The sequence below is a fragment of the Salvia miltiorrhiza genome, chromosome 4 (genome assembly GCF_028751815.1).
Source record: "Salvia miltiorrhiza cultivar Shanhuang (shh) chromosome 4, IMPLAD_Smil_shh, whole genome shotgun sequence".
Lineage (NCBI taxonomy): Eukaryota > Viridiplantae > Streptophyta > Magnoliopsida > Lamiales > Lamiaceae > Salvia > Salvia miltiorrhiza.
The window spans coordinates 27386340-27530518 of NC_080390.1; the positions used below are offsets into that span (position 1 = coordinate 27386340).

General features: G+C 39.3%; 6 protein-coding genes and 3 long non-coding RNA genes across 16 annotated transcripts in view; 5 read left to right on the plus strand and 4 right to left on the minus strand.

Moving 5' to 3' along the window:
• Nucleotides 1-6103: 6103 nt before the first annotated feature.
• On the minus strand, nt 6104-8277 carry LOC131020076 (PRA1 family protein B3-like). The gene is made up of 2 exons (XM_057948731.1): nt 7371-8277; nt 6104-6421 (listed from the first exon to the last, which is right to left on the minus strand). The coding sequence occupies exon 1, from the start codon at nt 8057-8059 to the stop codon at nt 7421-7423; it is 639 nt and encodes a 212-aa protein (XP_057804714.1). The 5' UTR covers nt 8060-8277; the 3' UTR covers nt 6104-6421; nt 7371-7420.
• Nucleotides 8278-29546: 21269 nt separating this feature from the next.
• LOC131020077 (sorting nexin 2B-like) lies at nt 29547-38161 on the plus strand. 3 transcript variants are annotated; one of them, XM_057948733.1, is made up of 5 exons: nt 29547-31065; nt 32900-33109; nt 33288-33548; nt 36988-37074; nt 37831-38161. In XM_057948733.1, exons 1-5 carry the CDS (start codon nt 30031-30033, stop codon nt 37903-37905), a joined length of 1668 nt encoding a protein of 555 aa, XP_057804716.1. In that variant the 5' UTR covers nt 29547-30030; the 3' UTR covers nt 37906-38161. The 3 variants fall into 3 exon arrangements, with proteins under 3 accessions (XP_057804716.1, XP_057804715.1, XP_057804717.1); XM_057948732.1 differs by having other exon boundaries at nt 36988-38161; XM_057948734.1 differs by lacking the exons at nt 36988-37074; nt 37831-38161 and having other exon boundaries at nt 33385-33549.
• A 7357-nt stretch (nt 38162-45518) lies between these two features.
• LOC131020078 (probable leucine-rich repeat receptor-like protein kinase IMK3) lies at nt 45519-48463 on the minus strand. Its single transcript, XM_057948735.1, has 2 exons — nt 46469-48463; nt 45519-46386 (listed from the first exon to the last, which is right to left on the minus strand). The coding sequence occupies exons 1-2, from the start codon at nt 48096-48098 to the stop codon at nt 45764-45766; spliced, it is 2253 nt and encodes a 750-aa protein (XP_057804718.1). The 5' UTR covers nt 48099-48463; the 3' UTR covers nt 45519-45763.
• A 27422-nt stretch (nt 48464-75885) lies between these two features.
• Nucleotides 75886-79030, minus strand: LOC131020079 (uncharacterized). Its single transcript, XR_009100602.1, has 3 exons — nt 78894-79030; nt 76757-76819; nt 75886-76170 (listed from the first exon to the last, which is right to left on the minus strand). It is a non-coding gene; the product is annotated as an uncharacterized LOC131020079 (long non-coding RNA).
• On the plus strand, nt 77784-79304 carry LOC131020080 (uncharacterized). Its single transcript, XR_009100603.1, has 2 exons — nt 77784-78452; nt 78977-79304. It is a non-coding gene; the product is annotated as an uncharacterized LOC131020080 (long non-coding RNA).
• Nucleotides 79305-92363: 13059 nt separating this feature from the next.
• LOC131020083 (U-box domain-containing protein 35-like) lies at nt 92364-99072 on the plus strand. The gene is given in 14 exon segments (XM_057948736.1): nt 92364-93133; nt 93583-93704; nt 93780-93901; nt 94130-94205; nt 94207-94280; nt 94282-94316; nt 94526-94527; nt 94820-95019; nt 95021-95120; nt 96041-96142; nt 96732-97160; nt 97710-98240; nt 98242-98463; nt 98653-99072. Coding segments are annotated over 14 exon segments (2403 nt in total). The 5' UTR covers nt 92364-92931; the 3' UTR covers nt 98839-99072.
• A 13257-nt stretch (nt 99073-112329) lies between these two features.
• On the plus strand, nt 112330-135198 carry LOC131020084 (NKAP family protein UM04995-like). Of its 3 annotated transcripts, XM_057948738.1 has the most exons (5): nt 112330-112593; nt 130997-131842; nt 131932-133191; nt 133265-133396; nt 133477-134716. In XM_057948738.1, exons 2-3 carry the CDS (start codon nt 131771-131773, stop codon nt 132823-132825), a joined length of 966 nt encoding a protein of 321 aa, XP_057804721.1. In that variant the 5' UTR covers nt 112330-112593; nt 130997-131770; the 3' UTR covers nt 132826-133191; nt 133265-133396; nt 133477-134716. The 3 variants fall into 3 exon arrangements, with proteins under 3 accessions (XP_057804721.1, XP_057804720.1, XP_057804722.1); XM_057948737.1 differs by having other exon boundaries at nt 133265-135198; XM_057948739.1 differs by lacking the exon at nt 112330-112593 and having other exon boundaries at nt 130748-131842; nt 133265-135198.
• LOC131020085 (uncharacterized) lies at nt 127174-128285 on the minus strand. The gene is made up of 2 exons (XR_009100604.1): nt 128194-128285; nt 127174-128120 (listed from the first exon to the last, which is right to left on the minus strand). It is a non-coding gene; the product is annotated as an uncharacterized LOC131020085 (long non-coding RNA).
• Nucleotides 135199-137328: 2130 nt separating the features above from the next.
• LOC131020086 (uncharacterized) overlaps nt 137329-144179 on the plus strand; it is an 8449-nt gene continuing 1598 nt past the window's right edge. The window contains exons 1-4 of one of the 4 annotated variants that reach the window (XM_057948742.1): nt 142145-142584; nt 142717-142940; nt 143826-143966; nt 144080-144156. In XM_057948742.1, the coding sequence (XP_057804725.1) occupies nt 143833-143966; nt 144080-144156 (211 nt within the window). In that variant the 5' untranslated portion in view covers nt 142145-142584; nt 142717-142940; nt 143826-143832. Of the gene's footprint in view, nt 137662-142144; nt 142585-142716; nt 143967-144079; nt 144157-144179 lie in introns of those variants that run through there. The other 3 variants (XM_057948741.1, XM_057948743.1, XM_057948740.1) reach the window with 3 other exon arrangements.

Sequence of the window (144179 nt, forward strand, 5' to 3'; positions counted from 1 at the left end):
TGAGTAGGGGAATAACGCTTGGAAGTGTTATCCCACATTGAACGCCGCCGCCGCCGCCGCCGCCGCCGGACGGGCGGGTCGGGTACGGGCCGAGGTCAAAGACTTGGTACTTTGGGTGGTGCATAAGTCCAAACTATATAGTTTTGGATAAAGTGTTTTGGTCGTGTCTTCTCTTCTTGGTTGGCCCAGCTAAGTTTATTTCTAGCCCAACCACCGAAGCCCATTAGGTCAGCCCAAGTCTGCTGAGAGGCATCAGTTTCGCCCAGCCTGTAGCAGTTTCGAAACTGCACATTATTTGAATTGATGCAAAGTCAATTTGTAACTTACAATTCAAATGGATTTGAATTGTTTAACATCCATAACAGCTCCTGCTGTTTAATGTGTTTTAATCTTCCACATGTATGAGAGTTGCCTATAAATAGGCGTCTAGAGCATGGCATTTTTTATACAAGAAAATTTTGCACATTTCACTCTCATTCTTCGCATAAATGCTCAGTTCTTGATCCCATTCCGTTCGCCGGAGCTTGTCGGATTGTGGTGCTACATCCAACGAGACGTCGCCGTTTTACCTTTGGGGAAGATTCGCCAACACCGAGAGCACTACCGGGGCTATAATCTTCTTGCGGGAAGAGTTTCATCTCGACTCGGCATTTTTCTTCCTCGTCTGTTTATTCTCTTCCCAGAACCAGCTCGGCAGAGCAGAGCTGACTTCCAGAGCAGAGCTGACGTCCAGAGTAGAGCCGACTTCCAGAGTAGAGCCGACTTACGGAGCAGAGCTGACTTCCAGAGCAGAGCTGACGTCCAGAGCCAGAGCCGACTTCCAGAGCAGAGCCGACTTACAGAGCAGAGCTGACTTCCAGAGCAGAGCTGACGTCCAGAGCCAGAGCCGACTTCCAGAGCAGAGCCGACTTACAGAGCAGAGCTGACTTCCAGAGCAGAGCTGACGTCCAGAGCCAGAGCTGACCTCCAGAGCCAGAGCTGACTTTTCCAGAGCCAGAGCTGTTCCAGAGCCAGAGCTGACTTTCCAGAGTCAGAGATGTTCCAGAGCCAGAGCTGACTTTTCCAGAGCCAGAGCTGTTGCAGATCCAGAGTAGACTTGCAATTCCAGAGCAGACCAGATCGACAGAGTCAGAGCAGCGAGTCCGTTTACTTACAATCGCAAGAAGATTATCCGCTGCTGCCGCTCGCTCGAGTTTCACCTTTAATTTGACTTAAAACTTTCGAAACCTAATCCTTTGCTTGGAAATGGCGTCCACTGTTCCTGCTGCCGGTTCCGCCACGAACGGTTCCACCGCCTCCGCCACCATTGGCTCAATCGCCTCGGCCACCATTGGCTCCACCACCTCTGCAACCATCGGTTCCACCACTTCCACCTTCAATGGTTCCTCCTTTGGCTCAACGGGTGGTTCCACTTCCACTATGGCCCCGTTGCAAATATCGAGGACGTTGGGTCTTGCCGAGAAACCCTTAATTTTCTCAGGCAAGAACTTCAAATATTGGCAAGAAAAGATGCTATTTTACCTCACAACCGTGGGGTTTGTCGGGTTCTTGACGGAGGATAGGCCTCCAACCCCGAGTGAAGGGGAGACGAGCTTCGAAGTTCGTGCTGGGTATGCGAATTGGTGTCAAGGCCACTACTTGTGCCGCAACACCGTTCTCATGTCCTTGGACGAGCGGCTCTACAACGTCTTCAAAGTTCATAAGACCTCGAAAGAGGTGTGGGAGGTACTTGATCTCAAATATCAAGTGGATAAGACGAACACTACAAAGTATGTCGTCGCCAAGTGGTTGGACTACAAGATGGTCGACTACCGTCCCGTGATGGACCAAGTAGAAGAATTCCAAACTCTTTCACACGAAGTTCAAGCCGAAGGAATGCCCTTGGCGGATGCGCTACTTGTAGCGATCATCATTGAGAAGTTGCCTCCTAGTTGGAGGAGTTTTCAAAACCTTTTGAAGCATGAGCGCTCGAAGATGTCCGTGGCAACCTTGGTGTCAAAGCTTCAAATGGAGGATCACGTGAGGAGTCGTGATCAAAAGGGCAAAGCGCCGATGGATGCTAAGGCAAATCTCACCGAGCGAGGTGGCCCTTCCAACAAGCGCGGTCGCCCTAACCCCAACAACAAGGGCAAAGGGAAGCAAGGTGGTGGCCAACCATCAAAGTTTGATGGTGTGTGTTTCAATTGTGACAAGCATGGTCAAATGGCTAAGGATTGCCGCAAGCCAAAGCGGAAGAAGGCGAAGAACAACATCGAGAAGGACTTCGACGATTGGGACCAAGACGACTTTGCGGCGATGATTTCCGAGGTGAATCACGTTGATAGCCCAAATGCTTGGTTCGTAGACACCGGCGCTACCGTCCACGTTTGCATCAATCGTGAGTTGTTCCACAACTACAAAGAAGTGGAAAACAAGACGATCATGGAGGCTAGCGAGCAGACTTCTCAAGTCCTTTGCATGGGAGATGTGGTTCTTCAACTCACTTCAGGCGTGGAGATCACCTTGAAGGACGTGCTACATGTTCCCACCGTCCGAAAGAATTTGATTTCGGGCATTAAGCTCACTAAGAAAGATTTTGAATTGTTTTTCAAATCCGACTATGTTGTAATTCGCAAGTAGGGAAAGTTCCTTAGGAAAGGCTATGCCTTTGAAGGGCTTTTCAAACTTGGCGTGAGAGCTTGTAAGTCTGCCAAGGCAACTATCAATAAGAAAGAATCTACTTCTTCTGCTTACTTGATTGAGTGTTCCGATTTATGGCATTGTAGACTTGGACATGTTAATCTAAATGCTATAAAAAGATTAGTAAAAATGAGTTTACTAAAAGTTGATGAATTTAACTCACAAGAGAAATGTGAAGTTTGTGTTGAAGCCAAAATGGCTAAGTTACCGTTTAAATCGGTTGAAAGAAGCACTAAACCATTAGAGCTAATTCACACCGATGTTTGTGACTTAAAGTTTGTGCAAACTAGAGGTGGTAAGAAGTACTTTATCACTTTTATCGACGATTGCACAAGGTATTGTTACCTTATTGAAAAGTAAAGATGAGGCTATTGAAGCTTTTAAAAACTTCAAAAACGAAGCCGAGAATCAACTTAGATGTCAAATTAAGATGGTTCGAAGTGATAGAGGTGGAGAGTATGTAGCTCCGTTTGCTGATTTATGCAACGAAAGTGGTATAATTCATCAAACGACGGCTCCTTATTCACCACAATCTAACGGCGTTGCTGAATGCAAGAATCGAACTCTTAAGGAGATGATGAATGCCTTGTTGATTGGTTCAGAGTTACCCCAGAATATGTGGGGGGAAGCTGTCTTAACGGCCAACTATATTTTGAACAAGATTCCACTCAAAGGGAAAGATGTAACTTCCTATGAGCTATGGAAAGGAAGAAAACCTTCGTATAAATACCTCAAAGTGTGGGGGTGTTTAGCTAAGGTAAAAGAAGATTCCACTCAAAGGGAAAGATTCATGCTGTTTAATGTGTTTTAATCCTCCACATGTATGATAGTTGCCTATAAATAGGCGTCTAGAGCATGGCATTTTTTATACAAGAAAATTCTGCACATTTCACTCTCATTCTTCGCATAAACGCTCAGTTCTTGATCCCATTCCGTTCGCCGGAGCTCGTCGAATTGTGGTGCTACATCCAACGAGACGTCACCGTTTTACCTTTGGGGAAGATTCGCCAACACCGAGAGCACTACCGGGGCGATAATCTTCTTGCGGAAGAGTTTCATCTCGACTCGGCGTTTTCCTTTCTCGTCTGTTTATTCTCTTCCCAGAACCAGCTCGGCAGAGCAGAGCTGACTTCCAGAGCAGAGCTGACGTCCAGAGCAGAGCCGACTTACAGAGCAGAGTTGACTTCCAGAGCAGAGCTGACACCCAGAGCCAGAGCCGACTTCCAGAGGCAGAGCTGACTTCCAGAGCCAGAGCTGACTTTCTAGAGTCAGAGCTGTTCCAGAGCCAGAGCTGACTTTTCCAGAGCCAGAGCTGTTGCAGATCCAGAGCAGACTTGCAATTTCAGAGCAGACCAGATCGACAGAGCCAGAGCAACGAGTCCGTTTACTTACACACCCTGCAGTGGCTTACTCGATATTTGGCCTACTTGAGTAAGGGAAAACGAGTAAGTCATTGCGGATGCTCTAAGGTACCCATATCCATTAAACGAGTAGACACCCTGTTCATTATGGTTCGTGTTTGTGAGAACTCATCGGATCCATTACTCTTTTTAAAATACCAAAGCATTTCGTATACACCTATTGGCTATTGCAGTGGGCAAATTGAACTTCAGTCATCTCGTCTATTGCAGTGTGTAAATTGAACTTGAGTTACTTAGTTTGATAAACTTCTCAACCGTTCAATAATATATTGATGATTTATTTTTAGGGCAATTCGAGTACCTAATTCAGTTCTACAGTGCATTTTGAGTTCATATCATCGATGTTTCGGGGTTCGACCTGTCGAATCTATTTGAGATCGGGGTCTCTCTTCACATAGTAGTGCGTGGCGGCAGCAGTGGTGGAGAAATTGGAGTCGTTGGCGAAGAAGGTGAATTTCAGGTTGGCATTGAATAAAGACTACAAGGCTTGGCGGACGGAAGAAAAGGGCTGTTGCTGGTGATGGCAGAGGTGTTCAAGGTGGCGCCGGACGTAGCAGTAGTGGAGCTCTTAAAGTCCGCCGAATACACCTTCGGGTACCGAAAGTTCTTCAAGGAGGATGTGACGACATAGTTTGGACTTGGCAATGAGATTGAGAATTAGACACATTAAAACTTAGAAATTGCAAAACAATTTAGATTAACGTGGAAAGAAGGGAGAAATTTGGGTTTCAAGGATTTATTTCATCATTCAATAGAATGTAGGTGAAAATTGTGGAGCTTTTCATGGTTTATTTTTGCTGAAAAATAAAATGTACTCCCTCCATCTCATTATTGTTGCCCTATTTCTTTTGGGCACGAATATTTAAGAGAATAAAATTGTAGTGTAAAAATATATAAAAGTGTGTGAGACATATTGATTATAGTGTAAAATCATTACAAAAAATAGAAACATGCCAATATTAACGGGACACTCAAAAAAAAAAAAAAAAAAAACAGACCAACAATAATGAGACAGAGGGAGTAATTTTTATGTTTCTTGAACATGAAGCACGCGATATGATTTTAAATTGAGATGGCATAGCAGAAGTTCATAAATTGAGATGACACAACAAAATTTCAAAAGTAAAGATGATTGAGAAGTTCTGAAAACAAAGTATCAGAGAATAAAAATTACATTATTTGGGAGTTATAAGCTATATGTATTTAATTTGGGGGCTATGAAATATAGGGTCAAACAGTAAATTTATAATTTAATGAATAAAACGGGGGCTATGAATAGATTTACTCTTAATTTTATCTGTATTTTAATCATGTACTATAAATTATCGTTGCACACTTGCACTCCACAAAGCCCGTCACTAGATTTTGAGGATATTTGGCAGAGCTTATAAGTTTCTTGAAACAATTGATAAGTTTTTTAGATACTCACTCCGTCCCGAAAAATTTGAGCAATATTCATTTTCGGGTTGTCCGCAAACCTTGAGCACTTTTTTTATATGGCAAAAGTATTTCCCTTTATGTGTGCGTGTGTTGGACAAGCGATAAAGGGTTAAGACCCATGCCAAAGGTCTTGGATTCGAGTCCCCTGTGGTGCGGCCTTTAATTTCTTTATTTAATATTGTAATTTATATAAAAAAATCATTTTATTCACCTTTTCATTTTTTTCACCTACCACACTTAACACACAAAATACTAACTCCTTAAAACCTGTGCCAAAAAAAATTGCTCAAGTTTTGTGAGATGGAGGGAGTGCAAAATAAGCTCCTTTATAAACTGTGAAAATAAGTTTCAGCTCCAATATCTTACAAGCTCTACAAAAATAAGCTAATCAACCCTAATTTAATTTTTCGTAATTTTATAAACAACAATCAATTTACAAAAATAATCTTATTATGGTTTGTTATTCCAACACCAATTTTCTCTCTCTATAAACTCAATTCTCCAAATTCTCCAAACACTCTGACAACTTATAAGCTTTTGAGACAATATTTTACAAGCTCAAGAAACATCATAAAACCGCTAAGAATTATAACGTCTCCCAAATAAGCTTAGAAACACCCTTTTAATCTGCAGTGCCAAACAAGACATTCTAACAAAAGCATCATCCTTTTAATCTGTAGTTGCTAAAACTAAAAAAAGACATGATATGGTAAATGATGGACAAGATGTAAGTTAAAATCCTACTTCTTAGTAGATGTCTCAATTCTGAACTACGATCTTCAAAACTCTGTTTGAAGTTGGTTTTCCCACAATCATTTCATTTGTCCGAGTCTCATGTAAATGACTAAACTTTCATACTGCTAGAAATTTTTGTAGTCAATCTGCAGGAGAGTTATGGTAAGCCACAAACATCGTACTTAATATAAAGAAACGTCGAACTAGTACTTGTAATCGGCTATATCATTACCATACATATATTGGAAAAAACTTTACAGTGGATCCACCCCAAGTAAATCCATTTAGAATTTCATTAATTCTCAATTAGTATATATTAATCTTCAATTAAGATTTAATGTCCAAGCATATGGATGCACTGGAGCATGCCTCCTCACAAAATAATGATATTTACCAAAAGTCTTAGATGTGTTTACTTCTCATTATTGATATCGAGTATTTTCATACCCGTTATCTACCATTTTAGTGGGATATGAATCAAGCAAAATTAACTAAAATGATAGAAATAATTGAGCGTCTATATTCCAAAATTCCAATCCATCTTGATAAACAGATTAGCCTATACAATTTTCTTCTATCTAAACTAATCCTTAAAAATAAAATACCCTAATGTGCTAAACTCTTTGCTACATTTTCCCATTTTGGCTAAACTAGGGAAATTAAAATCCAATTTAATCATGTACAAGAAACACCAAAACTCAAGCACTTGCAAATATTCTTTTTTATTGAACTTTATGTCAAGTTCAATCATGTTGTAGTGCTGGAATTTGAATCTCCATTGGTTAGGTTTGTAAATGTAATTAATAAGTTCGAATTTCCGACCATCACAGACAATAAAAGTTGCAGTTCAATGCATCACTGATGCCAGAGGGAGAGAAACAAAAGAGCGAAATCCATTTATAAAGAAAAATTAAACATAAAACAATGGTAGATATTGGCAAAGTATCTGAATTTTAAAGAAGTAAATACACGAAACCCTAACTAAACATGTCCAAAATCCATGAGAAATTGCCCAAACGAAAGAATTTAGAATATTACATTTTTCTTTTTCCGGGTAAAATCCAATTAAAATCGAAGTTCTTGACTACATCTTACCTTGTGTGTTGATTTCCGCAATAAAACATCAGATCGCATCAGATCTATAATCAGACGCGAGTTGCGACAACAGGCGCGGCCGCTGCCGCCGCGGACGAGGCGGCGCCGCCTAGAAACGATAGAAATCCGGTATTGACCTGCTCTTGATCATCCAAGAACAAATCCTCCGGCATCCGGAACGCCCCGTGCGTGCAGACCACGGCGAGGCCGAGGAGCAAGGCGGATATGAGCAGCGATCCGACGCTGGTGAGGAACACCACAACTATGGTGGACACCACCAGAACCCCCAGAGTCTCCCGATCGGAAAACGTGCGGCCGCCGAGCACCAGAGGCTGATCCGCCGGGCGGAAGAGGTAGAGGAATACCCAGGCGGCGAGGAGGGCGAGCAGGACGAGGAGGGAGCCGGGATGAGAGAGGAGAGAGAGGGCGAGGGAGAGGGCCACGAGGGAGACGTAGTTGACGCGGAAATAGGAGAAATTTTTGCGGATGCGAGAGGCGGCATCGGTGAGGGAGTCGGGACGGGAGAAAGAGGAGCGGTCGACAAGCTCCAGCCAGGGGCGGCGCTGGGCGAGGCCGTTGCGTATGTTGGCGTTGAGGCGGGATATGAAGGCGCGGAAGGCGGGGGTGGCGATCGGCGGCTGAGACTCCGATTGAGGGTTGGAGATCGGGAGCGTCGGCGGAGAGGCCATTGCTGGTAGAGAGGGAAGATTTGTGATGGCAGATTTCGATTCTCACGCGTCGGTGAGATTTGGATTTGTATTTACTCTCAAAGTCACACGAGTCTTTCACAACTACAGATGTTGGTTTCCAAGTTTCCACACAGGTTTAGTACTTGGAAAATCTGTCAACCCTCTAGTCATTTCGTTTACGCGTTCTATGAACTGTATTTGATTCAGATTTTATAACATTTTTTTGCATTTCAAATATTTATAAGTATTCAATTTAGATTTTAAGAAGTAGGAGTATTTAAAAATTTATTGATATTCAATTACTCCCTTCGTCCACAAAATAAGCATTCAATTGAAGATAACACATATTTTAAGAAATTGATTCATTCAGGATTTTAATAGATTTCTGCAGACTTTTAAAATTTGGGTGTATTCGTTCAAGACTTTTAAAAATATATGAAAATGTAGAGGTATTCGTTCAAGACTTTTAAGATTATATAAAAATTCAGAGGTATTCGTTTCAAACTTTTAAAAATCTAAGAAAATCTAGAAGTATTTAAAAATCTATGGATTTCAAAATTGGACTGATTTTCATTGATTTCATTTAAAAAATACACATGAACAAATCCAACCTCCGACCACGAGAATTCGGAAGATTTCATATTTCAGCATCGGTTGGGTTCCAGCGGCCGTGGCTCGAAGAAGCCAGCGGCTACTGGCACCTAGCAATCGTTGGGCCTGATACGAGCAGAACCAACACCAACCAATACTTCAACGAATTCAGATCCACCCAGTGATCGCTGGACTTGACTACATATGATCGCTGGGCTTGACTACATAATGCATTGCATAACATTTGTAATTAATGTTTCTAGAGAAAAGAGACAACTGACCTTGCCACATCTCGGAGGGCCTTCAACCTCCATGAGCAGGTTTTATTCCCATTTTATCAAATAGTTCAGGATTCTTTAGGTACCTTGCCAAGAAGCCAAGAAAAAGGAAAAGAAGAGAGATCAGAAGTGTTTACAAGTTCTGTGATCAAATTGTTGGCACTCGCAAAAAGCCAGCGGTCGCTGGAACCGCTGGGAGCTGCCCCAACGCTCAATTAACTCCAACGAGCACCGGAATGGTAGATTTCAAATCCGTAAAAATCACGTCAAATTCTTGTTAAAATCTGTTCAAAATCTGTACAGGTTCTGTTTAGAATTCCAAAATACATGAAGAATCTGTGTGAAATTTGTAGATTTTTAAAATCCAAAGATTTTAAAAATCTACAGAATTCCTGAACGAATACATCCCCCTAAATGTAGCTTATTTCTTATTTTTTAATTTTAAATTTAATATTTATTTTAATCTTAAAATACATTTAAATTAATTTGATGATATTGAAAATAAATTTTTAGAAGCCACTTTAGAATCTTTTATTGCAAGGAGGATGGGTGACCAGAATCGGACTAAAATCGCTGAATTGGATCGAACCGATCAATTCCGTCGGTTCGAAGTGATTTGATAGTAGAAATCAATCTGGGCCGGTTCCACAATTAAGAACCAAAATATTATCTGTTCGATTTCGATTTCGGACTACCCTGACGTGTCCAAAATTGAATTGACCCGCTATAATTAATAAATATATTTTATTAATATTTTTATAATTTAAATTTTTTTCTTTTGCAAACGCTGAAAACACTAATGTTTCTAAGTTTGAGAATTAAACTTTCACAGCAGCGCCTCTATCCTCTTTCATGACTCTATTCTTCAGTTTCAATCCAGTAGCGACAAACCCTCTTCTCCGATCAGCGGCGCCATTCGCACGACTCTGCACTAGCTGACAGTCGTCCCCCGTTCGCACCAACCGTCCCCCGTCCACTTGCGGGCCGCGACTCAGCCATGCTTTTCTCCAACTCCAGTCCATCCGTCGCCCCGCTCTTCTTCGAAGTCACACCAACCTAGACAACACAAGTTGAAGTAGCTACTTAGAGCATCTTTAATAATGCATTCCCAAAAGTGTTCATTGAAGGAATTTAAGTAGGGGAGAGAGTCAATGGAAAGAGGGGAGAGAAGAGGTGCTTTTAGCATCTAGACAAGTCATAATGCAGAGAGAGATTAAAATAACTTTTGTTTTCTTTATTTTTTGGCTTATTTCTTTTGGGCACTGGTATTTAGAATAATATGATTATAGTGTGAAAGTGTGTAAAGGTATGTGGGACCATATTGTTTGTAGTGTAAAATCATTACCAAAAATATAAACAGACCAATATTAATGGGACACCACAATAAGGAAAACAAGCAACAATAATAGGACGGAGGGAGTATTTTTTATTTTTTCTTTTTTTCAATTTTTCATTCATATTCATTTTTATTCCTTATTATTGGAAATTTATTGTATTTAATTTCTTATAATTCAAATTGATTTTTATTAGGGATGACAATTTACCCGCGGGTAACGTATATCCGCGACTACCTGACCCTAATAGGTGCGGGTTTGAGAGGCATTTGATATTCACGGATAGTTTCGTGGCTACAATTCACTATTCATTTAGTTCGTGGGTATAGGTTTGGATATTTACTATCCATACCCGCGAAACCCATTTACCCGCGAAAAATACCCGTGAAAATAGCCGCAACATACCCGTGAAATACCTACGAAATACCCTTAAAATATGAGCTTTGGATATACATATCAGATATGAGCCAACATATCATATCTGAAAAAAAGGCTCAAACACTACCTAAACCCTAAGTCCCCTAACAATTCAGCGTCAGCCTTCAGCTAATCCCTATGTCCCTAACCCTAGCAAAGTTGATTCCGCCAATTCCAGCCACTCGCCACTCGTCATCCGGCCATCCCACGATTCCGCCATCCAGCCACTCGCCACTCGCTGTCCGTCTGCGCTCAGCCACTCGATAGCCGCCCACCTCCGCTAGCCACTGCCGACGATTCGGACGCCATTTAAGCAGGCGCCATCCTCCGCGATTCTAGAGCTCAGTTGCCGACCTCCGCGAGCCACCGCCAGTCGTTGTTCGGGTAATTACTGTTATTTTCCTTGTTTTCTACAATGTAGCTTTATCTCCTTCAGATATATAATATTGTTGCATATATTTTGAAATGAAACTTGAAACTAGAATTTGTACATACATCTATTTTTCATTAACATCTTTCCAAATACAGTTACATGTTGAATTAGATTACCCAAGAGAGCTCCAAATTTCAGATTTATATCTCGATCTTATATTTTTTGTTATTTGTAACATAAAAATAACTAACGAAATGAGCATCTTGAAATGAGCTATTGGTCTGATCCTGTTTCAATAAGCATTTAAATATGGTCGTTTTCATTTAATATACTTAATCCATTGCTAGGATCTTCTACTTAATCCATTGCTAGCATCATGTACCAATATATATCTATTTTTTATATACAAGATAACGAATTAAAGGCGACATCATTAACATTAGAATCCACTTAGGACAATTCTTAATTGTTTGTTTGTTTGAATTCTTGCACATGAGGCCTAATTAATAAGCTCCTAATCAGATCACTTAATTTGATAATGCAACCTGCTACAAAGTGGTATGTCTACTTATTATCTTTCGGTTATATTCAGGAGTTGCCGAATAATATTAAAGAAACAAGGAATTATGATTTATTTGGTTTGTGACATTTAACAGAGTGGCAGAATACTCTGACAAATTTAAAATTCTGCAGCACTACTGTTTTATTAGTATATGCCACTTATTTGTTAATTGTTTGGATATATGCTGCAAATTGTAGGATGTTGACACCGAGAAGTAGTAAGCTTCGGCTCCTACTCTAAGAGACGAGCAATTTTCTCCGCTAACTGAAGAACGGAATGAGAGGGAGAGTGAACATGTGGAAGCTGAAAATGAGGTGGAAATACCGGAAGAAGATCGTGGATTTAAAAGGAGGTTGACTTCATCAGTTTGGAAATATTTCGTAAGAAAGAAAGCGAATTGAGTTTGGAAGGCCAAGTGCCTCCATTGTGGCAGTCTTCTATCAGGTGAAACAAAAAATGGTACTTTTCATTTGTCAAATCATTTGAAATCTTACCTTTACAAAAAAAGAGAAGGTGGAAAAGTACAGTCTAGTTTGAGGTTTGCATCTAGCGAGAAGGGGCATGTTTCTGTTGAAAATTATGTCTTTGATCCATGATTTATGCTTAATTGTTCTAATTTTAGGGGTTTGCATGTGCATATTTTAAATTAAATCTTCTGGAAATTGGTGCGTTTTATGGTTTGTTTGATGCTTTGCAGGAGATTTGGGTTTATAGATGGAAGAATGCAATTTTGGAGATTTTTGGGCTAAAAATGGTGTTTTTAGCAGACATCGACATAGTCAGCGCCAAAGTCAAAGTCAAAGCGCCAAAGTCAAAGTCAAAGCGCCAAAGTCAAAGTCAAAGCACCAAAGTCAAAGTCAAAGCGCTAAAGTCAAAGTCAAAGTGCCAAAGTCAAAGTCAGCGCTACTGCAGTCAGCGCTGCCGAATCCAGCTCCACCCATTCTTGCCAGCGCTGACCATTTTCAGCTCCGGCCATTCACGCCAGCGCTGACCATTTTCAACTCAACTCATTCTTGTCAGCGCTGACCATTTTCAGCTCCGCCCATTCACGCCAGCGCTGACCATTTTCAACTCAACTCATTCTTGTCAGCGCTGACCATTTTCAGCTCCGCCCATTCACGCCAGCGCTGACCATTTTCAACTCAACTCATTCTTGTCAGCGCTGACCATTTTCAGCTCCGCCCATTCACGCCAGCGCTGACCATTTTCAACTCAACTCATTCTTGTCAGCGCTGACCATTTTCAGCTCCGCCCATTCACGCCAGCGCTGACCATTTTCAACTCAACTCATTCTTGTCAGCGCTAGCCATTTTCAACTCAATTCATTATTGCCAGCGCTGACCATTTTCAGCTCCACCCATTCTTGTCAGCGCTGGCCATTTTCAACTCAATTCATAACTGCCAGCGCTGGCCATTTTCAACTCAATTCATAACTGCCAGCGCTGGCCATTTTCAACTCAATTCATAACTGCCAGCGATGACCATTTTCAACTCAGCCCATAAATGCCAGCGCTGACTACTTTCCAGCTCCACCTATTTCGCCAACGCTGACTACCTTTCCCAAGCATAATCATAAGAGTTCACTTTCCAGAGCTATGTTTATTCTTTCCAGCTTCGCATATTCTTGCCAGCACCATTACTTTCCAACTATGTTTATTCTTGCCAGCGCTGCCCCATGTGTATCTAGCTATGCTTATTCTCATCAGAGCTAGGTCTATAAATAGGGTTTCATTTCTATTGTAAAATCATCTATCTTTTGCTATAGTTTGAGACTCCATCTTTGAGATCTCTTGGCATCCGAAAAATAGAATTTATTGCTTTCATAGTTCTTTTTCATAGTATTGAAAATTCATTGTTTTTAGTTAGTTTTCGATTAAGTTAAGTTTTTAGTTATTTATTGGATTGTGATTGCGTGACACAATTACACGTTCAAGACATTTACGGTATTTCGTATTTCAATTCAATTTATTTTCGTTTAATCATATTTATGTTTTTAGTTCATGTTTATGCTTTCTTTTTAATTATGCAATTTAAATTATGCACTTTAGTTTCATGCCTAGATTAGTTTTATTTTTAATTTACAAGTACTTAATTTCTTAAGTTAGATTTTATTTAAGTTGTTTTAATTCTGCCTAGGGTTAATAATTTAATTCGCCTAGTAATTTTACAATTTGGTTTTAATTCAGTTTTAAGTTTCAGTTCTAGATTAATAATCAAACTCTTTACTGCTTTCTTTTATTACTTTTTCCACGATACTGCTAGAAGCCCTTTAAGACTTTCCTTGAGAGATGACACTGGGTCAACTTACCATCACTAGAATGTCCTTGTTCTATTGCAAGTCAAACTAGAGGTGTTCTAGGTTGAGTCAAATTTTGGCGCCGCTGCCGGGGAAAGTTTTGGGCGTTTTAGTTGTGTCGTTTTTACTTGCTTTATTTAATTTCCAGTTTTTCTCGGTTTTGATTTTACGTTTCTTCCACTCGGTACGCGTAATCTGTTTGTTCAGTGTTATGCATGCAGGGACGCCGTAGTCTTAAAGGCAAATTGGTGTCTCCAACTGACGATTTCTACTCTGGCTCTGAATCTGAACCTGAAATTTCAGAGCATACCGTAGAGACAAAGGAGAAAGAGGCCAACCCTGCCTTCAAGTTCTTCGCTGCCGAAGTCAACGCTGCCAGCTCTGCCGAAGTCAACGCTGCCAGCCCTGCCTTCAAGGAGGAAGAGGCCAGCCCTGCCTTCAAGTTCTTCGCTGCCGAAGTCAACGCTGCCAGCTCTGCCGAAGTCAACGCTGCCAGCCCTGCCTTCAAGGAGGAAGAGGCCAGCCCTGCCTTCAAGTTCTTCGCTGCCGAAGTCAACGCTGCCAGCTCTGCCGAAGTCAACGCTGCCAGCCCTGCCGAAGTCAACGCTGGCTGCGGTGCCGAAGTTCGCACTGCCAATTTCAGCACAGACCAAGCCAGCCCTGCCAACTTCCGCACTGAGCAGAAAACCACCAAGGAAGAAACCAGCTCTGAACAGGACAAAGTTGAGCAGAATTTAAACGAGGAGAAGAAGGAGATGGCCCAGAACAAGGAATACATGGGAGACTTCACCAGACCTGTGATTGGAGATACCAACACGTCGGCAATCGTGCTCCCCACTGCTGTGAGAAACTACAATCTCAAACCAAATGACTCGAGTTTACTGCCGGTGTTCCACGGGATGCCAAGCGAGGATGCTCTGCAATTCATCCGGGATTTTTGCACCCAAGTGCAAACAATTCCTTTGCTTAGTCTCACGGAGGACCAACTCAAGCTCAAGTGCTTCCCCTATGCACTTAAAGACCGGGCGAGGACGTGGATGCTATCTCTGCCACCCAACTCAATCACTACGTGGGGAGATGCTTGTGAAAAATTCATGCTGAAATACTACCCAAGCCATAAGACACAGGAGTTGAGAACAAAAATAATGGAGTTCACCCAAGGAGCGGACGAGCCTTTGCATGAAGCTTGGGAGAGATATGAAGAACTCCTCCGTCAATGCCCTCAACATCAATTCACTAATGTTATGTTGATGCAGTTCTTTTACGATGGGTTAGTGCAAACTGCCCAATTTATGGTGGATAGCACGGCAGGAGGTAACATAGCTCGGAAGACAGCAACTGAGTTAAAAGGGATTTTTAAAACTTTAGCTGAGAGCTCCCAACAAAAATCCGTCCGTGGAAGAAGAGTTGAAGCCAGCGCAGTGACGAATCAATTTGAAATACAACAACAATTGGCTTCAATCATGCGGGACGTACAACAACTGAAGATGGGCAAGATGGATACACCTTCCGTTCCGGTGCAGAATTCAGCTCTGCAGAATGCAGTGCTGCCGACACCAGCTCTGCAGAATGCAGAACTGCCGATGTCAGCTCTGCCGATGTCAGCTCTGCCGAACCCAGCTATGCAGAATATGGAGCCTTGTGGTATTTGTGGAGATTTCAGCCACGGAGCTAATGAGTGCCATAGAATGGGAGAGTTTACTCCGGAAGGACAAGCCGAGGTCTATGCGGCACAAGGATTTCAAAGCTATAATCAAGGGCTAAGTAGACCATATGGGCAGAACATGAATCAAGGGCAACAGAATGTCAATGGAGGATGGAGAAGTCAACCGAATGCTGGATGGGGAAATCAAAATTTTGGGGGGAATCAATACCGTCGACCACCCCAAATGGGCTACCAACAGCAACCACAATATTTCCCCCCGCAGCAAAGCTCCTCTCAACCATATAGACCGCAATACCAACACCAACAATCAGCCCTGCAGCAGAGTGCACAGCCCATGCCACCACAGAAAACATCCCTAGAGGATACCTTGCAAGCTTTCATGGAGATTAGTAAGCAAAATATGGAGATGACTAAGCAGAATATGGAGTCCCAAGCATCTACCATAAAAAGGCTTGAAACAACTGTCGGTCAACTTTCCGGTACTTTGAATCAAATCCAACAACAACAGCAGCCCGGAAAGTTTCATGGCCAACCTGCTCAGCCGCATCAAGCTCTAGCTGTAACTGTTCTTCGTAATGGTAAGATGGTGGATAACAAAGTGGAAGTGCCAGCGCTGCCAAGATCATCCCTGACGAACTCAGCATTACAGAATCTCTCAAAGTCAAAGTCAGTGCTACTGCAGTCAGCGCTGCCGGATCCAGCTCCGCCAATGTCAGCGCTGCCAAGTCCAGCTCTGCATAATTCAGCTCTGAATAGCTCTGCCTTCACAAGAGCAGAGCTGCCGAGCTCAGCACAGCCCAGACCAGAGATGCCGAGCTCAGCTCTGACCAGCCCTACCAATGGAGAGAAGGCAGATCAACAAAAAGATGGAGAGATGGAGGAAGAAAAGGAGAATAAACTTCATAAGTCTACCACACCCTATCGACCTCCGATCCCTTTTCCTAGCAGATTGAAGAATGAAAAGCTGGATAAACAGTTCGCCGACTTCTACAACATGCTTGCCAAGGTGAACGTGAATCTTCCTCTCCTTGATGTGATCAGAAAAGTACCGGCGTATGTGAAGTTTTTCAAGGAGTTGGTTTCCAACAAGCGAAAGTTCGGGGACAATGAGAAAATTTTAGTCTCGGAAGTAGCGACCTCAATCATGCAGCAATCTTTACCACCAAAGCAGCGCGATCCAGGTAGCTTTGTGATTAATATTGCTTTGGGAAATGGTAAAAAGGCCACGGGTATGTTAGATCTGGGAGCGGGAATTAATTTGATGCCTTACTCTATTTTTCAACAATTAGAGTTAGGTAATTTGAAATCCACTCGCATGTGTCTACAACTAGCTGATAGGTCTGTTAGGTACCCCCGTGGGATAGTACAGGATATTCTGGTTAGAGTCGGGGGTTTGATTGTGCCTGTTGATTTCGTAGTGCTTGAGATTGGGGATGTGCATGAGAATGGTAGAGACCACACTCTACTATTAGGAAGACCCTTTATGGCAACCACTAACACTTTGATTGATGTTAAACATGGAACTATTAAAATGACGGTGTTAGGGGAGTCGGTGTCTTTTTCGGTGCATGAAAATCGTGCAATGCCTTCTACGAATTTCATAAGTGAATGTTCATATATAGATGCTATTAATGGCTTGGTTGAGAAGGTATTTATTCAGGAACAGGAGTATATGGAAGCTTTTGCTGGATCGGCCGACATGGAGGAATTAGCTAAGGAAGCTGAAGAATCAGCGCTGCCTGAAGAGTCAGCGCTGCCGCAGCCAGCTCTGCCGATTCCCGCGCTGCTACAATCAACTCTGCCGAGCTCAGCACCCTTCAGCCATACCGAGCTGCCCTTTGATGAACAGATGGAAACCAAGAGGTCAGCGCTGGAACTAAAGGAACTCCCTACCAATCTCAAGTATGTATTTTTAGAAGCAGGTGAGGAGAAGCCAGTGATCATATCTTCCACGCTGACTTGGGAGCAAGAGGCAGCGTTGCTCAAGGTATTGAAGAGAAACAAGGCAGCGTTGGGATGGAGCCTGGCAGACATACGTGGCATAAGTCCAGCCACATGCATGCACAAAATCAACCTAGAGGAAGGAGCAACACCCAAGCGAGACGCCCAGCGACGATTGAATCCTATTCTGATGGATGTCGTGCGCAAGGAGATCCTTAAGCTGCTGGCCGAAGGGATCATCTACTCTGTCGCTGATAGTGAGTGGGTGAGTCCCGTGCATGTCGTGCCAAAGAAAGGAGGAATGACGGTAGTGCGCAATGACAAGATGGAGTTGGTACCGACGCGTCCTACGACGGGGTGGCGGATGTGCGTTGACTATAGGAAACTCAATGCTGTCACCAAGAAGGATCACTTCCCTCTCCCTTTTGTTGATCAAATGTTAGATCATTTAGCTGGGCATGATTTTTATTGTTTTCTTGATGGTTTGTCAGGATATTACCAGATCGCGATCACCCCGGAAGATCAACTCAAGACTGCCTTCACCACTCCTTTTGGGACGTTTGCATGGAAGAGGATGCCGTTCGGGTTATGCAATGCACCCGGGACGTTTCAACGATGCATGATGTCCATATTCTCTGAAATGATTGGTAAATTCGTGGAGGTTTTTATGGATGATTTTTCGGTTTTTGGGCAGTCCTTTCATGATTGTTTGACGAAGATTGATGTAGTGTTGCAAAGGTGCATTGAAAGTGGCCTAACCTTGAGTTGGGAAAAGAGTCATTTCATGGTTACACGTGGTATTGTCTTGGGTCATGTGGTGTCTAAGCATGGACTAGAGGTCGACAGAGCTAAAGTGGAGGTAATCCAAAAGTTACCACCCCCTATTGATGTTAAAGGAATTAGGAGTTTCTTAGGTCACGCCGGTTTTTACCGACGTTTCATTAAAGATTTCTCTAAAATTAGCCAACCTCTATGCAAACTGCTAGCTCAGGACATTCCGTTTAATTTTGATGACTCTTGCATGAATGCCTTTGAAACATTAAAACTAAAATTGAGCTCTGCCCCGGTGGTGATTGCGCCTGATTGGTCATTGCCCTTTGAAATTATGTGTGATGCGTCTAACTCTGCTGTAGGAGCTGTGCTAGGTCAGCGTGTGGATAAGATGTTACGCGTAATTTACTATGCTAGTTTAACTCTGAACAGTGCACAAGTAAATTACACCACTACTGAAAAAGAGATGCTTGCTGTGGTCTTTGCCTTAGATAAATTTCGTGCCTACATCATTGGGTCTAAGGTTATTGTTCATAGTGACCATGCTGCGCTGCGATATTTGATGACTAAACCTCAAGCTAAAGCTCGTCTGATCCGTTGGGTTTTACTGTTGCAAGAATTTGATGTAGAGATCAGGGATAGAAAAGGGAGCGAGAACCATGTAGCTGACCACCTTTCACGCTTGGATAATCATCGGATAGAGTCGAATCTTAATTGCATCCCTGAATCTTTTCCTTTTGAGCAAACATATGCATTAACCTTTGACAAGTGCAGCGCTGCAGAGTCCAGCTCTACCGAGCCCAGCTCCACCGAATGCAGCGCTGCCCAGCCCAACGCGACTCAGTTCATCCCTGCGAGCCTTGCCGAAGTCAGCATTGATCAGCTCAGCGCTGTCCAGCCCAGCACTGCCAAACTCAGCGCTGCTCAGTACAGCCCTGCGAGCGCCGAGCCCTGGTATGCCGATATTGTCAATTACTTAGTTTGTGGTATTCTACGACCTGAGCTGACATCGCAGGAGAGAAAGAGATTTTTAGCTCAGTGCAGGCACTACTATTGGGAGATTCCTCACCTCTTCAAGCTTGGAAAGGATGATGTCATTAGACGGTGTGTGCCGACAGAGGAGCAACAACAAGTGTTGAAGATGTGCCATGAAGATCATTGTGGTGGACACTTTGGGGGGCAGAAAACAGCACATAAAATTCTTCAATCAGGTTTGTTTTGGCCTTCCATTTTCAAAGATGCACACATTTTCACTCTTGCATGCGATAGGTGCCAGAGAGTAGGAAATATCGGCCGCAGGAATGAGATGCCTCTCCAAAGCATATTAATTGTTGAAATTTTCGATGTGTGGGGCATTGATTTCATGGGGCCATTTCCTACTTCGCATGGGTTTCAATATATTTTACTTGCTGTAGATTACGTGTCCAAGTGGGTTGAGGCTATTCCCACGCGAACATGTGATGCTAATGTGGTACTTAAGTTTGTGCAAGAGAACATTCTTTCTAGATTCGGATTTCCTAGAGCCATCATTAGCGATGGAGGCAAGCACTTCTGCAACAAGTTGTTTGCAAAGCTCATGAAGAAGAATGGAATCACGCACAAGGTAGCAACACCTTATCACCCGCAGACCTCTGGCCAAGCCGAGACGAGCAATCGGCAAATCAAGGGAATTTTGGAGAAAACAGTTCAACCCTCGCGCAAGGACTGGTCCGCAAAGTTGAATGATGCTCTTTGGGCGTACAGAACTGCCTTCAAGGGCGTGCTTGGGATGAGTCCGTACCGTCTCGTCTATGGCAAGGCCTGCCATCTGCCGGTGGAAATTGAGCATAAAGCTTATTGGGCGATCAAGGCTGCTAACTATGACTTGGACTCTGCTGTGAAGCAGCGCACGCTACAAATGGAGGAGCTAGATGAGCTACGCAATGAGGCGTATGAGAATGCGAGAATTTACAAGGACAAAGTGAAGCGACTCCACGATCGCCGCATTTGCCACAAAAAGCTTTGCCCTGGAATGAAGGTGCTCTTGTTCAATTCTCGACTTAAGTTATTTCCAGGAAAGCTGAAATCCAGGTGGAGCGGTCCATTTTTACTCAAAGAGGTGTTCGAGCATGGTGCGGTAGAGCTGTTGAACGAGCACACAAAGGAGAGTTTCCGAGTGAATGGCCATCGAGTGAAGCCGTACTACGAGCACCAGAGCTCGCCTATGGAGGTGGAGTCTCAAGCTCTGCACAACCCTAGCTGAAGTTCAGCTCTGAAGTCGGGCTGGAGACTTTAACTCTAGCGCTTGGTGGGAGGCAACCCACCTTTGGTTTGTTTTTAATTTTTATTTTTCTTTTGCTTTCTTTGTTTTCGTTGATTGTTTTGAGTCTTTCCTCAGTTTTGGTTGCCAACGCCGACAAAGGGAAGAAGGGAGCCAACGCTAATAATAATAATAATAATCAAAAAAAAAAAAAAAATATAAAAAAAAAAAAAAAATAAAAAAAAAGATAGCTGAAGGAGTCAGCGCTGGATTAAAAACTAAGAAAGGGCCAACACAGCTTTGGCTAGGAAATTACGTCAACAATTGAAGTTAAAAGAGTCAGCGCTGGCCAAACGTCGAATGGAGCGGGCTAGCAAAAGAAGGAAAAGTCACCAAAATATGCCACCCGCAAGCGGCACCCAGCCGGCCCAGCCATGCACCCGTCAACGCCGCACACCCCGCCCAGCCACCCCGCCCACCCGCACCCGCCCAGCGCTGCCAGCCGCACACACCGCCCAGCCACGCACCCCCCAACCGCAGCATGCCCCGGCAGCGCTGCCGCCCGCCAGCGCTGCCACCCCGAACTGCCAGCCAGCCACACCGCCCAGCCACCCAGTCAGCGCTGCCACCCCAAGCACCCGCACCCGCCCAGCGCTGCCAGCCGCACACCCCGCCCAGCCACGCACCCCCCAACCGCAGCACGCCCCGGCAGCGCTGCCACCCGCCAGCGCTGCCATCCCGAACTGCCAGCCACCCCGCCCAGCACCCCCCCAACCGCAGCACGCCCCGGCAGCGCTGCCACCCGCCAGCGCTGCCATCCCGAACTGCCAGCCACCCCGCCCAGCACCCGCCAACCGCAGCACGCCCCGGCAGCGCTGCCACCCGCCAGCGCTGCCACCCCGAATTACCCGCCAGCGTTGCCCGCCCAGCCATGCACCTCCGCCCAGCCATGCACCTCCGCCCAGCGCTCTCGCTCTCCATATTCAGCGCAGCCCACCCGCCACACGGCAGTCCAGCCCGGCTTCTTCGCTACACAACGCCAGCGCTGCCAAATGCAAGTACCTTCACTCCCAAAGATTCGGCCCTGCTGCCACCACGCCTTGCTGCGCCCAACAACCGTCAACGCTGAACTGCCCTAGCGTGGGGCACTCGTTAGGCGACTTGATTTCAAATTTGGCGATGGCGTTGAAAGGCGGGGCCGACGACACGAAGGTGGCGATATCTAGCTGCTACTTGGAGCCGCTCTTCAACACACTGAGTCAGCGCTGCCTTTCTAGTCTGCAGCTATCAATGCTGCTACACTCCACACTTGCAACAGACCGCAAAGCCCTTTCTTAATCGCCTCTCACGATGCTTCAGTTTTTCAATGCCGATAATCAGGGACGTTTTCTAAACTATTCGTATTTCTTTTCTTCCCTGAGGACATGGCATGCTTTAAGTGTGGGGGTGTTTTCTTGTGCTTATATTTAAAAAAAATATATATATATATATAATAATAATAATAATAATAATAATAATAATAATAATAATAATAATAATAATAATAATAATAAAATAAAAAAAAATAAATAAAAAAAAAAACAAAAAATAAAAAAAATTTGGCGAGATTAGTCTTCTATGCTTAGTTTTTGGTCTTTGTCTCATGCGAATTTTTATGAATTTATGGAAGAGAAGATGGTTTTCGATGTGCATTTAGGGTTTGTGAATGAATGGTGGTTATTCTTGTTTTATTTTTAATATGCGTCTCTTGATTATGCAAAGAATTATGAGTTTTGTTGCAACATGATTGTAAGTTAGTAAAACGTGATTTGTCCGGTAGATACTAGAAGGAATATTGTCAGTGTGATTACCTACGATTGTATCTTATCTGTGAAATGTGAAAAATGTTGGACGAATTGCCAACTCTGAAAATTCCAGCTCTGAAACATCTGGCCTGTTCTGAAAACGTGACAGCTCTGAGTCTCTGCTCCTCTAGACTAACTATGAGCATAGGAAACCACGTGAAAAGACTTTGGATTACATCCAAATGGTTTTATTTCATGATTTTTGGCTCAACTGTTGAAAATCTTAAGCACAAAAAGTGTGAAAAATGGGGATATTGATTATAAAGGTGATCACATTAGGGAATTCACTTCTAGCGGAGAATCGGGTCTGATCGAATTACTTGCATTACTCTTTTGTTGCGTCTTAAACTTTGAGTTACTTGCATGATCAAGAGATGTGTGTTGTTGATAAAATTTTGAATTGACTTTGTGAACGTTTGGATGAAAATTTGTATTGTTGAAATCAATCTCTTCCTAGGATTCATATGGATTTTGCTTGAGGACAAGCAAAAGGCTAAGTGTGGGAGGGTTGATTTATGCTTAATTGTTCTAATTTTAGGGGTTTGCATGTGCATATTTTAAATTAAATCTTCTGGAAATTGGTGCGTTTTATGGTTTGTTTGATGCTTTGCAGGAGATTTGGGTTTATAGATGGAAGAATGCAATTTTGGAGATTTTTGGGCTAAAAATGGTGTTTTTAGCAGACATCGACATAGTCAGCGCCAAAGTCAAAGTCAAAGCGCCAAAGTCAAAGTCAAAGCGCCAAAGTCAAAGTCAAAGCACCAAAGTCAAAGTCAAAGCGCTAAAGTCAAAGTCAAAGTGCCAAAGTCAAAGTCAGCGCTACTGCAGTCAGCGCTGCCGAATCCAGCTCCACCCATTCTTGCCAGCGCTGACCATTTTCAGCTCCGGCCATTCACGCCAGCGCTGACCATTTTCAACTCAACTCATTCTTGTCAGCGCTGACCATTTTCAGCTCCGCCCATTCACGCCAGCGCTGACCATTTTCAACTCAACTCATTCTTGTCAGCGCTGACCATTTTCAGCTCCGCCCATTCACGCCAGCGCTGACCATTTTCAACTCAACTCATTCTTGTCAGCGCTGACCATTTTCAGCTCCGCCCATTCACGCCAGCGCTGACCATTTTCAACTCAACTCATTCTTGTCAGCGCTGACCATTTTCAGCTCCGCCCATTCACGCCAGCGCTGACCATTTTCAACTCAACTCATTCTTGTCAGCGCTAGCCATTTTCAACTCAATTCATTATTGCCAGCGCTGACCATTTTCAGCTCCACCCATTCTTGTCAGCGCTGGCCATTTTCAACTCAATTCATAACTGCCAGCGCTGGCCATTTTCAACTCAATTCATAACTGCCAGCGCTGGCCATTTTCAACTCAATTCATAACTGCCAGCGATGACCATTTTCAACTCAGCCCATAAATGCCAGCGCTGACTACTTTCCAGCTCCACCTATTTCGCCAACGCTGACTACCTTTCCCAAGCATAATCATAAGAGTTCACTTTCCAGAGCTATGTTTATTCTTTCCAGCTTCGCATATTCTTGCCAGCACCATTACTTTCCAACTATGTTTATTCTTGCCAGCGCTGCCCCATGTGTATCTAGCTATGCTTATTCTCATCAGAGCTAGGTCTATAAATAGGGTTTCATTTCTATTGTAAAATCATCTATCTTTTGCTATAGTTTGAGACTCCATCTTTGAGATCTCTTGGCATCCGAAAAATAGAATTTATTGCTTTCATAGTTCTTTTTCATAGTATTGAAAATTCATTGTTTTTAGTTAGTTTTCGATTAAGTTAAGTTTTTAGTTATTTATTGGATTGTGATTGCGTGACACAATTACACGTTCAAGACATTTACGGTATTTCGTATTTCAATTCAATTTATTTTCGTTTAATCATATTTATGTTTTTAGTTCATGTTTATGCTTTCTTTTTAATTATGCAATTTAAATTATGCACTTTAGTTTCATGCCTAGATTAGTTTTATTTTTAATTTACAAGTACTTAATTTCTTAAGTTAGATTTTATTTAAGTTGTTTTAATTCTGCCTAGGGTTAATAATTTAATTCGCCTAGTAATTTTACAATTTGGTTTTAATTCAGTTTTAAGTTTCAGTTCTAGATTAATAATCAAACTCTTTACTGCTTTCTTTTATTACTTTTTCCACGATACTGCTAGAAGCCCTTTAAGACTTTCCTTGAGAGATGACACTGGGTCAACTTACCATCACTAGAATGTCCTTGTTCTATTGCAAGTCAAACTAAAGGTGTTCTAGGTTGAGTCAATCCATAAATTGCAAGGAAAGCACTCTATTCGATGATTGTCCTTCATGAGTATCCACTGTCTATTGTTGATCATGTTGGATTTCGTAACTTTGTTAGTGCACTGCTTCCTTTGTTTAAAATGGTTACTAGAAACACGATTAAGAAGGATATATTGGATCATTATGAGGAAGACCAAAAGAAAGCTTTCAATTACTTGCAAAAGAATAAGGGTAAATATCATATTAAACCTTGAACTATACCGCTTTATCAAAAATACCCTGAAACTTTCGAAATGCTCTCTAAACCATCAAAGTATTAGGGTTTTATCAAATGTATCCCGCATTTCTTTTTCGGCCACCAGAAATGTGATGTGACTTGCCGGATGCCACAATGTAATTTAAATTCTATTTTTTTTAATCCATGCATTTTATATTCTCTTTTTTAATCCATGTCATTCTATAAATCAAAATCCATCTTGGAAATTAAAATCTATTCTCTTTTTAAAATACACGGTAGTGTTCCCTTTTTAAAATCTCAAGCCCTAATTGAAGGAAAAAAAAGCGTTGACCTATCTCTACCAGCTCAAATTCGCGATCTCTACCAGAGAAGAAAAATCAGCGATTACAAAGAAAAAAATTCGGCGATTACAGAGAACAAAATTCCGCGATTACACACCTTCGATCTCCATTTATTTAACAAACCGGTTACCACAACCTATAGCTTAGAATCCCACACCAAAATGAAGCAATTAGATTTGTTGACAAACCTACCATCACACATCATCATCGACATCCTCTCATACTCCCCATCCCAAGCATCATCCGATGCAAGTCCGTCTGCAAGCCATGGCTCCATCCTTCTCTGATCCCACCAATTCTCCACCCACCATTGATTTATGCTTAATTGTGCTAAATTTTGGGGTTTGTATGAGCTTATTTTAAGTTAAATCTTTTGGAAATTGCTGCGTTTTATGCTTTGCAGGAGATTTAGGTTTTATAGATGGAAGAGTGCAATTTTGGAGATTTTTGGCTAAAAATGGCGTTTTTAGGATAGCTCTGTCGCCAGAGCTGAGCTGCGAGCATAGCCCTGTCGCTAGAGCTGAGCTGACTTGCAAAGTTAGAGCCAAAATTTCCAGAGCTGAACTTCCCTGTGCATAGCTAAAATCTGCAGAGCAGAGCTGATTTCGCCAGAGCTGAATTCCAGCTATGTCATGCCGTTCCAGAGCTGATTTCCAGCTCTGACTACCTTTCCAGAGTTGACGCACCAGATTTCACTTGCCACAGCTGACTTTCAGCTCTGCACTACCATTTTCAGAGCTGAATGTGCAGAATTGATTATTCTCGCTAGGAGGGGATTTCTTGAAGAACACGTCAGCTGGAGTTACCTTATCTTGCATAATTCTATTACCTTTAGGAGTCCAGCTTTGGACGGCAACTTTGAGGAGAAGTCTATAAATAGGGCTTTGTTTTGCATTGAAAAACTAACGTCTTTAGCCCTAATTTTGCGTTCTGCCAGGAGAGAGTTATTCCAGCGCTGCAACCTAGATTAGGCATTTTATTGCTTTCTTAAGTTTCATCGTAATTTCGATTTTATTGCTCTAGTTAGTTTAATATAGTTCTTTCAATTCATGTTTTAGATTAGTTCTTCGTTTAGAGTAGTAATTACGTGACATATTACTTCTCAAGACGTTTTACGGTATTTCGGTATTTAATTTAATTTACTTGCTTTCATGTTTATGCTTTTCTTTAGATTCTGCACTTTTAAATTATGCACTTTAAATTCTGCAATTTCGTTTCTGCCTAGTTAGATTAGATTAGAAGATTTTAATTAAAGTTATTTAAATTCAATTTGCCTAGTTAATTCCTTTACTTGAAGTTGGTTTAATTCTTGCTTAGGGTTTTATAGCTTAATTCGCCTAGATAATTTTAAGATTAAGTTTTCAGTTAAGTTTAAGTTACAAGCATTAGTTAATAATTCCTTTTCGCCTAGTTGAGTTTAATTCACGTAAATTTACTTTACAAGTTTTAGTTTAATATTCCAAGTTTACAGTTTTCGTGTGACATAATTAAAAGCCCTTAAAAATCTTTCCTGAGAGATGACACTGGGTCAACTTACCATTGCTAAGATGTCCTTGTTCTATTGCAAGTCAAACTAGAGGTGTTTCTAGTTGAGGCACTCTCCACATCTTACCAGCTCTCGCCATCTTCCAGTACAAGATCACCTCAGAGTTGTACGAAATCTACGAATTCGAAGCTTCTCCCAGCTTTTCGCGGAACACCCAATTTCCCTCGTCCTCTTTACCCCAAAACCTTAAATTTCCTTCATTGCACTATCCGCCTCCTCTTCTTCCACCTCCTATCTCGAACGCCACCGACCAAAATTATCCCAGAAACACCGACAACATGTCGAATTTGCAAGTAATTCTGAATGGGTTTCCGACGAATTGGACGAGCGAATCAGACGAGAGGGTTTTCATTTGGGTTTTAAATTTGGGAGGGTTTTCATTTGGGTTTAATTTCCAGGATGGATTTTGATTTATATAATGACATGGATTAAAAAAAGAGAATATAAAATTACATGGATTTAAAAAAATAGAATTTAAATTACATTGTAACATCCGGTGTGTCACGTCACATTTCTGGTGGTCGGAAAAGAGATGCGGGATATATTTGATAAAACTCTGATACTTTGAGGGTTTAGAGAGCATTTCGAAAGTTTCAAGGTATTTTTGATAAAGCGTGTATAGGTCAAGGTTTAATACGATATTTAACGAAAGAATAATGGCCGGGTTGCGATTACGACTGATCTTTGAATAGCTGATAATAAAAAATGAGGATACATGACAATTACTGGTCATTTTGTTGATGAGTCTTGGAAGCTTAGAAAGACTATTTTGAGGTGATTTTCAAAATTCACTAAATTAGTTAAACATCTTTGTAGTCCTCGTATCATAATTTTTAATTTTGCAGGTTTGTATGTGTCGTGCCCTCATGCAGCAGAAGTTTTGGCTGAAGCATTGTATACAAGCCTTTAGAGTTGGGATCTTGATTGCAAGGTATCTACGTTGACTCTTGATAATTATTCTATAAATGATAAATTGGTTGAGTACATGGAAAGCAAGATTGGGGCATCTAATCTTTTGTTGGGTGGGAAGGTTCTACACATGTGTTGTTGTGCACATATTCTCAACTTGATTGTGAGGGATGGATTAGAGGTCATAGCAAAGTCTATTGAAAATATTCATAAAGTGTTGACAATATTCTAAACACTTACTCGAAGAATGAAGAGTTGTAGTGTTGTAAGATCAAAGAATAAGTTGGATCGTTATTTGGAAGCGAACATTCTTCCTTGTGTTGACGAAAATTTTGATATACTTGGTTGGTGGAAGGTGACTAAGACACATTATCCTACACTTCGCCTCATAGCTCGTGATATCTTTGTTGTCCCAATAACCACAGTGGTTTCGAAATAAGCTTTTAGCACTAGCGGGAGGTTTCTAAGTGAACATCGCAGTCGTCTCAAACCAAAGCTATTATAAGCATTAATGTGTAGTCAAAATTGGAAGGTATGTAAATTTGTAATTAATTACAATTAATCTTATATTTGAATGTAATGTTAATTTCTAATGTAAGTAATTGTTTATTTCATAGGTCAAGGAAAGAATAGAAGTTTTTGGACATGTCTTGAAGACGAAGAAGAAGAGTTCAATGAGGATTGCTCTATTTCAACTATTGAAGAATAATATAACTTTGTTGGATTTTAAATTGTAGTTGATGAATTTGTATATTAACTTGGGATTTAAACTGTCATTTGTGAATTTGAACATCGATGCAAGATGTGGATTTGAACTATATGATTTGTGGTGGGGTTTTTTTGTGTGTTAAATTTGTTATTTATATTTAAATTCTGTTTCGCGTCCGGTGGATAGGGGGTGGTGGGTATCCAACGGGTAGCGGGTTGGCGGATACCCGACGGATAACGGTATCCCGGGTGGCGGGTTTGAATAGCATTTGATATCCACGGGTAGTTTCGTGGTTAAAATCCACTATCTATTTAGTTCGCGGGTATGAGTATGGTACGGATAGTGTCATCCCTAATTTTTATGTTACTATATGTTTTGCTTTAAATAAAAAAATATTAGTATTTGCTAATGATGTTATATTTATAAAATACTTAATTTTTATTTGCTAAATTTGTTATGTAATATTTATAAAATACTTAAATTTTTATTTATATTAATTAAAAATAAGTAACACATTAATTTTTATTTATATTGATTTGTAGCTACATTAGGGCAAATTTAAAAATAAAAAAGAGGACTTTTTAATTTTGTCGCCTCTGGTTGGTTTGGATCGAAATCATGCGTCGGTTCTGATCGGTTCCAATTCGATTTTGATTTTTAAATCGATCCGATAATTTTAAATTCGTCAATTTTTGATTTTATCGGTTCGAATCGGACCGAATGCACAACCTTAACAAATAGTGACTCTTAAACGAGGACCATCCCTATAAAACATCCAACACAAAATCTCCGGTTGGGTTGTTCCGTACCCAAATCCTGACCTGCATGCTAATCCAAACCCGCATCCTGATTCAATTTGTGTAAATGACACTATTCAGTTATACAAATGACTCTGCTTATAATTGACACTATTCAATTATATAAATGACACTGTAACATTTTAAAATGTTATAATGTCATTTTCAATCTTATAGTGTTATTTAAAATATTATAGTGTCAATTACATGAACTGTCATTTATATTTTTGAATAATATCAATTATACACAGTATCATTTACAATGTTATAGTGTCATTTATACGCAGTGTCATTTGTATATCAGAATAATGTCAATTACAGATAATATTATTTATATAATTAAATAATATTATTTACACAATTTAAGTCCAGATACGGATCAGGATTTGAGTACGATACACTTGAGTGTACCCCGGAGCACCTCAACATCCAAAGAAACTCTACCATTATAAATGCACTCAACCGTCCTCTCAATATTGAACAGCTGAAGTAACTATTGAACAGCTGAAGCATGAATCGTTGGGACAAAATTGCCCCCTGAAAGCAATATATCCAAAATACACGTGTTATTTACCGTGCGAACAGCGCATCTCATCTTGTTCCTTGTAGTCCCCGTTAAGCATAAACCACCTCCGCCCGCACCACCAGTCCTCCACCCCTTTGACCTCCGCATCTCCGCCACCGCCGACCTTCGCCGCCCAACCAGGCACCTCCCCCCACTGCTAATTTAATCAGAAGCAAGAGCTAGAAATTCCACTAACCAGAAATGTCAACAACATCCATCGGGCTCTAACTCCCATTCCCCCCCACTCATCTCAAAGCTCAGTCATTCCCCTCGTTAAACAAACGATTGATTATGATGGGCTATGAGAATCAGGGCTATGAAGAAGCCCGTCTCTATGCAACCAAAGAGCAAATGTCGGCTATCTTGCTCCACGATGAACCCTCGCCGTCGAACGGCTCCAAATCGTTCCCTGATGACCCTCTCTCTTCATCTTCCCACTTCGTCGAAATCCCGACCTCTGATGATACTGATCACGCGCACTCTCCCCTATCGAAACAAAACTCCAACCCCAGCCACAGCCACAGCTCAATCAATTCGATCCTTGAGCCGCCGTCTTACGCCGAAGCGGTTTTTCAATCCTTTGACCTAGATTCCGTTGATTCTGCCGATATCGGCGGCCTGGACCACTCTGCATCGGCGTCACCGTCGTCATTCTCCACGATGCTGAAAATCTCTGTTTCGGATCCGAAGAGGGAGCCGGAGCAATCGGGCTCTCTTGTGCCTGGAGGTAGTTCTTACTTTTCTTACTTGATCACCACTTTTACGAATATGCCCGAATTCAATGGGACGGAATTTAATGTGAGGAGAAGGTTTAGAGATGTAGTTGCGTTGTCGGAGAGGTTGGCAGAGAGCTACCGAGGGTTTTTTATTCCTCTGAGGCCTGATAAGAGTGTGGTTGAGAGTCAGGTGATGCAGAAAAATGAATTTCTCGAGCAAAGGCGTGCAGCCTTGGAGAAGTACTTGAGGCGGCTTGCAGCGCACCCGGTCTTGAGAGGCAGTGAGGAATTGAGGGCGTTTTTGGAGCCTTCAGATAGAATGCAACTGATGAGGACGACTGATGCCGCTTCAAGGATGTTGGACGGAGCAGTGAGGCTGCCGAAGCAACTGCTTAGTGGAAAGAGTTTGGATGGGGCAGATATGAGTGAGGTGGCGCAGCCTGCTAAGGGTGGGAGAGATTTGTTGAGGATATTTAAAGAGTTGAAGCAGTCTGTGGCTAATGACTGGGGTGGAGCAAAGCCACCGTTGGTTGAGGATGATAAAGAGTTTCTGGATAGGAAAGAGAAATTGCAGGATTTTGAACAGCAGCTGATAAATGTCTCTCAGCAGGTATATATATATATATATATATCTCATTTCTCTTTGTTAGGTTTTTGACTTGTCAGTGTGTGAGGTTTTGTGAATTTTTCAGTCTTCTGTCCTGCATTGCATATTTATTATTCAAAATCTGAAAATTAATTATTTATGGCCTTGCATTAATTAATAATTAACACAAGTAATAACGGTCTTGAGCTTTGTTTGTAAACAATTAAAACCTCTTTGGCCAGCAATGATAGGCTCTGGTTGCTTGAGATGCTATGAACTTTTCAAGAATGGTTCGTAAAAGCAACTGCTTCATTATCAGCTTTATAAATGGTTGAGTCCATTGTGTTAAAAGGACCTATATCTATAGTTTTCAATCAAAATCTGGTTATACGCTTGAGAAGGGTGCAGCTGGTGGTACTTCCAGCATTTAGTATTTGATGTTACTACTATTTATTTCTCAGTAGTCGATGGGTTCTCAGGAAGAAAGCTCTTCCTCCCTGAGGCACACTCTCAGTTTTGTCCTATTACAGATTAGGTAGAGTCTGGGGCGATTCTTTGGTTCCTAGAGGGTTGAGAGAGAGAGAGAGAGATACGTTTGTTTTAAAATTAAGACTATCCATCCTCGCGATCAATTTTCATATGATCTTGACTAGAATCCATTATAATTTTTCTATCGGTTTATTGGTATTCCATGATACTACCCCTACGACTGGCATATCTTTAGTTTCAGTGACCAATGATGGAATCGAAATGGTAAAGAAAGCATGACCCTTGTAGCCTTACAGCTTTGAGTAAGGAACCTCTCTCTTAAGTCACTAGTGATCATTATCGGACTTTTGGTCTTCTGAGCCAGCAGACCCCTGTAGGGGAGTTCCTGTAGCTTAGCCCAATCTGGACTACAAAAAGGTAGGGATGGGGTAAGCGGCTACATAAGCATTTCAAGGAAGCTTATGCCTGCCATACCAGAATGCCTATTAACAAGCTTTGCCAGAAACAAGCAAGATGAAGGTGTTCTGCTTCTGCTTCATAAACAAGGCTCATTATCTGTCTCTTGATCCCTCGTTCCATAATCTGTTGTTGCTGATTCATTTAAGGTGTAGACTCCCCATTTCTTTGTCTTATCTTATTAGCTCAGGTGTTCATCAATGATGAAAGTGACTGAACTTAAGACTTGAGTTGAGAAAGTGGGTTAGGACCTGGGAGAGGCTTTCAGTGACTGGGAAGATGGGTGGATTGTAGAGATCTTAAAGTTGCTAGACACCTAAAATTTTATGCGAGTGACATTTTCAGCTGTTGATTATCATACTCATCTAAGGAAGTGTGAGATATGTGTGTAGTGTTTTTATGCATTGCCAACTATCTAGGAGATGTTTATTTCTCTCTTAACAGCATCTGCTGATAGCAACAGAATTCCTTGAATGTCATCTTATCATGCAACTTCCAGAATTCTTCAACTCCAAACGGCAAACTATATAGTCCATCCACTATTCCTCCAAAAATAATTTTTTAATGTAAAGCTTCATAATTTGTGACAGGAATAAAAATGAATCTAGAATCCAAACAAGTGAACAACTAACATCGTGTTAATAAGTTTCTCAATTCAGAGGTGAATTTGCAAGACTCATCTTTGATGATCTATACGAGTTCGTTGGTCTTGCCTTCATTATGGTTTTGATATGTTTAATTTTTCGGGATTTTTTTTCTAGTTGCATATTTTGTTTTAAAAAAGGATACCTTTGAAACAACAAGCTACTATGTTATCTATGAAATTTTCGAAGTTCTCTGTTTCATCATTAGTGGGGAAACTCTGAGTCTCTGACTAACTAACTGCACCTTGTGGCTTCTATTCTATGGTTAGGCTGAATCACTTGTCAAAGCTCAGCAAGACATTGGGGAGACCATGGGCCAACTGGGGTTAGCTTTTGTCAAATTAACCAAGTTTGAAACGGAGGAAGTTGCTCAGGATTCCCAAAGAGCACGTGCTGCAGATATGAAAAATGTGGCAACAGCTGCAGTAAAAGCAAGTAGACTATATCGGGAATTGAATGCTCAGACAGTTAAACATTTGGTAAGGGTATTCTTTTATTATCTTGGAACCAAGAAATGGGTCTCTAATTACTGTTCCTTTCTGCTTTTGCAATTTATTAATGTAACAATAGTCATGCTTACATTTTGTTAATATAAAGTCTATAGTAGTTCCTCTCTTATTGATGTTATGATGTGTAGCCTATCTGAATTTACTGTAGGATAAACTTCATGAGTATCTTGGGGTGATGCTTGCTGTCAACAATGCATTTTCAGACAGATCAAGTGCTTTCTTGACTGTACAAACTCTTTTATCAGAATTGTCATCATTACATTCAAGAATCGAAAAGCTTGAAGCAGCTTCATCGAAGATATTTGGTGGGGACAGATCGAGGATTAGGAAAATTGAAGAGCTGCGAGAAAATATAAGAGTAACTGAGAATGCTAAAAGCAGTGCAGTCAGAGATTACGAACGAATAAAGGTAGGATATCTAACCTTGTAGTCAGAAGAAATTAAATTTTTTCTTGAATATATTAATTGTCCTGCAGTTCTTCAATTTTCTTGGATAGTTTTGTTGATTGCAATGTTCTGTTGTCAGCATAATTTGCTTGTTTAAATTTGTCTTTAATGTACATCTCGGAGTCAAGTTGATACTCCTTTTGGATAACAAGAAATTTGATAGAGAATACATAATTCCCCTTTCATATGAGTCCATTGGAAACATGCAACTCTTTGTGTGCTCTGGGCAAAGTTTTCATGATTTTTTTCTATACGAACCTTCTTAATTGATATCTAATAGTTTCCACAGGTTACTTTGCTTATCACTTAATATATCATGTTCTGGTTTCAGGAACTTGTGATAATAAAATAAGCATTAACTGCTGAGGGTGTAAACTTTATCAGATTCTGATTGTTAAAAAACTTTGAACAGTTTTATTAATAATAAAAAAAGGTCACTCCGTAACTGATTTTAGTATTTTTTATTGATCAATGCCTTGACCAGTAGAGAGAATGTTCTACTGAGCTATCACCTTAAAGCATTATTTTTGTATTTATTTATTTATTAAAAGATCATATGATTTGATACTTAATGAAGTTGGGGGAGAAGTCAAGAATTACCATAAAATTATCTGAAACCCAATTACTTTGGAAGTTTATATTGTAGAACACCACTGGAATGGACTACTCTAGATAGCCGAGGCTGATCTTGGAATTTATGCAATTAAGGAGTGTTTCTTATCATATAATTGGAAAAACAAGTCATTTTTCAGGCAGCATGGATAGGAAGATGCAATATTACCTCTCCACCTCTCACGTCAACCATTAGAAAAAAATGTATAAGAAACTTGTTTTTTCCTGCTATAACGAGTTGCTTGTCAAGCAAATACTTCACTATGCCCAATTATGATGATTCTTCAGGAAATGAAGCTATGATTGGAACAATTTTTTTATATTATCATTTGTCGATAAGTCATAAGTATCCGTATAATATGGTGCTCTGTCTAGATAAAAAGTCTGAACATTTATATTTGACCATTAATCCTTGGACTCATCGACTCTCTTTTCATTTTGTGAGAATGTTCTGGACTATCATATCACTTGCTAGAGAACTGTTATTTCTGCAGTTGATCAGCGCTGTGATTAAAGACCAACAAAATTAAGCAATGATGATTAAGTAATTCAGGTTATGGTTGGCTTTATTGCTGTTGTGGAGTATTTAGATGTGTAAGCAGAATACATTAGGATCAGTCCTCCTGTCTTCATAGTATTTAGTCTGAATGTGTATGGCTTTATGTATATGGCGTCACACACTATGAAGTAGAAACAATTGTCACACGGATGGAGAAAATGGCCATCAACTTAATATCCCTGTTCTAGAATCTTGATAATGATATATATGCATGATAACTTATATAATACCTTTGTCTTGTCTCCATATGACTGATGTGGAAAAGTATCTTATTTTGGATTAATGTTGCTGTCTTGCATGGTGCAGACTGGATTTAAGGTCATGCAACTTCGGAATTTTAACATTGCCCATAATGGGGTGTTTTGTGTGGGTGGGTTGGGGGGGGGGGGGGTTGGGGTTCATGAAGAGCTTCATTGTAGCCAAGTAAAAGCAAAAATTGATGGGAATCTGAAAGGAGCTAGGTATTAAATAGAGAGAGCATCTGAGAGCTGGGACAGTAATTTATGGGCTATTCTTTTTAAATGGAAATACTCTGGTAGTATTTCGAGCTCTGCATACAGCATTCAAATAATTAGTCCTTTTAAATTCTTGATCATCTCATACTTCTTGCTGCGACAAAGTTTTGGATTCTGCCAAATAACTACATGAAGTTGTGCTTGAAGCTGACTTTGGTGAAATAAAGGACCTGAACTTAACCACTTAGGCTCTTCCTTGGGTACCTCATAAGTCATATCTACCAGAACAATTTCCTTCATAATGTTTGCCTCACTTTAAGCATTTCTTTTCATGCCAAAACTTGTAGATGCCTTGTAGAAATTATTTGAGTGTAATAATTTGGTGCTTACCTTAGGAACTTTATAGCACAACCAAATTGTTGATCTAATTTGGAATACAATGAATTGTTAAATTAAACAAAAAGTGTTTTTCTAGACCCAAACCAAAAGATGCGTAAAGTGGGGGTTTTGGTCCACTAAAATAAATTACTATTGCTTGGTGCTTTAAAAATGAAAAGAATTCTTTGTGGTGAAGAGTTTTTAAAATCAAATATGGTCTGTAGGACAATTTATAGGCTGTCGGTATAGCTGCTGGAACTACCATCAGCAGCCTCTCTGGGAGCTATTTCTAGATTTTATGCAGATTTCCATCAATCAGTAAAGGTCGTTATTGGGGGTGGGGGGGAGTGAGGTTTTGGGAAGATGTATGGGTGGCAGATGATTCTTTGGCTATGCTTTATTGCTCATTATACCATGTCATCTTTCCCATAGCAAACCCATGGCCTTTTTGTATCTACAATCACTAATTCTTCCTTTCATTCTTCGATCTCTAGAAGACTGAAATGAAGGAAGTGTGTTCATTGCTGAGGGCCATTTGGAAGGAAGTAATCCTTTTGAGTTGAAGGTTTTGGACTCAAGTGGAATATTCACATGCAAATCCTTTCTGAAATTCTTCATTCCTAATCATTCATTCCCTCTGTTCCCTTCAAATCCAAGGTTCAATGCTTTTAATGATAGTTGGTGTTGTTGGGTTATAAGCTGCTCATTTATGATGTGTTATAGAATGAATTCCATTATTTTATCATTTAACTCGTGTGTCTTGGGTTATAAGTCAATGTGAGGACCTAGATTACATATTATGGCACAAGGGCTTGAGGGAGTTGGGTCATTTCTGTCAATTTTGGGATCTTCATTAGCAAAGTGTTATTGTACCAACTGTGTTGATCTCTTTGGATAGAGAGAAACACAAGAATATTTTAGGATAATGAAGATCCTTGAGATGCATGGTATAAGGTTAAGATCCAACCTCACCCCACCCTAGTTCAAAAATTAGTAACCCATCATAACCGTATAACTCGTGCATTACTTTCCAAATGGGTCGTGTCTGGGTTGGGGAATGGATTTATTTGGACTTATTTATATGTACTCTGTCTGAAACCATTGTGTTTTAGGTATTAATGTAGTATTATGTTTGATCATGTTCTTACTTCTGCGCTCTAATAGATTCTAGATTTCCTTGCATATGAGTATTTAAAATGTAGCATAAGTACCGAATGTTCCAATCAGGAAAACAGAATTTAACAATAATTCAATTTTGACAATTCTGCAACTACAGAGTCTGTGATTTGCATTCACTCTTTGACGATTATCTATATTTTTAACTACTGGAGATTTATATTTTAAGCATTTCTCTGAACTCAATTATTGATCCAATTATTTCTGAAATTTGAATGCAGGAAAATAATAGAAATGAGCTGGAGAGACTAGAGAAAGAGAAGCATGATGATTTTGTGAACATGCTGAAAGGATTCATTGTTAATCAGGTATTCAATCGGCCCCTCCAGTGTTCCTTCACAATATTGTCTTCATCATCTTTTTCAGCAAAAAGATATGATTCTTTTATTGATAGTTCTGAATTTGAGTAACTGAATACTTGGTGGCTTTTACAGCCGAACTCATAGTGTTGCATTTGATCTAAAAAGAGAATGCTGCTGCTGCTCTTTTAATAGCAAGTCTTATTATGTTGATACTTGTTTATTCTTTTATTCTTCTTCCCATTTGCTGATATATAGTCCCTTGCTTATTTTCCCTTATTCAGTATGAGTGTGTTCCCTTTGATAGAAAATGGTGGAAAACATATGTTTTCATCATTTTTCCACTCTTTTCACATGTTCTGTAAGGTGTATAATTTTCCCGGGGCAGGATAATTTTTTTTTTCGAGCAGGCCCCCTTTTCCTCTTTCACTCCATTTTATGATGATATTGTCATGTGGTATTGATGTGATAATAATTTCCCATCTAAAATGTAGAAAAAGGTGGGATAAATTCTTTTGCCACATGAGATAAAAAAGGTGGGACCACTAAAATGTTATGATTTTTTTTCATGTTTTCTTCTTCCTCATGAAAAACTTGCAATCAAATAGAACCCTCCCTGTGGAGAAATCTTACCTTGTGATAGAGAAAAGCAAATTTTCTTCCTGCTCCAAATGTATTGGTAAAAAAGAGTTTTTGGTTGCTTTTTGTTTCAATATTTGTAGTGCAATTTGATGGAGACGTGCGATCTCATTTATGATATAACAGGCTGGATATGCGGAGAAGATGGCTAATGTTTGGGAGACGGTTGCCGAAGAAACAAGTGGATATATGAGAAAATGATAGGTGTTGAATCGACATCATTTGAGTTGTCTATTGTTTCTTCTCCAACTGCTAGGTCGAAGGAGGTTCCAGTCATTACAGTGGAAAAATGGGGATAATTCGATCACAGTAAATATTTGTTCGACGTAGCGCTTCCCGCTTCTGTATTTTTTTTTCCCACTAAATTTGCTTTGTACTTGAGATACGCCTAGTACAATACCCATAAAGCTAGCGAGCTGTTTATCTGAATTTCGTCATTACAATCTCTTTTCCTTTATTTTTTTTTACCGTTTCTTTTATCTTCGTGAGAAACAGTTTTACTACTTAACCATGAACTCATCACATCACAGCATTTGCTGGAAATAGAATCTTGACGTTGATATTTCACCTAATTAATTAATAGTTATTTGTTTGTATGACGAATTTATCTTTTTTATTTTAAAATAATAATAGTAATAAATTTGTTAGATATTTTTAGAGAAATAAGATATTGTGTCATTAAATCATGTTGTATCCAAATATTTTTGAATTCGGATATTCATGTTATAAATGCATATTTTAGGTTTCCTTTGTAAGTTCTTTTAAGTCTAGACTAGATAGACAAATTTATTTCAAACTATCGCAACTTTTTCAAATAAATTTTTAACTATTGATTTTGATCAGTTAATAACTAAATTATGAAAAATTAAGTAAATCTATACGTGGAAAAAAAATTACTATATGAAAATCGAATAGAATTGTCACGAATTTGAAGTGGGTTTTGCAATGGTGACGTAAATTCTCAACAATTCTACTCAACTTTTTAAGTACAAAAAAAAATATTTGAAATAAATTTGTATAAATGCAATAATTTAGATATTAATTGGTCAAAATCAATAGTTGGTGATAGATTAAAAAATTGTGATAGTTAGGAATAGATTTGAATGAGTTTAGTTTCATTAGTTGAATAGAGTTGATGTAATGTGTTACAGAAAACGTAGAGATGAAATTTGAATGCGAATGCAATTATGTAATTAGACTTGTTTTTTACTAATTCTAACTCATGGCGCATTTGGACTTGAATTTGTTCAGTAGGCATCCTGAAGAGAATTGAAGCTCGTGAATTTGTTCAACAAACATCCATACCTCATAGAGACAGGGAGAAAGGAAACCAACGCAGACGCAAACAACGAAGCAGCAGCAGCTCATGGTGAAGCCACTGCCGACCAACAATTTTTTTGTAATTTCTGGAAAGAGAGAGAGGTGATGTGGATTCAAATTAAATTGTGATACTTAAGCCTCGAGTATTTTTAAGTAAAACGATATTATTTTAATTGGAGTTGGAGTATTACAATGTAGCTTTTACCCGTTCTCAGAAAAAAAATATATTGACAATATTAAAATATATAAATAATACACCCTCCATCCCACGAATCTTGATACATATTCATTTTTGGGTCGTTCCACGAATTTTGATGCATTTCTAAATATAATACTAACAATTAGCTAAAAACTAATGGTCCTTAATTATACTTAATTATCACTTTTCTACTTTATTACCTACCCACTTCTACTTTATTATTTACACACTTAAAACACTAATCTATAACTCCTTAATTCTCGTGCCGACAACAAATACATCAAGATTTGTGGGACGGGAGGGAGTACTACTTACTTTTTAAAAAAGATCGACATTTATACCCATTAATAAATTTATAATTAAAAATAAATAAAAACTAGAAAAAAAAAAGTAAACCCCTCAAACTCATCTCTCTCTCTCTCCAAATCGGCCGCTTCCCTCTCCGCGCCTCCGTCTCGCCTCATCATCACGCCAAGCTCGTCGTCGCTGACGCGCTAGGCCGCTAGCTCTCTATTCCTCTCTCTCTCGGCAAATTTGCCACCTCCTCTTCCCTCCTCAGCGCCTCGCCACTTCGAGCCTCACAACGCGCCATCGTCTCTTATATCTGTGAGTTGTGTTTAGTGCTCGATACTCGACAACGATGCTTAACATATGACACTCAAGTGTTGAGCAATAGTTCAAATTGAACTATTGCTCGATGCTCGAATGCTCAATGTTCGATCTAGCATCGAGCATCCGAGTCGAGTATGTATGGTGGTGGTGGATCTGTGGATTGGTGGTGCCGGTTGTGGTGGATCTATGGATAGTGGCAATGGTGGTTAATCGGTTTGTGAATTACGGTCATCGGCGATGTTGGTGGATGATTTGAGAAACGTGGCGATGGCAGTGGCAGAAGCGCGACGATGGTCGTCCGGCTGTGGTACTGTGGGTGAGGGGGCTTTTTTTTTTTTTAATAAATTGTAATTAATGATTTAATTTTAAAGTGGTATAAAGATAAAATTATCACAATAGATATAATTTATATCTTTTACTCCCTCCGTCCGGCCATAAATAAGGCACTTCTCTTTGGCACGAAATTTAATAAGTTAGTATTTAGGGAAATAAGATAGGTTGTGAATCTTGTGATATAGGGGATGGTGAGAGGAAATTAGGGTTGCAAGAAATTTCTAGAGAAAGTTCAAAATTTGGGTCGACCTCGGATTGCAATGTTGTTGCAATTAACCAAAAATTAAAGAAAAATTGGGAGCTATATTAATTAGATTAATTAAGTAGTTAATTGCCCTTATTATTTATAAAAAAGGAAATGACTCATTTTTGGTATCACTTTCGGTGGGACGGAGAGAATATAAAATATGGGTATATTTTAGATTTTTTTTTTCAAATGTATACATTATTTTGCCCCTATTACTAATGTATGATATCTAAATCTCTCTCATGCCTTGTTAATTTGGAATATGTTCAGCTTCAAGGGATCTCCATGATCTTTTATTAATGAGGAAAATGTAGTTCAATGATTTTCATTAATAATCATGTTCACGAGTTCCATTATGAAAATTTCACTTATCTTGCATTTCGATCACAAGTTGGTACAAAGTTGGGCGAAGTTGGATTTCCAATTCGACGTCAAACTCGTGTCAAAATTAATTTGGAAGGAAATTTAAATTCTAAAAATGTACAATAATCTTTAAGTTTATACATTTAGCGCCAACAACTCTTCTAATATGAATCGTTTCAAAAACAAAACTCTTCTAATATGAAGTGTTTAGTACTTAAATCCTAAGGATTTCTAATGACACCTCATGTATGTGTTGTGCCGTTAAAGATATAACAATAATTATTATCGTATAGAATAATGCTAGACACACATAATATGTGCACACATAATACCCTTAAAATTTTATTACCTAAATTAAATTATAATCATGACTAAATTACCCTTAATTTATATGAGAAAGTTTTTACAGATTTTATTTCTTTTTTCAACTTTGATAATTTTGGAAAGTTATTGATTTATTTCCTAAAATATGGCCACCTTTTTTTTTGTAAATGATATGTAACAATATTGTTAATTTTTTTCAAATTGGAAAGTTTTTTAAGATTTATTTTTTATATTTATCTATAAAGATTAATCATTAAAAATAAACCTTCCTTAATTTAAGCTTTGTAAATAAATGCCCTAGAAGTAAACGCACTAGGTATATGGTCACCTTTTTCTTTTCTTTTCTTTTTTTCATTTTATTTTGGACTCTAACTAGATTTTTTTCTTTATCTTTTTTTGAAATATGGCCACTTTTGTTTGCAAATGATATGTATTAATATTATTATTTTTTCTTTATTTTATTTAATATTATCATTTGGACTCTAACTATTAATTTTTTCTTTCTTTTTTTATTTTATTTTTAAATATGACCACTTTTTTAAAAATGATACTGTATAAATATTATTAATTCTTTCTTTATTTTATTTAACATACAATTTTATACGATCAGTTTATTTTGTCATCTGTTTTTTTAAAAAAAATCTCCACTTTTTTTGGAAAATGATATAGTATGTATCAATATTATTAATTTTTTCTTTATTTTATGACATACAATTTTATATGGTCACTTTATTTTGTCATCTAACTATTATTATTTTTATTTTAAATATGGTCACTTTGTTTTGGAAATGATGTGTAATCTATAATGCACGGATTCGCCGGAAATCACCCCCGTGCAGTATCCGATTCGCGCGGGGGGCGGGTGCGGGCGCGATTCGCGTCCGATTCGCACGGGATTCGCCACCTGGCGAATCCCCAAAAAAAAAAAAAAAATGGATTCGAGAATCGGATTCGCGAATCGGGAGTTGTTGGCGACCTCCCCTGATTTTGAGAGACGAGGGTAGAACGGCGACTAACAGTCGCCGGATTTGCAGGACGCGGCGGCATCAAACGGAGGCGGAGGCGGATTCGATTTCAGGAAATTCAGGGCTCCTTTCGATTTTAGATTTGGGATAGAGGAAGTCTGAAATTGAGAGATAAGAGAGACAGAGGTGTGAGACGGAGAGAAGGGGAAGACGACGGCGGCGCCGGACCCGTCGCCGGGAACAGGATCGAGAGAGAGAGAGGGCGGGGCAGTTTCCGACAGAGAGAGAGGTTTAGAGAAGATGGGAGGGTGCGGCGTATGTGTGTTGAGTGTGTGTGTGATGGAGTGTGTTTAAGTGTGTGTTATTTTAGGTTAAGTATTAAAATGGGCTTTGGGCCCCTTCTTTTATTGAAATGGGCTGGGTCTTCATAGGTTGAATTCTTTATGATGGGCTGCAAAATTGTGTTTTTAGTGTTGAATCTTTTATGATGGACTAATACATTATACTCTATAATTTAACTCTCCTAAATTTCCACTCTATAAATTTGATTGGTTATATATACTAAAATATATAAATATATATGGTATTTGATTGGTTATATATAATAAAATATATAAATATAATAGACGTATCCTTCACGAATCGCACCCTATAATTTTTAAAAATCCGTATCCCCGCACCCGAATCGTATCGCTCCCGCACCCGCCCCCTCGCACCTGTGCAATCTAGTGTGTAATACTTTATAATATAATGTAATATCTAATTGATGAAGAGTAATATATGCAGAGCAAGGGAATGGGCTTTATCAGAGGAACGGACTTTGCCAGAGGAACGGGTGTCGTCAGAGAAATGAGCCTTACCAGAGAAATGGCTTCCGTCAGAGAAGCCATACCCGCCAGAGAAATGGCCTCTGCCAGAGAAGCCACACCCGCCAGAGAAATCACCGAAAGAGCGGAGAAGTCTCTCGCTTGGAAGCAAATTTACTACTATGCCCTCGACCATGCGAGGCGCATGTTTCAGCACCGAATTTACTATTTTGCCCTTAGCTTGTAATCTATAAATAGCCATGCATACACCATTTGTAATTTACGCTTACTTCACTTGCAATACTACATCAACCAGATTTTCGTGCTCTCAACTTTGCTTTTCTCTCTTTTCCAAACAACACTAGGTATAATTCGTAATTCTATAACAAATCACCGATTAAATCTGTATCCGTTCGATTATACTTCACCACTAATAATATAGGACATTCCTTAATTGCTTTTTCAAGAATATCTTATAATTTAATTTTATGAAAATAATTGATCAATGTGCTCCACATATGACATTACTTTCATAGATATAATCATTTATTTTTTCACACACACACACACACACACACACACACACACACACACATATATATATATATATATATATATATATATATATATATATATATATATATTGTAATGCCCCGCTCTTTTAATTACATATTAGAATAAATAGTTGCATTAATTACGATATTTCTTTTGCATATTTAATTATTACTTGAGATTATTATAGTGATTCCGATATTTAATTATTATTTCTTTTAATTACATATTAGAATTATTCTTTATTTATATTAGATAAATAAATGAATGGGATTTCCTACATCCTCAAAGGTACATGAAATACTTCGATAAAGGAAGAACGATTGTATATGAGTTAGATACAGTCGTTTAAGGAAATATGGGTAGTTAGAGAAAGGAGTGAATAGTGATTCACTGCATTTGTTGTTATCTTTTCTATTATTCACTCGATTGTATTGAATTGTAGATGCATGTGACAACGAATGACACTATTCCAAAATAATTATAGTCATTCATTTTTATTTTCTAATTTTTTATTTATTTTCCCTAATTTGTTATGATTTTTTCGTTAATATATACCTTTATAAAATAATTAATCAAAGAAAGTAGCTAAGAGTGTGTTATCATTTGAACTATTATTACAGTACTTTCATATTTTATATTTTATATTCACTAATTCATTATAATATAATGTCCTATATTATAATTCCATTGAGCAATCGATCGATGTGCTCAAAGTAAGACATTATTTTATAATTTTACTCATTTATTTCTATTATTTCAATTTCACTAATTTATTATAATATATTATTGTATAGTATATTTCTATTGAGTTGTCCATCAATGTGCTCATATTGTCATTCACTTTTATTTTCTAATTTTTATTTCTACTTCCCTAATTTGCTATGATTTTTTCGTTAAGCTATTCCAAAAATTATATACTTTAAATATATAGCTAATTATCCATCTTTAAATTAATATTAATACAAAATCTAGTTTTGCAATTTAAAAAAGAAAATAAAGAGTCCTAAAGTGGATTAATCGCATTCTTCTTAATGGCATAATAGTTATCGTAAAAAAAATGCAAATAAAAACAATAAAATTGATATCTTATAAAAATATATAAATATATCATTATTATAGAAAATAAGAAATAAAAAAATAAATAAGAAAATCGAAAACTCCAAATTTATGAGAATGGAGTTTTTATGATGATGGAGTTTGATAACGATTTGATAAACAAATTATGCTAGTTATAACAGTGATTCTATCTTAGCTATATAATCATGTTGAATAGTTAAACATTAATTGCACCTAAAAAAGGATAGTTAAACAATTTGTGGGATTGATTGATATAATTGAAGAAAGTAAGGTTTAAATTATTATGGGTAATCTTTTCCTTTATAGTATCATGGATATTTATGTAAAACATAAATTAAAATAAATAAAATTAATTTTTTTAGAGTTTGAAAATATATAAAATGACCAAAAAGTTCAATTATATGCGCACATATTATGTGTGTTTAGCAGTAGTCGTATAGAATAATGTCCCAACTCATCATTGTAATGCCCCAACTACTCATCGTTGACTAGACAAGTAATTAGTATCTTCTCGTGCTTCCGAATTAAGATTCATTATTAATATTATTATTATACGTTTATTGCAAGCAATGTGGGATTCATCTGCCTGTTTAATTGTTTATATAAGATAGGGAGTCGGTGCACTTTTCCACGTGGACACATTCCTACCTATTCATTTCGATTGTAAAAAGTAAAAAGAAAGTAGGTTGGATCCAAATCCATATCCATCAATATATTTATAATTAAATTCATACTTATAATTTTTGTTCGTATGAAGTTATGTTTGAATTTAAATTTCACTCGCAAAATAATAATAGAACAATTTATAAGAGAGTCAATTATTTATTTATTAGTATGAAACAAAATTTACTATCGATGTCTTTACGCAATGTTAAGTTGCAATCAATCGGAATTTTTGTTTTTTATTTAGAAATTGATACTGACAGTTCATGACGAATAAGGATAGTATTTTATTCTTCTCACATTTCATTATTCTCTATAATATACTATATCCAAGTATATAAGAAAATAAATCGCGCAACACAATCTGCAATCTAATATAAAATCTCCTACTACATGATAGAGGATGGAATTAAGAAGGATTCACATCCAGTCATGCCCTTTCCTTCCAAATCATTCCAAGTCCATCAAAATTTACAGCAACAGCAAAAAAAAAGAAAAACAAAAATTAGAAGAATGAAAGAATAGTGGAACAAGAAGTTTCTACCAGCTAGCTAACTTAATAAAACTTTGTTATAGGAGAGAGAGAGAGAGAGTCCTAATCACCAGGTGATGGCATTGCGCCAGCATCATCCCCGGAGCTGGGCGTCTCCGTATCCGGTCTAATCTCGTCGAGCTGCTGCAGAATCTGGTGAGCCTCGGGGCGAGCCGACGGCGTGGGATCGACGCAATGCAAGGCGAGCTTGAGCGTGTTGAGCAGCTCATCGCCAATCACGGAGGCATCCCTCATGAGCTCCAAGTCGAAAACCTCGTTGGTCCACTCCTCTTTGACGATGGAGGCCACCCACTGCGGCAAATCCACGCCGTTCATGGCCTCCCCGGCCCCGGGGGACTTCCCCGTCAGCAGCTCCAACACGATCACGCCAAGGCTGTACACATCCGTCTTGCTGGTGGCCTTCTTCAGCTTCGACAGCTCGGGCGCTCTGTACCCGAGCGCCCCCGCTGTCGCGATCACGTTTGCGTTCGCTGCTGCTGTCATCAGCCGGGAGAGGCCGTAGTCGGCGATCTTGGCGTTGGCATGCTCGTCGAGGAGGACGTTGCTTGATGTGAGGTTGCCGTGGTTGATGCTCACGTTGCTGTGCAGGTAGAGCAGCCCCCTTGTCATGCCCTTGGCGATCTTCATCCTCGTCGCCCAATCGATCGGTGTATCCGGGCCTCGTGCTGCAACCAACAACGCAGATAAATTTGATTAAAGAAAAAGAATGATTAAACGATTTGAAAATGGGAAAGTAGATATACTAACCGTGAAGGAAAGTAGCAAGGCTCCCTTTAGGCATGTAGTCGAAGACGAGCAATTTCTCGCCCTTTGGGCCTAGATAGTAAGCTCTGAGAGCTAAGAGATTGGGATGCCTAATCTTCCCTAGCGCGTTCACCTCAATCTCGAACTCTCTTTGTCCCTTTGTGATCTTCTCTCTCAATCTCTTGACAGCGACTTGAATCCCATCTTCCATGGTGGCTTTGTACACTGTTCCATAGGTGCTCTTGCCCATGATCTCTGCAGTCGCACACAACAGATCATCCGCGCTGAACACCATCGGCCCATCAAAGTGGACAAGCTTCCCTCCCGTCTCTCCGCCGCTCGCTTCCACCTCGCCGGCACTCGGCGGGACGCCCTTCTCCGCCGCGCTGGCGCCTGTAGCACCCGCCCTTTCGCCCTCCTTAGCCATTTTCCTTTTCCTTATCAAGCAGCAGAGCAAAACGCAGCAAGTAATTAGCAGGATTATGAGCAACGCCCCTGCCACGATCAGAATAATATCTTTAGTACTCAGTTTACGACGTCGTTTCGACGGAGCCGCCGCCGGGGGAGCTTCGGAGGGGGACGGAGCACACGGCGTCGAAGCATCGTATCCACAGAGCTCAAGATTGCCCACAAACGCGCTGGACTCGAACTTGTGCGCGAGATTTGGGGGAACTGCGCCGGATAGATTGTTGTACGAGACATTGAACGAATCGAGATTTAATAATAGACCTAACGAATTGGGGATTTCTCCTTTGAAGGCGTTGTGAGAGAGACCGAGCTCCCTCAAAGAAGATACATTCCCAATTGCATTAGGGATTTCTCCGTTCAACCGATTGTAACTCAAGGTAAGAACTGATAAGTTTTTCAAGCCAAACAGAGTGTTAGGCAAGCTCCCAGTGAGCAAATTGTGATCAAGCGTCAAAGATTGAAGCTGATACGCATGGCTCCAAGAATCGGGAATGGGGCCAGAGAGATTGTTGTTTCCAAGAGCGAGAAACATGAGAGAGGAAGTGTGAGTAAAAGTAAGTGGGATTGAACCAGACAAGAGATTGTAGCTAACGTTGAGCCTAAAAAGCTTGGTTGAGTTAACCAGAGTAGGCGGCAGAGGCCCCGACAATGAATTGTTAGCTAAATCAATTGTTTGGAGAAGAGGGCAGAGACCGAGAGAAGCAGGGATTGAGCCAGAGAGCCTGTTGTTAAAGAGCTGAAGGCCTCTGAGATTGGGCAGGAAGTGCAGCGACGTGGGAATCTGGCCGGCGATGAGGTTGTCGTGGAGGCTGAGCTTTCTGAGGGCTTGGAATTGGCCGATTCTTTCGGTGATTCTGCCGCCGAGGCCGCGCCAGGGGAGCTGGATGACGATGACCTGGCCCTGAGCGCATTTGATGCCGGCCCAGCCGCCGGAGCAGGCGCCGTAGCCGGTGTCGTTCCAGCTTTTTAAGAAGCCGTTGGGATCGACGAGGTCGTGTTTGAATGCTTGGAGGGCTTGGAAGTCTTCTTGCGTCACGATCACGCCGTCCCAGGAGGAGTCGCTTGAGACTGCCTCTGCGCAGGATAACATGAGGGAAATCAACAACAATAGTTGTTTCCATTTCTCTTTCTTTCTTTTGTTTTCTTCAAATGGTAATGGCTCCATCAAGGGTGAGGTGAGAGAGAGAGAAGGAGACTGTTGTTGCGGTCCTAGAAGGAAACCATGAAAACCAGGAGAGTGGAACAGTGTGTGACAAGTTTTTGTAGTGTGGGAAGAGAGAGAGAGAGTGTTATTGTGAATTTGTGAGTGACGACACACACGTGAGAGAGAGAGAGAGAGAGAGAGTGTGTGTTATTGTTATTGTTGTATAAAAGGAATCTAAAATGGGTTATTCTGGGAAGAGATGAGGAAGTGTCAGGAGTTATGTCACAGAGATTCGGTGGAAGCTCTCTCTCTCTACTTCGCTTCCGCCCCAATGTTGTAACGGCTAGTATTCCTGAATTTACTTGCATGTAATTTTGTAGCACACATGCCTAGGATTTCGGAAACTTGGAGGATTATGTTATTAAATAATTAGTTAGAGAAGGCTCCTCTCCTAGCTGGCTCCAACGGCTATCTTTTTCATGTGGGTCCAGTCAACTTTGGTCTAGGGTTCAAATGAGCCCCATCTTTGCTGGGATGACGGGAATGCCCTTGCACTTGCTCAAAGATAGCTATTTGCGTGGCCTTCCAGGAGGCTGTTTTCGTCATACAGCTTGTCCTTTTCCGAGGTTTAAAGAGTAGTAACTCATATTTTTTTGAGTTGTAGAAAAAGGTCCTTTTCATAACTTCTGACATAAATTCTCAAAAAAAAAAAAAAAAAAAAACTTTTGACATAGTATTAATGTTTTCATTTCAAAAATAAAATCGACGCAGTATTAATTTTACCACCCTATACCTCAAAGTTTAAAATATACTTTCTTGTTTGTCCACCAAAGAACTTTTCAGAAGAAAATGATATGAGTTTTAATAAAGATATTGTTAAATATATTGGAAATGAATGAAAAATTATTAAGGGTATTGGAAATGGTGATAAAATATTTTAATTAGTATTGTGAGCAGTGAAAAAATGAAAAATAAGAATAAATAAAATATTTCTAAACGGTGGAGTATAATTTAAAAATAAATAAAAAAATTAATGAACGTCCTAAAAAAAGAAATTTTTTCGTGAGCGAATGAAGTATTTCATTGGTTTAATAGGCTTCAACAGGTCATCGAGCTTGTACTAGGATTTTAAGAAACAAATTAGAGCACCTTGGTGTGCATGTATTGATCAAACGATAAGGGGTTAATGCCTAAGGCCAAAGGTCTTGGATTCGAGTCCCTTGTAGCGCGACCTTTAATTTTAATTTCTTTATTTAATATTATAAATTTATTAAAAAAAAATAGAGCATCCTGCACACTAGTAGTGAATATCTATAAACCATGAGTGTTTATAATCATATCAATAACTTTTCCATCTAAATTTCTTTCTTAATTAAAGTCAATAATAACTAATTAGTTACCGATATTGATTGAATCGAATTGAAGTGGTGAAGTCAATAACAACTAATTAGTTAAAACATATTTTTCCCATACATTTTATATACTCCTTCCTCTCATTACAAATGTTTCATTACTTTTAAGAACGGAGATTAAGAAATGTGTAGAAAATAAATAAAATGGATTGATGAAAATTATTTAAATATTAAGTATACAGAGAGAATATATTGCCAAAAATAGAATGAGACATCCCATTATAAAAGTGAGATATTTGTAATGGGACGGAGGAATTAGTATTTAACATTTATATTGATACTTAACTTCAAAAAAAATTAATTTTATTTTTAATGATAATTAATTTTATAAAATATCTTATAATTAAAATCAATTATGCTAGAAATTATCAACTAGTATTAAAACTTCCCCAAACTCATTCGCTACTCGTCCGCTAGGCGCTAGATGCGTTCTTATTTCCAATTTATTACTATAGATTGTTCTTCTTTTTTCATAATAATATTAGGAAAATACAATTTTAGATTTGTGTACTTTTAACGTTTATTTTATCAGATCTACTTTTTTTTTTACTAAGTCCTATGCTATATACAAATAAGAGACAGGAATTCCATCGGATCAGGAAAAAAATGAGTATGATTTTTGAACGAAATACATGAAGGAGGATTATAATGATGGAAGGTAGGGATTTTAGAGTTTTTTTTGTTGGAATATATATATATATATATATATATATATATATATATATATATATATATTTTTAGAAAAGATGGTTTTGTTTTGAAACATGAGCAACAAGTATTCTGCCATCCACAGTCTCAATGAGCTAAGCGAAGATGCAGGGCACCTGAGTCAGTCCACACACCTCTCACTACCTTCTGCAATTGGTTATTGCGGTAAGGAAGAGTTTTAATGATGAGGACCACTTCCTCACATGCAACGATTGGCTGATCTTGAGCCAAAAATGAGTGCTATACGAAATCACGGACACACCTAGAATTTAATAAATAGATGGGTGAAATTGTATTTTAGTATTTAGAAATAAATTTAGATAATAAAATTATAATTTTATTTATAAAAATTTGAGATAATTGTAAAATATAAACTAAATATAACAATTAAAAAAAATTGTCCAAGAGACCGTTTAGTTGAGCCTAGAATTTGGATCCGTCCATATATGCGAGCTTAAAATTTGACGCAGAATTAAAGGTTTTAGATGAATATAAAATAAAATTTATAAAATTTGATGTGAAGTAATTTAATTATCATTATATTTTATGATATAATTTTTTTATTATACAAATTTTTAATGTATTATCTTTTTTATTTATTAAATTTATATTCTGTAGAGTTGTGTAACTATCACTCATTTTCTCATATTTTGCAATTGGATATATTAATAAAATCACAGTAATGCGATAACACATAGTAGTATAATTTTAACTCACTCGATGAATACATATAAAATTAAAATTCACAATAAATGAATAAATTATTTACTTGACAAAAATTAATTATTATTTGGCCAAATCAAATAAGAAAATATTTTTATTCAAAAAGTAATTATTATATATTTATATTTTTATATAGATTTTCCACTCAATCGAGACTACTATAAATTTGATGAGGATGATAGCAGGCCCACTTTATTTAAGCTTAAATACCCAAGCAAGCCCAACAAGAATGACATGGGCCCATTCAGAAAGAAGAATCGAAAGATCCAACAGAATCGAGTATACTCAGATTTGTAATAAGAGCTTAGAAACACGCAGTTGATGGCGAACCAAGAGAAGATGAAGAAGAAGAGATCTAGCAATCCAGCACATGCAAGCTTTAGCAAAGCAGAGTTGAATCAGATTTGCCAAAGGTGTAGGTGTCTAAGAGTGCATAAATGAAGATGATACAAAGAGAGGTGAAGATGATGATCGGGAGAGATCTGGAGGCTAAGACAAAGATCTGGAAGTGCTGCTTCAAAGCTGAAGAAGAAGATAAAAATAACTTTTTCGACTAGGAACACGTGGCGGATTCGTACATGGTCCCTCAGTTGTTCCTTGTTAGGGTTATGTTTAAATGTTTGCATACTTGTATTAACAGTGAGATAAATTCTAAATGATTGACATAATTTAGAACGAGATCTCAAAAATTTATTAGTATTTCTTAATTTATATTAATAATATTGTGTATATAATATTATGCGCTATCTTAAAACGAGAAATAATTAAATGAAAATGGGTCATATTTGTAATATGGATAAGGATAGATAGTGCAATATTAATTCTTTAGTGAAATGAATTAATATTAATCGATTTAATTTTAAGTTATGACTAACTTATAATTATTTAAACCTATCAGGAGGTCTTATCCTGCTTCTTCTACGAATCCCTAACTAAGCCCATCTATACTTATAAATAGGGGAGTAGGAGGACACAAATGATACACAAGAAAAAGGCAAAAATTTCATCCCAGTCTACTGTAGTAATAAATTTCATCTTCAATTCTTGTGATTTTTGTGCTCGTCTCTTGGCTATTACGCTCATAAGATCATTGTCCATCCAACGTTCAAGATATAAGAGGGAATAAGTTAGAAGGTTCTCAGGTCAAATCCGTAGATGCTAAAGTATTCAAAGACCATTAATCTAGAGCAAGGTAAATATCAAATCTCTAGGCGCATGCTAAGATTTGGTGTTTTCCGCTGTAGTTGTAATGTTTTGTTCTGTGATAGCTATAGGAATTAAATATGCATGTTTATTTAATTACCATCACATGGGATCCTTGGCAGATGAACTCCTCACCCGGGTTCCATTAGTCGGTATCAGAGCCAGATCCATAGGCTCTGATATTTTAAATATTTGTATATTTAAGTTTAGTTGTCTCATTATCTAAGCATGATTGGATTTAGATATAGAATTGTTAGAAAATATTTTCTGGAGGTATATGATGATCATGGCATAATTGAATGAATGAATGCTTTATTTTTTGTTCTCTTTTTTTCTTGGCTCACCTAGTTTATGGCGTTTAATAAACCTATAAGGCCGGTTGATCGTGGTAGATTAGGATTTATTTTTCTATAATTATGTAATGTAATTTTTATGGAAAATCGAGCTAAGAAGAACACAAAAATCGGATCGACCTGGCTAAAATTGGGCGCATTGCGCCTGGCGTCCACACCAACGAGGCCGCATGCGACACAACAATAATGCGCTCAGTATCGCGCCAGGCGAGCGATCGAGCATGCGGTAGGGCTAGGTAGGAATGGCTAGAGCGGGCAACAGCGAGGTGCACGTGCGACGAACCACACCCCAACGGTTCACACAACAGTAGTAGCAACACACAACAGTGGCGCATGACAGAAATAGTGCAGGCAGCCGCAGTGCCATGCAGGCCCGGTGTGCTCCAGCGAGTGCACGGCCCGCCCCGCTGCAAATCCCAAGGCGACAATAGCAGTTTCTAGCGGCAGTCGGATGATGCTCCGACGTCGTTTGATGACATCTAATCGGTGGCCAAAATTTCAAATTGATTTATCTTTGGTAGTAGGATGATTGAAGATTAAATTCAAATTCAAATTCCAACTGTAGGAAAATAAAATATCTTATCAATCGAATAAAAAAAGCCATGCCAATTAGAATTAATTGTTGTATTTATCTGTTTATTTGATTGGTTTTATTTGTTTTAATTAATTTGCAAGATTATAGGTAATTGCTCAAAATTATGTCAATATGCGAATGGAAAATCTTAAATATTAAAATACTAGGTGATAATTATAATTATATTTATTTATTTTATAAATAAATATGAAATTATATATGGTCTCCATAAATCTATCTATTATATAATAGATTACATATTGGAGAGCTCTCCATTATTCTCTATCCTATGTGGCACTCTCACAAGTTAGTATTTTGATCATTCTTAAGTCTATACTATTTGACATTTTTACATCTTTTCTTCATCTATCTCACATTGAAATTATACTAAACTCCATCAATTCATAATCTATATAAAAGGCTCAATCTTCATGTAGACATTAGCCCATCTATTTTTTCCACATTGATATTATATTTAATCATTGGAAAATCTAGATAAAGAAATACTTATAATATGTACTCCCTCCGTCCACTAATTCAAGGCCTACTTTCCTTTTTGGTCCGTTCACCAACTCAAGGCCTATCTATATTTAGTAAGTTTTATTCATATTTTAATTGGTGGGTCCCAATAAATAATATACTTTTTCTCCACTCAACTAATAAACAATACACTCTGTGGGCCCCTTTCTCCACTCAACCAATAAACAATATATTTTGTGGGACTATTTCTCCACTCAACTAATAAAAATATTCTTTTTCTTAAAACCCGTGTTTTTTCATGTAGGCCTTGAATTAGTGGACGAAGGGAGTATTTCAAATAAATAGTTTTTTATATTTTTTTATAGTTGCAATAGTTTTTCGTATTAGATTTATATTAAACTTCATAATTAGAGTCTAAGAGCATCCGCAATGGGGTTCCTTGATAGCCTACTTGATAGTGTTTGTGTTATTGAGTAGGTAGTGCTGCATTGGGGTTCCTTGATAGCCTACTTGATAATATTAGTTTTGATTTTATGTTTTTCATTTAAATTTTATTGCATAATTTTAATAACACAATTTATTTCAAATTTAAATTGCATTAATTATAAAATCCTAAATATTACATAAAACTTAAATAAAATAAAAACAATTCATAAAAATTAACTACTCTGGCCCTAGAGGTCCGAAACGTGCCCAAAGGTGCTCAATCAAATCATATCGGAGTTGAGCATGTAGTTGTCTATCTCGGAGAAGGCTATCCTTCCGTGCCAATTGCGCGCCGGACTTCGAATGATTCCCCACCGAGCTTGAAGGACTCCGAAGGCGCGTTCCACATCCTTCCGTGCCGGTTCTTGCATCTTCTTGAACCTTGCCTCCTTCGGATTGGTTGCCATTGATGGACTCTTCACGAAGCAACGCCACTCCGGATATATGCCGTCACACAAATAGTAGCCCATCCGGTATTCGCGCTGGTTGGCATGAAAGACCACCGGCGCTGCAGTTCCTCCTAACACGTCGGAGAAGAGAGGAGACTGATTCAGCACATTGATGTCGTTGTTTGAACCAGCGACGCCGAAGAAGGCATGCCAAATCCACAAATCGAAAGAGGCAACGACCTCCAATATCAAGGTGGGCTCTCCCTGATCCCCGCGTGTGTATGCGCCGTGCCACGCCTTTGGGCAGTTCTTCCACGCCCAATGCATGCAGTCTAAGCTCCCGAGCATCCCGGGAAAACCATGTCTCGCCTCGTGCATATGAAGAAGGCGTTGCACGTCAGTTGCCGTTGGACGGCGCAAGTAATGGGCTCCAAAAGCCCGTATGACCGCCTTGCAGAACTTCTTTAGGCATACACGACCGGTTGAGTCCGCCACTTTGAGATACTCATCGAACACATCCGTACTAACCCTGGTGGCTAATTGGCGGATAGCCGACGTGCATTTCTGCAAAGGAGAAAGAGAATCTCGATCGAGTGCATCAGTGCTCATATGGAAGTAAATATCTTCACCTTGAACAGCCTCGACGATGCGCAAGAAGAGCTCCTTCTGCATACGAAATCGACGCCGGAAAAAAGTAGGGCCGTACGTTGGATTGTCGACGAAGTAGTCTTGCATAAGACGTACATGGGCCTCTTCACGATCACGGTGGACGTATGATCGGGGACGTTTCGCACGCGCCGGCTCCGGCGCCGGTTGGGGGCAGTATGATTGAAGCAGTTGTTTCTGCAACTCAACCAACTCCATGAACTTTTCAGCGACTTCGTCGGAATCGGGCGAAGAATCATGTTCAGGTGACGACATTTTTGGAAGAACGAATATGATATTTTGCAAGAAAAATTGTAGGAGGAAGAAGGAATGAGTTGTGATGAATGAAAGTGAGTTGTGATGAATGAATGAGGGAGAAGTATTATTTATAGAGATAAAAGAAGATAAAAAAAAAGGAAAATGGATGCAAACGGACGAAAGAGCCGTTGGGGAAGAAAAAAAATAAAAAAAAATGAAAAACGGTCGAAAAAGCCGTTGAAAATTATTATTATTATTTTTTATTTCTGGCACGTGCAGAGCACGCGCCTTCTCGAGGCTACCCGATAACTCGAGAACTCCTCGAGGAGCTCCCCCCCGCATCGCGCTCCTCGACGCCCTCCCTCTCCTCGAGTACCCACTCGAGTACCCGCGTTGCGGGTGCTCTAAGAAAATTGTAATTAGATTTCAATATTTGCAAACCTAAATAAAAATATAGATATTCTCGAAATAAATAGGTTATTCAAATGAGTTTGGTCGTATAAAAAAATAATACTTAAAAGTATTTTAAATAAAAAAGTTATTCAATTTAATTTGGTCATATAAAATAAAGAAAATGATACTAAGATATGTACGAAATAAATATCTTCTTTAATTTAATTTTGGTCATGTAAAATAATTTGAAATAAATCTTCATTCCCACATTCATCTCATAATGATATATCTAAATAAAAGGCTTAATCTTCATTCATATATTAGTTTATCATCGTTCTCACATTGGTATTTTGTCATTCCTGCATTGATCTTTATTGAACTTCACTATTAAAAAACATAAATAAAAGGATCTTTTTGAGGTTCATTTAAAATAAATAGATTCTTCTATTTAGTTTGATCATGAAAAATTACTTCAAATACATTATCATTTCTGAATTGATCTAAAACATTCTCATATATATTAAATCTATATTAAATCTCACAATTCAAAATCTAAATAAAAATAAATTCAAATAAATTACAATTGCCGAATTTGGTCATATAAAATAAATAAAATGATGCTTAGATGTATTTTAAATAAATAATCTATCAAACTTATATAATCTGTACTTACATCTTAAATATAATATCAGTTTAAGTTCATCCTGATGACAAACCCTCATTGTCCAGGCTCTGTCTTAAATTTTTCATGCTCTAATAATAGCTGCATAGAATGCTTTGATCTTATGCGATTTTAGGGAATAACCTCCTTAAGGGGCAGGGATAGCGACAGGGAGGGGCGGGGGGTCGAGTATTGCTTTTCCATCCCCATATCCGCTTAAGAAATTCATCCCCGACCCTGCCTATTTAAATCGGGGTGGAGTCAGGGTAGGGACTACCCGGTGATGGAAGGCGACCCGTCGGATACCCGCAAAATTAAAATTTTGATTACATATTTAAATTAAAAATTTTACTAAATTTTATTTAAAATTAAAATTTGTTTTTTTTTCCCTTAGAGATTGAAAAAAAAATATAGCATAAGGTAATGAGGTTAAATCTTGTATAGGAAATCTTATTTATAAGCTAACTCCCCTTATCTATTTCTTACATTTTCGATGTGGGACAAAAAGTGGTGAGAAGGGAGAGAGAACTGAAGAGAAACAATGTCCCATGACTCAACTCAAAAGACTTAATAAATTGACTCGCAATCGTACGAGATCAATTGCAGTGGAATAAGCTAACCTAAGTCATCTCTCAAGGAAAGCTAAACAGGGTGTTCTCTCGTGTTGCACACGGATAACGTAAAATAAACCTAAACACTCTAATCAAAATTTTTAAGGCTGACTCTCTCGCTTTTATCTATCGCGTAATTGAAATAAAGCATGTAAATTATCTAGGCAAGAAATAAAGCATGTAAAATTATCTAGGCAAGCACTAGAATAATAAGCAGAAATAAATAGCATGGAAATCTAAGCTAAGTTCTTGAGGAAAAGCAGTAATTTATTAAACTAATTGCGTAACAAAATAACAATTATCTAGACAACGAATTAAATGATTAACTAAAATAAATCTAAAGAGCATACGGAAAGAAATAACAGATACTACATTGAAATCATAAATCTAAGAGTTTAACTAGGCAATAAAATGGAAACTTACAGTATTGACGATGATTGGGAATAAATCTCTAACTATTAATTACAGAATGAATAATGAAAGCGAATAAACCCTAACTAAGAAACTGGCGTTTGGAACGATAACTGAAACTGCGTCTCCGAAAGGGTGAATGTGAGCGTGCCCTAGCAAATGAGAAGTCTGCTCTTTTTATACTCCGAAAAGTGAAATACGCCTTTTTCTTTTAATTACTGAAATTAGACACGTGGCATATTTTCATTGGAGCAAAAGATTGAGCTTGGAGTGAGGAGCTCGGCCGCTGAGGCATGCTGCTCGGCCGAGGGATGCGCGCGGCTATGCAAGGGCGCTCGGCTGATGGGTATTCCCCTCGGGCACTGGGGTGTGAATGAGCGCGGGCGAGTGGTGGGCGCTCGGGCACAGAGTAGTGCGCTCGCCCGCTGAGCGAGGTGAAAGCCAGCAGGCGTTGACTTGATGGACTCGGCCGCTTGGCCAAACGCTCGGGCGAGGCCCTGAGGCGCTCGGCACTGGGGCGTGCTGGAGCTCGGCCGCTTGGCTAAACGCTCGGGCGAGGCCTTGAGGCGCTCGGCGCTGGGACGTGCTGGAGCTCGACCGCTTGGCCAAATGTTCGGGCGATGAGTTGCGAGGTGTGTGGAGTTGCGCAGCCGATGAGGGCAGGCCTCAGCCGATGGGGAGAAGGGAATAGGTGTACGGGGCGTGGTACTCCTCGACCGAGGCGGTGTGCGATTTTCCAAGCCTTTATTTATTTCCATTAAAATCTTAATTACCCCCTATTTATTCAATTCCCTGCAAATGTAGTTCACACGTCATAAATACTTATGAATCTACTAAAATGTGAATCAAAACTACAATCACAATACTCCCAAAATACGAACAAAAAGGCATAAAATAACCCCTCCCCCACACTTAGCCTTTTGCTTGTCCTCAAGAAAAATCAGTGTAAATCCAATAAAGAGATGGTTCCACGATGCTCATTTCCAACCAAACATTCAACGAGCCAATTCAAGATTTTTCAATAAACACATATCTCTAGATGATGCAAGCAACTTAGAATTTAAGAGGCAACACAACTGTAAAACAATTGATTCGGTCAGACCCAATTCTCTGCTAGAAGTGAATTCCCTAATGTGATCGCCTTTATAATCAATATCTCATGTAACAACTGTTTCCTTTTCACAGTATTGTGTTCTCTTAAAATTTATTCTCTTGTTTTCAATAGTTAAGCCATAAATCATGAGAATAAATCATTTGGAGGTAAACCAAAGTCTTCTCACGTGGTTTCTCATGCTCATAGATTTTCTAGAGGAGCAGAGACTCAGAGCTGTCAAATATTTCAGAATTCATACAACTTCACATATAAAGATACGATCGTAGGCAATCACACTGACAACACTCTCTCTAGCATCTATCGGATAAATCACGTTTCACTTGCTTACAAAAGCGTTGCAACAAAAACTCATAATTCGTTTGCACCAACAAGAAACATGTATAAAAAGAAAAACCAGAATAATCACCAATCAGCACAACCGGGAAATCGCATCGATAACCACATCTTCAAAAGATCAATACAGACAAGCTCAAATTCAAACATTCACTAAATGCAAGGGAACCATTTGCCCTACCAATTAAACACAGAAATAAACTCTCCCGCATTTACCAAAAACTCTTTCCCCCACACTTAGAACAAAGCACAAGAGTGTAAGAGAAACACTTCCCTAAAACATCAATGAAGGAAATGAGCTTCTGGAATTCCACAGAACATTGCATTCTTCTCATCCACACCAAATATCTTTTCCAAAAACACAAAACCTGCATCAAACGGCAAGAACAACCAAAAACAACCATAAAACAAAGCAACAGAAAAACAGAAACAAAAGAAAACTAAGAAAAACATGGGTTGTCTTCCATGTAGCGCTAGTTTTAAAGTTGTCAGCCCGACTTAGAGAAACCTTTAACCAAAATCACATTGAAGCTTCAGCTGCCTTAATGCCTGTGAAAACACATCATTTTTATTTGCAGCTGCGGGCCCTCCTACTAAGCATACAGCACTCAACGTACCCAACGATTTTCCTACAACTCTTTTTCGGGAGCCAGATCGAAAACTCCCCTCTTTCTTCTTTTCCAAAAACAGTACATACTGCAACCCTTGCTATACATCATCCTTGCGTTGCAGCATGTCGAGAAATTCTTCTTCAATGGCTGCGTCCTTCTCCAGGTGAGTTGGGCATTCTTGCACTATTTCTTCTTTGGGTGGCAGCTTGTCCAGCGACTCTTCATCAAAGGCCACCTCATCTTGCAGGTTATCAAGAAACTCCTACACAATTTCATCCTCCTCCAGCATAATATTATCTTCCTCCTGCAGATTATCAAGAAATTCCTGCACAATACAATCCTCTTCCGCAGGGTCAAATATCTCAACATAAGAACAATTATGTAATGAAAGAGTAGGAATAACAGGTTTCTTATAAAAAACTGAGAATGTTACCGATCTACCTGACCCGGTCATACTCAAACTTCCCGATCCTACATCAATGCGAGTCTGGGTAATGGCCATAAAAGGTCGGCCAAGCAGAACAAGATGGTCATTCTCTCCTCTAATTCCTTTACCTACATCAATGATAAACGCGCGCGCCCGACGTCCGGTGCGCGGTATCAAAATAATCTATGTATGCCCTAGACAGACAGTACACGTTCCTATTGCTCGCAACCAAAGAACAGTCTTAGCAGCAAGTATAGGGTCGATCCCACGAAAAGTGAGGAACTACTTTACTCTTCGGGTGCACAAATTGAGTTGTCACGGTCTCAACCTGTTTATCTGCACAAGTAAACTTAAACAAAGATCAAATATAACAAGGGGTAAGGTTTACGGTTAGGTCATAACTGTTGTCAATATTTATTTTGGTCATAGGCATACTGATGATCCGTCCATGATCCGTATAAACTCAAGGCGTGACCCAAAGACATTGGGGCGTTTCAAGAGGCTATACTTCACACTTAGGATGGTTGAGTTCATTGTAATCACTTGGTCCGATGGTCACACATTCCCCGGTCACAAGGCAGTGCTTCACTCCTCCTTAGGTAGTAGTCATACGCGTTACTCACCGAGTATGGCTTTATGCCTCGTCACAGTTGATGGGTAGTCTCTAGAGAAGCCCAAGACAGAGGAAGGATAGTGTATCCCATCAATCCTTTCCTCACCTTGCGGATCTACAACGCCTTTTGTTGACGCTGCTCAGCTACTCGGTCGTGGGTATACCGGTTGTCACGCCCTGGTACGCCCTGGCCTTTGCTTAACACGGACAACGTTTTACCGAATGGAGATCACCCGTTAGCCCTCTACTGTCCATGACTTGGCACAGATCCATCTGGAACCACGAGACTCAACCGAAAGAACAAATGCCTCACGAATGTTTACATATTGACAACAATTATTTTCACCCCTTAAACCTCACCAAGGGGACTACTCACACATATTGAAAAACGGAAATGCGAAATAGAATGAACACATGAATGAAAGGGAATTTGAAATACTTAATATAAAAATACCTAAGGCAACAACCTTGGCTTTGTTCGTCACAACGGAATTGAAATACGAAAATCAACTAAATCGTTTGGTGCGAAAAATGTAAAAGAACTGAAAATAAATTATTTCTTGGTGAACTAACTAAAATCTAAGTCTAGAAGAGCACTAAAAATTTGTCTATGAGTTGTGAAAACTGAATGTAAAACTGCTCAAAACTGCCCTGTAAAAATTGCTCTCTGCCAGCCACACATGCTGAGGTTTATATAGCAGTTCGGTAGTAGTCAAACCCTAGCCGGCAGACCAAATGTCACGACCGGCCCAAATTAAGGATAATTAAGCCGGGAAACCGTGACTAATGGAGGGAGATTAGAAGCGGGGTAGAAAGGGGAATATTCAAACAAGAAAGGATCGCAGTATCATTGTTAACAACAGGGATATTTATAATATAACGGAGTTTTAGTCGTATAGACTCAAATAACTAGTAAGTTCGGATAACTCCGACTTATCCAAAATAACATAAAAATTCTGAGTACGCAGCGGAATAAGGTTCCGATTACATGTATGAAGACATGTAACCCTAGAGTTCATTAATACATAATAAGACAAAAGAGTCCCGCTCGTCACTTCATCACCATCGGCAGCTGCTCAACCTGCACATTTAGAAATATATGCAGGGCTGAGTACAAAAGTACTCAGTGGGCACATATGCCTACTATGAAATATAACATGCTTCGTAAAGTTGTAAATTGTCATGCCATCATAAACAGTACAGCAAGGGAGTTTTTCGCTAAAAAGGCCCAAGCTTACTAAATTCATTTGTGATTCTTAAAGTTCGTCTGCAGACTAAGTTCTCTTGTAATCTATCATATCTAGAACTGTGTGCCGGAGAGGTGGCCACCTCTCACGGACACTTGACCGGCCAACCCGCTAGATGACTCACGGTCACTGGTGTACACTAGCCCTGGCAGGATAGCTATCAACTGCTCAGGACCCGAATTCGATTGCATAATAACTGGCAAAGCCACATCAGATAGATATCATACCAAACATTGAAACATTTATGGCAAGACAACATTTGAAAAAAAATTTCAGTTCAAAGATTTTGCAATGAAATAACTGTTCAAACATAACATTAAACTCATTTGATATATATGAAAGTAACCCACCTGATAGCAAAACTTTGCTACATATTAGTGACTCCTTGACGAGTTCTTATTCTTGCGCTCGACCTTTAATCCGAGAAAATAACGTAAGACTTTAAATCGAGAGAAAATTCTCAATTAAATGAGAATGCGTAATTTAACTATGCATGAATCTCGTATGCATGAACTATTATTATGAGATAATAATCAGGGAATTTCTATTGTTAGTCCAGATTATCGAATTTAAACAAAAGCTAAGTCTCGTCTCATGAAGCCGAATAATTAACAAAAATTAATCCGTTCTCTTAGGGTGTTCTAATCCGCCAATTAAATAAATCTCACTCGATATAGCCGAATAAAAGGCAGTTAAACTGAACATTCGACATATGATCACGTAAGAATTAATCAGGCTTAACGAATATGAATGGAAATAATAATATAATTTTCAATAATTAAAAGGCTCAACATAAGGCAGCCTAATAATTAATTAAGTAGAAGTGGGCTTGAATAATTAACATGAGAGACCCAATTGAAATAATTCATCGACTCAAGTAATTAAATAAATCTTGGCCCAATAAATAAATAATTTGATTAGCTGGGCTCAATTAAATAAATCAAACGAGGCCCAACGAAGATAATATAACATCCCAATTAAAATAAAATAGATGGGCTTCAATTTAAATAAATTCGGCCCAAAGAAAATAAAATACAAGACCCAAATGAATTAATAAAAGGCCCAAATACTAAAATAAATAAAGCCCAAAGAATTGGCCCAACTCCATCTCCTTCTCCCTCAAACACGGTCCATACTATTCTCTCACCCACACAATTTCATATCTCTCTCTGTCTTCAAAGAAACGCACACACAGACGCACATCTCACCCTCTCACGCGATCTGCCGCCGCCGCCTGAGACCCGCGAAGGATCCGGCGCAACCGCCGCCGACAGGTGTTGCTGTTGCCGCTGCTGTCTGAGATCGGTGGTCAAAACGCCTGCTGGAGGAACGCCGCTGCCGTTAGCTCGTTCGAAGTCGCCGCCAACTACCGCTGCTGTTTCGCCGGAGTCACGGCCTGGAGCTGCTGCAGCTCGTTCGGTGGTCAGTGGCTCGTTGGAGGAGCGCCGCCGTCGTCCGATTCAGAGCAGTCGCCGACTCCTCTCTCAAGATCTGTTCGTCTCTCTCTCTCTCCCGAAGTCACCGCCGTCCGAGCTCGCCGGAGCGAGTGACGACAACCACTGCTCCTTGGTTCTCTCTTCTTTCTCGCTGAAACAGGCCCGACATCTCTCCCTCCGCCGACCAGCCCCCGCGTCCAGCCGCCGTCCACCCACTGCTCTCTCTGAATCGACGGGCAGCAGGAGCACCTGGCCACTGCCGCCGTCGATTTCCCGAGCCCCGACGCCGCTGCTACTGGAACTCAGATTCCGACAAGGCAGCTCGCCGTCGTCTTCCTTGAGCTCGACTAAACAGGGCAGTCGCCCCCTTCCCATTCGAAGCTAAGTTTTACAATCCTATGATATTCTATTTTCGATCATATATTATGCTCTTCGATTTGCTGCTATTCTCATAGCTCGTGAAATCTTGGTTATTCAATACTCTTGTTATGAAATGCTGTGGTTTTGCTACTGATTATGCAAATTCTCAATGCAATTGAATTGTGTGGAAGCTTATAGGTTGTTGGTTGTTCTAGGTGACTACCGATTATGCTGTTCTTTCTGTACTAACTCAAGCTCATTCTAGATTACATAAGTGTGTGACTTTGCTAAGTCCATTATGCAAATATACATCTATACAGTCTGCTCTTTCTAATTAATCAAGCTTATTGGATGATATGCGAACTGGATGAATATTTGGTATAGAATTAATACCTTGAAGTATAATTGTTGGTTGACTGTTGTTGTTGAGTTGAATGAATTGGAACTCCTTTGAAGTTGGCAGTAGTAAATGAAGTCTTTCTTCGATAATTGCAGGATGGTGGAGATGATGATTAATAGAGGATTGGCAAAGTATAGTGGTGGGCAAAATATAGTGGTGGGCAAAGTAGTGGAAGATAAAAAAAATAATAATAATGTAGTGTAGGATTAATGATGTATTTTCTATGTCTCGGTGATTCTGTAATTGTAAAATGGATCGCGTGCTCGTATCTGCTTGGTACTGTTTATTTAAATAAATCTTGTATTTCGACATGTGATTTTTCGCTAAAATCGATAAATTATAAAATGAATCTAAATTAAATCCGTAGATTTAATTCGTTCGTTGTTCTGATATCTAAATTAAATCCGCAGATTTAATTAACTTCCTGAGTCGGAAATAATTCACGATCTGAGTAAAGATAAAATCAAATTTCATCTCGCTTAAATAAATAACGTGACTTTGCTAAGTCAGTTATAACTCTGAAATAATATCATTGACTGCTTTAACAATATAAATTCAGGATCATAAGCTGAATTCATATCAGGATATTAACCGTTTTCATTCACTGATGAACAAAAATAAACACTCATTACTGGATTTAAAATATATAAAAGAGCGGGTCACTACACCAAATCTGACAGATTATTTCCTTCCATATTTAGCTTGATCCTTGATTTGATTTGATAGATAATGGATCTCCAGCGGATTTGGGGTTGATTCCACACTCTTCCAGATCCTTCCATTGCTAGAATTCGCCAGAATTTTCCGGGAAATCTCCTCCACACGTCTTTCCATATATAGCTCCAGCTGCTGACTGCTGTTGACAGGCATGTTCATACTAGCTTCTTTCTTCGGTTGGCCTCATACCAGGTGGTACACTTCGAACGTTCCCGCGCCTCGAATGGTTCTGAGGGGTACTTCGCCGAGCTCTCTTCCTAGTTTATATATAGCTCATCTGTGCTGACTGCGACTACTGTTATGGCCCTACCAACTAGTTCCTTCGGTTAGCCTCACACCAGGTGGTACACTTTGGAGATTCCTGCGCCTCGAATGGTTCTGAGGGGTACTTCGCCGAGCTCTCTTCCTGGTAAGTTTCACTTCTGGAAGCTTGGATAGTTTTGCTCCGGTAATCCCCATTCTGAACATATTTCGTGCATATGCCCTTTTCCGAGCTTCCTCCTCTTGAATACCTGTTTTCTCCCCTAGAGGACTCAAACAAAACAAAAGAAAGAGAAAAATAGGGCCAAATGGCCCAAAAGTCGAAGACGCATCACACCTACACACTTAAACCATACTTGCCCTCAAGTATGCAGGTGGATTCACAAAAGACACCAACGAAAAAAGAGGAAAGAAAAGAAATAAAGACTCAAGACACGAAACTGCATAGTTATCAGTTCAGATCATACATGCATGCCTCATCCGTAATATCATACCACAAACCATTGAGCAGAAAAATCACATGTAGAGATAGCAGTTTCTCTCACACACTCAAGTGTATGGCTAAGTGTATACTCTAATACTATGCTGCATTAGCTCACCTATAGGCTTGATCACGGATTCATAGCAAGTGTTCAAATTGGTATAATTCATCAAATGGTCTTTTAAAGGTTGTAGTGGGGCATACGGAGTGGAGGTAAGGATTTCTGGATAAGTAGCTTAAAACTTGGTTTCAGTCATACCGACCTATCTTCTTCAACACTGGCACACCCACTTCATCTTCTCATTTTTGTGCCCAGACCTTTCTTTCTCATGTTATGCTTTTTCACTTAGAGCAATAAACTTCCCTTTATCTTTTGCATAGTGTGGAAGTCACACCTTTTCATCCATTTCAATTCAAGGTCAAGGGTTTACAAAAGAGATAATTCAGCTCAAGTTGGTTTAGCAAAGGTTTATCATTTAAAGCTCAAGGAAATAATTATGGGGCTCTAATTTGAAGAAAATTGCCCTAATCATGTAAATTATACCAACTAGCTAAAATCCATAAACAAGTTCCAGGATTACCAAGCAGCATAGTCACACAGAAAATAAATGCAATTTTGGCTCAGATCTCACAGGTGGAAGTATTCAGTATGCTCACTACTGCTATCATGTGATCATGCTCATCATACCAACAAACCAGTCAAACCAAATAACATGCATGAATCACCAATACCAACAACATGTGCAGACATACTCTAACTCAATACTCAAAAGAAAAACAAAGACTACACTAGGAAGAGAAAACTTATTCGTGGAGTGTGAGGACTCGGTCTCGAGAGGTTGATTCTTCTCTCGGTGGAATGCATCCCGAATGTCCAATAAAATTTCCTTGACATCAGTATGGAGTAGAGATCATGTGTAGCAGCTATGGAGTGGAGGAGAGTAGGCGAATGAATTTTCCGATCCTTCAAAATGCAAAGGACTTTTCAGTCGGGCAGACCCTGACCAATTATACTGCTGATGCGATAATCCTTTGACCACCTACTGTATCTCCACCGGCCCCACCTACACACTTTGCTTCGCAAAGTGGTTTTGATCTTCAATGCATAGGGTCCAGCTCAACTCTTCTGCATGGTTAGTCCCCCAACAAACACAAAACACAAGAAAAATAAAAGAAACATGAAACTAAAGCAGTAATGGTCATACCAACGACCTTATTCTGAGTTGCCTTCCAGTCAGCGCTCTTGTTTATTGTCTCGAGCTCGACGTTGTCCATTCCTTCATGCAAAATAAGGTTCTACGAAAAAACCTTTCTCCATCATCGGTATGCCTGGATCATAGACTCGCCTTCCAATTTCCTTGCTCACTCCAGCACTACCGTATGCCTTGCTCCATTCTCCATGTTCTTGTTGCATCTTTGGTTCAACTTCATCTTCAGATCGAGATGGTCCAACCTTGCTTCCGGGGTTTCCGGGCTGAGCTCCACCAAAAAGAATGATTCCAGTCACTCTTCTTGTTTGGCAGCATCAGTAAGATCTTTTAGTAGCTCCTTTTCCGGTATGACCGCCACCACAGATTCTGACTTTCCAGCCTTTTCTATTCTCGCTTTCTTCTCCAAATGGCTGGCATTTTGGGATAGTGGCCGTTTTTAATTATTTGCTTGCTCCAAGATATTCGGCCAAGGTGGTGCGGTAGTTGGCAGTTTCTGGGTAATCTCCTCTGTATGGGCTTCTCTGACAGATTCTTCAGATGCCGGTATGCCTTTTCCGGTTGATTTAACTATAGTGCCTGGCGTCTTGGGCATACTGACATGCCAATTTTCTGAATTATTCTCCTCTTGCAGTGTTGCTCCATCAGCTTCTTCGGTTAGATCCATCCCGGCCTTTGTTTCAGTCTCGAAGAGTTCAGCATCCTTGGCGATAGCTTCCATTAACTCCTTCCAAGTTGGTTCTTTTTGTAGTTCTGGTTGGGATGGGGGTGTCTGCGGTATGCCATGTACTGGAAGCAGTTGTTGATTCTTCCATTCTCCATTTCCCCATTGGGATCTTGGATCTTCACTCCATTCAACGTTGTAAGAGTGAGAGAATGGATCATACTTCTCGTGCTGGTCATCATTTTCTCCCATGGCAACATCTTCAATTGGTCCACCCCCTTGGGAGAGAGGGTATCCATCAGTCTGATGCTCGGTCATGTGGTCTGGGCCACACTGACGAACATTCTTCGGTGTGATCAAGACTGCTACGAGTTGTTTGAGCTCCATGATCTCCTTCTTCAACTCGTTGAGGTTGTCATTCTCCACATTCTTTGGTACTTCCAGATTGCATTCATATGCTCCCAACTCTGTGGCCATACATTCAATGACTTGCAAAACATCTTTGGGCGTCTTGTCAAACATCCAACCTCCACATGCCGCAATAACGAGTTTTCTCTCGTACTTCTTGAGTCCCGTTATGAAGTGCTCCACCAAATTATATTCAGGAATTTGATGGTGTGGGCATTCTTCCAATAACCCTTTGTATCGGCTCCAATACTCGTTCAATGATTCGAGCTCTCCTTGTTTGATGTTCTGTATGGTTCGCCTCATATTGAAGACTTTTGCTGCTGAGTAATACTGCTCCAGGAACTTTTGTTGCATCTCAGCCCATGTAGACACACTGCCAGCGGTCAAGCCATAGTACCATTTCCTTGCACTACCTTGTAGTGTGAAAGGAAACAATAGCAACATGATGTATTCTCCCATGGACGCTTGGTTATCCTCCGTACAGCATATCATCTCAAAGTCTCGAAGATGTGTGATTGGATCATCTTCAAGCATGCCGCGGAATTTTGACATGAGTTGGATCAGGTCTGTCTTCAGCTCATACCGGCCTTCGATGGTCGGTACGGTTATACCGCTGGGCTTCAAGTTCAGGTTAGCCGGGAATGCTAGCTGACGCATGGTCTGCGGGGCAGCAGTTTCCATCTCATGTCTCGCCGTACCGCATCACACAGTAAGCGGAAGATGAAAAGTGAAAAGTAAAATTGTTGTGCGTCACTCCCCGACAACGGCGCCAATTTGATAAACGACGTGCCCGTCGTCCGGCGCGCAGTGTCAAAATAATTTGTGTATGCCCTAGACGGACAGTACACGCTCCTATTGCTCGCAACCAAAGAACAGTCTTAGCAGCAAGTATAGGGTCGATCCCACGGAAAGTGAGGAACTACTTTACTCTTCGGGTGCACAAATTGAGTTGTCACGGTCTCAACCTGTTTATCTGCACAAGTAAACTTAAACAAAGATCAAATATAACAAGGGGTAAGGTTTACGGTTAGGTCATAACTGGTGTCAATATTTATTTCGGTCATAGGCATACTGATGATCCGTCCATGATCCGTATAAACTCAAGGCGTGGGGCGTTTCAAGAGGCTATACTTCACACATAGGATGGTTGAGTCTATTGTAATCACTTGGTCCGAAGGTCACACATTCCCCGGTCACAAGGCAGTGCTTCACTCCTCCTTAGGTAGTAGTCATACCCGTTACTCACCAAGTATGACCCTCACCAACCTTCTCTCCCGAGGTCCCCAACTCCGCACTTTGAGTGACACATGCCTCCTGGACATAACCATTTCTGGCTAGTCAGCCGACCAGTCATAGACATGCTACGGCGCAGTAGTTGCTTTCCTCGTTTGATAACCATGACTTTATGCCTCGTCACAGTTGATGGGTAGTCTCTAGAGAAGCCTAAGACTGAGGAAGTACGGTGTATCCCATCAATCCTTTCCTCACCTTCCGGATCTACAACGTCTTTTGTTGACGCTGCTCAGCTACTCGGTCGTGGATATACCGGTTGTCACGCCCTAGTATACCCTGGCCTTTGCTTAACACGAACAGCGTTTTACCGAACGGAGATCACCCGTTAGGCCCCTACTGTCCATGACTTGGCACAGATCCATCTGGAACCACGAGACACAACCGAAAGAACAAATGCCTCACGAATATTTACATATTGACAACAATTATTTCCACCCCTTAAACCTCACCAAGGGGACTACTCACACATATTGAAAAACGTAAATGCGAAATAGAATGAACACATGAATGAAAGGGAATTTGAAATACTTAATATAAAAATACCTAAGGCAACAACCTTGGTTTTGTTCGTCACAACGGAATTGAAATACGAAAAACAACTAAATCGTTTGGTGCGAAAAATATAAAAGAACTGAAAATAAATTATTTCTTGGTGAACTAACTAAAATCTAAGTCTAGAAGAGCACTAAAAATTTGTCTATGAGTTGTGAAAACTGAATGTAAAATTGTTCAAAACTGCCCTGTAAAAACTGATCTCTGCAGCCACACATGTTGAGGTTTATATAGCAGTTCGGTAGTAGTCAAACCCTAGCCGGCAGACCAAATCTGGCAGATTATTTCCTTCCATATTTAGCTTGATCCTTGATTTGATTTGATAGATAATGGATCTCCAGCGGATTTGGGGTTGATTCTACACTCTTCCAGATCCTTCCATTGCTAGAATTCGCCAGAATCTTCCGGGCAATCTCCTCCACACGTCCTTCCATATGTAGCTCCAGCTGTTGACTGCTGTTGACGGGCATGGTCATACTAGCTTCTTTCTTCGATTGGCCTCATACCAGGTGGTACACTTCGCGCGCCTCGAATGGTTTTGAGGGGTACTTCGCCGAGCTCTCTTCCTAGTTCATATATAGCTCATCTGTGCTGACTGCGACTGCTGTTATAGCCTTACCAACTAGTTCCTTCGGTTAGCCTCACACCAGGTGGTACACTTCGGAGATTCCCGCGCCTCGAATGGTTCTGAGGGGTACTTCGCCGAGCTTTCTTCCTGGTAAGTTTCACTTCTGGAAGCTTGGATAGTTTTGTTCCGGTAATGCCCATTCTGACCATATTTTGTGCATATGCCCTTTTCCGAGCTTCCTCCTCCTGAATACCTGTTTTCTCCCCTAGAGGACTCAAACAAAACAAAAGAAAGAGAAAAATAGGGCCAAATGGCCCAAAAGTCGAAGACGCATCAATCAAGCACCACGAAATCCACCAGCACTCTAATTCTTCTCACCGTAACTTTGACATCCTCCACAAGTCCTCGCGGACGGCTAATAGAACCGTCAGCTAGCTGAATTCTCATATTAGTGCACTTCAGCTCGTCTTCCTTCCTGCTCAACTTCTCAAAAATGTCAAGAGGCATCAAATTGACCGCCGCACCTAAATCTAGCATGCCCGAGACCTCCCCAACTCTACCCAAACCAATACCAAAAATGAAGTTGTCCGGATCTCCTTGCTTCGGTAGTGGTTGGGTTGGATTAACAATTAGTGGTGACAGAGGTGGACTGGGACATTGGATAGCCTTTATAGCTACCACGGTTTTGCTCCTCCACTTTCCCGCGGTCCTTTGCGTGTCTTCCTTGACAAGTTCAATAGCATGAGCTTGATGCAGTTGTGGGTTTCCAGTTTGCTGCGATTGCTGCAACTGATTCAAAGCCCCTGTGAGTTGTCCAATTGTAGTCTCGAGGCGCTTGATGGTAGCACTCTGAACCTCCATCGCTTGCTTGCTAGCTTGCATAAACGACTGCATCGTGTCCTCCAATGATGGTCCCGAGTGTTGGTACTGCTGCTGCTGGGGCTCAAAATTATTCAGCTGCATTGATCCCTGATTGTACTGGTGAGGAAAATTCTACTGCTACCGCGCAGAAATTTTTTACTGGGGTGAGAAATACTGCTGCTGGTTTTGATATCCCATCTGCTATGGTCTGCGGAACTGATTTCCTTTATTTGTTCCTGATCCTCCAGAAGCTTGATTTCTATTGGGAACTTAGTGAAATATCCTTGTCCTAGTTTTGATGATACTAAAATCGTTTAGTTTTATTTGTAATAGACTAGAACCTTTCGAACTCAAGTGTTGGAGTTCTTTTTCAAGTTTAGTTTGTGTTCTGAAGACTGAAGACTGAAGACCGGAGGACTGAAGACTGAAGAACTAAACTAATGACGCATTTAAAGACAAAGTCAAATACTGATGTTTAACTAAACACGTTTCTCAACTGAAGGATCAGTTGTGACTGATTCACTATGCATGCCACGTAGATTTAGCGGACTGATACTAAAGTCAAGTATCAATTAAACTCCTTCCTCGGACTGATACTCCAGAAGCTTAAAGGAAGCCACGCACTCCAAGTCAGCCGCATTAAATGCAGAGATTCAGAGGATCTTCCTTTCTCTGCAGAGCATTCCTTTTTTGAGATTACCTTTTCAGAGACGTCGTATCTCCTGTACATGAGTAGCCGTTTCTCACTAAACAAGGAACCTCGAAGATTGAAGCCTGAGCCAAGTTCGAATTTCTCTCCAACGGATGAATTCTTGAAGACCATCTCTGCCAATGGATCTATTCAAGACCTCTCCTATAAATAGAGCTCGAGGAACACTTCAATCTTCACTGATTCAAATACACAAGCTGAAACGCTGCCGAAATCGTCACTCAGCCAATCAAGCCATCCAAAAGTTTGAATCGAAGAAGAGAATCCCAAAGCCAAAATCAGTTTACTACTGATTACATATATTCTCTTAGAACCTTAGGCAAATATTGTATATCCAAAGCCTAAGTTATCTATACTATTATACTATAGGAAAGTTTTCTGCATGAAAAGTTCCCGCCAAAAACACATCTTCCATGCAAAAATTATTACTTTATTATAAATAATATTTTATTACTTATTACTTATATTAATTAACTTCATTTTCCCACCCACTTTTTCTGACATGCAGACACTAAAAAGGGCGCAGCGCATGCATGCTGCTTTAAACTGACTTTTCACCTTCGTCTTCACAACTCGATGCTTTTCCAATCAAATATAATGTCATAGTTGTAATATATAACCTTCATAATCTAAAAAAGATAAATGTGTCAGATTTGGGCATGCTGCCGATTGAAATGCCCCAAAATACCTGCCTGAATTTTTTAAATTCCAATACTAACAAATCATATATATAGAACATAAGGCATATACAATTTTTTTTCAGTAGCCTCTTGCATTCTACATTCAAATCCATAGTTGAAATCCTCCAGTTGGTAAGCAAATCTAATAGTTAAAAGTTGTTGCAGATTCATAATGTCATTGTTAGTGTAGTATTTTAAGAGATATAATGTTTATATATTACATTATAGCTGCTACATTTTCAATATCTAATAACTAAAAATGGTTGTAGATTCATTGTGTTCAAAAACACCGATGGTCGGAATGTGGTCACTCTTCAACGAGCTTCGCCCTTTAGATATGTCACATGCAGTTAAAGCGAGATTGATAAGATGTTATGGCATGCCTTCAACCAAAAATGATGAGCTAAATAGTTTTGAATGCATATTCCATGATATAGAGGTATGATTTATATATCAAAGTTTTATAAGATGTTATAGCATGCCTTCAACCAAAAATGATGAGCTAAATAGTTTTTAATGCTTATTTTGAGATTGGGACAGAATCCATAAGATCTATTATGTTCCTTGAAGTTAGTTTTTTACTGTTAAATTCTAATGATTATAAACAAACTTAAGATATTATCAAGAGATGATCATACCTATAAGTTTGCTGATATTGCAACAGGCCTCATTTTCAAAAATTGGTCATATAAGTCACACAGCTCTGGCTGCCGAGATGATGCTGGTCCGTCTACCGAGCTCTCTCTGCTCTGGCGCCGAGATGAGCTTTGTTCTGGCGCCGAGATGGGCTCTGCTCTGGCGCCCAGAGCAGAGCAGAGCTGGCACCGAGCTCTGTTTGCTCTGGCGCCGAGATGGGCTCTGCTTTGGCGCCCAGATGGGATCTGCTCTGGCATCGAGCTCTCTCTGCTCTGGCGCCCAGATGGGCTCTACTCTGGCGCTGAGATGGGCTCTGCTCTGGCGCCCAGAGCAGAGCAGAGCTGGCACCGAGCTCTCTCTGCTCTGGCACCCAGATGGGCTCTGCTCTGGCGCCCAGAGCAGAGCAGAGCTGGCACCGATCTCTCTTTGCTCTGGCGCCCAGATGGGCTCTGCTCTGGCGCCCAGATGGGATCTGCTCTGGCATCGAGCTCTCTCTGCTCTGGCACCGAGCTCTCTCTACTCTGGCGCCCAGATGGGCTCTGCTCTGGCGCTGAGATGGGCTCTGCTCTGGCGCCCAGAGTAGAGCAGAGCTGGCACCGAGCTCTCTCTGCTCTGGCGCCCAGATGGGCTCTGCTCTGTCGCCCAGATGGGATCTGCTCTGGCCCAGATGGGCTCTGCTCTGTCGCCCAGATGGGCTCTGCTCTGGCAGCTCTCTCTGCTCTGGCCCAGATGGGCTCTGCTCTGGCGCCCAGATGGGCTCTGCTCTGTCGCCCAGATGGCTTTGCTCTGGGCTCTACCAACTCATATGATTAATTAGTCGTTGGATATATACGAACAAATATTAGCAGTTAAGACTTAAGAGTATATTAAAATTCTTTAGTTGTGCTCTCTAAAAAAAATTACAGTTTTTTTTTTTCAAAACCCTCATGCATTATAATCCATTTTGATCCAAAGAGTTCAAATTCTCCAATTAGTAAGCAAATCTAATAACAAAAAATGGTTGCAGATTCATAATGTCATTGTCACTGTAGTATTTTAAGAAGGATAATGTTTATATTAAATTATAGTTGTTACAATAAGATTTTTTAAGCACTCCTAAACGTTTAAGAGAGCTTACACATGTTAAAATGTTCAAATTGCAGGGAACTAGGTACCATTTCACAGCACCAAAACTTATAGTATCTAAGTTCATCTCTAAGTTTCAAGAAGGAGGACTTTATGCTATACGTAACTTCGGTGTTACACATAATCAATCAAAGTTTAGAGTTACTTCGAATAAATATAAAGCAACTTTTTATGGAAACACGGAAGTGAGAGTTGAAGCTAATCCAACTTTTTCTAATATCATTTATGCATTCAAGTCATTTGATGATATTCAAGCCACTGAAAACATTGCAGATGCTCTTCCAATTGGTAATGATAAAATATTTTTATATTTTTTTTTCATATATTTGCATACACTACAAAATCTTAGTCCCATCAATGTGACATGTGCAGATGTTATAGGCAGAATTGCCTCCCGGCCTAATCCAACAAAACTGACAACTCGAGATGGTAAAGAAAAATAAATATTGGATCTTATTCTAGAAGATACCGAGTGAGTATTTATGTACATTTTTGTTGCTACTTCTTTATTATTAAAACTAAACTATTGTTGTTCTTACTATATTATATAATACTGGTTCAAAGGGGAAAGAGAATGTCTTGCACTTTGTGGGAGAATTATGTTGATATTTTCATGAAACAATATGAAGAACGTCAAATGGATGTCAACATTATTGTGTTACAGTTTTGCAGGCTAAGTATGTTTCAAGGTAAGTACAATGTTGACACTTAAAAATTTGAACTTAACTTTATTTTGTTTGAGTCAATAGCTTTACTTATTTAATTATTTTCAACTTGTGTAGTGACAATCATACTTCAATTTATGTTTCAAATATAATTTCTTTTATCAATTTTCATAAAATGTTCTTAGAGATAAATAACTTATTTTGAGATTGAAACAAATTCTGAGTTTTATTATGTACTCCCTGAAGTCAATTTTTTAGATATAAATAACAATAACAATTTCACAAGTTCTATTAAGAATACAATAATATAATTTCTTTATTAATTTTCAGAACATGTTTTTGAAGACAAATAACTATTTAATTATTTTCAACTTGTGTTGTGACAATCTTACTTTTGTTTATGTTTCAAATATAGTTTCTTTAATCAATTTTCAGAACATGTGTTTAGAGAAAAACACATCTAAAAACAAAGTGTGATTAAGAATATAATAATATAATTTCTTCCAGAGAAAACAGTTTCCAATCATATTAACTTATGCAATGACGATAAATAAAAGTCAAGGTCAATCATTGTCCCGCGTTGGATTATTTTTGAAAAAACCTATTTTTAGTCATGGCCAATTGTATGTAGCAGTTTCACATGTCACAAATCATAATGGTTTAAAAATTTTGATTTGTGAAAATGATGGTGACAACAAAAAAACTGCTACTACAAATGTTGTATACAAGGAAGTATTGCAAAATATATATTATTCTACTTTTGACTACTTTGTTCTATATATTTACGAAGAACAATACGTTTTAAATTTATTTGTCTATTATTTCTTCATTTATTTTAAGTTAAATTTACTTTTCTATTAATGATATAATCTTAAAATATAAGATTATATGCTTAAATATACATTTGAGTACTTTATACACTTTTAATGTATGAAATTCCCAAATACATCATTAACATATACTTATAAGATATATATACTGTAATAAGATACTATATGGCTCCTTAAATTTTAAAAATTATATATTATCAAATGGTAATACACGTATAGTATGACTATTTATTATATTTTAAATATATTAATGTCACGACCGGCCTTAATTAAGGATAATTAATCCGGGAAAACCATGACTGGGGAAGGGAAATTAAGAAGCGGGTTTAGAAAGGGGTGCATAAAAGAATACTCAAAGAGCTTGAATACGCGTGAAATATTCCTTAAAAAGGAAAAAGACATCGTTAGGGGCTTGGCTAAAACATTATCAGAGTTTGCAACGGAAGGTGTAACTAAAATAATCAGTGTTTACAGCGGAATGCATAACTGAGATACATGTATGAAGACATGTATCCTTTCTGAGCCTACTTTAAGTTCGACAAAAGCTCTACTCAGCAACAACACTTCATCGCCCATCACAGCTCAACCTGCACAAACATAAACATCGAAGGGCTAAGTACAAGAGTACTTAGTGGGCAGTTGCCAAGCATATAACATAACATCATTAACAATTTCACAACATCGCATAAGAGGCATAAGTTTCTTTCAAATCCTTTGCTCATTAAACATTTCCAAATTCATAAACAGCATGAGCGCATTCTTCATCATTAACAATCATAAACACGCATCGTGTCGTGGAGAAGGCCTTCCCCAACGAACACGGGCATCGCACCGTGAAGGGGAGCCTCCCTCAGCGGTCATGGCATCGTACTATTGAGGGAGGCCTCCCCCAATAGACGCTGTAACACTGGCATACTGGCATCGCGCCGCGAGAGAGGCCTCTCTCAGCGGACACGGGCATCGTACTGTTGAGGGAGGCCTCCCCCAACAGACGCAAGCATCAAATATAAACATAAACTTATCAGCGTAAAGCATTCAAGCGTAAATAAGCGTAATCAAGCGTAAATCATTTAGCGTAAAGCATAATAAAGCATACCACACTTGAAGATCCAATTTGCATTTTAAAGCATAACACATGCATAGCATTTTATTTACGCGTAAGAAATTGCCCACCTGATAGCAAAGTTTTGCTAAGGTACTCTAACTCCTTGTGTAGTTCTTACTCTCGCGCTTGACCTTAATCACGAGAATATAAAATAAGACATTGCCTCGAGGAAAATTCTTAATTAATGAGAAAGCGTAATTTAACTATGCATGAATCTGGTATGCATGATCTAATCTTTTGAGCGATAATCGGGAATTCTACTATTAATCCTTGTTAATAGATTTAACTAATTCTCGTCTAACGCGGTCGAATAAAGTTGTGATTCTTCCTTCCTTATCGGAATATTCTAGTCGTGAAATAAATCTCGCCTTTGTACTTGATTGAAAAAGGACTAACTCGGCTTTAAACGAGATGTGAGCTCGTGGAAACTATCGGGCTTTTCGATAGAAACATAATTACTAAACCTCAAATAATTAATAGGCTCAAAAGAGAGTAGCCAATTAATTAAATAAACCAGTGGCCTTAATGAAATAAACAGTAATGGCTTGCTTTAAAGTCTGAAGTCCAAAAACAATATTAAATAAACTGGGCGGCTCATTTACTGAATACGAATCGGCTCACCCACTGATAAATAATTGGACTCCATCAAAAATTGATACTGCTAGGCTTAGCTCAAAGGAGTAACTTCAGCTCAAGCTTTAAAAGAATTAAAGCCCAACTTAAAAAGTCTTCGACCCAAAACAATTAAAATAGGGGTCCAAATAATAATTAATGTGGACTGAAAAGAATTAATCTTAGCCCAGAAAGGCAATTTAATCGGCCCAAATGATGAATTAAACTGGCCCAACGAAATATAAATGGGACTAGAATAATAGCCCATCATAAAATATGCATCAGCCCAACTCCTTAATTAAATCGAGCCCAATAGAATTAATAAGAAGGGCCAATTAAATAAAAGACTGGCCCAATTCGAATTTAATTGTGAAAGCCCAAACAATTAAAATTGGAAGCCCAATCTCTAAAAAAAACAAGCTCAAAATTCGGCCCAAATAATTAAAATAAAAATCAAGCCCACTCTCTCTCTCTTCTCAAAACTCTCGTCCTCTCTCTCTTCAAGGAGCCGATGCTCTCTTCTTCTCAAGATCGGCGCTCGGCCACCTCTCAAATCCGGCCGGCTTTCTCTTCCTCGGCTGTTCAGCGGCCGTCTGCTATCACCGGCGTCAGCCTTCCACGCGTCTAACCCAACGCCGCCCTTTCTCTTCATCGCAGATCCCTAATCGTCAAACCCAGGTCGCTGCTGTGGCCGCATCCTCGTCTGAAATCCGCCGGGCTGCTGTCGTCTGGGAGCGGCGCTGCTTCGCCTGGAGTCGCCGCCGGCTGGAGTTGCTGCTGTTCGTCCGGTGGTCAGTGCCGACTGCTGCTGTTTCGCCGGAGTCGCGGCCTGCTGGACTTCGTCTGCCGCTGCTCTGTGAACCGGCGGGAGTCGCCGTTGGCGTCGCGCTGCCTTTGCCCTAAAATTGGCAAGGCTGTTGCTCGACGCTCCGCCTCCTCTATTGGGAACTACCGCCTCCCTGTAACGTCGTTGGAAGCTGCTCCGTACTCGAGCCCCTGCTCTTCTTCCTCAGAAATCAGCCGTCGCCGCCACTGAAGAATCGGCGAGGTCTCCGTGCTCCCCTCATTGTTTTCGTCCGGCAGGTAGCAAGCCAGAGGCTGCCACCGCCACCGCCAAGGGGCAGTCGCCCTCCTCCTCGTTTATTGAAACAGGTACAATCCCTTTCCCGCAAAAGCTAAGTTCGATCCCCAATTTTTGTGTAAAAGGAATTCTTGTGGTATCTAATACTCTATGAATCCCATAAGTGTTATTGCTATTTTCTTTTCTGAAACAGTGAGATGTAATACTCTTGATCTCTCTATATATATACATATCGGTTATGCTAGAGATTAAAACTAGGCACTGTGATTTGCTAATGTATCAAGAATTTTCCTTGCTTGCCTCGTGTGATAAGAAAATATAGCATAAACTGATTTCGATTGCTAAGTCCCTGTGTGCATATATATATACTCGTTTCCTGTTTAAGCTTCTAGTTGCTAAGGTGAATGATGTTAACAAGATTCATGTTGATATCCATGTTCTATGCTTAGGTATTATGACAGTGTATGTGGCTTGAATAAATTGAGAAAATAAACTGAGATAGTAGTATATACCTGTAATTGTTTGTTGTTGATGGCTGTTGTTGTTGATTTGTATGAGATGAACTGAAATAAGGTTGCTACTTTAACAAATACAGGTGAGTAAAGAATGAATGGAGGTAGGTTGCTGCTGAATTGTTTGCTTGAAGGAGTGTTGGCTAGTAGCCTTAAAGAATCGAGATGGTGGAGGTGGTTTGAATAGGTGGGGAGCAATAGGTAGTGGGGTGGCAGCACACTTATTTTGCTTTCCACTAACTTTATGGACATTTCTTATCTCTCTTCTTTAATTGTTGTGCCAACTAGAGTGAGTGGCAGTAAGGTGGCCACGTAAATTCAACCTTGTAATATACTATATGATTTTCCCCAAGCTGGGAAGTAGACTGTATTCGTGAACTATAATAATATACTGGCTTCTATTCTCTATCATCGCATTTCTGTATCTTGCTTGATATCTTTTTCCTTGCCTGCTAACTTGATAAACTGTAATATAACTTAAATTAAATCCGTAGATTTAATCTGCGTTGCAGTCGGAATAATTTCTCGACTTCTAGTAGCACTAATAAAATATAACTGCTTCTGTTTTTCGATTAATAAATAACATGACTTTGCTAAGTCAGTTATAACTTGGAAATAATAATTATTGAATGGCTCAATAATCCTCGTCGCGTTTTTCTCATACGTTATAAAAGTATAAAGCTAAAATAATAACTCCGTTTCTGATAAAAAAAATCAGGACCATAAACTGGATTCATTTATAAAAATTGCATTTACTAATTTTAATCATAATTAAAAGAGCGGGCTACTACAATTAAAATATTGACAATATAACTATAAAAAAAATTAAATTCCGTGCATCGCACGGGCGTAACACTAGTTGATTACAGAGAGCCTATTCTCTGTGGTCTAGTTGGCAGTTTTTCGAACCTCCTTTCAACTGACCGAAAAGAGTGTTTGAGCCGAGAGGAGTTCATGCCAGTGTTCTGACTCCAAGAGATCTTAGCAGTCGTAGGAAAGAGAGTGTTGTGTCTTAACGAGCTAAGAGTGTTTGAGAAATCCAACCTAGTGTGTTGGTACTGAAAATCTGATTTTCAGTTGTAAGGTTTGCTGTGCACCCGTAAGCACAAGCCCCGAGTGTTTGTCAGTTTGATCAACTGACCGTGGACGTAGGAATTGGATTCCGAACCACGTAAAAATCCCTTTGTCGTTTATCACTTTCAGTCTTTACTTTCTTATCTGTGCACAAACTCTTTGATAACTGAAACTGATTAATTGCAAAGTGAAACTAAATCTTGACAACATGTTTAATCACAAAGGCTATTTCAAAAGTAAAGTTTTCCACTGCCAGTGTTATTTGTCTGACTGATTTATCCTTGGATAGTCAGGATGATTTATAACACTCCTCTGTTTTACAAACTTGACCGAAGCCTATCGCATATCAGTTAAAGTCTTGAACTTAACTGATATCTCTTTACTGAAGAGAGATTCAGTATCAGTCATCAACTTTTGGAAACAAAGTTTTCCTTAACTCTTTCACTGTCAAAAGGCTGTTGTTGGTTTGCTTTTGTAAAAATAGCCTATAGGTGTATTCCCCTCCCCCCATACACCCAGACCTTCCGGGACCTAACAATTTCTCCATCCAGAATTCTACAGACCTTGATTAAATTGGGATCTGTTTGGATATCCTTGAGCAGAATAAACTTCAGCTTGTCCTTCTGCCATGTATTATCCCATTCTGTTACACTCATTAATTCCATGGCTAAAATCACCACAGATTCCACAGCCTTCTGTATTCTGCTCTCTCACAGGAGGATTTTCTGCCTTGCTCATCTTTAGTCGCTGCACCTCCCTCATTATCTCGGCCGTCTGCTTTTGCAGCTCGTCAGTCGGTTCTACAGCATTTGCCTCAACCCGTTTTCCACGAATCAACTTCTGTTGGGAGCTTTCTGCTAAAGTCTGGAAAATCTGATTGAGCTCTACATATAGTGGTGCCGCCGGTTTAGGAACCGCCGGTTCCGGGCCCGAACCGGCGGTTCAGGGTCCGGAATCCGGCGAACCTGAACCGGCCCGGATGATATTAAAAGGGCCGGTTTTTTGACCCTGAACCGGCGGTTCTGGTCCGGGCCGAGAACCGGCGGTTTAAGGGCCGAAAACCGGCGGTTCCGGGCTTTTTCGTTTTTTCGTTTTTTTTTTAATTTATTTTTGTATTCTTTTTTATGAAATTAAATGATTTGTGATGAAATTTCAAAATTCTAATTCAACTTAAATCTTAAAATATATAATATAAATGACTTGTGTAGAAAATTTAATGATTGTGATGAAATTAAATGATTTATGTCATATTTTTTTTCTTTTTATGCAATTAAATGATTTATGTCATATTTTAAAATTAAATGACTTGTGTTGAAAATTTATATTTTATGAAATTAAATGATTGTGAATTTGTGAAGAAATTTCTAAATTTTAATTCAACTTTAAATAAAAATTATAAACATGTGTTGAAATCGAAAATATAAACATGTAATAGTTTTTATGTCATATTTTTAAATTAAATGACTTGTGTTGAAAATGTATATTTTATGAAATTAAATGATTTGTGATGAAATTTCCAAATTTTAATTCAACTTACAATATAAAATATAAACATGTGTTGAAATCGAAAATATAAACATGTAATAGTTTTTATGTCATATTTTTAAATTAAATGACTTGTGTTGAAAATGTATATTTTATGAAATTAAATGATTTGTGATGAAATTTCCAAATTTTAATTCAACTTACAATATAAAATATAAACATGTGTTGAAATCGAAAATATAAACATGTAATATCTTTTATGTCATATTTTTAAATTAAATGACTTGTTGAAAATTTATATTTTATAAACATGACAATTAATATATTTTTTACATAATATTTTGTTATGTCATCTTAATTCTTTAGTAATGTCATCTTAATTCTTTAGTAATGCTTGTGCTTTTTTTATTATTATTATTAAATGACTTGTGTTGAAAATTGAAATACAATAAAAGTACAATAATTCTAACACATTGAGTCATTGACAATCAAAATAATGCATAAAACTTGAATTTATTCTATGTATACAAAAAATATTATAAGGATACAAATTACAATCTTAAAAATTGAATAAGTAAACAAACTAACACTAACTAAATAACTAATTCATTACAAGTTTACAATAAATTCCGAAAGAGAGTTGTCTAACAGGGGGGAAAAAAATTAAAAAAATTAAGGGCTTGAGCTCAATTTTAATATAAATATTAAAATTGAGTGGCCTACGTATCTTCATTGAATAATGAAGAATCAAAGCCCACGTAGTTCTTTTACCTTAACTTACCTAATCATAGTCCTCGCCGGGCTCGGATCGTTCGGACTCGGTGAATTCATCGTTTGGGCTCTCGTCGGCTTGATCCCATTCATTCTCTTGTTGGCGCAACTCGGCTTTGGACCAATCATCTAGCAACATGGTGGCCTCCATGTTTCGAGGATCCATGGTGCTTCTTCTTTCGTCCAAGACAAGCCCACCAACGCTAAATGCTTGCTCGACGGAGACCGTGGAGGCCGGGACCGCGAATAACTCCTTGGCCATGGTGGCGAGTATGGGATATTCCCTCTCGTGGGAGGACCACCATCTCAAGACGTCAAATTGTATACCACCTACAGGCTTGAAAGCAAATGTACTAGACAAATATATATCTAGCTCGTTAGTAGTATAGCTCCTTTGTGTATTCATAAATGAATAAGCGGCTTGAGCCCATTCGTTTTGATCAAAACTACTTCCTAAGGTGGAGGAGCCATATTGACCTTGTGAACTAGAAGTGCCACTTGAAGAGTATGAGGGGTTTGCAAGAATATATTTTTGTTCGTAGTCATTAAACAAAATTCTAAGTGTGTTATCTATTCTATGTTTAATATCATCTAAGTTGGGAAGGTACCATTCTAGCATTTCATTGTTTCCTAATCTTGACTCATAGATTTCTCTAAAGGCACCATAATAAATTTCTAATAGACGATAAACACCACCAATTTTCATAGAAGGATCTAAAATCTTAGCAATTAAAAAAACATCGGGAATTTCAAGAAAATATTTAAGCCACTTAATGATCATTTGATATGATACATCCTTCAAATCGTTTCTTTTATAACAATCATTTAAAGCAATACCAATAAACATGCAATGTTCTAAAACTTTAATACTAGTACAATAATAAACACCGGATAAATCCGTGGTAGCATTTTGAAAAACCTTTAAAAGTTGAAATAAACTACCACATTGTTTCCAATAAGCGGCAATAAAAGCAAGTTAGCCTCGGGAGTTACTCTAAAAAAATCACATAGATGCTCAATATGTTCCATGGTAGATGCAAGCATGCCAAATGTTGAATTCCAACGTGTAGAAATATCTTTAACAAAATTTGTATATCGAATTTTTTTGTGCCGACAATATTTTTGCCATTTTTTGCCAATAGCGGCTTTTCTATGCAACATATTAACGGCTTGTCTAATGGGATCAACAGCATTATTAATAAGAGTATAAGCATCTTGTACACATCTATTTAAAATATGACAAATACAACGAGCATGAAAATACCTACCTTCAAAAGAGGGTGCGCACGCGGCTTGTAACTCGGGAATGGAGGCGGTGTTGGCGGATGCATTATCAAATCCAACCGAAAATATATTGTTTAAAATGCGATACTCATTTAACACAGAAACAATCAATTGAGCAATATTAGTAGCATTATGTGTTTCATTGAAATCTCTAAATGCAATTAAACGTTTTTGAATTAACCAACATTCGTCAACCCAATGACAAGTAATACCCATATAAGAATATCTTTGGAAAAAATCACTCCATATGTCGGAACATATAGAAAAATTTTGCTTTAAATTCTTAAAATGTTTTCGTAAATCACGTTTTCTTTCTTCAGCTTGTCACCTAATATTTTTGCACATAGAAGTTCGACCAATTTTTTTGGCGGCCGGATTATAAGCATTTTTCATAGTATGTTCAAAAGTAAATTTATCGGCATGCATAAAAGGCAAATGCTCCATTGAAACATAACGAGCCATGTAATCTCGAGCATTTTGTTGGTCATATTTCCATAAAACATTACCTTGTTCATTACCTTGTCATTCGAAAGCTTCGGGATGTAGTTGAGTTTGAGTTGTATGGATTCCAAACTCGACAGTGTGTTGCGCTGTCATGTGCCTTATGAGGGTGCCATAACCCCCTCCCGCTTTCCATTGATAAGTAGCGTTGCAATAGTTGCAATAGGCAATGAACCTCTCGGGAGCATTTGGAGCATCATTTGGATGTGGTGGAGCGGGTTCCCTCCTAAAATGTTTTATGAAAATGTTAGAAGAAAGTGTTTTACTCTTACCCTTACCCTTACCTCTAGTGGGAGGGATTTCCTCCTCAACGTTGTGACGTGCTTGGTCGGCTTCCTCCTCCGCCTCTTGTTGTCGAACTCTACGTGCATATTCTTCATCCTCCGCTTCTTGAAGTTGTCTAGCATATGCTTCATCGGCAGCCTCCCGGCGTGCGCCGAATGGTCCTCGTTCAACTGGAAATTTCACCCTTCTCCTAGAGGATGATGATGGTACTTGAACATTTTGAGTAAACTCGGGAGAAGTGGGAGTGCTATCAATATCTTCTTCGTGGTCGACATTGATAGACTTGCCACGGTTACCACGACCATGAGACATGATAACAAATAAACAAGTAGAGAAGAGAATATAGATAATAGAGGTTAGAGAATAATAAGCAAGAACAATAAAGTAAATGAGCAAGTGAGTGTAGTGATAGTGTAATTGAAATATATAATATAGTATAGTATAGTATAGTATAGTATTTAGTACTTAATAGTAGTACTAGTAGTAATATAATGTAAAGCAAGAACAATAAATTAAAGGAGCAAGTAAGTGTAGTGATAGTGTAATTGAAATATATAGTATAGTATTTAGTACTTAATAGTAGTACTAGTAATAATATAATGTAAAACAAGAACAATAAATTAAAGGAGCAAGTGAGTGTAGTGATAGTGTAATTGAAATATATAGTATAGTATAGTATAGTATTTAGTACTTAATAGTAGTACTAGTAGTCATATAATGTAAAGCAAGAACAATAAAGTAAAGCAATTGAATAAGCAAGAGAATAGCTAAAGAATTATAGAGCAAGAGCAATAGCACATAAAGAATGGAGGAGAATTAGAAGTAGAAGAGAGGAGAGTGTAGAATTGTTAATACAATGGAGTGATTTTGAAGGTGGAAGAAGGGGGGCATTTATAGATAAAATTGGGTGGGGGAAAATGTGAATTAGATAAAATTATGTGGGGAAAAGTATAATTATAATGTTGAAAAAATAAAATAAAAAACAAAAGCAAACATTTGAATTTTGAATTAAAGTGCATGTATGGATTGGAATTGGGAATGGCCGGTCAAGGGCTAGGCAGCCTAGGCCTGCCGCGCTACCCCCTGCTGCCCCCCCTGCCGCATAGCCGCATGCCAGCCAGCCCACCAGCAGCCTGCTCTCCTCGGTTTCAGCGCCTGAACCGGCGGTTCTGGGCCTAACCGGCGGGCCGGACCGGCGGTTCAGGTTTGGGGGAAATTCGAACCTTAACCGGCCCGGATAACTGGCGGTTCGGCCCTGAACCGGCCCATCGGTCAACGGTCCGCGGGCCGGTTCAGGGTCGAACCGCCGGTTCCGGGCGGCCCTTGGCAGCACTATCTGCATATGTCTTCCTGGCTATATTCCCTTCTGCAGTATTGTCCACCATGAATTGAGCAGTCTGAACCAATCCATCATAGAAAAATTGGCTCAACATCACATGAGGCAACTGATGTTGGGGGCATTGCCTGAGTACCTCCTGAAATCTCTTCCACGCCTCATGAAAAGGCTCATCCGCTCCTTGGATGAAATTCATAATCGGGTACGAATTTCCTGCGTCTTGTGATTGGGATAATACTTAAGCATGAATTTTTGACAGGCTTCTCCCCAAGTATTAATGGAATTCGGCGGCAGAGATAATAACCAGTTCCTTGCTCTATCATTCAATGCATACTGGAAGCATTTAAGCTTCAGCTGATCTTCTATGATTTCCAGCAGCGGAAAGGTTTGCACTTGGGTGCAGAAATCTCGGACAAACTTCAAGGCATCTTCATTAGGTAGCCCATAGAAGAGTGGAAGCGAGTTTGAATTAGTGGGCTTCAGACTATAATTTCTTACGGTAGTAGGAAGAACTATAGGTGAACTCATGGCCTCAATGATAGGCCGAGCAAAATCTCCCATGTACTGCAGATTAACCATCGTTTCTTCTTCTTTTGCGACGGACTCTTCAGAACGGTCAGAGTCAGATTCTGCAGTGTCCTCCAGATTGGTATCTGAATAAAAACTTTATGTTCCTTCACGAACTTTTTCCACAGAACTGTTTGAACTGGATTCAGACTCCTCCCTGCGGTTTGGAAATAAATCCTTGCTGCAATTTCGTCTAAACACACCACGATTAATGTTGTCCAAAGGAAGCGCCAATTTTCTTTTCAGACTACGGCGTCCCTGCATGCACAAGACTAACAAACGGATCAAACGCACCGGAGGGAGAAAATAACTGAATCAAAAGAAAAAAAATAAAATAAACACAGAAAACAAAGCAACATAATAAAATGCCTAAAGCCTTCCCCGGCAACGGCGCCAAAATTTGACTAAACTCAAAACACTTAATGAATTGACTCGCAATCGTACGAGGTCAATTGCAGTGGAATAAGCTAACCCAAGTCATCTCTCAAGGAAGGCTAAACAGGGTGTTCTCTCATGTTGCACACAAATAACGTAAAATGAACCTAAACACTCTAATCAAATTTTTTAAGGCTGACTCTCTCGCTTTTATCTAATGCGTAATTGAAATAAAGCATGTAAATTATCTAGGCAAGAAATAAAGTATGTAAAATTATCTAGGCAAGCACTAGCAAAGGGTGAATGTGAGCGTGCCCTAGCAAATGAAAAGTCTGCTCTTTTTATACTCCGAAAAGTGAAATACGCCTTATTATTTTAATTACTGAAATTAGACACGTGGCATATTTTCATTGGAGCAAAATATTGAGCTTGAAGTGAGGAGCTCGGTCGCTGAGGCATGCTGCTCAGCTGAGGGATGTGCGCGGCTATGCAAGGGCGCTCGGTCGATAGGTATCCCCCTCGGGCGCTGGGGTGTGAATAAGTGCGTGCGAGTGGTGGGCGCTCGGGTGCGAAGTAGTGCGCTCGCCCGCTGGGCGAGGTGGAAGCCAGTGGGCGCTGGCTTGATGGACTCGGCCGCTTGGCCAAACGCTCGGGCGATGAGTTGCGAGGTGTGTGGAGCTGCGCGGCCGATGGGGGCAGGCCTCGGTCGATGGGGAGAAGGGAAAGGGCGCGCGGGGCGCGATACTCCTCGACCGAGGCGGTGTGCGATTTTTCAAGCCTTTATTTATTTCCATTAAAATCTTAATTACCCCTTATTTCTTCAATTCCCTGCAAATGTAGTTCACACGTCATAAATACTTATGAATAAACTAAAATGTGAATCAAAATTACAATCACAATACTCCCAAAATACGAACAAAAAGGCATAAAACATCCCACATTAAAAAATAGATGAAAGAATGAGAGAATTGTGTTATATAAAGGAGGAGAGAAAACAATCTACATGCAATTAAATAATTCAATTTTTTGAATATTATATATCATGTAATTAAATTTTAATTGTAATATTAATTTTAATATATTTCATTAATTATAAAAAATAATTTAAAATATACTGAATATAATATTATTCAGGGCGATTCGGGGTGGGGATCTATATATCCGGCTCCGTCCCAAATTCGATTCGGATTTAATTTTTCATACCCGTCCCCGGCCGACCCGCAAAATATTGGCCCCATGCTCGTCCCATTAGGGTCGGGTACCCGCGGGTATAATAGTCATCCTTATTAGGAGGAAGCTCCTGAAACATTGCTCACAATAAAGTTCAAGCTGAAAGGGATTAAAGCTCAAACATCCGAAAGCTATCATACATACTGAAGTTGGCATCCAAATTTATCCTCGGTCTAATACCCAAACTGGTTAATGCTCTAATTTATAACTCATCTGATAAGTCAGCTCAACAATCAAATAGAAGCTCAGTCTGACCATAATCTGATAATCTTTAAATACTCCATTCATCCCATCATTTAGTATCCATATTTCCTTTTTTGGATGTCCCACATTTTTGTATTCATTTTTATTTTTAGTAAAAGTAGGTGGGACCCTTACTCCATTTTAATTATTTTAACACTCACCTAAAAGATGATACCTTTCTTGTTTCAACCACTTTATTAAAACTCGTGTCACTCTTAATTGGATACTAAAAGTTAGGACGAATGGAGTACTTGTTATTTTCAACTTTACTTAATGGCTTATGCTTACTCTCGCTATCAACATGTTCTTTTTGTGTGAACTGTTTTTGCTTTGATGTCTTAGCGAGTCCAGCTATATTTTGTTTGTTTCACTATTACTCTGATTTGTATATGTTGTTCCGTCTTGTAAAGATTTTAGATATTTTGCTCTGATATAGTGTTTAGACTTAGTGGTTTTGGCATCATCAAAAATGGGGAAATTGTTGAAAAAAATTATAAAATTTTGATTTAAATACAAAAACCTTTAGCCTTATGATCTATGCAATAGTTGTATCTTGTAGACTGCAACTCACCTCTTAGGGAGTGTGCATTTTGTGTTTACAGATTGCAGCCTGAAGAGCCAGACTGAAGGTTTAGCTGAACAACTTACTAGAGTCAGCCTCCAAAAGTGAAAAAGTGATAAAGATTTCACTAAGTATAGAACCCGAGCTGATGGAAGAATCAAATTACTCAAACTGACACTCACCAAGAATTCCTTATGCCATGTCACCCCTAAAGTCAAGAAATATAAAATGAAGTCAACGAGAAGACTACCGAGTCGCTGTAAATTTAAAATCTCTCAAGCACTGAAGCTTTCAACCTTACTTTCAAAGCACTCAGCGTATTTCGAAGAAGAGAACCAACCAAGTGTGTATAAGCTTTCATCTGGAAGTGTACGATATGTTCTTCCAGTGTTTGCATATGAACATTCCCTTAGTCTGGGCGATCTTTATCTTTGTATTCTCACCCTAGATCCGAGCAAACTATCTTCAAACCGATATTCTTATTATAACAGTATGCTCACATTTGGAAACCCTATCTTTAACCCTTGCACCGTCTATAAAAAGTTAGGTGTTAGAGTTAGAAGGAAATCAACAAGTAAGCTATGTGTCGTAGCTTTACCTTATCTTGAACCCTTACACTATGTGTAATTGAAATTGCAACAGTGGAAATTGCATTTAATTGTCACGGCCACGTAATCCGTGGATCAGTCTAACACAAATGACTGATCAAGCTGAATTTGTAGCTATAAAATCAAGGAATCAAAAGTTAAGGGATTGTCCAGTAAACTAGGACTATGGACGTAGAAGTTTTCTTCGAATTAGATTGTGTCATTTACTTAAGCTTTTATATTTTATATTTTTGTTTGCTATTCTGTCTCACTGCTGAGCATACTGACTACAAAATCACTAACATAAGCATAAAAATTGATTATCGTATTTCATCAATTGACTAAAGTCACTGATCATAAACTGAACACTGATAAACTGAAAAGTTAAACTTAAAAAAATTTCTCAAGCGAGTTAAAACCTACCACCACTTTTCGCACACGCTTCAGTTATAAGTCAAACTGACCCTCTTACGAGTAGTCAGTAGTATTGCAAACTGACACTCATTTAGAGCGGGATTTATTTGGACTTCAGTCAGCTAACTTTAGTGTGTTGATATGTGTCACCCAACCGACTCATTGTCGAAGCCCGTGGTCAAGACCTCGGACAAAATGATATTTGTATTTCATATGCCCTGCAATCAAGATTAGTTATTGATCACTATTTTATTAGCGACAAAAACTGCAACTAAACAGTGTAATTGTAGCACGAAAACAATAAGCAGAGTATCGTATCCACAGGGATTGATAAGCGAAATAACTCTAAGTACTACCAATTTAAACTATCACAGTAGACAGACAAACAAAATAGAAAGTAATGAATTAAGATAAAAAACTGAGCAAATAAGAATCAAATAATAAAACTACTGATCCTAGGGAAGTAAATTCATTAACCAAATTCACATAATAACCTATTAATCCTAATTACCAGTTTAATCTAGCTATGATGAGAGATCACACAATTAATCAATTACTCTCGCTAGAGCAGCAACGATCGTAGATTAGTAAATTATCTATCTCCGTCAGGTCTCAAGAATATCTACTAACTCCCAAAAGCGCCTAGGAATAGCTCCCTATGATCCACCTATCTCCACCAGGTCTCAAGGTTCAGATCATATCACACATTCCTGAATCCGCTAAATAGTTATGTCCGCTGGGTCTCAAACCGAATAGAGAGTTGAAAAATATGAAAAGATGAAGAAGAAGGTTGAAAAGAGGTAAAGAGACGTGTCTAATAGGTCAGGAAAAGAACATATATATATAGGCACATGAGATAAATACAGTGTAGAACTCGAAAATACTGATAAAATCTCAAAATCCCGAAAATTCGAAAATTCCCGTCGGACACTATTTATTGCTGCGCGCGACTTTCTTGTTTCGACCATATCTTTCTCGTTCGAACTCGAATTTGCAAACTGTTTGAGCCTACGAACTCGTATCGAGACGAACTACAACTTTCATTAAGACCACCGGTCCAAATTCAGACTACATATTTATGTAAAATTCATCAAAATACGAGCAAGTATCATATTTTACAAGATAAAATAATCATCAAACACTCAATTCCCTATAAAATTAACATCATAAGAACATTAAAACCATGGAAAAAAATGAGTATTATCAGTTATTGACAAGTATAGGTTCGAACCCACACGGAGCCGTTATATCTCAGTACTCGTTATCACAAAGTTGATGGTTGCTCTTTGGGCTAAATGAAGTTTTTCACCGGGTAATGAGAATGAAGAATAACAAAAGATGATGGAAAAAAATTGAAATGGAGTAAAAACCGCCTTTAAAGTATACCGCAACAAAATGGATGGTTGTGATAGTTTGAGTGGCTCCTATGATTAGGGCGGATACAGAAATGCGGCGTGTGAAAAAGGCGAACCGTTCATACGAGCATGCACGTAGGTGGACATGTGTGAAGTGGAGAACGTGGTTTGACTTTATGAGAATATTGTTTTAAAACCAGGGTCGCAACCCTGTAAAGTGTAAGGAATTTTTTAATGAAGATTAAAGCTGTTTGAAAGGATTCAGCCATGTGGTTTTGAGAATCGCAGACCGCGAGGAATTTTTTCAAATTAAAGAATAAGTCCGACATATTCAAAGTGACATAATGCAAGTTCCAAGAGCAACACCCTATTACGATGAATTTGGTCCTGTCACTTTGAAGCTCTATAGTCTAGTCAAAACATTGGTCCAATTATGTTTTCACCAGGCTATGGAGGAGAAGTTGATGAGGACAAAAATATGCATCCCTTGAAGATCGCAAGATCAAAGGAAGCTCGGCCCAAATTCATTAGTAAACAGCGCGGTTGACCGCCTAACTGGCCTGCAACCCTGTTTTTTCGGGATTCTACTCTATCTTGAAGATTAAGATATATTCAACAAGGAAAATGAGACCAAGAAATTGCGAATAGTCATAAAGAATTATATATAGTTCTATTATAAGTACAAAATGAGTCATATTCCTACTGAACTTCTTACTATTTTACCTTATAAATACATGTAAAGATCATCACTCAATATTGCCTATTTACGCAAATTCCCGAAATCAATACAAAAGTTCCACATCATTCTCGCGTTCTTTTAGTTTTCTGTTAGAATCGTTATTTTTAGGCACAACAATATATATGATTAAAATATATATGATTAAAATAACTATTTTTTATATTCAATAAATTGAGCTTATATATGAATTAATATTGACTATAAAGTATTCCGTCTCTTGCAAAATGACAAATAAATATAGTAAAAGCCGTCGAATTAGTCTTCTATGTCCAAATCAAAGCAATCAACTTAAGACTTTTCCACATGTGAATATCATTACAAAAATACATTCGAATAGAATATATTGGTAAATAATTTGCATATCCATATTTTAAATTGAAAAATCAGATAGTAAACTACCATAAGTTACATAAACATAATTGTCACGTCGGAAATGATCGACTGACATTCGAAGGAAATGAAATGATCGACTGTGTTACGGAAGCGTCATGTTTCAACCATAGATGTGCAAACCGGTCAAGCTGTTCACCAACTCCTTGGAAATTGTCTGAAGCTCCAAGCATCCACCACTGGTAACAAACGAATTTGTTTTTTATTTTTTCTTTTCTCTTTTTCTCGACTTCCAGTTGAATGGGTTCAACAGAATTTCGTACTTGGAAGAAACAAAATGAATGGTATGCAATTTATTAATTTATACATTTTTGTTTGAGATTATTTTTCAAGGTAATAAAGTGCATACATTTTCTGGGAGTCAAGATTTATATGATGTTCTTGTTTGCATCTGAGAAATCTGAAGAAATTCTCAAGATAACTGTAATCTGTATTTTAGCAGGAATTTGGATACTTGGTTTGAACTATGTCCTTGGATGTCTCTGTTTTTAACATTCTTTGACCTAATTGAACGATGTGGCAGAAGAATAAACAATTTGATTAACTGAGGCGAACAGAAAATAGTCGGCTGTTCTTGTTATCGATTGTGTTGGATTAGAATTATTTTTGCATTATAGGGGGTGTAACTTTGAGTGATAGGATGGATAGATAAAAATAATTCAAGCTAAGTCTCCCATTGCTTTGATGGATTGGATTAATTTTGAACTCATTTGACCATCTTATCCTTCATATACTCAATCTCATGTTTTATCAATCTATTCTATTACTCAAATTAAACGCCCTGTAATCAGACTTTGGATTGTATGGTGTTGCAGATTATTGATTAGTAGAAGCATAAATATGGAAGAGAAAAGTAGAAAAAGAGTAGAAGGATTGGATGAATTGCCACCACCAGCATATTCAGTTGTTGCAGTGGCTATAAGTGGAAGTAGAAAAACCAAACATGTAATCAGCTGGGCACTGGATAAATTTGTTCCAGAAGGATTGGTTTACTTTAAGTTGCTGCATGTCCGCCCTCTTGTATCGAGTATCCCAACACCAAGTAAGTTGTTGATTTCCTTAGCTATGTAGTAGTGATAATGGATTGTGTGGGATGACACAGGGCGTGATAACTTTTCATGATTGAATGAATATTTTTATCTTCATTACTAGGATTTCTCCAATCTTACCCCTTTCAATGGGATATGAATCAATTCAAATTATAATAAGGGCTTCGGGATATCTAAAAGTTCTAGTACATCTTACTTAACAATAGATTAGCCTGCACTAATTTTTATCTATCTATGGCTAATCAGTAAATGCCCTACCATCAGTTTATTTTTAATTTATCTCTTGTTTGCTTCTTGTGTGTGTGTGCAAGTGTGGGTGGGGTGGATTGGTGCCATCATCACTATCATGAAAAACGTTTCAGTATGCAATGAACATAGTGGGATGCATTTCTCTCCGTGCTCTATTTTCTGGAGGTGATTATATAGTGCTCTCATGTAACAGTGGGTAATTTTATTCCAATTTCTCAAGTTCGAGATGATGTAGCAGCTGCGTATAAGAAGGAAATGGAGTGGCAAACGGCTGAAAAGCTTCTTCCTTGCAAAAAAATGTGTAGTCAAAGAAAGGTACATGTGGTTTGTTTCTTCTTGGAAGATTTCCTTTACTTCGGTAATCTGCTTAAATACTGCTTCTACATGCAGGTGCAAGTGGAAATTGTACAGATAGAGTCAGATGATGTTGTAACTGCAATATCTGGGGAAATTCAGAAGCATAAGATCAATAAACTTGTTATTGGTGCTTCATCTCGCAGTATTTTTTCAAGGTAATGCACAAAATTCGTTGATAATTCAGCATTGTAGTAACCTCTCTATTATTTTTGAGTTGTGACCACCATAATTAATTTCATTAACTGCATCAACAATGTAATTCAGGGGTCATAGGTCCACTGTTTAACCCCTCTATCGACATCAGAAAGGGGCTAGTTAGATTTTTAGTTCTAATCATGACATTCTCTTAGTGACTGATACTAATTATTCAACTGTATGCTCAGGGCACGCACATTGTCATCAAAAATATCAGAATGCTGTCCAACCTTTTGCACTGTATATGCTGTTTCCAAAGGAAAACTTATCATCACTTCGGCCGTCAGATTCAGAAACAAACCAAAGCTTTAGAGATGACAGTAGCGACACGAGTTCCGATTAATTCTTCAAGCATTAGTTCGAGCTCACAAACAGGTACTTATATGAAACCTCTGCTTTCTTGTTAGAATATCCTATTGTAGTTAACATTGTAGGCTGGTTCGAATAAACAAACCTGATGCCTTTAGTTGCAGTTGATTAGATTGGCTGTTTGTGGTTGTAGCATCTATTTTGTTAGTTTCGTTGAGATAATTAACAGTATTCAAATATAAGATGCTCTTTAGTACTCAATCAGCTTGATGAAGATGTCAGGGTTTTGTTGTGATGTTGTTAAAGTTCCATCACCCAGACTCATTTTTGGGTCGAGATTTTCTTAAGATCTTATTTATATGATAGGAAGATGATCGTGCAAGAGACTTTGGGGTATATCTATGTGCATAACAGTCTCTCTGTCTGAGTGCCAATCCATTTCCATTTCGATAATCAATCCATCTAGAAAGAGCAGCTTAATTTCTGATTATCCCAACCCGAAATACTCATTAAGCAGACAAGTTTGTGAAGAAAAGTGACCCATTTCTTTCCTTCTATTATATCTTCAGATTGGACGGGACCAAGGGTCATTTGCACATTTCCGTTCTGCTTCACTGCCCATGCAGCGTTTTCAAGCTCTATCCACCATTAATCTGACTCTTCTTCATAAAAGAATGCCTTCAAGCGGAGTCATGGATCCTAGAAATCTTTGTCTGGATGCTGACGCAAGTAACAGGGAAAACATTTTCTCTGGTGGTTTTGATGTCAATGGTAAAAGCTTGTCAGGCCCCCTCCAGCTTCACAAGCTCAGTGGCGGAGAATAATTTATTGTACCATACATCGACTTCTGAGGCCTCTACCAAGGATCAGGTACTATATTTCATAGTGTTTGGTTGCCACATTGACGTTACTTTGCATTAACTCATGCATATATGTGAGCCAGGAACTCCTTTAGAGATTCAAAGAAAGATATCCTGCAGCCAATGCTTGGTAGTTGGTATATAGCTTATGCGGACAATAATTAGTGCTTCATTCTCCAGTTATAAGTTATCTTATTAGACTAGCCTACTCCACTAAGGGGCCGTTTACTGTTGAGGATTAACCTTGATAGATGAAAATAGTAAGGCTAATCCCTTGTTTACTTAGATGGATTGAAACTTTGGGATATCCCAAGACCCTTGATTATTTCTATCATTTAAGCTAGTTTTGCTTGATTCATATTCCATTGAAAGGGTGAGATTGGAGAAATCCTACTCCTAAGGGGCGTTTATTTTGCATGATTGAGTATTTTTATCCTCAAGAGTACGATTTCTCCAATCTCGCCCTTTCAATGGGATAAGAATCAAGCAAAACTAGCTTAAATGATAGAAATAATCAAGGGCCTTGGGATATCTCAAAGTTTTAATCCATCTAAGTAAACAATAAATTAGCCTTACTATTTTTATTCAAGTAAACAAGAGATTAGAAGCATAATTATCATTCACTTTTGAGCCTCCAAGCATGAATGAACTGCAGAAGAGTACTCCCTCCTGTCCTAGAAAAAATAGTCCCAATTTGTCATTTTGGAACGTCCACAAAAAATAGTCTCATTCTATTTATAGGCACTACCCCACAACATATTACCCTCAATATATAAACTTATTTACATATTCTACCGCATATGGATCACCACTTCACTCACAATACGTTCATCCACTTTTATTAATATTTGTGCCACTCCCTCCTAAGACTATTTTTCCAGGACAGAGGGAGTATACAATATTGGAGTAATTTCTAGTCTTTTGTTGCAGGATGATGTCAATTTTGAGCTAGAAAAATTGAGAATCGAACTCAGACATATACGAGGAATGTATGCAATGGCCCAAGGCGAGGCAATTGATGCTTCAAGAAAGGTAGATTTCTATAACTAAGGCTATTTTATTTATGGGAGGATAAACACAGGTCTGGACACCGAACCATTCTTTTTTCTGCTTAAACTTAGAACTGAAAGACTAAGGAACTAAACTTAATTGAAATCAACTCCTTCAAATCAAGAGGTCCGCAGGAAGAGTCCTGCCACAGCGTAAACACTGTTCTGTTTCGTAAGGTAATGCTAAGAAACCCTAATGTATGAAATTACTCTTTAAATGTCTACTAATTCTTGGCCAATGCAAGAGCCTTATTCCATATTAATATCAGACAACTTATGAAATAAAATAGCAACGTATAAAGTAAAATAAGTCTGCCAAAATGTCTTCTAACCTGCATGTTAAGCCTCATGTGCTGCCTTCTTGCGCTGTACGTACACCTTCAAGGGTACGCTCGGCATGCTGCTACATATTTCTCTTTGCAAGATATCATTGTATTATCTTTAAACAGAGTAAACAATAGTTATAAATGTTCCATATGGAAAATGACGGAGCTTCGAGCAATTGCTGCTGATATTCAAGTTGAACTTACTTTAAGATAACATGTTACATTAATTTCCTTGCTCTCTTTCAGTTAAATGAACTTCAGAAACGTCATCTAGAGGAGGAGATTAATCTCAGAATGATAAGTTTAAAGGAGGAAGAAGCCAAAGAGTTGGCCAGACTGGAGAAAAAGAGATACGAAGATGCTTCAAGAGAAGCTGAACTTGTCAAGGACTGTGCTAAAAGAGAAGCAGTGGAAAGAAAAGAAGCAGAGATCCGAGTTTCTCGTCAAACCAAAGAAAAAGAAAATCTTGAAAGCATCTTGAATGGCCATTTCTATCAGTACCGTCAGTTTACATGGGAAGAAATTATATCTGCAACGTCATCATTTTCTGAGGATCTTAAAATTGGAACGGGTGCATATGGAACTGTATATAAATGCAGTTTTCAGCATACAACTGCTGCTGTGAAAGTTCTCCATGATAAGGAAGGAAGCAGAGTAAAACAATTTGAACAAGAGGTATGTATTTCCTTAGGGTGTGTTCTCTTAGATGGAAAAGGGTGGAAAACAATTGTTTTCTACTCTTTTCCACCCTTTTCACATGTTCTGTAGACTAGATTATTTTTCCCAGCCAGAATGAAAAATTTTCTTAGGGCAGCTATTTTCCTTCATTTTCAATCCAATTATGGATGATATTATCATGAGGGGTTGGTATGACAACATTGTCATGTGAGGAAGGAGGAGTGTGAAAAAAAAAAAAAAACCATCCTAGAGAACATGGGGTAAAAAAGGTGGAGACCACTAAAATGCGATAAAATTTACCCTCTTTTCTTATCCCTTGTTTCTCATGATAAAATTTACTATAAAAGAGAATGCACCCTTATTAGAATAACAATGAGTTTTTTAATATCCTCCCAGGGAGACAGATAGCAGAGATTATCCTTGTAAATACACATTATGTCTTTTTGATAAATGTCACGTAACACTTCTCATAATCATTTTTTCCTTAAGAAAATTAACCTGATTCAGATTTTCAAAGTTCTGAATGCTCTCTCTTTCCTGGTATAGCTGAAAATATTGAGCAAAATTCGCCATCCGCACTTGCTGATTCTTTTGGGTGCATGCCCTGACCAAAGTTGCTTGGTATACGAGTTCATGGAGAATGGTAGCCTTGAAGATAGACTGTTCAGGAGAAACAATACTCCTCCTGTTTTATGGTTTGATCGCGTCCGGATTGCCTGGGAAGTAGCTTCAGCTCTTGTCTTCCTTCATAATTCGAAGCCCAGAGCAATCATACATCGTGATCTAAAGCCAGCAAACATATTGCTTGATCGTAATTATGTGAGTAAAATTGGAGATGTTGGACTTTCAACTGTGGTTAGCGAAGATTCTCTTCTATTATCCACAGCATACAAGGACACAGCTCCAGTGGGTACATTGTGCTATATCGACCCTGAGTATCAAAGAACAGGAGTAGTCTGCCCTAAGTCGGATGTTTATGCCTTTGGGATGGTTCTTTTGCAATTGCTGACAGCAAAACCAGCAATCGCCCTCGCTCACAAAGTGGAGAGTGCAGTGGGTGAAGATCGATTGTTGGAGGTTACTAGACACAGAATGTGGTGCATGGCCCATTGAAGAAGCAAAGGATTTAGCTCTCATTGCATTGAAATGCACTGAACTTAGACGAAGGGATAGACCTGATTTAGAAGATGAAGTTCTTCCCGCTTTGGAGAAATTGAAAGATGTTGCTGAGAGAGCTCGAGATACGGCATTAGTTTCTGCACCACCACCTCCTAAACACTTTACATGTCCCATTCTCAGAGTAAGCCTATTTCCATCATTTTTTCCCGTAGGTGATCAGTCTGTATTTGTTTTCCGTTAGGCATCTTCCGCGTTTATTTTGTCAAATACTTCTCAAGAGCCTATAAGCTCATAAACAACATATAAGTTGTTTTAAGGAGCTTATACTGTCAGCCAAACACCCTCTAACCTGGTAAATTTTGCACTGCAGGAAGTGATGACTGATCCTTGTGTTGCTGCGGATGGCTATACATATGACAGAATGGCGATTGAGGCGTGGCTTCTGGAGAAAGATACGTCTCCTATAACTGAATTACCATTGCCTCACAAGCACCTAATTCCCAACTTCGCCCTTCTTTCTGCGATTATGGAATGGAAAGCTAGGAAGCAAACATAATCCTGTTCATTTTATGAGTTCTGTGAATGTGTTTTTATAGGTTTAGATGCTGAGTGTGAAGCAAACAGTGTAGGGATAGAACAAACAGTCCCTTTTACGCATGAGCAGGAAAATGAAAATGTATTTTTCTAGAGTATATACATATATGTGAATGATATAGCGTGAACTTCAAGTGTAAATATGGAATTGCATAGCAATTGGCTTATAATCTGAACCTATATTTGGTCTCTCAAATCTCAATTCTCAATCACATATAGGACGTTTGGTTTGAATGATAAGACTGGATTTGATAAAATAATTTTTAATTTAATTCAATATTTCGTTTGTATGATTTGATCCGTGTTTATATATTTACATAGTTGTGTTCAATTATATGCATAAGTAACACGACGAGCAGTGTGAAAAAAAAAAAGTCAGATTAAAAATTCATATTAAATTGAAGATTTTTTTTTTAAAATCTAAAATTTGTATTTCTACTTTGCTCCTCCGTGTATTTTGATTTGGAAGACCTCTGTCACGTGTCACATTCTTAATGCGCCGCATAAACACAAGTGGGCTTATATAAAAGGGTTAATTACGCGACATGAACTTTTGGTAGATTTTCAAACTTTCCATGAACTTTTTTTTTATCAAAAATACCCTGAATTTAATCGTCTGAACAATTTTTCCATGATTTTAAAAAATTCCCAAATTGAGTGTTGACGTGGCATTTTTAAATAACCTGAAATATGACATGGCACCGTCGGACGGGAACCAAAGCGACGTCGTTTCGTTGGGGTAAAACGGCGTCGTTTTACCTTAAATTCCAGCCCTCGTCTTCTTCTCTCTGAACTCCGGCGAGGAGCCACCGCGGCGGAGGCGCGACTGGCAACGGCGAAAGCCAGTGCTGCCCGCGTCACAGCGGTCCGCGACAGCCGCCAACAACAGAGAGAGATGGGGGATCGAGCAAGAGAGAGACAAGAGAGAAGAGAGGGAACGTAGAGAGAGAGAAGGGAGAGGAAGAAGAAGAATTAGCTTTTTTTTTGTTTTTTTTTATATATTATTTTTCATGTGGCAATTTTTGGTCCACATAAGCGCCATATCAGCTCGTATTGCCTAAAAATTGCCATGTCAGCCCGGAGCTTCACCGGAGGAAAAAATCATGGAAAAATTGTTCAGACGATTAAATTCAGGGAATTTTTTATTAAAAAAAAAGTTCATGGAAAGTTTGGAAATCCGACCAAAGTTCATGATTTTTCGCGTAATTAACCCTATATAAAACTACACAAATTTTTTAAATTGTGTACAAAAAATACGCACGTTTTGAAATCTCTACATCTTATAGCCATTTACATTATTTAATAATACTAGCAGTAAGAACGTGCGATGCATGTTTAACACATGTGATTTTATACTATGAAATTAAATAAAATACATAAATATTATTATATAGTTTTGAATATTTTTATTAATTAATTGTATTTATTAAATTGGCTCATTCATTTGATTATAACTGAAATTTAAAAAATGAATCAATCAAACTATTAATGAATAAATTTATATAGGTTAATTGCGCCAAAACTCATGAACTTTGGTCTGATTTTCAAACTTTCCATGAAATTCAATTTTTACCTTCAATTCCCTGAATTTAAATGTTTGTTCAATTTTCTCACACTTTTGAACTTCGGTGGGTGAGCTAGCTCTTACGTGGCAATAGCGAATTGACATAGCGTCTACTTAGATTGAAAAATTGACACATGGAAAGTAATAAATAAAAAAAACAGAAATGAAAAAAAAAAATTCATCCCTTAAAATTGAAGTTCATGGAAAGTTTGGAAATCGAGCCAAAGTTCATGAATTTTGGCATAATTAACCTATTTAAATATAAGAAAGTAATATTCATAATATACGCCTAAGTGAAAAATGCAAAAAGACCTATGAAAAATATCCTAAATTATCTAAGTACAGAGCATGACGAAATTTAAATCTTTTCTTGTTTGATTTTGACGAGTGGGGATCTTTTCTTCTTATTGTTGGTTTGCAACAATAACAAATAATGATAAAAGCATTGAGTACATCGATTGTACATACATTATTAGACTTCCCAGGTAAAATGTTTATCTTTTTATTTGCAAGGAGAGCATACATGCGTATTGTTAATTCCACCAGTTTAATCAATTTTTCTAGCTATATCCCTCTTTGATAGATGAGCAAGCAAAGGAAAATTTATGAAAAAGTAATGATGGAGAAATAATGATAAATCATTGAGTACATCGATTGTAGATAAATTATTGGACTTCCCAAGTAGAATGCTTATCTTTTCATTTGAAAGGTGAGCTACATGCTTATTGCTAATTCCATCAGTTTAATCAATTTTTCTGGCTATATCGCTCTTTGATAGATGAGTAAAGGACAATTTATGAGAAAAATAATGACGGCGAATGAGAATGGCGATGTAGAATTTTTCTTTCTACATGGATATGATGGTACATGAAAGACATATATTTGGAACACCTTATATTCGACCATATGTGGAAGGAGCGATATAGTATTCAATAGCTTCGAGTGGTATAGCTTTGCTACTGTTGCCTCGGTATGCCATTGGATTGTCACGAAAACTCCACATGCAACAAGATCAACCCTGATAATGATTTAAGTGGAGTCCTCGAGAAGACAAAGCTTATTATTTAGGATGAGGCACTAATGACGCACAGATACTGCTCAAAGCGATCGAGAGAAGCTTAAAGGATGTTATGAGATCTTCTGAATAGGGCTAATAAACCTTTAGAATGATTGGTGGTTGTTTTGGGAGGCGTCTTTCGACAGATACTCTATGTGATCCCTAAGACTACTTACAGTCGTGACACTCATCCAACCCAACCTTAATCCACTTTTTAATAAAATATTTATTTCTCTCTCATCCACCTACACAACCCCCAACCTAATATAACTTTTACTCACAATGGTGACACCAACCCAACCTACATATTTTTGTTTTTCACTTTATTTTTAAATTATCTAATATCTAAAATAAAATATAAATTAAAATTATATACTCCCTCCGTCCACGAAAAAGTGCCCCATTTGGGTGCCAGCACGGGTACTAAGAAAGCTGATAAAGTTGTTTTGAGTGGGGTAAAAATTACAATAGGGGTAGTTCTAATGAGTATTGATTAGTTTGTTAATATTTTCTTGTCTTTTAGTTGTTGAGAGTTTAAATAATCCTACTCTTTATTGAGTTCGATTTTAATGTTAAAGACTAGTATTTAATTTTTATGCCTATATTAATTCTTGTGTTTTTTTTAACATATTCATTCTTGTTTTTTTATGCCTTTTTTAATGTTGAAGACTATTTAATTTTTATTTTATTGTATAAATGTAGAGAAATCAATTGATTAGTTGGCACTAATATATAAAAATAAAATAAAATTTACTTTAATTTGTCAAAATATAAATATAAAAATTATTATCCACACATATATTATGTGTGATTTAAAAAAAATAATAGAGGTGCACATCAAATATAAAAATAAACTACATTAAATAAAATAAAACTTAAAAAAAGAATTACCACCATATAATAAATGTTACAAATAAATTTTCTGCTACACATTTTAAATGTCAATAACTAATTGAAAGTTTCAAATTGTTTCACCTACACATTTTTCAAAATATGTGTGGGTAAAACATCAATTAAGATTTGCATAAATAATTGATTAAAGCCAAAATATAAATGTAGCTAAAAATATTTTTCCATGTTTCTTACATGTCAAGAATAAATAATGATAAAAATTCATTACCCACACATAGATAATTTAGAATTATGTGTGGTTAATAACTTTTATTAGTTTGCCACGTTGGCGCAACAAATTTAAAAATAAATTTTATTATACCTAAATAAAATTTAAAAATAACCGTAAAATAATAAATGTCACGAAAATATTTTTGCCACACATTTTAAATGTCAATAACTAATGAAATTTTTTTTGTGTGAATTACCTACACATTTTGAAATTATGTGTGGCTAAACTACCACACATTATTATGTGTGGGTAATTATATGTGGGTAAAAACTTAATTTCTTGTAGTGCGGAATTCACACGTGAAGTGGGGTTAATTTTCAGAACATATTTATTATTCCATTGAGCTAATCAATAAACACACATAGCCCAAAAGCCATTAAATCGGGTACAATTGGAGATACAATTTGGAGGGTATGTGTGTATTTCTTCCACTTGTTTGAGTTCAGAGAAAGAGTAATTTAATTTTGGGGAAAATGGGATTGATTAGGCGTGGGGGAGTTGGTTTCGTAGTTTTAATTAGTGAATTAATTGTGTGGGTTAATTGCATAGATTAAATAAAAGTGTAGATTTAATTAATGACATAAGTTGTAAATAAATTGAAAAGTAAAGGGTATGAATGTACAAAAAGGTAAACAGGGCACTTTTTCGTGGACAAAAAAAAGGGGGTAAGTAAGGCACTTTTTCGTGGACAGAGGGAGTATTTATTTATTATATTCAATAAAATAAAATACTCCCTCTGTCCACGAAAGAACTTCTTATCTTTCCTTTTCGGGATGTCCACAAAAGAACTTCCTACCTATTTTGGACTATACCCCACCACTTATAATAACTCTTACTTTCACTTTTTCACAACTCCCAATATTAATTATAATACTTTTTTCACCACTCTTAATACACTCAACAACTTTTTCTCCATTTTTAATACACTCAATAATAGTTTTCTTAAAACGCGTGTCACTCCCTCCTAGGAAGTTCTTTCGTGGACGGAGGGAGTATATATTTAAAAAATATGTGAGGAAAAAATTCAACAAAATGTGAAATGAAGAAAGAGAGAGATTTGATTTGTGTGTGAAAATATACTGAAATTGAATTCAATTTGCTAAAATGGAAATTTTATTGAAAAATAAGTTTGGAAACACAAGAAAGTACGGGCGCCCGAACCAAAGGGGACAACAAAAAACAAAAAACAAAAACACAGGAAAGGGGCACCAAGGTAACCTAGCCCCCTCAACCCGAAACAAAACAAAAGCAAAAAGCCGCTGACAGACGAACGACAAAGCGCAAGAACAACTGAAACTGCTCTGGCCACAGAGGTAAAGCTCTAGCGCTGAGAAGAAGAAGCTCTGACACTGAGCTGTTCTGCTCTGGCCTGGGAAACGAAGCAGCTCTGGCACTGAGAAGAATAAGCTCTGGCTCTGAGAAGTTCTGCTCTAGCCTTGGAAACAAAGTAGCTCTGGCACTGAGATGAAGGTGCTCTGGCACTGAGCGGAAGCTGCTCTGGCCACCGAACAATCTCTGCTTGGGCCACCAAGCTAAAGCAACTCTGTCAGCCGAGCACTTTCTGCTCAGGCCTCCGAGCTGAGGTTGCTCTGCCAGCCAAGTTCACACTGCACCGGGCGAGCTGTCTCTGCTCTGCTCAGTATGTCGGGACTGGCAGGGCGCCTGGGGCCGTGATAACACTCATGTTTCCATGGTTTTTAATGTTCATATGATGTTAATTTTATAGGAAATTGAGTGTTGGATGATTATTTTGTGCTTAAATTGCTTTATCTTGTGAAATATGTTACTTGGTCGTACTTTGATGATTTTTACAGAACTTTTGAGTTCGAATTTGGAAAACTTGTCTGAAATAGAAGTTGTAGATCGTCTCGATACGAGTTCGTGAGCGCAAACGGTTTGTAAATCTGAGTTCGGACGAGGAAGATATGGCCGAAACAAGAAAGTTGCGCGCAACAGTCAATAGTGCCCGATGGGAATTTCCGAATTTTCGGGATTTTGCGGGATTTTTGGATTTTATCAGTATTTTCGAGCTCTGTACTGTATTTATCCCATGTGCCTATATATAGTTCCTCTTTTGACCTATTTAGAGTTCCCAACTTTACTTTTTCAGTTCCCAATTTTTATTTTTCAATTCCCAGCTTTAGTTTTTCAGTTTCCAACTTTATTTTTCAGTTCCCAGCTTTTATTTTTTAATTTCATAGCTTTAGAATTTATTGCTTTCCAGTTTTCACTGCTTGGATTGGATTTTCACAAGATTGAAGATTCAAGCTGCTACAATTGTTCTTATTCGGTTTTTATATAATTCAGTTCTTCCAATTGTGTTTTTTTTAATTATGTTTATGCTTTCTTTTATTATGTCTGGCTAGTTTCGTTTAGCTGATTCTAGGGTTTGTAAATAATTGATTGAATTTATGTGATTTATTTGTTAATACCTTTGTGCCTTCCAGTTTATGATTCATAATTCCTGGTGCTTGTTTTCTTGTGAATTATGTGATCAATAATTTGCATGTTTAGCTATTCGGTTTGAGACCTAGCGGAGACAACTAACTGTATAGCGGATTCAAGAATGTATGATATGATTTTAACCTTGAGACCTAGCGGAGATAGGTGGATCATAGGGAGCTATTCTTAGGAGCTATTGGGAATTAGTAGATTTTCTTGAGACCTAATGGAGATAGAGAGTTTACTAATCTACGATCGTTGCTGCTATAGCGAGCGAGAGTGATTGATTAATTAAGTGATCTCTCATCATAACTGGATTAAACTGGTACATATGATTAATAGATTTATTGCGTAGATTTAGTTAATGAATTTACTACCCTAGGATTAGTTGTCTTTAATATTTGATTTTTCTATGTGCTTTTATTTGTTGCTATTTGAGTTTAGTGTTAATCAACCCTTCCTACTCTCGTTTGCCTGTTTACTGTTATAGTCTGTTTAGGGGATAACTAAAGTAGTTTCGTTGTGTCAGTCCCTGTGGATACGATATTCGATTGTTGTTTATACTACGATTACACCGTGTTAGTTGCAGTATTTTTATTGCTAATAAATTAGTGATCAAGCCGCGCAGAACTGCAAAACCAAGAGAAACGGGAGAAAAAGGGAAAACAAGACAAAGCAAAAGACTAGAGACGAACACCGCCCAAGACCACCTGCCAGGGGAGACAACCCTTCCTAACAAGGTCAAACAAACCCCTACGGCCCCCTTCGGAAAAGCAAAGAAACCCAAGAGGCTCAACAACCAAGTAGCCTTCAACCAAACCCAGACCCTCAAGTAACCACAGACTCGAGAAAGAGCAGAGCTAAGGTATTGAGAAGCAACATCAAGATAATACAAATCAATCCGATCAGACCCAATTCTCCGCTAGCAGTGAATCTCCTAATGCAATTACTTTTATAATCAAATCTCACTCTTTTTTAAAGATTTTGCTATGAAAGGTCATTTTCACGAGATGAAGCAATTGAGAGAAACCAAAGACTTCCCGCGAGGTTTTCCATGCTCATAATGAGGAGACCATCAGAGGAGCAGAGACCAGAAGCTCAGAATTCAAACAACCCATACAAACCAGAGAATTAATATTAAGCTTATTGCAATGAAAACACTCCTGCTAGCATCTACCGGACAAATCACTTCATGAATAGCTTATCAAGATGTTGCGACCAAAACCTTAGACTCTTTACTCAACGCAAGAGCCGCAGAACATGAGAGACCAGGCCAACCACCAAAACTAACTCAAACCAAAGCCGCAAAGAAAACCAACTCCAAACCAAAGGGTCGAGAAAGGCACGAAAAACCCGAGAGGAAGGGGCAATCATCCGAGACAGGCAGAACCAAGAGACCACCCCAAAAAAGAGACAACAAACAAAAAACAAGCAAAGGACAGAAACTTCCCTTGAGAACGTAGAGCTCTCAAGTGACAATCCGAACATAAGGCTGGAGCCGTCGGTCGTCTCGAACCAGCTGAAGGATATCCGGGATCGCAAAAGACCAAAAACCCTCATCCGCCGCCAAAGAGGTCATGTGGTCAGCAACTCGGTTCCCCTTCCCTGAAAATGTGAGTGATAATAATATGAAGACCAACAATGGAAGCGAGTACCTTTCTCCAGCGGCTGAAAAACCTCCAAGGTACAGTGTGGGAACGAGAGCGGAAAAGATCAACCATGTAAGTGCAGTCCGTCTCGATCCACACATAATTCCAACTATGCACCACAATCTGCTCCAAAGCAATGATGAGGGCAAGAAAGCTCGGCCTCGAACGCCCAACCACGGCCAGCAAAGAAATGAAAGCAGCCCAAAACAGACAAAGAGTCCCGAATAACCCCACCCGCATGAATAATAGAAGGAGAGCCATGGACCGAGCCATCGATGTTGATTTTCCGCCACGAAAAAAGAGGAGTAAGCCAGAACACATAGATGTAGGAAGTAGGGCGACGAGGTCTACCCGGCACCCTAAGACCATGAAGAGTAAGTAAATCCTCCACCGAATTAGCCATCTTGCCCAAACTGAAGCGAGAGGTTTCCAGAATGAAGGCTTTGACCTGAACCGTTAGAGCAACCGCAGAAACCCGAGCCTCATCGAACACAGCTCCGTTCCGGAGATTCCAGAGACTCCAAACAGTAGACATAACACCAACCCGCCAAAGATTTGCCACCTGTTTGCTAGCAGGTACCTTCATAGCCCAAATAATCAAACTCTCAATATTATAGATGGACGAACTATCCACCCTGAACCAAGTGAAAAGAGAGTTCCAAACATGCTTAGCAATGGCACACTCCCAAAAAAGATGATCAATATCCTCGCCCGCATTCCTACAAAGAGGACACCAACCCGAACCAATGTAACCAGAGCGACGGCAAAACTATGATGAACATGATCCACGACAAAGGAAGAGGAAACCTTCCCAAAATACGAATGTGTCCAAGCTCAGCAATCCTCCCCACCACTGATAGGAACAGAGACAATGTCAAATGCAATCTCCGGGAAAGCCTGTAAGATTATTATATTTTTTTTATATAATTTTAATATATTTTTTATACAGAAAAATTATTATTAAATTTAATCTAGTACAATATTTAATACACAAATCATACTATGACATGTGGCAACAAATCTAAAAAGGATAAGGGTGACCTAGGGGGCGGCTGACAATCCGGGTCAACCAAATTGCATGACTTTCCATTTTTTTATTTTTGCCAATTCGTTTGTCCTATTCGGGTGACCCTCAGCGAGAGTCACCAGTGTGAATGGTCTAAGGGAAGTCGCCATGACATTGTACATGCCTTCTTAATTTCATCTCAATTTTGGAATATGTGTCAAGTTCTCAAGTTAACTAATTTTTTTTTACTTGGGGGAGTTGGGGAGGGGGAGCAGTGGGGTTTCAACCCGAGACCTCATTGTTCACACACAGGAGGTTGCACCGCTTGGTGTCCCCTTGGGGACCTCAAGTTAACTAATTAAGAATATGAGAATGCATGTATTTTACTCTTAATCTCAATGTATAATTTAATAAATTATATTAGCATGCATAATTTATTCGAATTATCTTTATTCCAAGTAAATGAATATTATTTTAGTATGAAGAAACGATAAAGTGAGTGTGTTTTTTTTAATCTATGTAATAGCATTTGGCTGATAGTAATTCAACTTGGGGAACGCGTAAGTAAAGACAAACAAATTTTAGGAAAAAAATGCGGGCATGAAGTTTCTTCTAGAATGATGACGAGTCCATCTAATTTGACAAAATTTTCTATTACCTAGGTTCCAGAGAAGACAATTCGATGCGAATGTTTGTTTTGCTATGATAATAAACAAGAGTCAGGAACAATCTCTTTCGAGTGTATGATTATATCTACTGAAACCTGTTTTCAGTCATGGACAACTGTACGTGAGAATCTCAAGAGTCACTAGAAAAACAGATCTAAAGAGTTTAGTATAATATGATGAAAGAACACATGGCGCAACAACTAACGTGTGTGATTATTTTTTTGATAAATTATAAGATTATTGCAAATTTAATATTTTATTCATACTTTAAAAGTTGAAGCCATTATTAATGTATTATTTAATTTATTGTTTTCCAGTAACTGATTGCAACCTTGGTTCTTAAAAGTGGTCCTCCTCAATTGTGAGCCAACACCCCATATTGAAGAGCCAACGCCTTTGACTCTCTTAAATTTTAATTTTAAAAATCGAGCGAAAATTCTGATTGGGGCGTGTTGGAAACGCGCCCCATAATTCACTTCTGCGCTAGGCGGGCCAAGAAGAGCTGGGCACAGAATGGATTGGCGCGACATTAGAGGGGGGCGCGTGTCAGGTATGGGCCAGTGTCCGCGCCCTTCACTGTGGATGGCCTAAGACATTTAATTTAAGTTAACTTTAAATAAATGTTACATCAATTTATTTTAAAATAATTTATTCGGTATTCTATTTTAATGAAATACTATAAAAAATTCCATTAATTTCGACGGCCCACTTACTAGTAATTAGTAGAAAGCAATTCCAACCTTCACATTTATATGTTGATTCTTAAATAAGTCACTCAAAATACCGTTTCCAGTTTCCAGTTTCCAGTTTCCAATAATCAAGTCAATCACCCTCTTCATCTTTCTCCTTTGTTTCCAATAATCAACCAAATCACAGAAGCTAATTGCATGAAGAAACCAAACATTTTGGTAATCACAAATATACATCATTCTCTTCTTGATCCCTCATCATCATCATCCCTCCATTCCCTCTTCCTCAGCTCCAAATTAGTCTCTTGAATCTCCCCATTCTCCACCCGATTCCACTGCACCCAAACATCGGCATGCATCCCCATGCGATCCCCAGCCACCACGGTCCCCAAATTCGCTTCCCTCGCGTTCCTCAGCATCTCCGAGAAGTCGGAATCATTCAACGGTGACTTTTGGTCAGCCACCGTCTGGCCAAAAGAGAGACGAAGAGAGGCGAGTGGGCGGTCACCTGCCGAAAAATCCTCTTGGAAATGGTGCAATCTTGGAGTCATCTAACAAAGAAGTGCCAATGTTGGTGAATCTCCTCAGCAATTTGTTTTTGCTGGAGGTGCATTCAGGTTTGATTTTCACACCAATAGGATGGAGACTTAACCCAGCAGATGGTGGACAAAAGGGCTAATCAAGAATGCTTATTCGTGAAATAGTTGAAGAAATTGGAGTTCCTGCTGCTACCCTTATAACTCTTTTCTTTTTAGTTATAAATTTGGTTGAATTCTTAATTTGGCTGAATTTTCCTCTACACAAGACTGTTTTCATTCTACCTTCTGTATTATTGCTACCTACAAACTGTTAGTCCTTTTCTTAAGAAGACAAATTATACTCTTTTGATTGACTATTGTATGAGATTAATAATCAAGTAAATAGGCATGCAGAAAATTTATGAATTCTTTATGAGTTGGCAAATTTATGAATGTTAGTCGGTCTTTAAAATTTACTAGGCCTTACTTGAGCTTTACTCTTGCGCCTATCTATCATCAGCCATATCATTAAGGTTTCCTAAGATAGTTAAACAATGCATCCTTCTTCTGATTAACTGGGGTAATTTGGATACTTAAAGACAAATTAACACCTAACACATAAAGGCTGGAGCTATAGTGCATATGATGTTTTGTTTTATCATCTGAAGATTATTTTCTTTTTGGAACACCCACATAGCTTTGATGAAAAGGAGCACTTCAAACATAGTTACAAAAAAGATGATTAGCAATCTCAGTGTTAACTTATTATTGTGTTTTACATCTTCCATCAATCTGCCCTGAAATTCACCAACTTTCAACTGAAACTTTGCTCTTTAATTGTCGTATTTAAATGTTTAAAACTAGCATGACACTAACAAACTAGTGCAGGACTTTAGTGCTAGAAGCTTATTATAATACTGTACCGCTACGTCTTAGCTTTCCTGATGCTATGATTTAGTGGAGCAAGGGGAAGGATGTTTTGATGCTTTTTCCTATGATGCAGAGCAAGCCCCGTCTTTATGGGTATTTCGCAGAGGGTGTTGAATGTTAGACCAACAGCTTTTTTCTTCCTCAAATGCAGTCTTCCATGGAGGAAATTCAACAGCTCTGTTCCAGTGCTGCAGATGGCTTTGAGTCAACCCAGCTTTATACCATGCCAATGGTCAGTATTTACAGTTCATTTCCATTTTCGAATGATCAGTGATTATGCAGTTTAGGCTTGTGAGAGACTGAGAGTAGTGCTTCATGAACACAGTGGGGGCTATTCATAAAAGTCTAACTGTAGTATACACGATTAAATAATTAGGCATAGAAGTAGACTAACTCCCTGCTTATGTAGAATCTTGAAAGGGCTGAAATATTTAACGCAACAGTTTAGCTTACTAGCAGTGCCTCCCTCATCGAGCTAATATCTATGAGTATACATCAAGCAATGATTTTTGGTCTAGGAACTCCTTTTACATCAATCACGATCTTGTAAGGTCAGATAATGGTATGAGATATAGTGTCACCATGATTGAGACCATGAAAGAAGAGGTTTTTAGCTAAATAATTGCTTATCTAACAGGAGAAGAAAAAAGATTTCACTTAAGATGCACTTTAGTTTTGTCTCTGCCTGAATTCCTTGATTCATTCTTATCCATAGAAGACTTTGGGTCTTGTGTTTTCTTCACTTTCCTTCCCATAATTGCTTCTTGAGAGAGTCGAGGATTTCAAAAGATAGAAATTAGGGGAAAAAAAACTTAACTAATGCCCGAAAGAACAAAGATACCATAGTTCATCATGTATTATTAAATGACTTCTGTCTTAATAAGTATATTGTGGTTAAATCATGTACAATAGCACCTCTACAAATTAGTACTCGTTAACTTAATCAACTCTCTAAAATAATAAATTTCTCCGGTTCTGACTTGGGCCAGTGCAAAAAATCATCAAATTTGATAAGATAATAAAATAATACTTATTTTGGAGAACCTCCTTATAAATATATATAGATCCCATTAATATTATAAATTAATAATTCTTAAATTTTACAATTAAATTATCAATCTATTGTTATCTGCTTTTTCTTCAAATTTAAATCTAATTGGATTTCATCTCTAACTTTTCTAATTGAACTCAAAAGTTCCGGTGTTATGATTTTTTTATTTTTTTATTTTTCCACATTGAGATTTATATAGTAATTTCATTTATCTAACATGCATCAATATATTTAATTACTTATAAATTTAATTAGTTACAATGAATTAATAAATACGTGAATATATTTAATTGGTTATAATGAATTGTTAAATACATGAATATAATATCTTATTAGTTACAATAAATTGATATCTACATGAATATATTTAATTACGTACAAGGAATTGTTTGATACATGAATATATTCAATGAAGCATACATGAATCCATTTATTTTTATTAAATTGAGAGACCACTCTTTTAATTAATAAATTATTAACTTATCGATATAATATCCCTCTAAATTAATAATTTTTTTCTTATGCGGCAGGAAAATAAAAAGGTTGGCGCAAGAGACTGGATCAAGAAGTAGTTTCTTTCTGTATCTACTTTGTAGACTGTAGTAGTTGGTTAGGAATGAATAAACTATTTCTCTTGTAATTTAAATTTATTTTCCAGTTTTAGAAGCGGCCCCCACCAAGTTAAAGTTTATGCATTATTGTTGGTCTACGTGTACTTGCTGTCGGTTGGTTCTTTTCTTATTTATTGCATTATTGAATGTGAACAAACGGAGATGAGAATGCCTCTTCTCCTCGAGAGAAGATAAAAAAAAAAAAAAAAAACCCTTCTTTCTCCCCAAATCCAGCTTACCTCAAACCTAGCTAATTATACCCAATTCTTCTTTGTTCTGAGTTGCTCGTAACTAAAGATGGTCGGAATAATGGGTGATATGGAGTGGCAGTCTAGCCTTGAGTTCAGTTGCTGGTGCGAAGAGAGCTATGATGCACTCCTTCGCCATGGATAGCTTCATATATAATCTGGTAATTTTTCATATCGTTCACATAATTATGGTTAATGTTCATTGGTCGTGGATAGCTTCATAATCTCGTAATTTTATGTTGGAAATATGGTTTTATGCCATATCTGAAAATTATTATTTAATTAAATAATTATTATTTAATTAAAATAATTATTGGATGTTAATCTACATCTCGAGTAGATCAACGTGATATACTTGAAGTCTCAAAACCGATTTTCGGTGAGTGAGATATTGTATGTCAAAGTTTGGATGTTGAAGAGGGAAAATAACATTTATTATGCTATGTTATTTATCCCACATTGGAAAACATAAAGATGTTTTTCATGTATAAGAATAGCAAAGCACATGGAGTTGATAAATTGACTTGTGGGCTTGCTAGTGGGCTTGATCTAAGTAATAGCCTCGCGCACACACACACACACGCGCGCGACGACGACGCCGGAGCCGGACGGGCCGAGCTCGGTATATCAACGGCAGAGAAAAAAAAGATTGTTGCTACCGGGTACACGATCGAGATATTACAAAATAAATATTTTGAGATATTACAACTCAAAATAATTGAAAATATTACAAAAGAGAATAATTTAAAAAATTACAACTCAAATAATTTTATACAACTGAAATATACTGTATAAATAAATTATACGTATAAAATAAGTCGAGTCGAGATGAATCTCTTCCCGCAAGAAGATTATCGCTCAAAATAATTGAAAATATTACAAAAGAGAATAATTTGAGAAATTACAACTCAAATAATTTTATACAACTGAAATATACTGTATAAATAAATTATACGTATAAAATAAGTCGAGTCGAGATGAATCTCTTCCCGCAAGAAGATTATCGCCCCGGTAGTGCTCTTTGGTTTAGGCGTATCTTCCCCAAAGGTAAAACGACTTCGTCTCGTCGGATGTAGCACCATAATCCGGCGAGCTCCGGGTAGTGCTCTTTGGTTTAGGCGTATCTTCCCCAAAGGTAAAACGACTTCGTCTCGTCGGATGTAGCACCACAATCCGGCGAGCTTCGGCGAACTGAATAAGGATCGAAAACTGAGCTAGAGGTTGTATATGATGAGGTGGAATGCAGAATGCAGAATATGTTGTGAGTTGTCAGTGTATTCTGAAGCTCACAACACACCCATATTTATAGGTGTTAAACCAAGTGTGAATGGAAGGTGTGAACGGCCGGTGTGAACGGACGGCAGTCAACTCCGGCGGAGTCCAGTCCGGCGGCGGCGGTAGGTGGCCTCAATCGTTGAAGGTTGAAGCTGTCAAGTGTGGCACGCAGAAGTTGAAACTGGAGTGTTTCTGCTGCTGCTGCAGAGCTTCTGGAAGGTGAGGTAGGTGATGGGCTGAAGTGTTGGGCCTAGAATTAATTCTGTTGGGCCAAAATAATTAAATCCTGTTGGGCTAAAATAAAAGCCCAATGGAGTTGGTCCAAAAGAATAGTTTGGGCCCCAAACACCACCCCAAAGCACCAATTGCCAAGATCCAAGTCCGAGTCCGAGTCCGAGTCCGGCCTATCCGGCTCCGGCCTATCCGGCTCCGGCTCCGGCGTCGTCGTCGTCGTCGCGCGCGTGCGTGTGTGTGTGCGCGAGGCTAGTACTTAGATCAAGCCCACTAGCAAGCCCACAAGTCAATTTATCAACTCCATGTGCTTTGCTATTCTTATACATGAAAAACATCTCTATGTTTTCCAATGTGGGATAAATAACATAGCATAATAAATGTTATTTTCCCTCTTCAACATCCAAACTTTGACATACAATATCTCACTCACCGGAAATCGATTTTGAGACTTCAAGTATATCACGTTGATCTACTCGAGATGTAGATTAACATCCAATAATTATTTTAATTAAATAATAAATATTTAATTAAATAATAATTTTCAGATATGGCATAAAACCATATTTCCAACAATCCCCCACATGAGTGAGAAATCAGTATGCGAATGTATGCAGACATTTAGCTCAGTCATCTTAAGAAACAACATTGCATTTGGAAAGGTAGCTTGTGGCTTTGAACCTGCCATAGTCAATGTTATCGAGTATATCGGCGGCCTAGTGGATTGTGTTCCTTGAACTAGTCCTCCTCGGTGTATACTGAGTCAACAATATTGACACAATATTGCTTCAATCCTTATTCGTTCTCACGTTTGTGTCCATTACAGGCCTTGGAACACCTCTTTGGATTCATAAGTGTTTCAATCGAAGCGGCCCCACTTCACACTTACATAGGTGACTCTTAACTCAAGTATCCTGCTATACTTGTCCTCTTCGAGGAATTCTAGAGTCATTAAAAGTCAAAGCCTTAACCTCACCACGTGCAGGTTTCCGAACACTCACTGTTCTACAAGGAATAGGCAATTCGAGTGTTCAACACACGGATTTTCATAGCTTAGTTGTCCCATTGAACCAAGTTCTTGGGATCCTCTAGTCATCATGATTGGGTTTCCACTATGATTATCCTTAATTTGTGGACTTCAAACCCATTCCCCCTAACAGTTTATACATCTGATCTTGATGGATACTTTTTGTCAAAGGATCCGCTATGTTATCAATTGATCTTATATAATCAATTGTGATAACTCCACTAGTGATCAGATGTCTCACGGTATTATGACGTCGACGAATATGTCTCGACTTACCGTTATACAAATGGTTTTGTGCTCGTCCGATAGCAGCTTGACTATCACAATGAATTATTACGGACGACACAGGTTTCGACCAACATGGAATATCCTCGAGGAAATTTTTAAGCCACTCGGTCTCTTCACCAGCTTTATCCAAAGCTATGAATTCTGATTCCATGGTCGATCTAGCAATACGTGTTTGCTTCTTGGATTTCCAAGACACAGCACCACCCCCCCACAGTGAATACATAACCGCTCGTTGAAAACGAGTCTTTTGCATCAGATATCCAATTTGCATCACAGTACCCTTCAAGTACAGAGGGCCCCCTAGTATAATGAATCGCATAGTTTTGAGTATATTTCAAATATCTTAAAACCCTTTCAAGAGCTTTCCAATGTTCATTACTAGGGTTAGCTGTAAAGCTGCTCAACTTGTTGACCGAGCATGCTATATCGGGACGAGTGCAATTTGTTAGATACATCAAGCTCCCAATAATCTTTGCATATTCTATCGCGTCAACAGGTTCTCCCTTGTGTACACTCAAATGCACACTAGGTTCCCATGGTGTCTTAGCTATTGGCTTGTCAAAAGCGTTGAATTTCTTTAACACTTTCTCAACGTAGTGAGATTGTGTTATAGCAATACCATCAGGTCTTCTTAGAATTTTAATTCCAAGGATAACATCAGCTAAGCCCATATTTTTAATGCTAAAATTTTTACTTAGCATGCCTTTGGTTTCTTGAGTCACTCGGGAATTACTTCCCATGATGAGCATGTCATCTACATAAAGACAAACAATAACATATCCGTTATTAGAATTCTTAATGTAGATACATTTATCGCACTCATTGATTCTGAATCCATTTGACAACATTACACTGTCAAATTTTAAATGCCATTGAAGCGGTGCTTGCTTCAACCCATATAAAGACCTTTGAAGTTCGCATACTTTGTGCTCTTGCCCAGGTACTACAAACCCTTCAGGCTGCTTCATATATATTTCATCTTCCAACTCGCCATACAAGAACACAGTTTTCACATCCATTTGGTGAATCTCGAGATTGTGCAAGGCAGCAATAGCGAGAAGCATCCGAATAGATGTTAGTCTAGTTACAGGTGAATAGGTATCGAAGAAATCGTACCCTTCTTTCTGCCTGAAACCTTGAACGACAAGTCGGGCTTTGTACTTATCTATAGTACCATCAGATTTGTACTTCTTCTTTAGGATCCATTTGCATCCTAAAGCTTTAGCACCAGGTGGTAGATCTGCTAGCACCCAAGTATGATTCTGCATAATGGACTCAATCTCAATATCGATGGCTTCTTTCCAGAGAGCTGCATTTGAGCCAGACATAGCTTCTTTAATCGTCACCGGTTCGCCATCTAGCATCAAGACAACATAATCCGGTCCATAGACATTAGCTTTTCTAACTCGTTCCCCACGCCTCGGTTCTACATCCATAGGTTTAGACCTTGGTCTTTTCCTATTAGGTGGTACAAGATTAGAACCCGTGGCATCATCTACTTGAGTAGAATTACTAGCTACTTCCATAGGTTTAGAACCTGTAGCATCACCATCAACTCCATCATTAGAGTTCGATGTAACTTTATCCTTGTTAGGATAGATATTTTCAAAGAATATAGCATTCCTTGATTTTATCGTTGTCCCAACATGTATATCAGGTATCTCCGATCTGTGCACTATAAAACGATAGGCACTGCTATTAAGTGCATAACCAATGAAGATACAATCCACCGTTTTAGGTCCTATTGTAACTTGCTTTGGTAAAGGCACTTCTACCTTGGCTAAACACCCCCACACTTTGAGGTATTTATACGAAGGTTTTCTTCCTTTCCATAGCTCATAGGGAGTTACATCTTTCCCTTTGAGAGGAATTTTGTTCAAGATATAATTGGCCGTTAATACAGCTTCTCCCCACATGTTTTGGGGTAATCCTGAACTAATCAACAAGGCGTTCATCATCTCCTTACGAGTTCGGTTCTTGCGTTCAGCAACGCCGTTAGATTGTGGTGAATAAGGTGCCGTAGTTTGATGTATTATACCACTTTCGTTGCCTAATTCAGCAAACGGAGCTACATATTCTCCACCTCTATCACTTCGAACCATCTTAATTCGACATCCAAGTTGATTCTCGGCTTCATTTTTGAAGTTTCTAAAAGCTTCAATAGCCTCATCTTTACTTTTCAATAAGTAAAGGTAACAATACTTTGTGCAATCGTCTATAAAGGTGATAAAATACTTCTTGCCACCTCTAGTTTGCACGAACTTTAAATCACAAACATCGGTGTGAATAAGTTCCAAAGGTTGAGTGCTCCTTTCTACCGATTTAAACGGTAACTTAGCCATTTTGGCTTCAACACAAACTTCACATTTTTCTTGTGAGTTGTATTCATCAACTTTTAGTAAATTCATTTTTACTAATCTCTTTATAGCATTTAGATTAACATGTCCAAGTCTACAATGCCATAAATCAGAACACTCAATCAAGTAAGCAGAAGAAGTTGATGCATTTTTATTGATTTTAGCCTTGGCAGGCTTACAAGCTCTTACTCCAAGTTTGAAAAGTCCTTCGGAGGCATAGCCTTTCCCTATGAACTTTCCCCACTTGCGTATTACAACATAGTCAGATTTGAAAAACAATTCAAAATCCTTTTTCGTAAGCCTAAAGCCCGAAATTAAATTCTTTCGGACAGTTGGAACGTGTAATACGTCTTTCAATGTGATCTTCACGCCCGACGTGAGTTGAAGAATCACATCTCCCATGCCAAGGACTTGGGATGTCCGCTCGCTAGCCTCCATTATCGTTTTGTTTTCCACTTCCTTGTAGTTGTGGAACAACTCACGATTTATTCATATATGGACGGTAGCGCCGGTGTCCACGAACCAAGCGTTAGGGTTGTCCACATGATTCACCTCGGAGATCATGGCAGCAAAGTCATCTTGGTTCCAATCGTCGAAGTCCTTCTCGACGTTGTTCACGTTGCTCTTTGCCTTCTTCCGCTTTGGCTTGCGGCAATCCTTAGCCATGTGACCTTGTTTGTCACAATTAAAACATACACCATCAAACTTTGATGGTTGACTACCGCCTTGCTTCCTTTTACCCTTATTATTAGGGTTAGGGCGACCACGTTTGTTGGAGGGACCGCCTTTCTCGGTGAGATTGGCCTTTGCCTCCATCGGAGCTTTTTCCTTTTGATCACGACTTCTCACGTGATCCTCCATTTGAAGCTTGGATATCAATATCGGCACGGACATCTCCGAGCGCTCATGCTTCAAAAGATTTTGAAATTTCCTCCAACTAGGAGGTAATTTCTCTATGATGATTGCAACTAGCAATGCATCCGCCAAGGGCATCCCTTCGGCTTGAACCTCATGTGAAAGATTTTGGAACTCTTCCACTTGGTCCATCAATGGCCGGGAGTCGACCATTTTATATTCCAACCATTTGGCGACGACATACTTGGTAGTATTCGCCTTGTCCACTTGATACTTTAGATCAAGGGCCTCCCACAATTGTTTCGCGGTTTTATGAACCTTGAAAACACGGTAGAGCCGTTCGTCCAGAGACATGAGAACGGTGTTACGGCACAAGTAGTCGCCGTGGCACCAGTTCAAATATTCGGCACGAATTTCTTGGCTCGTCTCCACTTCACTCGGGGTTGGAGGTTTATCCTCCATCAAGAATCCGGCAAACCCCACGGTTGTGAGGTAGAATAGCATCTTTTCTTGCTAATATTTGAAATTCTTGCCCGAGAACGTTGATGGTTTCCCGGCAAGACCAATAGTTCTAGATGTTTGCAATGTGGCCATGGTTGAAGATAAAGCCCCCATTGATGCAAACGAGGAAAACATTGATGACGTAGTTGAACCGATGGTTGCAGAGGTGGTGGAGCCGTCCATATTGATGTCGGTGTGAGCCATTTCTCGAACGTGTATCAACGGCAGAGAAATAATCTTCTTGCGATTGTTGCTACCGGGTACACGATCGAGATATTACAAAATAAATATTTTGAGATATTACAACTCAAAATAATTGAAAATATTACAAAAGAGAATAATTTGAGAAATTACAACTCAAATAATTTTATACAACTGAAATATACTGTATAAATAAATTATACGTATAAAATAAGTCGAGTCGAGATGAATCTCTTCCCGCAAGAAGATTATCGCCCCGGTAGTGCTATTTGGTTTAGGCGTATCTTCCCCAAAGGTAAAACGACTTCGTCTCGTCGGATGTAGCACCACAATCCGGTGAACTCCGGCGAACTGAATAAGGATCGAAAACTGAGCTAGAGGTTGTATAGGATGAGGTGGAATACAGAATGCAGAATATGTTGTGAGTTGTCAGTGTATTCTGAAGCTCACAACACACCCATATTTATAGGTGTTAAACCAAGTGTGAACGGCCGGTGTGAACAGACGGCAGTCAACTCCGGCGGATGTAGCACCATAATCCGGCGAGCTCCGGGTAGTGCTCTTTGGTTTAGGCGTATCTTCCCCAAAGGTAAAACGACTTCGTCTCGTCGGATGTAGCACCACAATCCGGCGAGCTTCGGCGAACTGAATAAGGATCGAAAACTGAGCTAGAGGTTGTATATGATGAGGTGGAATGCAGAATGCAGAATATGTTGTGAGTTGTCAGTGTATTCTGAAGCTCACAACACACCCATATTTATAGGTGTTAAACCAAGTGTGAATGGAAGGTGTGAACGGCCGGTGTGAACGGACGGCAGTCAACTCCGGCGGAGTCCGGTCCAGCGGCGGCGGTAGGTGGCCTCAATCGTTGAAGGTTGAAGCTGTCAAGTGTGGCACGCAGAAGTTGAAACTGGAGTGTTTCTGCTGCTGCTGCAGAGCTTCTGGAAGGTGAGGTACGTGATGGGCTGAAGTGTTGGGCCTAGAATTAATTCTATTGGGCCAAAATAATTAAATCCTGTTGGGCTAAAATAAAAGCCCAATGGAGTTGGTCCAAAAGAATAGTTTGGGCCCCAAACACCACCCCAAAGCACCAAGCACCAAGATCCAAGATCCGAGTCCGAGTCCGAGTCCGGCCCGTCAGGCTCCGTCTCCGCCGTCGTCGTCGTCGTCGTCGCGCGCGGGTGTGTGTGTGCGCGAGGCTAGTACTTAGATCAAGCCCACTAGCAAGCCCACAAGTCAATTTATCAACTCCATGTGCTTTGCTATTCTTATACATGAAAAACATCTCTATGTTTTCCAATGTGGGATAAATAACATAGCATAATAAATGTTATTTTCCCTCTTCAACATCCAAACTTTGACATACAATATCTCACTCACCGAAAATCGGTTTTGAGACTTCAAGTATATCACGTTGATCTACTCGAGATGTAGATTAACATCCAATAATTATTTTAATTAAATAATAAATATTTAATTAAATAATAATTTTCAGATATGACATAAAACCATATATACACTGACAACTCACAACATATTCTGCATTCTGCATTCCACCTCATCCTATACAACCTCTAGCTCAATTTTCGATCCTTATTCAGTTCGCCGGAGCTCGCCGGATTGTGGTGCTACATCCGACGAGACGAAGTCGTTTTACCTTTGGGGAAGATACGCCTAAACCAAAGAGCACTACCGGGGCGATAATCTTCTTGCGAGAAGAGATTCATCTCGACTCGACTTATTTTATACGTATAATTTATTTATACAGTATATTTCAGTTGTATAAAATTATTTGAGTTGTAATTTCTCAAATTATTCTCTTTTGTAATATTTTCAATTATTTTGAGTTGTAATATCTCAAAATATTTATTTTGTAATATCTCGATCGTGTACCCGGTAGCAGGTGCTACATCCGGCGAGACGAAGTCGTTTTACCTTTGGGGAAGATACGCCTAAACCAAAGAGCACTACCGGGGCGATAATCTTCTTCCGGGAAGAGATTCATCTCGACTCGACTTATTTTATACGTATAATTTATTTATATAGTATATTTCAGTTGTATAAAATTATTTGAGTTGTAATTTCTCAAATTATTCTCTTTTGTAATATTTTCAATTATTTTGAGTTGTAATATCTCAAAATATTTATTTTGTAATATCTCGATCGTGTACCCGGTAGCAACAATCGCAAGAAGATTATTTCTCTGCCGTTGATACACGTTCGAGAAATGGCTCACACCGACATCAATATGGACGGCTCCACCACCTCTGCAACCATCGGTTCAACTACGTCATCAATGTTTTTCTCGTTTGCATCAATGGGGGCTTCATCTTCAACCATGGCCCCATTGCAAACATCTAGAACTATTGGTCTTGTCGAGAAACCATCAACGTTCTCGGGCAAGAATTTCAAATATTGACAAGAAAAGATGCTATTCTACCTCACAACCGTGGGGTTTGCCGGATTCTTGATGGAGGATAAACCTCCAACCCCGAGTGAAGGGGAGACGAGCCAAGAAATTCGTGCCGAATATTTGAACTGGTGCCACGGCGACTACTTATGCCGTAACACCGTTCTCATGTCTCTGGACGAACGGCTCTACCGTGTTTTCAAGGTTCATGAAACCGCGAAACAATTGTGGGAGGCCCTTGATCTAAAGTATCAAGTGGACAAGGCGAATACTACCAAGTATGTCGTCGCCAAATGGTTGGAATATAAAATGGTCGACTCGCGGCCATTGATGGACTAAGTGGAAGAGTTCCAAAATCTTTCACATGAGGTTCAAGCCGAAGGGATGCCCTTGGCGGATGCATTTCTAGTTGCAATCATCATAGAGAAATTACCTCCTAGTTGGAGGAAATTTCAAAATCTTTTGAAGCATGAGCGCTCGGAGATGTCCGTGCCGATATTGATATCCAAGCTTCAAATGGAGGATCACGTGAGAAGTCGTGATCAAAAGGAAAAAGCTCCGATGGAGGCAAAGGCCAATCTCACCGAGAAAGGCGGTCCCTCCAACAAACGTGGTCGCCCTAACCCTAATAATAAGGGTAAAAGGAAGCAAGGCGGTAGTCAACCATCAAAGTTTGATGGTGTATGTTTAATTGTGACAAACAAGGTCACATGGCTAAGGATTGCCGCAAGCCAAAGCGGAAGAAGGCAAAGAGCAACGTGAACAACGTCGAGAAGGACTTCGACGATTGGAGCCAAGATGACTTTGCTGCCATGATCTCCGAGGTGAATCATGTGGACAACCCTAACGCTTGGTTCGTGGACACCGGCGCTACCGTCCATATATGAATAAATCGTGAGTTGTTCCACAACTACAAGGAAGTGGAAAACAAAACGATAATGGAGGCTAGCGAGTGGACATCCCAAGTCCTTGGCATGGGAGATGTGATTCTTCAACTCACGTCGGGCGTGAAGATCACATTGAAAGACGTATTACACGTTCCAACTGTCCGAAAGAATTTAATTTCGGGCTTTAGGCTTACGAAAAAGGATTTTGAATTGTTTTTCAAATCTGACTATGTTGTAATACGCAAGTGGGGAAAGTTCCTAGGGAAAGGCTATGCCTCCGAAGGACTTTTCAAACTTGGAGTAAGAGCTTGTAAGCCTGCCAAGGCTAAAATCAATAAAAATGCATCAACTTCTTCTGCTTACTTGATTGAGTGTTCTGATTTATGGCATTGTAGACTTGGACATGTTAATCTAAATGCTATAAAGAGATTAGTAAAAATGAATTTACTAAAAGTTGATGAATACAACTCACAAGAAAAATGTGAAGTTTGTGTTGAAGCCAAAATGGCTAAGTTACCGTTTAAATCGGTAGAAAGGAGCACTCAACCTTTGGAACTTATTCACACCGATGTTTGTGATTTAAAGTTCGTGCAAACTAGAGGTGGCAAGAAGTACTTTATCACCTTTATAGACGATTGCACAAAGTATTGTTACCTTTACTTATTGAAAAGTAAAGATGAGGCTATTGAAGCTTTTAGAAACTTCAAAAATGAAGCCGAGAATCAACTTGGATGTCGAATTAAGATGGTTCGAAGTGATAGAGGTGGAGAATATGTAGCTCCGTTTGCTGAATTAGGCAACGAAAGTGGTATAATACATCAAACTACGGCACCTTATTCACCACAATCTAACGGCGTTGCTGAACGCAAGAACCGAACTCTTAAGGAGATGATGAACGCCTTGTTGATTAGTTCAGGATTACCCCAAAACATGTGGGGAGAAGCTGTATTAACGGCCAATTATATCTTGAACAAAATTCCTCTCAAAGGGAAAGATGTAACTCCCTATGAGCTATGGAAAGGAAGAAAACCTTCGTATAAATACCTCAAAGTGTGGGGGTGTTTAGCCAAGGTAGAAGTGCCTTTACCAAAGCAAGTTACAATAGGACCTAAAACGGTGGATTGTATCTTCATTGGTTATGCACTTAATAGCAGTGCCTATCGTTTTATAGTGCACAGATCGGAGATACCTGATATACATGTTGGGACAACGATAAAATCAAGGAATGTTATATTCTTTGAAAATATCTATCCTAACAAGGATAAAGTTACATCGAACTCTAATGATGGAGTTGATGGTGATGCTACAGGTTCTAAACCTATGGAAGTAGCTAGTAATTCTACTCAAGTAGATGATGCCACGGGTTCTAATCTTGTACCACCTAATAGGAAAAGACCAAGGTCTAAACCTATGGATGTAGAACTGAGACGTGGGGAACGAGTTAGAAAAGCTAATGTCTATGGACCGGATATGTTATTGTTTGTCTTTATGTAGATGACATGCTCATCATGGGAAGTAATTCCCGAGTGACTCAAGAAACCAAAGGCATGCTAAGTAAAAATTTTAGCATTAAAAATATGGGCTTAGCTGATGTTATCATTGGAATTAAAATTCTAAGAATACCTGATGGTATTGCTATAACACAATCTCACTACGTTGAGAAAGTGTTAAAGAAATTCAACGCTTTTGACAAGCCAATAGCTAAGACACCATGGGAACCTAGTGTGCATTTGAGTGTACACAAGGGAGAACCTGTTGACGCGATAGAATATGCGAAGATTATTGGGAGCTTGATGTATCTAACAAATTGCACTCGTCCCGATATAGCATGCTCGGTCAACAAGTTGAGCAGCTTTACAGCTAACCCTAGTAATGAACATTGGAAAGCTCTTGAAAGGGTTTTGAGATATTTGAAATATACTCAAAACTATGCGATTCATTATACTAGGGAGCCCTCTGTACTTGAAGGGTACTGTGATGCAAATTGGATATCTGATGCAAAAGACTCATTTTCAACGAGCGGTTATGTATTCATTGTGGGGGGTGGTGTTTTGTCTTGGAAATCCAAGAAGCAAACATGTATTGCTAGATCGACCATGGAATCAGAATTCATAGCTTTGGATAAAGCTGGTGAAGAGGCCGAGTGGCTTAAAAATTTCCTCGAGGATATTCCATGTTGGTCGAAACCTGTGTCGTCCGTAATAATTCATTGTGATAGTCAAGCTGCTATCGGACGAGCACAAAACCATTTGTATAACGGTAAGTCGAGACATATTCGTCGACGTCATAATACCGTGAGACATCTGATCACTAGTGGAGTTATCACAATTGATTATATAAGATCAATTGATAACATAGCGGATCCTTTGACAAAAAGTATCCATCGAGATCAGATGTATAAACTGTTAGGGGGAATGGGTTTGAACTCCACAAATTAAGGATAATCATAGTGGAAACCCAACCATGATGACTGGAGGATCCCAAGAACTTGGTTCAATGGGACAACTAAGCTATGAAAATCCGTGTGTTGAACACTCGAATTGCCTATTCCTTGTAGAACAGTGAGTGTTCGAAAACCTGCACGTGGTGAGGTTAAGTCTTTGACTTTTAATGACTCTAGAACTCCTCGAAGAGGACAAGTATAGCAGGATACTTGAGTTAAGAGTCACCTATGTAAGTGTGAAGTGGGGCCGCTTCGATTGAAACACTTATGAATCCAAAGAGGTGTTCCAAGGTCTGTAATGGACACAAACGTGAGAATGAATAAGGATTGAAGCAATATTGTGTCAATATTGTTGACTCAGTATACACCGAGGAGGACTAGTTCAAGGAACACAATCCACTAGGCCGCCGATATACTCGATAACATTGACTATGGCAGGTTCAAAGCCACAAGCTACCTTTTCAAATGCAATGTTGTTTCTTAAGAGGACTGAGCTAAATGTCTGCATACATTCGCATACTGATTTCTCACTCATGTGGGGGATTGTTGGAAATATGGTTTTATGCCATATCTGAAAATTATTATTTAATTAAATATTTATTATTTAATTAAAATAATTATTGGATGTTAATCTACATTTCGAGTAGATCAATGTGATATACTTGAAGTCTCAAAACCGATTTCCGGTGAGTGAGATATTGTATGTCAAAGTTTGGATGTTGAAGAGAGAAAATAACATTTATTATGCTATGTTATTTATCCCACATTGGAAAACATAGAGATGTTTTTCATGTATAAGAATAGCAAAGCACATGGAGTTGATAAATTGACTTGTGGGCTTGCTAGTGGGCTTGATCTAAGTACTAGCCTCGCGCACACACACACGCACGCGCGCGACGACGCCGACGACGCCGGAGCCGGAGCTGGACAGGCCGGACTCGGACTCGGACTCGGACTTGGATCTTGGCAATTGGTGCTTTGGGGTGGTGTTTGGGGCCCAAACTATTCTTTTGGACCAACTCCATTGGGCTTTTATTTTAGCCCAACAGGATTTAATTATTTTGGCCCAACAGAATTAATTCTAGGCCCAACACTTCAGCCCATCACCTACCTCACCTTCCAGAAGCTCTGCAGCAGCAGCAGAAACACTCCAGTTTCAACTTCTGCGTGCCACACTTGACAGCTTCAACCTTCAACGATTGAGGCCACCTACCGCCGCCGCCGGACCGGACTCCGCCGGAGTTGACTGCCGTCTGTTCACACCGGCCGTTCACACTTGGTTTAACACCTATAAATATGGGTGTGTTGTGAGCTTCAGAATACACTGACAACTCACAACATATTCTGCATTCTGCATTCCACCTCATCCTATACAACCTCTAGCTCAATTTTCGATTCTTATTCAGTTCGCCGGAGCTCGCCGGATTGTGGTGCTACATCCGACGAGACGAAGTCGTTTTACCTTTGGGGAAGATACGCCTAAACCAAAGAGCACTACCGGGGCGATAATCTTCTTGCGGGAAGAGATTCATCTCGACTCGACTTATTTTATACGTATAATTTATTTATACAGTATATTTCAGTTGTATAAAATTATTTGAGTTGTAATTTCTCAAATTATTCTCTTTTGTAATATTTTCAATTATTTTGGGTTGTAATATCTCAAAATATTTATTTTGTAATATCTCGATCGTGTACCCGGTAGCAACATTTTCCAGATCTTCAACATAAGTTTCCGAATTTATATAATTTATGTTCATTGGCCATGGATATAATCTGCCAATTTTTCAAATCTTTCACATAAGCTTCCGAATTAATGTTCATTGGCCATGGGTAGCTTCATAATCGGCCAATTTTTCAAATCTTTCACATAAGCGTCCGAATTAATTTTTCAGATCTTTCACATAAGCTTCCGAATTAACTGAGTATGAAGACGGCGATGAGGTTGTCGTGTATGTGTCAAATGAAGAGATTTGTCATGCGAAGTTGATGCAAGAGGTGCATGATCAATTAAACGAAAATGAACGATCCACTTATATGCTTTTCTACATATCGACCACGAACGAAGGGCGAAAAATAAAAGTGGCTTTGAAGGCCGATTTAGATTTGAACCGACTGATTTTCGAGCAGAAGAAATATCCTGTTGTTTACGTGATCGAGAAGGGCAAACAATCTACGGCTCCGGTTCCTCAAAATCAGGAGCGGGTATATTATGAGGGACAACGTTCTACTGTGTTTCCTATCGAGACAGACGTTGGAAGAAGTAGGGACGATTCATCGTCGCAGGAGGAGGAAGACGAGTCCGAGTCTTCGGATGAGGAAGAAGAGGCGATACTATGCAGAGAGATATTGGATTCAGTGTCGACTGAACAAGAAGCGTGGAGACAGACAGGGCCTCAGAATTTCACATCGGATTATCAGCCCGATATCGAGCCTCGTGGCGAAGTTCAACAGCTTGAGGCACGTGACTGGGGGTTTCAGTCCTCGATTTTGACGATGCGTCGGCATTAGGTTGGGAGGATTCTAACGTATTGGAGAGCGGGATATTATCAGTGGGGGCTCTATTTCGATCGAAGGATAATTTAGCGATCGCTGTTGGCCTGTATCATATGGAGAATCACGTGGAGTACGCCGTGGATCGTTCCAGTACGACCCGTTTGTGGTTTGTTTGCAAGCATGACAACGATTGTCCGTTCATGCTGCGAGCCGTTTAGAGTGCATCGATCTGGAGAGTGATCAAGGTGGTGATGGATCATACCTGCCACACGGATTTGAATCGCATTGCCCCGAGACAGATTCCGGCGAGGGTTGTTGGAAGATATTTTGCACGGAAATTGGTAGGCAAGGGCGTCGTTTTGAAGCCGAAGGAAGATATTTTGCACGAAAACATGGAGATCAGCTTTTCTGGCACCACCCACTCCTCGTATGCATGTCGCTCCCGTATGTCGTTCCAATCTGGCAAATTCGGATGCAACGAAGCGAACTCTCTGACGAGGGTCTCCTACAATCACAAAAAAAATCATGATTAAATTATAGGTAGTTTTATATACATAAACACAAATTATTCTACCAAAAACTTACATAAAATTCCAGAAAAGCTATCGACGTTCTAGCCCGTGTCACACCTGCAGTGAGTTTCGTCTGCCCCCGAGCTATCCACTCCTGATTGATTCTAAGCCGTCGAAGAGCCTTCAGATTCCAGAGGTCTAAGATCTGCTTAAAAAAATCATGATTAATTATCGACAACGCAAATCTTAAGAAACACAATAATATCAAATTATTATACCTCCCCGTCGAACTCCTCGCGAGGATCCATAATCCGGTGGAATAGCTCCTGGGTCATCACAAAACGCGTCTCGAGCACTGTAACAAAAGTACCCGACGGCGCTGTCATAAACTCTCTGAAGCCCCGCTTCTTCGCATTCATCACCCCCTTACCATACGGCAAGGCCGGGTCAATGACATACGGACTCTGCACTGCAGCAGACGGCCTAAGCAAGCGGTGAGGCCTCTATCTAGCATCCGTATCCTCCTCTAATGAAGTCCAGGTAAAATTCACATCATCATCTACATCCCTCGGCTTAGGCGCAGGGGTCTCTGGACTATGATACCCAGCCGATGTCTCTGGGCGATCACTGTGACGTGAGGCGGATCGCCTCAAAGATGTCTGCCTCTCACCATGATGTGAGGCTGATCGCCTCAAAGATGTCTCCCTCTCACTGTGACGTGAGGCAGATCGCCGCTGACTCGCATGGGGTGGATCCTCTCCATGCTTTGATCGTCTCTGACTGCCACGAGGCGGATCCTCTCCATGCTGTGATCGACTATGACTCTGATGTTGCCGATCAGGCTCTCCAACTGAGTGCATATGGCTCACATGAGGCGGATCCTCACGAAATGATCGCCTATGACTAGAAATGTGAGATGTAGACCGTCTGTGACCGGGTCTCGGCTGGTCGAACTCCTCACTCCCGTGTCTATGACGACTGGCATAGCTGGATGATGATCTATGCCTCCTCGAAGAAGAGCGTCTCCCAAAGATGTCCTTCACAGCGGCTATGACCTTCTTCGTAATTTTGGCGACCAGTCCATGCTCAGAGTCGTCATCTACAAGCTCGCGGCACATCTCAGGGATCACCGGATATGCTCCTGTGTGAAACGGGCAAGTAGGTCATCATCACGTCGCCTCCAATAATCCTCATCTCGATCTGCCCGAGGCTCCCTATCATCAAACTCCTCTGACCTGCGCCGCTTCGACGGGCTGCCAGCCGGATGAACATACGTCTGTCTATGTCACTCGACATGGACAGGCTGCTTTTCACGAGCCTTCTCTGCTCGTGAGCTACTCCTCGGCACAGGGAGAGGCCTAACAAGAGGAGGAGGTTCCGGTACAAGTGGATCTGTCAAGCCGGCATATCTCCCCTGAGGCTGAAATCGTACAGCAAATGGGTCGGGACATCTCAGGGTATGCAAATACCATGAATTATTCTCGTCCTCGACCGGTTCGAGTGTCCGGTGATAAACATCCTGCACAAAGATGAATCGATCATTTTTCATTATTCGTTAATCATAACATAATAAAAGGATTGAAACTGTAAAAAAACAACAATAATTACCTCATCAACATCGAAAAAATGGGCGAAGTCAGAAGCCGACTTCCAAGTCGTCCAGTTGATCAATCGTGGCATCTGGAAGCCCGAGTCTAGAGCCCCACACGCGCGGCCCAACCTCGGAACGACCTCATACGACCAAATCTGTAATGCCCATATGGGCCCATAGAAGTGGTACGTCCTCCTATTCCCGGTAATCTTCGATGGATGCTTCTTCAACACACCCATCCCATGGCACAAAATCTGGAATGAGTAAGAGCCCCACGGGAAGTCGATCCATGCCTGATCCTCCTTGACCAGTGCCCACACCCAATCGTGCACGTGTTTATAATCTCGACAGAAGATGAGATCATACGCCACGAGAATATTGGCCACCCTCAAATAATCCTCGGCACTATTGCCCAAATTGCGGTTAACGAACCGCTTGCGCAGATCCTTCACTTCCACCTTCTTGCCTCTAAAAACTCAATGCCATAGACTCTGCTTCCCAACACGGTGATCCACATTAGGATCAAAACCCTGCGGGGATGGCCCGAAGCATAACCCCGTCACCAGACAATACTCCAATGCGCCGAATCGAGTGTCGTGTCCACCAACGTGGAACCACTTCTCCCACGGACCGAATTCTTGGTCATACAACTCCCGTGCAAGAAGATGGTGCAGTGCGGCATTCGCACTATCTTGCCTCTTCAACTTAAGTAACCGCCCAAACGGACCTCCCTTAAATTCTTCAAAACATCGGTAATGCGTCAGACAGGTCTTCACTTCCTTCAATGTTTTGTCCCTGATGTAGTGATTGATTCGTCCGGCATAACCTTGCATGTGTGGACGTAACCAAACATGTCTCGGAGGCTGCAATTAATTCAAAATGATGATTAGTATAAAAAAAATATCAACCGTGTACGATTCTAGACCAACCGTGTACAACCGTGTACGGTTGTACACGGTTAAATCGTGTACGAAAAATACCTCTATACGTCTAAAATACACAATTGGGGCATATTACATAATTTAAAATCAACCGTGTATGATTCTAGAGCAACCGTGTACAACCGTGTACGGATGAACAAACCGTGTACGATTGTACACGGTTGAATCGTGTACGAAAAATACCATTGTACGTTAAAAATACACAATTATGACATATTACATCATTTAATCCTAACTGTGTCACATAATTGTCTAACCGTGTACAATCGTACACGGTTTGTTCATCCGTACACGGTTCTTCAGTACACGGTTGTACACGGTTAGACAATTATGTGACACGGTTGCTCTAGAATCGTACACGGTTGATTTTAAATTATGTAATATGCCCTAATTGTGTATTTTAGACGTATAGAGGTATTTTTCGTACACGATTTAACCGTGTACAACCGTACAGGGTTTGTTCATCTGTACACGGTTATACACGGTTGGTCTAGAATCGTACACGATTGATATTTTTTTATACTAATCATCATTTTGAATTAATTGCAGCCTCCGAGACATGTTTGGTTACGTCCGCACATGCAAGGTTATGCCGGACGAATCAATCACTACATCAGGGACAAAACATTGAAGGAAGTGGAGACCTATCTGACGCATTACCGATGTTTTGAAGAATTTAAGGGAGGTCCATTTGGGCGGTTACTTAAGTTGAAGAGGCAGGATAGTGCGAATGCCGCACTGCACCATCTTCTTGCACAGGAGTTGTATGACCAAGAATTCGGTCCGTGGGATAAGTGGTTCCACGTTGGTGGACACGACACTCGATTCGGCGCATTGGAGTATTGTCTGGTGACGGGGTTGTGCTTCGGGCCATTCCCGCAGGGTTTTGATCCTAATGTGGATCACCGTGTTGGGAAGCAGAGTCTATGGCATCGAGTTTTTAGAGGCAAAAGGGTGGAAGTGAAGGATCTGCGCAAGCGGTTCGTTAACCGTAATTTGGGCAATAGTACCGAGGATTATTTGAGGGTGGCCAATATTCTCGTGGCGTATGATCTCATCTTCTGTCGAGATTATAAACACGTGCACGATTGGGTGTGGGCACTGGTCGAGGAGGATCAGGCATGGATCGACTTCCCGTAGGGCTCTTACTCATTCCAGATTTTGTGCCATGGGATTAGTGTTTTGAAGAAGCATCCCTCGGAGATTACCGGGAATAGGAGGACGTACCACTTCTATGGACCCATATGGGCATTACAGATTTGGTCGTATGAGGTCGTTCCGAGGTTGAGCCGCGCGTGTGGGGCTCTAGACTCGGGCTTCCAGATGCCACGATTGATCAACTGGACGACTTGGAAGTCAGCTTCTGACTTCGCCCATTTTTTCGATGTTGATGAGGTAATTATTGTTGTTTTTTTACAGTTTCAATCCTTTTATTATGTTATGATTAACGAATAATGAAAAATGATCGATTCATCTTTGTGCAGGATGTTTATCACCGGACACTCGAACCGGTCGAGGACGAGAATGATTCATGGTATTTGCAGACCCTGAGATGTCCCGACCCATTTGCTGTACGATTTCAACCTCAGGGGAGATATGCCGGCTTGACAGAGCCACTTGTACCGGAACCTCCTCCTCCTGTTAGGCCTCCTCCAGTTAGGCCTCCCCCTGTGCCGATGAGTAGCTCACTAGCAGAGAAGGCTCGTGAGAAGCAGCCTGTCCATGTCGAGCGACATAGACAGACTTATGTTGATCCGGCTGGCAGCCCGTCGAAGCGACGCAAGTCAGAGGAGTTTGATAATAGGGAGCCTCGGGCAGATCGAGATGAGGATTATTGGAGGCGACGTGATGATGACATGATTGCCCGTTTCACACATAAGCATATCCGGACCGCGATCCCTGAGATGCGGCGCGAGCTTGTAGATGACGACTCTGAGCATGGACTGGTCGCCAAAATTACGAAGAAGGTCATAGCCGCTGTGAAGGACATCTTTGGGAGACGCTCTTCTTCGAGGAGGCATAGATCATCATCCAGCCATGACAGTCGTTATAGACACGGGAGTGAGGAGTTCGACCAACCGAGACCCAGTCACAGACGGTCTACATCTCACATTCCTAGTCCTAGGCGATCATTTCGTGAGGATCCGCATCATGTGAGCCATAGGCACTCAGTTGGAGAGCCTGATCGGCAGCATCGGAGTCATAGTCGATCACAGCATGGAGAGGATCCGCCTCGTGGCAGTCAGAGACGATCAGAGCATGGAGATGATCCACCCCATGCGAGTCAGCGACGATTTGCCTCATGCCACAGTGAGAGGGAGGCATTTTTGAGGCGATCAGCCTCACATCATGGTGAGAGGCAGACATCTTTGAGGTGATCTGCCTCATGTCACAGTGATCGCCCAGAGACACCGGCTGGGTATCATAGTCCAGAGACCCCTGCGCCTAAGTCGGGGGATGTAGATGATGATGTGAATTTTACCTGGACTTCATCAGAGGAGGAGGCGGATGCTAGAGAGAGGCCTCACCGCTTGCTTAGGCCGTCTGCTGCAGTGCAGAGTCCGTATGTCATTGACCCGGCCTTGCCGTATGGTAAGGGGGTGATGAAAGCGAAGAAACAAGGCTTCAAGGAGTTTATGACAGCGCCGCCAGGTACTTTTGTTACAGTGCTCGAGACGAGCTTTGTGATGACCCAGGAGCTATTCCACCGGATTATGGATCCTCGCGAGGAGTTCGACGGGGAGGTATAATAATTTGATATTATTGTGTTTCTTAAGATTTGCGTTGTCGATAATTAATCATGATTTTTTTAAGCAGATCTTAGACCTCTGGAATCTGAAGGCTCTTCGACGGCTTAGAATCAATCAGGGGTGGATAGCTCAGGGGCAGACGAAACTCACTGCAGGTGTGACACGGGCTAGAACGCCGGTAGCTTTTCTGGAATTTTATGTAAGTTTTTGGTAGAATAATTTGTGTTTATGTATATAAAACTACCTATAAATTAATCATGATTTTTTTTGTGATTGTAGGAGACCCTCGTCAGAGAGTTCGCTTCGTTGCATCCGAATTTGCCAGATTGGAACGACATACGGGAGCGACATGCATACGAGGAGTGGGGGTGCCAGAAAAGCTGATCTCCATGTTTCCGTGCAAAATATCTTCCTTCGGCTTCAAAACGACGCCCTTGCCTACCAATTTCCGTGCAAAATATCTTCCAACAACCCTCGCCGGAATCTGTCTCGGGGCAATGCGATTCAAATCCGTGTGGCAGGTATGATCCATCACCACCTTGATCACTCTCCAGATCGATGCACTCTAAACGGCTCGCAGCATGAACGGACAATCGTTGTCATGCTTGCAAACAAACCACAAACGGGTCGTACTGGAACGATCCACGGCGTACTCCACGTGATTCTCCATATGATACAGGCCAACAGCGATCGCCAAATTATCCTTCGACCGAAATAGAGCCCCCACTGATAATATCCCGCTCTCCAATACGTTAGAATCCTCCCAACCTAATGCCGACGCATCGTCAAAATCGAGGACTGAAACCCCCAGTCACGTGCCTCAAGCTGTTGAACTCCGCCACGAGGCTCGATACCGCGCTGATAATCCGATGTGAAATTCTGAGGCCCTGTCTGTCTCCACGCTTCCTGTTCAGTCGACACTGAATCCAATATCTCTCTGCGTAGTATCGCCTCTTCTTCCTCATCCGAAGACTCGGACTCGTCTTCCTCCTCCTGCGACGATGAATCGTCCCTACTTCTTCCAACGTCTGTCTCGATAGGAAACACAGTAGAACGTTGCCCCTCATAATATACCCGCTCCTGATTCTGAGGACTTGGAGCCGCAGATTGTTTGTCCTTCTCGATCACGTAAACAACTGGATATTTCTCATGCTCGGAAATCAGCCGGTTCAAATCTGAATCGGCCTTCAAAGCTACTTTTATTTTTCCCTTCGTCCGTGGTTGATATGTAGAAAAGCATATAAGTGGATCGTCCATCCTCGTTTAATTGATCGTGCACCTCTTGCATCAACTTCGCATGACAAAGCTCTTCCTTAGACACATACACGACAACCTCATCGCCGCCTTCATACTCGGTTAATTTCCACTGACCACTGTGCCGTATAACGATTGCTTAAAACGACATCTGCTTCAAAACGACAAAAATACAACATTTAAATACACAAATAGGAAATCGTGTACCCTAATACATGAACTGAATATACAAACAGGCTAAAAATAAAATCAAAATCATATTCAACCCAACCGTGTACGGCAAAACACTAAGGGTGCAAAAATAAGGTAATTTACGTAGAGAGTGTTTTTTGAGGCCGTTTTTTAGTCCAAAACATGTAATAAGTCATATATATAACATAATTATCGAAATAAACAACAAAAAATCACTAAAAATCAAACCGTGTACAACCGTGTACTCAAGAACATTAACCGTGTACAGTCGAAATTTTAAAAAAAAATTATTTGACATACCTTATGTAATATAAGCCTTTAGATGAATTTTTTTTGAAATTATGAGCAACCGTGTACGAGGCGTGTATGTGTATTGAGAGGATTTTCTTCTTCTTTCTTGCTCAAATGTCTGATGAATGAACATTTGGTTGATATCCTTCATTAACTACTCACCAACAACCGTGTACGGAGCATTTAATTTCGTGAATTTAAGGTTGTTTCCTTAACAAGTTGTGTATGACTTTGAGTTGGTATAAATGCACCCAACAACCATAAGATATGGTTTTAATACCCACATAAAATCACGCCATAAACCCATATAATAACCCACATAAAATTTTAAAAATCACGCCTCATTTTAACGCCTCAGTTGGATAATAGAATCAAATTAAACCACATAAAATAACGCCCATTTTAACGTGAATAGAGAGAGAATCAGATTTTTGTTTTATTTGCTTATTTTTAAATAAAAAATAAGTAATATGTCACTATCATTCACTTTATTGACTTGTACTTAAGTACTTTAGGTCAAAAGGTGCTACAAAACTTATTTTTTTATGACCCTTGATACTTAACTTATTTATTTTATCACAAATGCTACTACTATGTATTGTCACTTTTAACAACACAAAACACATAAATTCAAATTTTGACAAATATAAGGCACGGTTACTTACCGGATTCGGCGTCGGGTATTGTTCCCTCCTCCTTGATGTACTCGGGCGACTTCCTCGTTGTATATGTTGTGCCTCTTCCCCCTCATAATCGGATTGAGTATCACTATCGCTCATGGTGTATGGAGTGCACGGTTCTTCTATTTTTTCAATGGTGTATGGAGTACACGGTTCTTAACTTGTTTGTATGGAAAGATGCACGAATTGAAGAGAAGAAGGATGGTATAATTCGTGTATAATTAGGCGTGAATGATGGTATAATTCGTGTATAATTCAAGAGAAGAAGGAAGGAGGCGTGAATGGTGAAGAATTATTTGAGAATGAGGCTAGGAGTTTCATCAAAATGCAGAATAAATTATAAATAATGTTAGAAATTTGTATAATATTAAGAATGTAAGTTTATGTTATTTGGTGGTTAGGAGTTAAATATTGTAAGCGACGGTAACATAGTGTTTAATGATGCTAACAAATTGTTTAGTGGTGATTTTTGAAGGGGTGATTCTATTCATAGCCTTATTTTTACTCTTTATAGCCCATTTTTTAAAATAAAAATAAAAATAATAATAAATATACTATTTTATCCCTAACATCCAAATTATATTTCTAATAAATCCTAGAGTTTAACATAGCTGCAAATAGAAATTTTCAGCAGTTTCTTGGAGATTCTAATGGATGGGTTCCACAAATGAATTTTTTTTATCGCTTGAAAATTCAGAGTAACCCCATCAATTATCATATGTTTAAAGTATAAGAATAAACTTTAGTCTAGTGGATAAGTTGTTTTGTTTATTTTCTAGAGACTAAGGTTCAAATCTTCTATCTAGTAAATTATTTGAGTTTTAATTTTTTAAATGGGTATTTCGAATACCCAAATAACCGAATCGGGTAACCGAAGCGGTTATTGGATAACCGAACACCTAAAACGGTTCGGGAACAGTTAGTGAAATATGGCAATTTTGGGTTCGGGTAACCAAAAATTCGAGTATGGGTAACCGAACCCGAACCGATCGACAGCCCTAGTTGTGGGAACGAGTATTTACGTAAAATTATTAAACCTTCTATCATGACTTTGCTGGGGTGCTTGATTTATTTATTCTCGCTTGTGCTCGGATATAGGATTTTCATTTATTTTTTTGTTGTGATTTGACATACAATAGTATTATTTAAAATTTTTATTTTATCTCTAATTATATTTATGAATTGATGATTTGATTTGATGTTAGTAGATTTAATTTTTTTTTTCATTTTTTACTCATTTTAATAGCAAAAAAATCAAAATTTAAGAAAAAAAATTATTGGGTGGGTTTGGCCTTACCGCCTGATGGTCTGATAGAAGTTGGGTTGGGCTTGCTATTTTGAGGCCCGATCATATTTTGGACCGGACCGGGTCAAAAGCCCAGAGGATTGGACTGGGCTGGCCCGACCCGGCCCATTTGATAGCTCTATCGGTGGGTGGGCAAGGGGCGGGGATCGGGGAAATTATAATAGGGTTACAAAGAATCGGTGGGTCATCACTGCCAGCTATTTTTTTTTTTTGTCATGTTGGCGTTTGGCCGAAACATGTTAAATATTGGTAGTCAAATAATTTTTACGGATCATAAATAAAAAAGAAAAGTTAAATTGTGAATACTATTTTGAAATTATCCTTAAGATGAAATATTTGAAAAAAAAAACACTGAAATAATGGGTCAGAAAAATGATATTTAGCCAAATCGAAATTAGAAATAGGTTTGTGATTTATGTCTTTTCTTGTCACTACAATCTGTCTGCCTTTTTCACTCTCTCTCGCTCGCTCTCTCTCTCTGCCGTCCGCTGGTCGCCTGCGGCCACGGCCTCGCTTCCTAGGACCTCTCCATCCAAGCGCTGCGACCTGCAAGAGCCAAGCAGGCAGCACAACAGCAGTGCGCCCCCAAGCCCTCGCCGGCTCGCCCCGTCCCATCTCCTTCGATCGACAGCCCACCGCCCTCACCTAGCCTTTCCCGGATCCGCTTCCTTCGGCCTCGATACCTCCGCCTGACGACTGCGTAGCAGCAGCAGTTTCCAATGCCCAAGTTCCCAACTAAAGGTAACGAGGCAGGCTGTTTGGGTGTTTTAAAGTTTGATTTTTTTATTTTTTTTTTCGTCTTACTGAAGAATACTTGAATATTTTGTAGATCTATGAAATAGTCGGACATTAGATAAATAAATTATGATTTTGGAAATTCTTCAATGTAATACTTTAGATCCACCACTATTTAAACTATTTACAGTAAAAATTACTCCCTCCGTCCACGAAAAAGTGCCCCATTTGGGTGCCGACACGGGTACTAAGAAAGCTGATAAAGTTGTTTTGAGTGGGGTAAAAATTACAATAGGGGTCGTTCTAATGACATTGATTAGTTTGTTAATATTTTCTTGTCTTTTAGTTGTTGAGAGTTTAAACAATCCTATTCTTTATTGAGTTCGATTTTAATGTTAAAGACTACTCCCTCCGTCCCGCGAGTCTTGACACGTTTGAGTTCGGCGCGGAAATTAAGGAGTTGTAGATTAGTGTTTTAAGTGTGTAATTAATAAAGTATAAAATTGATAAAGTAGGAGAGATAAGATAATAAAAGTGATAAAGTAGGAGAGAGAAGGTAATAATTATTGCCCAAAAAAGAAACGTGTCAAGATTCGTGGGACGACCCAAAAAGGAAAACGTGTCAAGATTCGTGGGACGGAGGGAGTAGTATTTAATTTTTATGCCTATTTTAATGTTAAAGACTATTTAATTTTTATTTTATTGTATAATTGCTGAAATAAGATTTTATTAAAAAGAAAAGAAACAACAACGGAGAACCAAAAACCCTTGAAAGCACAAAGCTGCAGACTAAGGGCCGAGCCTCGTTAAAACCTCATAACAGCTGAGGAAAAAAGAGTAATCGTCAAGGACCAAGGTTGACAGAGCTGAGTTAGGAGGTCTCAAGGATTCCGGCCGAACCATTACCCTTAGACCTCCCGGCTCACAACCGATCCAGAACCAAGAGAAAAAAACCAAAAAAATCAAGCGAAACGAGTAAAGTAGGGAATAGCAACATCCTCCTTGACAAAATCATTTAAACCAGCAATGGCATGAGGCCAAAAACCCTCCTCCGAAGCTTGAGAAGCCAAAAAATCCGCCGATCTGTTGCCCTCACGAAAAATGTGAGAAATGCGCCACGTGAAAGTATGGAGTTTGGAGAGAGCAAGCTGCCACCGTGGTTTGAATCTCCAAGGAACCGTCTCAGAGAGCGACTGAAGAAGCTGAACCACGTAAGAAGAATCTGACTCAAACCAAACTCTCTCCCATTTGGCGCGATGTGCGGATTCAATCGCAATAATAATAGCTAAAAGCTCTGCTTCGAACGCAACCCCCTGGCCGCCTGAAAAATGATAACAACCAAGAACGTCGTTGAAGGCATTCCTAAAGACGCCCCCCGCATGAATCCTCCCTTCACGGACCGAGCCATCAGTATTAACTTTAATCCAAGACGGCGGGGGAAGTTGCCAAGCAACGTAAATAAAGGAGAAAGGCTTCCTGGGTTGTCCAGCGATGGAAAGATTCTTAAGAATGAGAAGATCAGTAACAGAGTTGGCCATAGTGCCAAGGACGAAATTGTTGGCAGCTTCACAAAGAAAAACCCGGACCTGCTTGAGAATTAGGTGGCGCGAAGGTGCTAAATTCTTGTGTATGACGTTGTTGCGGTGAGACCAGAGACTCCAGAGGAGAGAGACCACCCCAACTTTCCACAAATTGCCAACTTGTTTGCTGTTATTTTGGTGGATAGAGAAGCGAATCATGCTGCCCACGTCCAACGGCAAAGTTTGCTCAATCAAAAACCAACGGAAGACATCCGCCCAAATAGAAGCCGAGAAGGAGCAGTTCAACAGAACGTGATCCATCGTCTCTTCTGCTGCCGAGCATAAAGGGCAGCGGTTAGGCCCCTGAAAACCAAGGAGGCGATTCATATCAAAGGTAGGGAGCTTGCCAACAATAGTGCGCCAGACAAAGAGAGATCGTCGAGCGGGGATAAAAGGGGCCCTATTTTATTGTATAATTGTAAAGAAATCAATTGTAGTTGGCACTAATATATAAAAATAAAATAAAATTTACTTTAATTTGTCAAAATATAAATATAAAAATTATTATCCACACATACATTATGTGTGGTTTAAAAAAATTAATAGAGGTGCACACCAAATATAAAAATAAACTTCATTAAATAAAATAAAACTTAAAAAATAATTACCGTCCTATAATAAATGTTACAAATAAATTTTCTGCTACACATTTTAAATGTCAATAACTAATTGAAAGTTTCAAATTGTTTCACCTACACATTTTTCTAAATATGTGTGGGTAATTATGTGTGGGTAAAACATCAATTAAGATTTGCATAAATAATTAACTAAAGCCAAAATATAAATGTAGTTAAAAATATATTTCCACGTTTCTTACATGTCAAGAATAAATAATGAAAAAAATTCATTACCCACACATAGATAATTTAGAATTATGTGTGGTTAGTAACGTTTATTAGTTTGCCACGTTGGCGCAACAAATTTACAAATAAATTTTATTGTACATAAATAAAACTTTAAAATAGCTGTGAAATAATAAATGTCACGAAAATGTTTTTGCCACACATTTTAAATGTCAATAACTAATGAATTTTTTTTGTGTGAATTACCTACACATTTTGAAATTATGTGTGGTCAAACTACCACACAGAGTTAATTTTAAGAACATATTTATTATTCCATTGAGCTAATCAACAAACACACATAGCCCAAAAGCCATTAAATCGGGCTGTAGATACAATTGGACATACAATTTGGAGGGTTTGTGTGTATTTCTTCCACTTGTTTGAGTTCAGAGAAAGAGTAATTTAATTTAAGGGGGAATGGGATCGATTAGGCGTGGGGGAGTTGGTTTCGTAGTTTTAATTAGTGAGTTAATTGTGTGGGTTAATTGCATAGATTAAATAAAAGTGTGGATTTATTAATGACATAAGTTGTAAATAAATTGAAAAGTAAAGGGTATGAATGTACAAAAAGATAAACAAAGCACTTTTTCGTGGAAAAAAAAAGGGGTAAGTAGGGCACTTTTTCGTGGACAGATAGAGTAGTTTTATTTCTTTATTATGTGTCAGAAGCTTTAGCTGGAGGTGCATACAGCAAAATAGTTTATTTTTTTCGTGCAGAATCTGTATAAATGAACTAGTATTTGGCCAACAAATTCGAATTTCTTTAATTCATGGATAATCTTAAGAAATATGGAATCATGTCACAGCCCGATTCAAACTACATATATTTAAGCCGGGAAATAGTGACTGGGAAAAAGGAGTAAGAAAACGGAAAAGAAAACTAATTTAAAACAAAACAATCTTAACCCGTGCAATCATAATTTATAGTAATATTCAGTACTGACAAGCAATTTCTATTAAAAGTTAACAAGTAAACAACTTACAATAACACAACAACCAGTCGACTAAGTAGAAAGCAAAATATTTCTCAAAATTCAACGTTTTTATCCTTATAACACATCAAGTGTTGCAGCGGGTCAAAATAATTGGATTGCATGTATGAAGACATGGAATCCTGAGCCTAACTTATTATAAATACAGTACAGGCTTTGTTCTGCGCACTTCCATCTGCTTCACAACTTAACCTGCATATTTAGAAAACATACACAGGGCTGAGTACCAAAAACACTCAATGGTCACATGCCGAAATAATTTGAAAGCTTGCTCTTATAGCTATATATTGAACTTGCCATTTATCATGCGATACACAAGAGTTTTCATTCTAAAAGCATCATGTGTTCGCTAAACTGTTGTTCTTTTTTTACTAAGTAGTGACTGCAGTCCAAGTTCTCATGTATGCACCATATCTACAACCTCTGAAACCTTGTGTAGAGAAGTAGGCCTCATTCTCAACACAGTGACCGGCCAACCCGCTCGATGACACACAGTCACAACAGTGTATACACTACTAAACCCTTACTGACATCTCGCTTCTGCATAGGGTAACATAACAGTAGCTCATGTAGATGGTGACATACAAAAATTCAAATAACAGACAAGTCAATAACTTTATCAAATATATATAACTTTGGGTTTTAGAAAAGCCCACCTGACAACTACTTGAGAAGGTAGAAATTCTCACTCGTTCACTTTACCACTGAAACTTTCATAATAATGAGGTTCTCAAGTAAGATCGGATAAAAGAATAAGAAATAATTAAATAAAATTTACTAGTTGAAACTTTTATCTCTTGAAATCTTAGAAATTTATTTTATAATATAACCCAAAAGATGTGTTAAATAAAAAGCTAAAACATTTAGTCCAAAATAATTATGAAACCCATTTAATAATTAAACTGAGCCCAACTATCTTAAACAAATTGAAGCTTAACTATTTTAAATAAATTGAAGCCCAACTAATTAATTAAACAAGATGGAGCCCAATTAATAAAATAATTTGAAGCCCAACATGTCCAAGCCCATCATCCTTACTTACCCTAATATACATATATATATCACACTACACACGCACCAACTCACGCACACAACAGCAACACACACGCACACGGTACACACATGCACACACCCCTTTCTACCGGCTTCCCAGCGTCGCCCTCGAACGGCCGCGCCGTCGCCGGAGACGGGCTGCCCTGCCTCTTCACTCTCCCTCGTCTCTCAGTCCCTTCTATATCTCCTGGCCGTGCCCAGCCGCGGCCGTGCCCCCTCCTCCTTCTCCGGCGACCTTCCCCGCCTGCTACTCTCTCTACTGCCCGGCATCAACGCTGTCATCGCCATCTTCGTGACAGACAGCGGCAGCCGCCCAGCAACCTCCTCTCTCTGCCCCACTCAACAACGGACAGCAGTGGCCGTGCCACAACGCCGTCGCCCCTCCCTCTCTCTGTAAGCAGCACATTGCTGCTATAGCGGTGCGCCTCCGCCGGCGGCGGCGGCGGCGGTTGAATTCAGGTGCGCTCGTCCACTTCTTTCCTCTTATTCTTTTTCCCATCTCTTTCCCTTTATAATTTCTATAAATATATATATACATACATGTATACACAGAAATAAGCTAATCACTCCATCTCCTCTAAACCTTGACAGACTGGAAACGACGGCTGTCTGCCGCCGCCTCACCGTCGCCGGAGACAACTAGCCACCGAGGCTGCCTTCTCCCTGACCTCTAGCGTCGTACCCTGACCCGGCCAACATAGCACCAACCCCATTCAAGATTCATACTTTCTATCGTTCTAACTTGTAAATGAATGAAAATATTACTCTTGTTGGGCTTTTGATTTTAAGATCTGAGATGCCAATTTGTGTCTATGGTATGCGCTGTGTTTGTATAAACCTTGTTGTGTTTCTGTAGACTAGGGAATATGGGAATAGCTTGATTTTTTTCTTGTAGAATTAAACTCATGGAAGAACATAATAGGAACTGAAAGTAAAATTACCAGTAAAAGAGAAATCTGCTTTTGAGATTTTGTAAAGATGGATGTAAACGCAGAGATAATGAAAAAAAAGAATTACTGAATGTGGTATATATGTATATAGTTGAAAAAAAGAATTTTATTTTAAACTAAATTTTAAAATAAAAATATCGAAATTGATAATTAAGGAAGATAAAAATAAAATAAATCTGAGATGGGTAAAATAAGGTTTATAAACATTTAAATTAAAGAGACATTTCAACTTATACTAAAATTTGGCTCAAAAGAGCTTAAATTCTGAAAAATAAAAATCCAAATCATAAAAATACTAAAATAGTTAACGGGTTATTACAACTCATCATCGCCGGAATTCTTTTATTTGTTTAAAGTTGCTAGTTGGAGATTCTGGGGCTGGGAAAAGTAGTCTTTGGCTGAGTTTAACATCTGATGCTTTCGAGGAGCTCTCTCCCACACAATATCTTCTTCGTGTTGTTTAATCTGGATATTCTCGTGTTTTTCAATCATATGATTCCTCTAAGTTTGTGCATAATATGTTCAGTTTAGTTAATGTGGTGGGAATAGGAAATTTCAATGTGGAGATTTTGATATTTTGTGTAGGGTCTTGATTGAAAGGATTGAGGAATTGTTGTGGTTATTGACATAGCTAATGGGTTCATCGCAACTCCACTTTCTTTCACTCGTTTTTACCTCGAAATCCTTAATATTGTATTTTAATTTATTATAGTCGTTTCCAGTCACTGTGTTCAACTCTCCTCTTCTCAGATACCGCATGGCTGCACGCGTCGCCACCTCCGCTGCCAAGCGCTGCCTTCCGATGTTTCCTTCTCTCTATTGCCAACATGTTCGATCTAGCAATTGTTTCTTGGGCCCCAGAATCGGAACCCTAATTCAACAGACCAGCAGGTTTTTTTTTTTTTTTTCTCTCTTTCTAATTTGGTAATTGATTTATTCTGACCTGTTTGTATGGGTTTAAAGATGAGTTATTTGGGTGTATAAATTGTTAATTTTTGTGTCAGAGAGTGGGAAAGTAGGAAGGGGGGTTCGACGAGAATCTATGGTGCCGCACCTTATTGGAAAAAGCTTGTGCCCCTAGGTATTTATTTTCAATAATTAATA

What these genes read in the sequence shown, in the direction of transcription:
- LOC131020077 (XM_057948732.1), top strand. Translation starts at nt 30,031, where the DNA reads ATGATGGGCTATGAGAATCAGGGCTATGAAGAAGCCCGTCTCTATGCA. An exon ending in TGATAAATGTCTCTCAGCAG is followed by an intron (nt 31,066 to 32,899) that starts GTATATATATAT and finishes TTCTATGGTTAG; the next exon opens with GCTGAATCACTTGTCAAAGC. An exon ending in GAGATTACGAACGAATAAAG is followed by an intron (nt 33,549 to 36,987) that starts GTAGGATATCTA and finishes ATTTGAATGCAG; the next exon opens with GAAAATAATAGAAATGAGCT.
- LOC131020084 (XM_057948737.1), top strand. Translation starts at nt 131,771, where the DNA reads ATGCCACGATTGATCAACTGGACGACTTGGAAGTCAGCTTCTGACTTC. An exon ending in ATTTTTTCGATGTTGATGAG is followed by an intron (nt 131,843 to 131,931) that starts GTAATTATTGTT and finishes ATCTTTGTGCAG; the next exon opens with GATGTTTATCACCGGACACT.
- LOC131020076 (XM_057948731.1), bottom strand. Translation starts at nt 8,059, where the DNA reads ATGGCCTCTCCGCCGACGCTCCCGATCTCCAACCCTCAATCGGAGTCT.
- LOC131020078 (XM_057948735.1), bottom strand. Translation starts at nt 48,098, where the DNA reads ATGGAGCCATTACCATTTGAAGAAAACAAAAGAAAGAAAGAGAAATGG. An exon ending in CCTTGCTACTTTCCTTCACG is followed by an intron (nt 46,387 to 46,468) that starts GTTAGTATATCT and finishes TGTTGGTTGCAG; the next exon opens with CACGAGGCCCGGATACACCG.